Consider the following 107,315-nt stretch of genomic DNA (forward strand, 5'->3'; position numbering starts at 1 on the left):
GGGGGAATATAAGGAAGAACTATGAGTGGCATTGACTTGGAATTCACTGCTTATCAGGGTTTTGGAAACAGAGATAATTTAAGGAGCAAATTAGATGGGCACTTGAGAGAAATAAATTTGCCTGGCTACAGGATTAGAGCTGGGGAATGTGATTGGCTGGATTGCTACCCTTAAGGGAATCATGGGTTTCAGATGTTTTATTGAATGGTGGAGTCAACTTGAAGGGCCAAATTAGATTAGATTAGATTAGATTAGATTGAGTCTGCACCAATCCTCTGAAGAGCATCCCACTCATCCAATCCCTATAACCGTGCATTTCCCATGCCTAACCCATCTAATCTTTATATCTTTGGACTGCGTGAAGAAACCAGAGCACCTATCAAAAACAGGGAGAACATGCCACACCTATCCTCCGAAGAGCACCCCAGCCAGACCCAGCACCCTACCCTATTCCTGTAACCCTGCATTTCCCTCGGCCAGTCAATCTAACCTGCACATCTTTGGATTGTGGGAGGAAGCTGGATTACCCGGAGGAAACCCATGCAGACACTGTGGAGTCAACTTGAAGGGCCAAATGGGTCACTTATATTTATGTTATTATAGAAATTTGAGCTACAGAGATCAGCCATTATCTCCTGTAAACTCTATCTTCTCTTTTCCTAAACCCCTCTCTTAGTGCCTCGCTTAAAAATTACTAATATCCCATACTACTGAAGTGTAATAAATCTCCAGGTGGCTTAGTGGTTCATGCTGCTGCTTCATAGCACCAGGGACCTGGGTTTGATTCCATCCTTGGGTGACTGTGTGGCATTTGCATGTTCTCCCTGTTTCTGATAGGTGCTCTGGTTTCTTCACGCAGTCCAAAGATATAAAGATTAGATGGGTTAGGCATGGGAAATGCACGGTTACAGGGATTGGATGAGTGGGATGCTCTTCAGAGGATTGGTGCAGACTCAATGAACTGAATGGACTCTTTTTACACTGTAGTCATTCTATGAAATCCCAGCCATCAAATATTTTGGAAATCAAGAGAACTTATTTCAGTAATCCACTTCAACCCCACAAACCTCCAATCAACCCCCTCCCCCCTTTTATTTCTTGGCTCTTTGAATTCCCAACAACAATTGGTCCTACACTGGGAGCTAAGTATTCAGCTGCCAGTGGACTCCAAAACTCTGGAAGTCATTCCCTCTCCCTTTCCATGTTTTAATCTCCTCCTTATAGATCTTGAGATCCATGATCAAGCTTTTATTCATCTGCTCTAACGTGATTCAGAGTCATACATTGTTCTACAATCATCCTGAGAGACACTTTGGGAGGTTTCGTTGCGTTAAAGGCGCTAGAGTATGGTATAGACAATTTGTTGTTGATTGTGATGACGTTTAGGCTGTGGGAAGGTGGGGAATGGCCCGGAACTAGGTTTCTCTGCGTTTGTTTCCTAGTCGGAGCCGGGCGGGTGGTGCAACCGGAAGTGCTGTCGGCGGTTGGAGACCGGTGGCGGCAGCAGCATGGCAACGGTGAGGGGGAAAGACACAGACACCACCGGGGGAGGGGGAGACAGAGACAGGGAGCCCCCCGGGGGGTGGGGGGAGACAGAGAGCCCCCCCCCCCGGGGGGTGGGGGGAGACAGAGAGCCCCCCCCCCCGGGGGGTGGGGGGAGACAGAGAGCCCCCCCCCCCGGGGGGTGGGGGGAGACAGAGAGCCCCCCCCCCCGGGGGGTGGGGGGAGACAGAGAGCCCCCCCCCCGGGGGGTGGGGGGAGACAGAGAGCCCCCCCCGGGGGGTGGGGGAGAGAGGGGAGCGTCATTATCATTCAGCCGGGACCGGGCGAGGGAGGGAGCTGCGCGGCCGAAGAAGGTTCGAGATCCCGGTCCCCGTCCCATCCCGTTTCCCCGAAACTCTCCTCCCCCCCCCCCCCCCATCTCCCCCCCCCCCCCCATCTCCCACCCCCCCCCATCTCCCACCCCCCCCATCTGCCACCCCCACCCCCCCATCTGCCACCCCCACCCCCCCATCTGCCACCCCCCCCACCCCCCCCCACCCCCCCATCTGCCACCCCCCCCACCCCCCCATCTGCCACCCCCCCCCACCCCCCCCACTTCCTCTGGCAGCTCATTCCATACACATATCACCCTCTGTGAAAATGTTGCCCCTTAGGTCTCTTTTATATCTTTCCCCTCTCACCCTAAACCTATACCCTCTAGTTCTGGATTCTCCCACCTCAGGGAAAAGACTTTGTCTATGGCCTTGCCATGCCCCTCCTGAATTTATAAACCGATAAAGTCACCCCTCAGCCTCTTACGCTTCAGGGAAAACAGCCCCAGCCTGTTCAGCCTCTCCCTGTAGCTCAAATCCCCCAACCCTGGCAACATCCTTGTAAATCTTTTCTGTACCCTTTCAAATTTAACAACATCTTTCTGATAGGAGGGAGACCAGAAATGCACACACTATTCCAAAAGTGGCCTCACTAATGTCCTTTACAGCCGTAACATGATCTGTACTCTGACCAATAAAGAAAAGCATACCAAACGTCATCTTCACTATCCTATCTACCTGCGACTCTACTTTCCTCACCGTTTTGAATATTGACCCCCCCCCTCCTGCCATGTCTAACTTTAGGGGAGTTACCTGAAATGTCCGTGTAGACTGAGTGCTCAGGCCCTGGAGTGAGGACTGAGCCCATGATTTTCTGTCTAGGAGGCTGGGGGCCAACAACTGCATGAAGCAGTTGCTTCTGATTGTGGCTCGAGAGATCTGAATCAAAATATCAAGTTGTTCCGTTGCTGAAATGTGACCTTTTTGTCTGGCCTACGGCTCCCACTCTGAACTTCAGTCTTGTAAAAGCAGGATTTAAACAAGGAACCACATCAGGCATTAGACAGCTGCCCTTCAATCTGTTTACAGCTAACCAGTATACTTTTATTTAGTTTATTCATTTCAACCTAAAAGAGCTCCTATGTTCACTAAGGTTGCAGAGACAAGAGGGTGTCATTTGCACTTCTTTCAGAGTGGTCAAGATTCTGGCAAAGCAATACAAGTATTGTAGTTGCCATTCCAAGTATCAACCCACAGTCTGACATTAGTTGAGATAAGAGATTCAAACAGTTGATACTGAATTGTATAACATAGATAACATTGGTAAGAGAGTAGTATTAATGTATTACAAACCATCATTCGAGGAAAAGATGTTTATTGATTTCAGTTGTGTTGTGCCTTTAAGTTACTGTGTGACCCGCTTGTCGAATTTTATGCTATAATTAAAACTCGTCCCTTTTTCAATATGTGCATATTGACTTTCAGACCACAGCAACAAAGGTTCCTGAAGTTAGAGATGTCACCAGGATAGAGAGAATCGGTATGCTTGTTTTTAAAATTTGTCCACTGTTTAGTTTCTTTCCTCCACTGCTGGAGTGTAGATATCCTTCCAGTGGTCACCCACATAAGCCCTACTGAGCCTCCTACCCACTGCTTTTCAATTTTTTTTGAGTTAAGTAACTCCATTACATATTGGAAACTCCATTGGGAACCCAAACTTCTTTCTGTCCCAGCTTTATAAAGCGAGGAGGGCAACAAAGTAAAATACTATCAAATGAATGGAAATTCAAAATTATTTAAATTATTATTTTAATTAAATGCACTTCACTCTTCGGATGGTTTGGATTTTATTTGTTGAGCTGGTGCCATTAATGGGGTCTTGTATCAAGTAGCAGCTGCACCCTTTTGTATGCACAATGGAAGTTGCAAAGCAGTGGAGGATGAATGTTTTCAGACTGTGTAGGACGTGTCCCATTTACTGTTGATTCTTATCCTCCCTGACAAGTGTGGAAATCGAAATCCTGCACTTGAGTGATAGAAATGCTGAGAGAGGGACCAGAAAATTGCATAGGGTTCTTTTAGGGTGGGATCCCCAGTTGCAAGACACTGACCTAATTAAGTAGATGTTAGTGAGCTATGCGCCCGAGTGCTGGGTAGTCAGAGTCATGGAGACCAAAGGGCACACCTAATTTTTACTGTGACTTTTTGGAGCCAATTTTAAGACTTAGTTTGTACTCTAACAGGAATCATACAATCCTTATGGTGTGGAAGCAGGCCATTCAGCTCATTGAGGCCACACCTATCCTCCGAAGAGCACCCCAGCCAGACCCAGCACCCTACCCTATTCCTGTAACCCTGCATTTCCCTCGGCCAGTCAATCTAACCTGCACATCTTTGGATTGTGGGAGGAAGCTGGATTACCCGGAGGAAACCCATGCAGACACTGGGGAGAACATGCAAACTCCACACAGACAGTGACCCTAGAGTGAAATCAAACGTGTGTCCCTGGTTTCTGTGAGGCAGCAGTGCTGAACACTGAGCCATCATCAACCACTGAGAATCATCTGAAAATTCTAAACTGGGCCCATCTTATGTCCATCAGATAGTGCTTTTACCCACTGAGATACTGGGAGAGCATCACCTGGTCTAGTTCAAATTCAACTCAACTTTAGATGTGTCGTTTGCTGTGCATACACCTGTGTTTCATAGTCACAATCAACATCAAAACCTTATTTAAAAAATCAGATTGTTGAATGTAAAATTAACTTGAGTAAAATTCAATAATTTGTAATAATATAGCATCTTTCAACTTTCAACAGGTGCCCATTCGCATATCCGTGGCTTGGGACTTGATGATGCGCTGGAACCCCGACAGGTACCGTGCAAAGGCACTAAGGCAGTGGATTTGAAGTTGAAGGGAATTACATAGTTCCTTGCAGTAACTTGATTTGAAGCTGGGTCCTCATACTAGAACACAAACACAACTTCTCTGCAAGTTTCTTTCCTATTGGTGTAAGTTAGGTACATTTCCATCTGTGCTGACAGTGTTTCCTGTGCCTCTTCCAAATGGCTGTTCTTGAAGCAGCCTATTTGACTCCCATGATGTAGAGGTGCTGGGGTTGGACCTGGATGGACAAAGTTAAAAATGACAACACCAGGTTATAGTCCAACAGGTTTATTTGAAAGTACAAGCTTTCGGAGCACTGTTCCTTCATTATGTACCTACCTGTCGAAGGAGCACTGCTCCGAAAGCTTGAACTTTCAAATAAATCTATTGGATTATAATCTCGTGGTGTGTGATTTTTAACTTAATATTTGACTCTCTGCCACTCCATTATCAAGCCTAATACTTGTGTGAATTAATTTTCCAGTCGAGGTCACTGGTTAGCATTGAACCCAGAACTTGACTCCAAGACTGGCCATTTATTCTCTAAGCCATTTATCCTGTCAGTTTGTTGCGTTTAAGCAGGTGATATTGAAAGGAAGTGTTAAGTTTTCTGATCAAGTGACTTCCCCTTCCCCCACCTCATCCTAGTTTCAAACTTTCAGCTCAGCACTGTTTCCTTGACTTGTCCGGACTTGTCCAACCTGCCTATCTTCTTTTCCACCTATCCACTCCACCCTCTCCTCCTTGACCTATCACCTTCATCTCCTCCCCCACTCACCCATTGTACTCTATGCTACTCTCTCCCCACCCCCACCCTCCTCTAGCTTATCTCTCCACGCTTCAGGCTCACTGCCTTTATTCCTGATGAAGGGCTTTTGCCCGAAACGTCGATTTCGCTGCTCGTTGGATGCTGCCTGAACTGCTGTGCTCTTCCAGCACCACTAATCCAGTATTTTACCTTGTGAAATTAGTTTGTCCACCTTGACCAGTTTGTAGTGGATGTTGGCATTGGGTCTGGCACCTGGTCACACATAAGGAAAATGTCGCACTTAGGGCAGAGCGTGATAAATATTACAGTGCCGTGAGCCCTACTGATCATGACTGGGAAATAATACTGAAGAAAAGCCTGAGGTTCTTAATATTTATGTATTCCATTCCTCAGGATTATTCCCTCATCTGTGTGAGCATAGAAGAGATATTTGAAAAGAGCATGAAAGGAAATGAAGGATGTGAGTTGGTAATGTGTGTCCGTCAGCACTGCTTTAAAATAACCCCATCAAATTGGAGTTCCCTCACCAAACTGGATGTGAGAGAGGCTGAAGGCTCATCTGCCTTCTATTTAGTCTGTTCATTGGGTTATTACTGACATAGTAGCCTGTTATTTCAGTAGTTGCATCAATATTTCCTATAGTGGTAGTGCTACACTCCTATAAGTAGCAAATGCTGTAACAGGACATTCGGACTGGGAATTCTATGTTTAAAGGGATGCTGCGTTCAAAGGTTTGAGAGCACAACTGCAGGCCTGCATTGATTAATCAAAAATGAGAAGCACCAATGAGTTGGTAGATGCTGGGGAAGGATGTTTGAGACCCCGATCAGTGAAGACAGGTCTATGGAGTTGCAGGCTTGTTATCCTGAGTATACAGATATTTCCCAGAGGGACTGACAAAGTACCTGCATTGCTCTGCAGATATTTTCACTTTCCATCTCGCAGGCCCCTCCCCATCCCACACCACTGCCAAACATGCAGTTACTTGTAACCCAGGGCACCAGGCTTGCCTATTTTGTGTGCTGTGGATGTATCCTGACTGGAGCTGCTCGTGGTTCTCTTGCTTCAGGTCTCTCAGGGGATGGTGGGCCAGCTCAGTGCTCGACGTGCTGCTGGAGTCATTCTTGAGATGATTAAGGAGGGAAAAATCGCTGGGAGAGCAGTCCTCATTGCTGGCCAGCCCGGAACAGGAAAGACTGCCATTGCAATGGGTAAGATGATTTACTGGCATGGTGCTAAAATCAAGTACTTAATTTGCTTTTGAAGTTGTTCAGAAATACTTGACTTTGTAATGTACCTGATGATATCTCAGCAACATCTCCAAACAATTCCCACTTGATGCTTTCTGTTAAAATGTAATAGAAATAAATACAATTGGTCCAGTCAGCTCTTGTATAAACATGAAGTACTACCTGATCTGAATCAAATTGCCAGCTGTCTGTTGATTTGAGGATGAAGTTTACTTGGGTGTATGAGTTTCTGCCATCAGTTTTCATGGACTGAGTTAACAATCACACAACACCAGGTTATAGTCCAACAGGTGTATTTGGAAGCACGAGCTTTTGGAGCGTTGCCACTTCATTATGTAGCTGTGGACAGCAGTCTAGGTTTGTCTAGGTGCATGGTGACTCAGTGGTTAGCACTGCTGCCTCACAGCACCAGGGTCCCAGGTACGTTCCCAGCCTTGGGTGACTGTGTGGAGTTTAGCACATTCTTCCCATGTCTGCATGGGTTTCCTCCGGGTGCTTCGGTTTCCTCCCACATTTCAAAGATGTGCAGGTCAGGTGAATTGGCTATGCTACATTGCCCATAGTGTTAGGTGCATTAGTCAGAGGGAAATTGGTCTGGGTGGGTTACTCTTCGGAGGGTCAGTGTGAACTGGCTGGGCCGAAGGGCCTGTTTCCGCACTGTAAGGAATCTAATCTAATATATCATTTCAGTTGCATGACAGCTGTAATCTTTTGCTATAAATTCTGTTTCTTATGATCCCTTTCCACAGCTCCTGATGAAGGAGCAGTGATCCGAAATAAAGCTGTTGGACTATAACCTAGTGTTGTGTGATTTTTAACTTAGTCCACCCCAGTCCAACACTGGCTCCTACACATCTTGACTTTTGGACACAAGGTCACAGGGTATCTCGCAAGGTAGTGGGATTGCGAATGCAAGATCTGCTTGTTGTTCTCTGCTGTCACTTTGCTTCTATTAAAATATTTGAACTTGTGACTTGATGGACAAGTCCTAATCATTCTGAACAGTTCCAAACTCCTTCCAGTTACTAATGTCACTACTGCCATACTGCAGTGTTTTCAAAGTATTGTATTTATTCTCCTCTGGATGAGAATCGGGGAAAAGATTAAGACACGTTGGGGTGATACCTCTTGATTATTCAGACAGTGTCCAGTCCATTGGATTCAAGTTTGCAGGAGTCTTGCTTGAATGCTTGTGGAGATTTGTAATTACTTCTTGAGCGATGGCTGATCTTGCACCCACCTTACCTTGATCATTCTTTTATCAGTCTTCGTAAAGAAGTGTTTCCTCAACTTTTTACTCATTTTCTGACCATATCCCGCAGTTATTGTTTAGCTTGAAATCATGCTTAGGATTAATCTTTCCATTTGGTGTCTTGCATTTTTCTGTAACATCCGTCTGAAATGTTAACCTGACTAAAAAAGGCTGCACTGTACTTTCTGCCCTTGTTATAATTGCAAATATCTTATTGTATTCTTCAGGGATGGCTCAAGCTCTAGGACAGGACACTCCATTCACAGCTATTGCTGGCAGTGAAATTTTCTCTCTGGAGATGAGCAAGACAGAAGCCCTAACTCAGGCTTTTCGCAGGTCCATTGGGGTCCGGATCAAGTAGGTGTAGCCTGCCTTGTTTGTTTAAGAGAGTGTTATACTAGCCAGTTGTTGCTGTGTTTCTGCTATATCAATGTTACTAAGGTCATTGTTCCTCTGAACCAATCCTCTCTCGTTCCCTGAGCTGTAGATGTGTTGTCCTCCACTATTGTTCTGTTCCCCAACTGTATTGAAATCAAGACTACTTCCATACAGTAAAACTCAAACTGCTAATCCTTTTACTTTTGCTCATTGATGATCAGTACTATGTTTCTCTGGAAAAAGATCAATATTGTTCTACAATGTAACCACACATGTGTGACATGAATTGTTGGCAGATCCTTATGAATCAGAATATTTGTCGGGCAGTAAGGTGGGCAGTTACAAAAATGAGTTAAGAAATGGTCAGAATCAAAAGTGACATCTTTGCGTATCAAATTATGAAGGTGAGAGGCTTAATTACCAGTCAGGAGCCTGCAAGATTTGGCCTCAGTAATGTTCTCACACATCTGACTGTGAATGAAATTGATGTTTAACCATTATGCAAATACAATATTGCTGGAGAGAGAGAGAGAGAGGTTGGCTTTTCTCCCTTTGTCCATTCTTTAACAAACTACAAGGTGTATCTTTGCTTACTGGGAGAAGCATATGTTACAATATTGGACAGTGCTTATGTTCCTCTCTGTGCTCATGTTTATGTGCCTTCTGTTCAATCAGTCAGCCAGTCTCTCTCTCTCTCGCTCTCTCTCTCTCACCCTCTCGGCAACAACAGGGAAATCTTCCCTCGACTTCAAAATAAGCCCCACCTTGTGTTGTTTTTGAGTCCTCACCCATACTTTTGAATGCCCGTTAATGCTGGAGGAAGATACTGTGATATAAACAGATGGATGCCAGATTTTGATGTGGGACAGTTAGAATTTGCAAGTGCTGTAGCTATATGATGAAGTTTGTGAAGCAGTAGAAGGGTGCAGCTGCAATTGTGTACAGTTGGTCTCCATGAAAATCTTGTACTAATTTAATATGGATTTATTTTAATCAACTTTTTCTTTCGCCCAAAACAGAGAGGAGACTGAAATAATAGAAGGGGAAGTTGTGGAAATTCAAATTGACAGACCCGCCACTGGCACGGTAATTTCAGACTGATGAATGAAAGTTGGAGAAATTTTATAATTCAATAGGCTTTAAACTATATTTTTCCTTCATTCTTTCATGGGATACGAGTGTCATAGGCAAAGCCTGCGTGACTTGTCCCTTTCTAATCTTCCTTGACCTGATTAGCTCTCTAAAAGATTTCAGAGGGTGATTAGGAGTTATCCACATTGCTGTGGGCCTGGAGTTACATGTAAGCCAGATTAGGTATGGGTGTTAGAATTCTCTCCTGAAAGGCATGAATGTTTTGGATAGGTTTTCACAACAGTTAATGATGGCACGATAAATAATTGAGACTAACCTTTCAATTTCAGATTTATTAATTGAATTTGAATTCTACCGGCTGTAATAGTGTTCCCAGACCATTAGCCTGGGCCTGTGGGTTACTCATCCAGTAACATTGCCACTGCATCTCATTCCTTTCTTGTCCTATTTCCCAGTTCCGACATAATTCTTGGAGATTGGCCAGAAGCATAATCACGTGTATTTTCTTTCTCACAGGGTGCAAAGGTTGGAAAGCTAACCCTGAAGACTACAGAGATGGAGACAATTTATGACCTGGGGACGAAAATGATCGAATGTTTGACAAAAGAGAAAGTGCAAGCTGGGTGGGTGACGTCTCGCATTTAACTGATGAGAAATATTGTGATAGTTCCCTCGGATGGTCTGTATTGCCCGCCCGTCCCGGTTGTTCTATTCTCAACCTTCTCCAGTTCTTCTTTCTCTGCCAACCCCTTATCTGAGCTGCAGCAACATATAAAGATGATCAGTGTTGCCTTTGAAGTTACTGTAATAACTTGAAGTTCTGCGAGGGAGCTATGTATATCGTTATGTAAGTGGTGCTGCAACTTGACTACTTCCCTTAGTACTGTCCTCGAGGAGGTATCTCCTATTGGTGATCTTGCCATCTGCTCAGGTAGCTGTTTTCCAAAGCACATGCACCTCCAGATGTTAGACATCTGAACGAGAAGCAAGATTGAGCCTGGAGCCAGCTATGATGTTTAAGACGACGATAGCTGCTCTGATCGTAACCACAAATCCACATTCCTGTCTGTGTCCGCGACAAGGTTTCACCCCCTTGCTGAACAATATCTCTCTATCTGATGCTGCTATTGCAGTCATGTTTTAGTCACAACCCTTTGTAAATGCTGCTTGAACAGGAACATAACAAAAGCCTGGTGAAAAGGAGTCACAATTATACAGCACAGAAACAGACCCCTCGGTCCGACTTGACTTTGATTTTCTGTTTCCACGGGTGATGACATTATGGCTGAGAGTTTCATTTTGTCCAATGGGTCGAGCCACAGGGATGAGTAATGTCCTAATTTTGATTGCTTTTTTGTGTTGGTTAGTAGGCCATGGTTGGGGGAGCAACTTCAATTCTTTTAAAATTAAATTGTACTACTTCATATGGGATGGAGCCCAAGGTTTTTAACAGCTGTCTGATATAACTAATGGTGTAACTTTGATTTCCCTGCTTTTTGTAGAGATGTGATTACCATTGATAAAGCAACAGGAAAGATTAGCAAGCTGGGGCGGTCCTTCACGCGAGCTCGTGATTACGATGCAATGGGAGCCCAGGTACGTCTTCTGCAGTATATTCTTTTGGGCGGTTTACTTAAAACCCTAGCTGCTGGAGAACTGAGACACTGAATGTTTTCAAGAAAGACTTAGATATAGTTCTTGGAGCTAAAGGGATCAAAGGAGACAAAGAGGGGACAGGTTACTGAGTTGGGAGATCAGATTGAATGGCGGAGTAGACCTACTCCTGCTCCTATTTTCTATTTCTATCAGAAGCTCCTACTGAAAATATCAGTGTGCATGTTAACATTTAGTGGTAGTTTTCAGTGGCTAGGGTGGAGGGAAGGAAGCTTCACTCACACACACACACACACACACACACACACACACACACACACACACACACACACACACACACACACACACACACACACACACATAGACCCTATTGAGATTTTCATTGAGGTCCATTGCACCCTTCCCCTTGAAGAGCAAGAGAAGCAATCGGAGAAGAAGATGTTGTTAGTGACTGACTAGATGATATCTTTCTCTGTGTGTTTGTTGGATTACACTGGACTGTTAAATTATCTATAGTTGCATATGTTAAATTAGGTAGCAAATGTCTTTCAGAGATTTACAAGAGTTTTATTGTCAATCTATAGTCTAAAACAAACACCAGTTTCTACCTTCCCTTTCTAGCCCTTCTGTGTCCAAAAAGAAGCCATCTCTTTCTAAGAAAATCAAACTACCAAATCCCTAGTTAACAAATTACACAAACACTGCTCACTGGGAGCTGTAGGAACCCAGCACTTTACAGTTTAACTGATCACCAAATTACCCGATCACCCTGTAATCAAATTACACACCCTTCCAGGGCAATGTAACAATAACAAAAAGAGGCTGAAACAATGGATGGGACTGAATCAAAATGGAGTGGGGGGGGGGGGGGGGGGGGAAGGTGTCATAATAAACTGTCAATTTTAATTTTAAATTGCCAGTTTCACAAATTAAACAACTAACGAATTACAGGCACTGACCACTGAGACAGTGCAATAAACCCAAAGGGTAGGGAAAAAGGGAAAGGCAAGATCAAAATGGAATTGGAAAGAGTGGGAACCAGCTGTTTCTTTAAGGCAGTGTCTGTTGATACTGTATCCGCAGAGCAACTGTGTGTGCGCGTTCACTCAGAAACGTGTGTTTAGAGAATCATAAAATCATACAGCACGAATATAGATCCTTCGGTCCAACTTGTCCTCTCCGACCAGACATCCCAGTCTGTTCCAATTCCATTGTCAGCATTTGGCCCATATCCCTCTTAAATCCTTCCTATTCATTCATCCATTCAGATGCCTTTTAAATGTTGCAATTGTACCAGCCTCCATCACTTCCTCTGGCAGCTCATTCCATACAAGCACCACTATCTGCGTGAAAAAGTTACCCCTCGAGTTCTTTTTAAATTTTTCCCCTCTCACCTTAAACCTTTGAACTCCCCCACCCTAGAAAAAAGACCTTAGCTATTCACCTTCTACGTGCCCCTCATGATTTTATAAACTTCTGTAAGATCATCACTCAGCCTCCGACGCTCCCGGGAAAAACACTGAAACGTATTTATTCTGTCCCTGTGACTCAAACCCTCCATTCCCAGCAACATCCTTGTAAATCTTTTCTGCGCTCTCTCAAGTTTAACAACATCCTTCCCATAGAAGGGTGATGAGAATTGAATTCAGTATTCTAACAGTGACCTCACCATTGTCCTGTACAGCTGCAACATGATGCCTCAACTCCTATTCTCAAGTGTTCTGACCAATAAAGACAAGCATGCCAAACACCTCTTCACCACCTTGTCTACCTGCAATTCCACTTTCAGGGAACTGATCACCTGTACCTAAAGGTCTCTTTGTTCAGCAGAACTTCCCAGGGCTCTACCATTAACTGTACAAGTCCTGCCCTGGTTTGTCTTACCAAAATGGAACACCTCACATATACCTAAATTAAACTCCATCTGATCAAGGTCCCATTGGTACTCTGAGATAGTCTTATTTACTGTCCACTTTACCACCTATTTAGTGTCATTTGTGAGCGTACTAACCATGCCTCCTATATTCACATCCAAATAAAATCCAGGAAAGTTATTTGGGTGGAACTGAGAAATAAGAAAGGGGTGATCACCTTATTGGGATTGTATTGTAGACCTCCTACTAGTCAGCGGGAAATTGAGAAACAAACTTGTAAGGAGATCTCAACTATCTGTAAGAATAATAGGGTGGTTATGGTAGGGGATTTTAACTTTCCAAACATAGACTGGGACTGCCATAGTGTTAAGGGTTTAGATGGAGAGGAATTTGTTAAGTGTGTACAAGACAATTTTCTGATTCAGTATGTGGATGTATCTACTAGAGAAGGTGCAAAACTTGACCTACTCTTGGAAAATAAGGCAGGGCAGGTGACTGAGATGTCAGTGGGGAAGCACTTTGGGGCCAGTGACTGTAATTCTAATAGATTTAAAATAGTGATGGAAAAGGATAGACCAGATCTAAAAGTTGAAGCTCTAAATTGGAGAAAAGCTAATAGTGACAGTATTAGGCAAGAACTTTCAAAAGCTGATTGGAGGCAGATGGTCGCACTTAAAGAGACGACTGGAAAATGGGAAGCCTTCAGAAATGAGATAACGAGAATCCAGTGAAAGTATATTCCTGTCAGGGTGAAAGGGAAGGCTGGTAGGTATAGGGAATGCTGGATGACTAAAGAAATTGAGGGTTTGGTTAAGAAAAAGAAGGAAGCATTTGGAAGGAAAATGGGGGAGATACTAAATGAGTATTTTGCATCAGTATTTACTGTGGAAAAGGATATGGAAGATATAGACTGTAGGGAAATAGATGGTGACACCTTGCAAGATGTCCATATTACAGAGGAGGAAGTGCTGGATGCCTTCAAATGCATAAAGGTGGATAAATCCCCAGGACCTGATCAGGTGTACCCGAGAACTCTGTGGGAAGCTAGAGAAGTGATTGCTGGGCCTCTTGCTGAGATGTTTGTATCATCGATAGTCACAGGTGAGACGCTGGAAGACTGGAGGTTGGCTAATGTGGTGCCATTGTTTAAAAGAGTCGTAAGGACAGGCCAGGGAACTATAGACCAGTGAGCCTGATGTCGGTGGTGGGTAAGTCATTGGAGGGAATCCTGAGGGGCAGGATATACACTTATATGGAAAGGCAAGGACTGATTAGGGATAGTCAACATGGCTTTGTGAGTGGAAAATCATGTCTCACAAAGTTGATTGAGTTTTTTGAAGAAGTACCAAAGAAGATTGATGAGGGCAGAGCGATAGATGTGATCTATATGGACTTCAGTAAGGCATTCGACAAGGTTCCCCATGGGAGACTGATTAGCAAGGTTAAAGCTCATGGAATACAGGGAGAACTAGCCATTTGGATACAGAACTGGCTCAAAGGTAGAAGACAGAGGGTGGTGGTGGAGGGTTGTTTTTCAGACTGTGACCAGTGGAGTGCTACAAGGATCGGTGCTGGGCCCTCTACTTTTTGTCATTTATGTAAATGATTTGGATGCGAGCATAACGGGTACAGTTAGTAAGTTTGCAGATGACACCAAAATTGCAGGTATAGTGGACATCGAAGAGGGTTACCTCAGATCTTGATGAGATGGGCCAATCAGCTGAGAAGTGGCAGATGGAGTTTAATTCAGATAAATGCAAGGTGCTGCATTTTGGGAAAGCAAATCTTAGCAGGACTTCTACACTTAATGGTGAGGTCCTAGGGAGTGTTGCTGAACAAAGAGACCTTGGAGTGCAGGTTCATAGCTCCTTGAAAGTGGAGTTGCAGGAAGATAGGATAGTGAAGAAGGCGTTTAGTATGCTTTCTTTTATTGGTCAGAGTATTGAGTACAGGAGTTGGGAGGTCATGCTGCGGCTGTACAGGACAGTGGTTAGGCCACTGTTAGAATATTGCGTGCAGTTCTGGCTTCCTTCCTATCGGAAAGATATTATGAGGCTTGAAAGGGTTTAGAAAAGATTTACAAGGATGTTGCCAGGGTTGGAGGATTTGAGCTATAGGGAGAGACTGAACAAGCTGGGGCTGTTTTCCCTGGAGCGTCGGAGGCTGAAGGGGGTGACCTTATAGTTGTTTACAAAATCATGAGGGACATGGATAGAATAAATAGACAAAGTCTTTTACCTGGGGTCGGGGAGTCCAGAACTAGAGGGCATAGGTTTAGGGTGAGAGGGGAAAGATATAAAAGAGACCTAAGGGGCAACCTTTTCACATAGAGGGTGGTAGGTGTATGGAATGAGCTGCCAGAGGAAGTGGTGGAGGCTGGTACAATTACAGCATTTAAAAGGCATTTGGATGGGTACATGAATAGGAAGGGTTTGGAGGGGTATGGGCCGGGTGCTGGCAGGTGGGTCTAGATTGGGTTGGGATATCTGGTCGGCATGGATGGGTTGGACTGAAGGGTCTGTTTCCATGCTGTACATCTCTATGACTCTAAATCACTTACATAAATAACGAAAAGCAGTGAACCCAACACCAAATCTCGAGGCACACGATTTCCCATGCACACAGCCATGTTGACTGTCCCTAATCATTCCTTGCCTTTCAAATAAATATAATTCCTGTCTGTCAGAATTCCCTCCAACAACTTACCCACCACCGGCATAAGGCTCACTGGTCTATAGTTCCCTGGCTTTTCCTATAGCCTTTCTTAAATAATGGCACCACATTATTTTCCGGCATCTAACCCTTGGCTGTCATTGATACAAATATCTCTTTAAGGGGCCCAGCCCTGGCTTCCCACAACGTTCTGGGGAATGCTTGATCAGGTAAAACTCTCTGTCTTTGTGTTATGTACAAAGCCCACACAGTGCTTGTACACAGAACAAATGTGACATTGAAATAGGATTTGGCAGAAGAAAAGGTCTCTAGGATTGGTAGGCGAGGGGGTCTCTCCAAAATATGAATTTTTGGGTGGGGGGATTTACTGTAGGGGGTTGAGAATGAATGAGGTTGGAAGGATGGGGCAGGGCATGGATGACGCTGGAGGGGTGGATGAGTGAATGTATGGGGGTGGGGGGTACTGTGAAGAGAATATGGATGGGGGGGTAACGATGGAGTGTGATGCTCCCTCCTTCCTCGCCCGTGGTCTGGTCCTTGCCCAATCCCTTCCCCGTTCACAGATGCATATGTTAATGCGCATGTGCGTTTCTGTGGGGAATAGCATTCCTTCTCCTTGGTGTCAGTAAGTGAATCCTTGTTTTTCAAAACACCAATATCACTAATTAAATTAATACGTTAAAGCACTGCCCACTAAGTATAAGACACAATTAACAAAATGGAAATGTAGGAAAAGACGGAGGGATTAAAATAAAATGGAATTAGAAGTGGTGGGAACCCAAATATTCAGTGTTTATAAACTGATCTATCCAGATGTGTTATGACATACTTCTGAAGTTGAGACTTGAACCTGGACCTTCTGGCTGAAAGGTAGGGACACTACCACTGCACCGCAGAAGTCTAACCAGGAAGCTGTTGTTTTGTTTTTAAAAATTCACTTTTTCATTGGCAGTCCCTTGCAGATGAGGATGACTCTCTCCCATTCCTAGGGTCTGTCCGTAGATGGCTGTACAGACTGACGCAGCTGCCACAGGCTCTGTAACTCTTGGGACAGAAGGTGGTTCCGGGAATGGGGGTGTGTTATGCTTTTTCAACACCTTCCCGGATGCTCCTCCTCCATTTGGGAAATCTTGGACAAGTGATTCCCAGGTGTCTTCCACTGAATAACCCTTGTCACCAGTAAATTGTTGTTTATACAAGCAGTGCCCAGCAGGGATGATGAGAGGGAAGGATAGGGAATTAAAATGGATTTGAAGAGGAAGGAGCCCAACTCTTAGCAGCTGTTTTAATCACCCTGTTCCAACATGTTGTGACGCACATCCAGGGCAGGTGGGGAGTTGAACTCAGACCTCTTGGCCCAGAGGTAGGGACACTACCACTATTCCAAAAGTATCCTCACGGAACCCAGCTCTTTCTATTTTAATCAACCTATTTTCAGATGTATTGTGACATGCACCAGCTGCTCTCCATCATCTCTGGAGCTGCAAAAGAAGCCTGCATTTCTAACACTGACAGAATAACTTGCTTACAATGCTGACGTAGGCTCACTGAGTTGGTAAAAATGCACCACTACCTCAGGAAACCAGGTGGGTGTGAATGGGAAAACAAAACTGAAATTAAAAGATAACCTTGTCAAAACTTTCCTTTCTGCAGACAAAATTTGTGCAGTGCCCAGACGGAGAGCTTCAGAAACGGAAGGAGGTGGTTCATACAGTGACATTACATGAGATTGATGTGATCAACAGTAGGACACAGGGATTTTTGGCTCTGTTCTCCGGTAAGATTTGCTCCGGCCTTTCAGCTCCTCAAAGGGCAGCCGCTGCAGATTGTGAAAGATTAGGTGCTTCGAATGTGTCCCACAGTACCTCCAAAAGATAGCCATCGACTGAGTGCAGGGCTGTGTCTGCGCTGCAAGCTGATCTCAGGCTTCCCAGTGGCAGTGTCACTTCAGTTGATCTTGGAACCTGTAGGCTGAGATGAAAGGAGATTTGACCTGGACTCCCACCTAGTCTTTATTCGTTAACTTCAACTTCCTAACACCCCCTTCCTGCCAACTAAAACATTTTGTGAAATTAAGATGAAAGTGGAATCAGGCTCAGATTAAATGCTCTGCTGCCAGGTTGCATACCTTGCTATAACACATACTTAGAATGTTCATCTGGCTAGATTTGATTCGACACTGTCTCTGAAACACACAAACAGAGGTCCACCAGCTTGTTGCCTGCATCACGGGAAGAATAAGTACGCAGTGTTGTACGCAAAGTGAAGGTAACCAATCATCAAGCAAGCTTTCAATTGCAGCCTAAAGCTCAGCATGAGAGGCAGAAAGAAAAATACTATTAACCTGTGCTATGTTTTGTATAATGTGGTGCTGGAAAAACACAACAGGCCAGGCAGCATCCAAGGAGCAGGAGAGTCGACGTTTCGGGCATAAGCCCTTCTTCAGGAATCGGGCTTATGCCCGAAATGTCGATTCTCCTGCTCCTCGGATGCTGTCTGGCCTGCTGTGTTTTTCCAGCACCACATTTTTCAACCCTGGTACTCCAACATCTGCAGTCCTCACTTTCTCCTATGTTTTGTTATAACCCTTGGACACACATCCCTCACTGCCATGTAGGATTTCACAACCCAAATCATCATCATAGCTGTCAGATCTGTTGTGGCCTGGGTGCAAAATCCTAGCAAACTGCATGTCACTGCTATTTTACTGCCTCTTTATTTTAATTATTTTTGTCCCTGCTATCATAACAGTGGTGCTCATAGGTCAAAACATTTTCTACTGTATTTTGTGAGGCCCATGGGTCTCAAACACAGTATGACTAAACTACAGCCTGTGGTCCAGATATCATCGTCCCTTTCCTGATACATTGGCGAACTGTGCTCCAAACACAGACATAGAATTGTACAGTATGGAAACAAACCCTTTGGTCCAACTCATCCATGCTGACCAAATATCATAAATTAATCTAGTCTCATTTGCCAGCACTTGGCCCATATCCCTTGAAACCTTGCCTATTCATATACCCATCCAGATGCCTTTTAAATGCTGTAATTGTACCAACCTCCACCATTTCCTGTGGCAGCTCATCCCATACACGCACCACCTTCTGCGTGAAAATGTTACCCCTTACATCCCTTTTAAATCTGTCTCCATTCACCTTAAACCCATGCCCTCTAGTTTGTGACTCCCCCACCCCAGGGAAGAGACCTTGGTTATTCACCTGTCCATGCTCTTCATGATATAATAAACCTTTAAAAGGTCACCCCTCAGCCTCCAACCTTCCAGGAAAATAGCCCCAGTCTATTCAGCCTGTCTCTATAGAGGAAATCCTCGAACCCCAGCAACATCCTTGTAATTCTTTTCTGAACCCTTTCAAGTTTCACGGCATCTTTCCTATAGCAGGGAGACCAGAATTGCTGTCTCAGTTTTGTTCCTATTTCATATTTGTTGGCTTTGACCTGTTTGATTTTCACTGGTTTGACGGGTGGCTGATGTTGTGGCACAAATGTTCATTCTTTCCAAAGCCCTAGTTGGGCCATTGGCATTGTTTTGCCTCTTCTTTGGGTAGTTTCCACTGGCCAGTTTGTCCTCATTCTCTGGTATTTTTAAAGGCAATTTCTCCTTCAATCTTGTAGTTATTGCATCTCAAGTCAATGATACCGGTGACTGGGAGCATGGATTTCAGCATTGTGCATCCATGTCAGTCACAGAAGCACTAAGCTTCGATAAGCGTTATCAATATGCTGCATCTTCACAGGTGATACTGGAGAAATAAAGTCTGAAGTTCGTGAGCAGATCAACGCCAAGGTGGCTGAATGGCGGGAAGAGGGAAAAGCAGAGATAATCCCTGGGGTGAGTGTGCAGTGATCCGGTTCTTTCACTCCCATTACTTTGTTTGGTGTGATGAAGATATGGTCCTTCGTACTGCCCTCCCTCATGAAGTATTACTGAAAGTACAGCATATTGACTGGTCTTGTTCTGGACTTTTCCAGGTGCTGTTCATCGATGAAGTCCACATGCTGGACATAGAATGCTTCTCCTTCCTAAACCGTGGCTTGGAGAGTGACATGGCCCCTGTGTTGATCATGGCAACAAACCGTGGGATAACCAGGTACGACCACATTGTCAATGAAAGCTGTTCAAATATTTTCTTCGTGGGAGGCCCAGACGTGTGGCTGGGTCCACTAGTAAAACTGTAAAGCCATTTCCTATTAACCGTGAGTTGCTGAAGCACTTGCACCACACCAGAGCTGAGAAATCTTTGCCATTAGGATTTTGGAAATCTACCATTTGGATTCTTCTTTCCAACCTTCAAGGACTTTCTTTATATATTAAAAAACATCCATTTGTAAGTTGACTGATGGTAACTCTGATTAGCTGCTTCTTGGGCTGTAACATGGATTTCTGGACAATTGTGTTGAAAACAATTGGAACACTCAGTTTCACAGCCCCCTGTTTCCACTTGTTTCCAGCGTGACTGTCTGACAACCTACAAAGCCACTCATGGAGCAGCTTAATCCAAGCGACTGTCAGTCAACTGATAGCTCCAACAAACAATCAATTTTTAACAGCGAAGTGTCTAAACGAAAATGGGCACTTCAAGCTCTTAGCAGTGGAGTGCAGTGGGGAGCAACAGGAGGAGGGAAAGACCTCGCTGCTCCTTAACTCAGGGATTCCGTCTGTCTCAGGCTCGGCTGTTGCAGCCTCTGCAGTCACACCTCATAGCTGGAGAAGTGAATCAGAGGCAGAAACGAAGGTTGGTTAACTCAGGAGTTGCAGACTGGGATGTGGATGGGGTGCGTGTGAGCAGCAAAGTCCTTGAGAGGTCAGGTGTAGTGTAGGAGTTGGAGGTGAGGAGAAGCGTCAAGGAGGACAAAGAGCAGTGAGGGCAAGGCACATGATTTTAGCAGGAGTCGACCGTTCGGGCCCTCGATCCTGCTCCTTCGGTCTATAGGATTGTGAATGTTCCAACATTCCTCATGCCCACTTTCCTGCCCTTTCCCTACACCCCTTTTCCTACTCCCTTGTTCCATGAAAGTCAGGGAACATTGAGGAGATCAGTCCAGGAATGTTGCAGTAGGTCACAGAACAATGACCACAAAGAACGTTACAGAGGTCAGAATGCTGAGGTCGTTTTGGGGATTTTAACACAGTCTTGAGAGTAATAGAAGATAGACAAAAGGATTTCTACATATTTAAAGAGGCCTGTGCATTTATTAAAGATAATTAACAATGCTTATACTTACACAATTCCTTGGTAAAAGAAATTTTCAGGACATTTTTGTCTTCAGCCACTTTTTACATGGGATTCAGTGGTTCAAGAATGCTGCTCAATGTCACCACCACAAGGGCAATTAAGGGGGACACAACAAATGCTGGTGTAGCCGACAATTCTATATCCTGTGAAAAGAATTTTTAAAATCCATTTGAAGCAAAATTATTCACAATGCTAGGCTGTGAAACCTTGATACATTGAAATATAAGACAGTGAGAAAGGGGGTGTGCATTTTGCTTAATAGCTTTTGTTTTTCAGGATCCGTGGTACAAACTACAAAAGCCCTCATGGAATTCCAATTGACTTGCTGGATCGATTGGTAATCATCTCAACATCACCCTACAATGAGAAGGAAACAAAACAGATCCTCAAGATCAGGTGACACTTTCGGAGTGTTAGGAAAAGTGAATGAGAAGCTTTGAGTGTTTTTTTAAAACTACTGTGTAGCATAAATGTAGCGACCGGTTTTGAGATTGATGTCTTCCAGCACAGTGAGCATCCAATTGTGACCATCTTTGAAGAGGTCCCTAAATAAAGGGAGAGCAGTTCATTTACTGTATTAACCTGCGTCCCACACTCTTGTACCTTTCAATAGCTCTCACCAAAATTGTTAGAACTGACCTCAGCACTCCAGGTTAAGGAGAGACCATTTTTGCTTTGACTCACTCAAACACAGCATTCAGACTCTCATGTTTTTCCACTATCCACCAAGGTTGTGGCTGATCTATGACTTCAGTAACTTACTTTAATTCTATATTCCTTAATAACCTTGACCTAGCAAAAAAAAAAATTAATCTTGGACTTTAAATTTCTGGTAAAACTAGTACCGACTCTTGGTAGGGGTGAGTGAGGAAGTGTTTCTCAAATGCTCTCTTGAGTGGTCTGACTTTGATTTTAATGTAATGTCTGTGATGGACCAGGCCAGACCCCCTCAACACATTTCAAGAAAGTGGCCCAGACTCTAATTTTGCCAGTTGTTTTAAGCAGGTATAAAGTGGATATTCCAGAAGATAATCAGCTGATCAAACCACTTAGTTTTAAACAAAACAGAATTTATTTACAAGATTACCGAATGAAACATAAACAAAAGGGAAAAGAATACTGAGTAACTTAACCTCTACAAAAACCCAACAGATCATCCCAACTCAATGAAGCTGTTCCAAATACCTGCAACAGTCCCCATAAACACCCCTTTGGCACAAAAGGTACAATCAAACACAGGGTCTTACAGGAGGGATGTCAGAGAGAGAGAGGGGGAGGAAAGCCTGCACCTGCATCTTTGGGTCCAGCAACTTTTACAGCTGCCTGAATGCCTTCAGTGAACAGTCAGAGTGCCAGAGAAAAGCTGAGCTGGGAAAAGTGCTCACTCTCCTTTCATTGTACAAGTGTTTTTTTAAAACTTGAAAGCCTTTTGCCTGAGGCAGTATCTGTTTAGCTCTCATCAAATTGGCTCTAAAACCCTTCAACTTAGTCTTTGCAGAGTCTGTGTCTTTTACGACCTCTCTGAAAAAAAAGCCAAGGACAACTTATTAATAACCTTATTAAAGGAGCAGCATCATCTCATGTCCCTTTATGAATGTTTCAGTCAGGCATCTTGACTTGTTTTTCAGTGACGTGTATTTGCTTTACCTAAAGGAGACTTAAAACCCATTTATATAAATGACGAAAATCAGTGGACCCAGCACCGATCCTTGTGGCACACCACTGGTCACAGGCCACCAGTCTGAAAATGAACCCTCCATCACCACCCTTTGTCTCTCTAACTTCTAGCCAATTTTGTATCCAAATGGCTAGCTCTCCCTGTATTCCATGTGATCTGAAATTGTTAACCAGTCTACCATGTGGAACCTTGTCGAACGCCTTACTGAAGCTCGTACAGACAATGTGCATCCCCTGCCTTCATCAATCCTCTTCGACACTTTTCCAAAAAGCTCAAGTTAGTGAGGCACTATTTCCACACACGAAGTAATGTCGACCATCCCTAATAAGTCCTTGCCTTTCCAAATACAAGCAACAGTCAGATTCTCACACTTGTTCTACCATCTAGGAGGCTAGGAAGTGATTGCTGGGCCCTTTGCTGAAATATTTGTGTCATTGGTAGCCGTGAGTGAGGTATTGGAACAATGTAGGTTGGCTAACATGGGGCCATTTTTTTAAAGAAAGGTGGTAAGGAAAAGCCAGGGAACTGTAGACCAGTCAGCCTGACATCAGTGGTGGGCAGATTATTGGAGGGGATTTTGAGGGATGGGATTTTGAGGGATAGGATTTACATGTATTTGGAAAGGCAAGGACTTCTTCGGGATGTTCGCCATGACTTTGTGTGTGGAAATAGTGTCTCACTAACTTGAGTTTTTTGGAAAGGTGTCGAAGAGGATTGATGAAAGCAGGGGATGCACGTTTTCTGTACGAGCTTCAGTAAGGCGTTCGACAAGGTTCCACATGGTAGACTGGTTAACAAGTTCAGATCACATGGAATACAGGGAGAGCTAGCCATTTGGATAGAAGTTAGGAGACAAAGGGTGGTGATGGAGGGTTCATTTTCAGACTGGAGGCCTGTGACCAGTGGTGTACCACATGGACCGGCGCTGGGTCCACTGCTTTTTGTTGTATATATAAATGATTTGGATGTGAACGTAGGAGGTATGGGTAGTACATTTGCAGATGATGCCAAAATTAATGTAGTGTAGTGTACAACAAAGAAGATTACTTCAGATTACAAAGGGACCTGGATCAGATGGGCCAATGGGCCAAGGAGTGGCTGATGGACTTTAATTTAGATAAATGTGAGGTGCTACACTTTGGTAGGACAAATCAGGGCAGGACTTATACTCTTGAAGGTAAGGTCCTAGGGAGTGTTGCTGAACACAGGGACCTTGGAGTGAAGGTTCATAGCTCCTTGAAAGTGGAGTCACAGGTAGATAGGGTAGTGAAGAAAGCATTTGGTATGCTTTCCTTTATTGGTCAATGCATTGAGTACAGGAGTTGGAAGGTCATGTTGCAGCTGTACAGGACATTGGTTAGGCCACTTTTGGAACACTGCATTCAACTCTGGTTTCTCTGCTATAGAAAAGCTGTTGTGAAACTAGAAAGGGTACAGAAAAAATTTACAAGAACGTAGCCAGAGTTGGAGGGTTTGAGCTATAGGGAGAGGCTGAATCGGCTGGGGTCATTTTCCGTGGAGCCTCCAAGGTTGAGGGGTGACCTTAACGAGGTTTATAAAATCATGAGGGGCATGGATAGGATAAATAGCCAAGGTCTTTTTTTGCAGGGTGGGGGAATCTAAAACTAGAGGGCATAGGTTTAAGGAAAGAAGGGAAAGATATAAAAGGGACCTAAGGAGCAACTTTTTCACACAGTGGGTGGTAGCGTATGGAACGAGCTGCCAGAGGAAGTGGTTGAGGCTGGTATAATTAGAACATTCAAAAGACATCTGGATGCGTATATGAAGAGGAAGGGATATCAACCAAATGGGAGTAGATTAATTGAGAATATCTGGTTGGTATGGCCAAGTTGGACTGAAGGGTCTATTTCTGTGCTGGGCATCTCTGTAACTGTATAACAAGAAATAGGCACAACCTGTCACGGAATGAGTGTCTATCTGAATGGACATAGAGGATTGTAGTGTTTGTGAACTTATTGTACACTAAGCACATTTGTTACTGATCTTTTCCCCATAGTCGGACATAATCCAAACAAACTGGGGAGCAAATGATGCCCAGGGTGAGGATTTAACATTACCATGAGCTCCACCATGACAGTGATGAATTAATTACCCATTAAGTCAGAGATAAGAATTCTTCTCTTCCAAGGTTGAGAGTCTTGAATTCTCTTCTTGAAAAGGCAGTGGAAACATTCTTTGAATATCTTTAAGTTAGAGGTAGATAGATTCCTGATAAGCAAAGGGATGAAAGATTGTCAGGTGTGCACACAAATGCAAATTAATCAAATCACCTGTGATCTTATTGAATCAAGGGACTGTTTGGCCTCCTCCTTGCCCTAGTTTCTACGTTTATGGTTCAGTTCCCCCCTTCTCAATTGACAGAACAGATTGTTTGGGAGAATTAAATGATGATCTTAGTCCTTGACTTTCCTTCAGCTGTTGCACATCCTCCGTCCATGTAGTGTAGCCCAGGAACTCAACAACGTTCTGTAACTCACCACCTGCAGACACTGACGTATCTATGTGGCCACTTTTATATAACACAATCAAACTGTCAGGGAAGAAAATATGTTTATTGAGCACAGCCACATTTCTCTGTATTAATACAGCAAGTCATCTGTTAAATGTTGCCCCACCCCCTTTACGTACAGGTGTGAAGAGGAGGATGTGGAGATGAGTGAGGATGCGTACACTGTTCTAACACGGATTGGCTTGGAAACGTCACTTCGATATTCCATCCAACTGATCACTGCTGCTAACCTTGTCTGTAAAAAACGAAAGGTAAACCGTGAACAGACACACTTCCTACAAGTTCTTTTAAAATCTTTCTCTATATCTTCCTGCGTGCAGTGAGAGGTATAGGCCCTGGGAGATGTTGTACTTACCCCTTTTGGGGAGCAGGTGTCAGTATTGGGCACTTTTGGATCAGGTAGAAGCTAATAGCTACAAAGGAATCCAACTCAGATCTACAGACAGGCACAGACAAGAGCGCATGCACGGGGACACCTGCCAAATGCAGAAAATCCTTTTATTGTGATATTATTCCATTTCACTCAGTATTTCTCCTGTTGCCTCACTGACATTGTTAGGTGGTAAGGGATCTCAAAATTCATCTCTGCTGGGCTGTGTAGACAACAGAAAGGAGTCTTTTGCTTCATCCATGTAGATCGTTGCTTCTCAAATGTTTTTCACTGACTCCATTTAGAGGCTTGAAAGTTGTTGTGAACCCACTGTAAACACTGTGAAGGTGTGGAGATGCAAGAGGAGACCTAGCTTGGCCAGGGTTGGGGGGTGAAAATGTGTTGCTGGAAAAGCGCAGCAGGTCAAGCAGCATCCAAGGAGCAGGACCCCCCAACCCTGGCCAAGCTAGGTCTCCTCTTGCATCTCCACACCTTCACAGTGTTTATAGTGGGTTCACAACAACTTTCAAGCCTCTAAATGAGGAAGGGCTCATGCCCGAAACATAGATTCTCCTGCTCCTTGGATGCCACCTGACCTGCTGCGCTTTTCCAGCAACACATTTTCAGCTCTGATCTCCAGCATCTGCAGTCCTCACTTTCTCCTCCAGGGTTGGGGGGTGGGGAGGGGTGGCGGGTGGGGTTGGGGGGGGGGGGGGGAGGGGGAGGAGGAGCTTGGCCCTTGCTGTGTTGGGTCTTGCAATCCCACTTGGTGTCTGAACTCCCACTTTGGGTACTCCTGGAGCAGATAGGCTTGTTTCCAGGGATCAGAAAGCTCCTCAGTCTGACTTTCCTTTATCTTATCTAATACCTCTCACCGAGCGCACTCTCTCTGTCTATTTAGTTCCAGTAGCCATTTGTTTCCTCTTTTCTTTGCACCAGGGGACAGAGGTACAAGTGGATGACATCAAGCGGGTCTACTCTCTCTTCCTGGATGAGTCTCGCTCTACACAGTACATGAAAGAGTATCAAGATGCCTTCATGTTCAATGAAATGAGTGAGTTCACTTCAACAGCAATTTGTTAATAAGTGAAATCTTGGCTGTTACAATTTGACCAGAGGCTGTGGACTATAGTAGCAGTCACCCAGAACCTCTCCATTGAGGTACACAACAGAGTAGCAGAGTTTGGCAGCTGTAATACAATATGAAGAAAGGAAGTTATCCAGTTTTTGATGGAAACAAATAGAAAGGCAGATTATTTCTTAAATGGTGAGATTTTGGGAAGTGTTGATGCCCGTGTTCATGAGTCAGTAAAAGCAAGCATACAGATACAACAAGCAAATGTAATGCTGGTCTTCGTCCAAACTGGAGTAAAGCTGCAGTTTTACAGAGAATTGGTGAGACTACACCTGAAGTATTTTGTATGGTTTTGATCTCCTTATTTAACAAAGGATGTACTTGCCATAGAAGGAATGCAGTTGGGGTTTAGCAGACTGATCCCGAGGATGGCAGGATTGTTTCTACCAGGAGAGACTGAAGAAACCGGCCTGTGTTCTCCAGAGCTTTGAAGAATGAGAAGTGATTTTACTGGAATTTAGAAAATGCTTACAGGGCCTGATAGGTGGCTGTGGATATTTCCCCTGGCTGGTGACTTCAGAACCAGGGCACAATCTCCGAATAAAAGCCAAGCCACTTGGGACTGTTGAGAGGGAATTTCTTCACTAAAGGTGGTGAATCTTTAGGATTCTGGACCTTAGAGGGTTATGTAAGCCCTGCAATCAAGCATACTCAAGACAGAAATGACATCAAGATACAATCATATAAAACAACTGTTCATAAATAACACCTTCTTTCAACAAAAAAAGATCACTTCAAGACACCTGTACGGAATGAGCTGTTGGAGGAAATGGTAGAGGCTGGTACAATTCCAATATTGAAAAACATCTGGATGGATATATGAATCGGAAGGATTTAGCGGAATATGGGCCAAATACTGACAAATGGGACTAGATTCATTTAGGGTATGTGGTCAGCATGGACAAGTTGGGTTGAAGGGTCTGTTCCATTGCTATACAGCACTGGCTCTGTGACCACTTAGCGATATCGTTGCTCTGATCAATTACAGCATGACCAAGGGGATGTGCTGCGTACTTAAGTCTTGCCCAGTGCTGACTACCACACAGATTATTGGCTTGTTCACTCACAACTGAACTTCCATTTCAAGCCTAAGCATAAGAATCAATCAAGCGACAATCACCAAAGGGATTTCAGATCAGAAACCTGCACACACACCATGCAGAGATATAAATCTACGAAATCTCACAGACTAGGCTGGAATACCCTGATCACACTTGAAGAATGTAATGCTGGAAAAGCACATCCGGTCAGACAGCATCGGAGGAGCAGGTGAATCGACATTTCGAGCATAAGCCCTTCATCAGGAATGAGGCTTCCTGATGAAGGGCTTACAGTTGAAATGTCAATTCTCCTGCTCCTCGGATGCTGCCCGACCGGCTGTGTTTTTCCAGCGCCAGACACTTTTCGACTCTGATCTCCAGCATCTGTATTGTTCACCTTTCTCCCATCCTGATCACACTGCTGATTCCACTGTCGCAAAAGCCTGGGATTCATCAAAGCTGGATACTTCCACTGAGGCCACGGGACTGAGCATCAAGGGCTGGCTTCATGATAATGGCAGGGATACACCAAGATCTACTAGCAACAAGGAGGTCAGCATTGGCTCAGCCAGCCAGGAGAAAGAGACCACCTTCCGTAAGCATGCAACACCTTCGGCATAAACTGGGGGACATTCAAAATGACTGCTACGTCACTTGTGGAGAAAAGCCTCAAGTGTCTGCTGACAATGTAAGCTTCTGTGAAGCACTAAAGTCTGGTTAGTGGACCAAAGGATCAAACCAAAATCCCCATGAGAAGAGTCAATGGCAAGATCACCGGTTGGAATACCAATAGGCCTGCTCCCCCTGATGGGTATTCCCACATTGTTATACGTTTGGGAAGCTCAGGGGTTTGAACCAGTGATGATGAAAAATTTCTAGCCAAGGCAGGATAGTTTTCCCTGATGTTATTGCTCTGATTCCTAATGTTGGTAAAGTCATGGTGTTGAGAAGATACTGTTGGTGGAAGCTTGGTGCGTTGCAGTGGACTTTGAACAGTAGCAGAAGCAGCAAACAAGCCAGTTGCCCTGATCTAAGTAGTGTCGATCCTGTTGACAGATTATTGCATTCCCACCAGCTTAATCAGCTGTAAGTGTTTCATTGCGAGTTCACTGGAGATGGTGGTCCAAAGTGTGGCGCTGGAAAAGCACAGCAGGATGAAGGGCTTATGCCTGAAATGTCGATTCTCCTGCTCCTCGGATGCTGCCTGACCTGCTGTGCTTTTCCAGCACCACTCTCTCGACTCTGATCTCCAGCATCTGCAGTGCTCACTGTCTCCCTCACTGAAGATGGACTTGGCGATCTCAGGTTGTGAGCCACTTGTCATTGTATCCAGCAAATATCCTCCTAATATAAAAGTTAATGTGACTAGTCCAGTGAAGATCCTGATCATCTCCAGCATGGAGATCGTGCTGGTGAAATCCAAAAACATGTATTGATTTTACTTTTATTTGGAAACCATCATTGCCTGGCATTTAAGGTAAACTCTGTACCAAGGGCCTGGAGAAAGAGGGGTGGTTCCATTTTCGATATTGTGTTAGCAGAAAGCTGTTCTGATTAAATCAGACACAGCACTGAAATTCCTTGAATCCCCATTGTAATTTGAGAGGATCTTACCAGTGGTGGTGCTGCCATGTATTTCAGGGTGGTAGTGGTTGTGATAACAATGCACTCTTGGTGAGCTGTTGCTGTGCATCTTGATTAACCTGTCTGGCCTGTCTCACATGCAGAATGGCATCTGAGAGCAGCAGTGCATTGCACACTAGAAAGTTATTTTCATCTAGAAGAATGGGGGAAACGTAATAGGTAGATGTAAGAAACGAGGTGTAACAGTTTTTAATCAGGCAGACAGCCATCGTACATTTTCCTGTGCCTCCCTTTAACTGTTGCTTCATATTTTAAAAGCTAGATGACAAAGACCGTGTTGTGTTATGACTACTCTATAATCAATGATATGTTAGGAAAAGTCTGGACTGACCTCACGTTCGAATATTCTCTCACTACATCCAGCATGAAAGTGGATTGAAGTATTGCATTGAAAGGTTTCTCTACCTGTCGGTTTTGCAACAGTAAAGACATGCAAGGGCTACTTGAGTTTGCAACCCTCACGTGGAGGTGTTAATTGCACTCTCACATCCACTCGCACATTCTGTGTGTGTGTATGCATTTTCTCTCTCTCTCTCTCTCTCTCTCTTTCATTTTGCGGTGGTATCCAGATAGCAAGGAGAATTAGAAACTTTACCTCCATTGTCTAGGAAGCTGTTTTACACATTTCATGTTTTGTTCTTTTGCAGAAGGTGAATCAATGGACACCACTTGAGTCTCACTGTCGTAAAGACTTGTAATGATTGAAAGCAATGATGTTTGATACAATAGAAACCTGATCACTTTGTTGAATTGATGCATATTTGTCAAGTTTTATCTTTTCCTGTAGTTGTCTTTTGTATAATAAATCCTGAAAAATTAAATTTTGCATTTAACTTAGCCCGTGTTTTACTTCAGTAACCTGTATTCAGTTGGTCATCTTGATTCTGAAGTGATGGCTAGAACAATGAAGAACCATGCTGTAGTGCACCAAGGGGCTGAAATGTGCCAATTTAATCAATACCATATTCTCTTTGTCAGTAAGAGGGACTATCCAAGGCAGCCTTTTAATGGGATAGAGTTCCATGGGAACCAACAATCCTTCCACTGTCTCATCAAGGAGGCTACTGCACATGTATACAAATGTATAAATGAGTATTGCAACTACTTAACCATGTTCTGTTTTCGGAATGCCACCCTGATGCTGTTTGGCTTAGTCTGATGGGGCTACTTAGATGTGTCCAGAGCCCATTCCATGCATCCAATGATGTAGGGTTTTCAGTTCCTGCTTGCAAGGTGTTTAGTAGGTTATGTTAGACTATTTAAATAGTTCTGGGTGTAAGTTTGTTAGCTGAGCTGGAAGGTTCATTTTCAGACGTTTTGCCACCATAGCAGGTAACGTAGTCAGTGAGCCTCCGGTGATGACGTTACTTCATGGTGATGAAACATCTGAAACTGAACTTTCCAGCTCAGCGAGCAAACTTACATCCAGAACCTCAACCTGTTTAAGTAGTATTTAATATTCCAAGATATCATTGTTCTGTGTTACCTAACAATGAACTTGCACAAACAGCCAGTTAAAAGAGCTAAGTAACCTGTAATTTAAAATCTATTTTTACTTCGCGTTGTCAGGTTTGGTCACTTTGCTTTAATACAGATGAAGAAGTCATAGGGTCCTAAATCACTGAGACAGGCTCTTTGGCCCAAACTGGTCAGTGCTGACCAAAATGTCATAGAGTCATAGAGATGTACAGCATGGAAACAGAACCTTCGGTTCAACTTGTCCACGCCAACCATTTCATTCACACTAGCCCTAATTCCCTGCACTTAGCCCAAATCCTTCTACACTTTTCCTATCCATGTGTTTGTCAAAACGCCTTTTAAATGTTGTTAATGTACCCACCTCAACCACTTCCATTTCCATATGTGTACCACCCTCTGTGTAAAAAAAAAAGTTGCCCCTCACGTTCCCTATTCTTTTCCCTCCTACCTTAAACTCATGCCCTCTAGTCCTTGATTCCCCAACCATGGGAAAAAGACTGAGTGCATTCACCCTATTCATGCCTCTAATCATCTTATACACTTCCATAAGATGTTGTGGTTGTGTTCGCCGAGCTGGGAGTTTATGTTGCAGACGTTTCGTCCCCTGTCTAGGTGACGTCCTCAGTGTTTGGGAGCCTCCTGTGAAGCGCTTCTGTGATCTTTCCTCCGGCACTTATAGTGGTTTGAATCTGCCGCTTCCGGTTGTCCGTTCCAGCTGTCCACTGCGGCAAATTCAAACCACAACAAATGCCAGAGGAAAGATCACAGAAGCGCTTCACAGGAGGCTCCCAAGCACTGAGGATGTCACCTAGACAGGGGACGAAATGTCTGCAATTCAAATTCCCAGCCCGGCGAACAGAACCACAACAATGAGCACCCGAGCTACAAATCTTCTCACAAACTTTGAACTTCCATAAGATTCTCCTGCGCTCTAAAGAAAAAGATCTTGGCTTGTGCAACCTCTCCTTATAACTCAATCCATTGAGCACTGGCGACATCCTTGTAAATTGTTTTTGTGCTCTTTCTGGTTTAATAAGATCCTTCCTATAGCAAGATGACCAAAACTGAACACAATACTAATCAGTTCTGTGATTTATACAATTTTCTCACATGGCACATGGCATTCTGTATTTCCAGGTGAGGTGCAGCGATGAGGGCAGACTCCTTTTACACAACTCCATGTGGTTCTCCTGGACAAGGTGGATGAGTGTTTGTGTGAATTGAAACTCCCCCTCCGCTGCCGAATGTACCTTTGTCCAAAAGATCCTCTGATGCCTGCCATTGCTGCAACAAGGAAACTGCATTCACATAGCACCACACTCAGGAAACTGCACACATTTCATGTTGAACCTTGCAGCCCAGTGTCTTCCCTTCCTGCCAGTGTAGAATTGTCTCAGACCCAGCTTCTTTCACTGAGCAGACCATAATTTAGCCGAATACTCCAACTGAAGGAATAATTAACTGCACCCAACTCCATCTGGTTTGAGTTTAGGACCCTTTATTTTCAAACAGTCGGCATTTTGAAATTAAACATTGATTTATCGTGCTGCTGTTCTGCTGCATTAGGGACGAGGGTCAGTGGCCGGGGCGGGGTCAGGAGAGGGGAAATACCACCATCCCAGTTACAAAATATTCAAAATGACATTGGTTGAGCCAGGCAAAATTTGTCAGTTTAAAAACTAAACCAGAATGTCTGTCTAGTTTTGCAGCTGTAAGACCCTATCCTTTTCCTCACTTAACTTTGTGTGACTTTTCCCCTTCCTCTGACCATATCTCACTCTCTCTCTCTCCTTCATCGTCTTCCCCCTCCCACCATACCAAATCCTGGGTGCCTTAATGGGAGTTCAATCTATAAAACTATTCAAGTGAAATCTTTTTCGGATTTCACAGCATGTTAAATATGCAGCGCTTTACTGTTAACTACAGCTTAGTGCTCCCCTGAAGTGGGTGAGTGCAGGAAGAAACAGGAGCTTCTTTGGGATGTCACGAGAAGCCGGCTCTGACACCCAGAAGGAAACCCTGAATGAGTGAAAATGCAGCAGAAGACAGTACAACAGCGATGAGCAGAGAGGTGATGGGTGTTGAAGAGGCACAGCTCACAACGACAGTGTCCTGGCACTGCAGAAGTCGGGTTTGATGCTCTGCACCGTGCAGTCGGTGTAATCCATTTTACAGAGGTTGCATTCACAGCTGACTGCCACAGGGTAGGTGTAGGTGGAATCAACGCCCAGGGGGCAACCTGGCAGATTGATGGTCTCATATTGAATCTCCTTGTAAGTGCACACATGCTGGTAAACTGACAGGAGAGGGCTCTTATACACTGATTCCTGTCAACAAAAGAATACATTTAGTTAATCACAGGTGTTTCAAACATTCTCCCCACACAGCATTGGTTCGTATTTTATAGCCTTGATGAGAAAGTGTCTTAGTTTTAGTTTAAATCCCTTATTCCCAATTTTGGTGCGATCTTAGAATCTAGCTATACTTCCTATAATGTATCACAGTGGGAAAATATACAACTTCAACTATTATTTATGATCATAGGACAAAGGAGCAGAATCAGGCCTTTGAGAATGCTCTGCCATTTGTTGAAATCATGGCTGCTCTGATCACCCTCAGCTCCACTTTTCCCGATAACCCATGAGTTCTTTACTGAATAAAAATCCATTTTGGCTCGGACTACATTAATGACACAGCCTCTATGTGGTAAAGAATTCCACAGATTCATCTTAGATAAGATATTCCTCCTCAACTCTGTCTTAAATGTGTGACTCCTTTTTATTCTGAGAATATACCCTGTGGTCCTGGACTCTCCCATAAGGGCAAACAAACTTTCTGCCTCTATCTTGTCAAATCCCCCAAGAACCCTGTATATTTCAATAAGATTGCTTCTCATTCTCTAAATTCCAGTAAGTACAGGCTCAACCTCTCATCTAAAGGTATTTCCTTCCGTACCTTGTATCATTCCAATGAGCCTTCTCTGGTTTACCCCCAAAGGCAGTGTATCGTTCCTTAGCTAAGGAACCTGTGGTCGTAGGAGCCACTCAAAATAATGAACTCATCGTGGAGTTATGAAAGATGGATGATGACTAAAGCATGCTGGGAAATGGGAACCAACCTTGACCAAAGTGACTGTGCTAATCCACATGCTGAAGAATCCAGACAAGCTGCAGCTACCAACAGACAGTTTACATCTACCAGTTTTGTATGTTTTTAAAATTTCTTGACCTATCACCATCACCCCCACCTTCATCTATAATACATGCCCGAATTTGGGTTTGAATGGAGGCAATGGTCAGGATGATCAGAAAAATCGAGGTGTTTGACAGACATGCAGGCTTATTCAGAGGAGGCTACGTGTGTGCCTAAGGACCACCTTACCATCAACGTGGCAATGCCTGGCTGGGTCCAATCGATCAGGGTGATGGAGCCTGATCGATCCATTGGAAGAAACTCGAGACCCTCCGAAAAGGCTGCAAAGGCTTTGGTATATAAGAATCACTGCCACACTGTGCTCAGGGGTGTCATGGTGGCTCAGTGGTTCGCACTGCTGCCTCACAACGCCAGGGACCTGTGTTCGATTCCAGCCTCGGGCATTTGCACATTCTCCCTGTGTCTGCGTGGGTTTCCTCCCACAGTCCAAAGATGTGCATGTTAGGTGAATTGACCATGCTAAATTGCCCATCGTGTTCAGGGGTGTGTAGGTTAGGTGCATTAGTCCAGGGTAAATATAGGATAGTAGGGGAATGGGTCTGGATGGGTTACTCTTCAGAGGGTCAGTGTGGACTTGGGGTGAAGGGCCTGTTTCCACATTGTAGGGATTCTATAAACTTGAGCAGTAACTGCAAAAGAACTACTGAGAAGAGAAGGCACCCCTGAGATTATCGGGAGAAGACCAAGCATCTTCACCATGTGGAGTAAGGCCAAATTCTAGTGTGGTGGTATATGATCACCCAGAGTTAAGTTAAAATACAGATATATTAGTAAAGTAATTTGTTAGTTGATAGTGTACTTTGTTATAGTATTACTTGTGTTAAATAAATATTGTTTATTATTCTTGAGTTGACTGTCCTTTTGCTGGTGTAAGAGTTAAAGCGTACTATGTGCAGGTGCACCAAACCCATCGCTGTTCACGTTATTCCAGCTATAGCCTGACTAGTAGAACAATAGAATCCATACAGTGTGGAAGCTGGGCACTTGGCTCATCGAGTCCACACCGACCTTCCAAAGAGCACCCCACCCACTCCAACCCTGTTCCTGTATCCCTGCATTTCCCATGACCAATCCACCTAGCCTGCACATCTATGGATTGTGGGAGGAAACTGGAGCACCCAGAGGAAACCCACAGAGACACAGGGAGAATGTGCAAACTCCACACAGTCACCCAAGGCGGGAATCAAACCCAGGATCCCTGGCACTGTGAGGTAGTAGTGCTGACTATTACCTTGTATAGTTTCAACAAAACTTCCCTATTATACTGTAATCTCTTTGAAATAAAAGCCAGTGTTCTATCTGCCTTCCTTATTACCCCTTATTGTTCAGGTTTTTACACGTTGTGAAATTATAAGCCAAGCTTTGGTTAACAGTATTTCAATTCAAGTGTAACTAACCACTAATGTTTTGAGCCCTAAAATCAAGTTGAGTTTGCACCACAGCCATATCTGAAATGTGTCTTGTTTTAGACTTCATGGAATTACTTCCCACACCAGGAAACCCATCACATATGCATGTGGCAGCTCCATACAATCTAGTTACACATTTATGTCCTGACTCTTCCCCATAGTCCTGTAATTTCTCCCATTCAAGTTTTTATCCAATCCCATGTTGACTCTGCTGTGCAACCCTTTCATTGTGCAATGAATTGCATCTCTTCTCTCCAGGTTGGTCTGGAGCTTCTTGAACATTTTCGTAGTGTGACTCCATTTTGAGCCTTTGAAATGATCTGAAAGTAGAGCAGGTGTGAGGAAACCAGATGGCAGGCAGTGAAGGATAGAAGGCCTGAAAGAGATGAAGGGGAAGAGCTATGCAGTGGCTATTGCAGCCTGTGAGCTTATGACCCCAAGTTTCACTTTGTGAAATCCTGGATTAGAATTTCCACTGTTTGATTCAACTTAAAGACATTTACAGAGTTCTTTCCTAATTGTAGTAATTAACCCTACTTTCCAAACTTGCACTTCCTACTTTTATGCGAGGTTCTGTTTTTGATAATGACTCTTTCCTGGGAATGTCAACACATCACTTGACCCATGAACAGTGGTTCCTGGCCTGTTTCCATCTGATACACACCTCTCTCAGCAATTTCCAGCAAAATCATTTGGATATCGGTCAAGAGTCAATTAATCTTAGGCTCATCTTTAATAGTGCAACTACCTCAAGCAACATCAAGTCCATTTAATTCATCCAATTCACTCTGTTAAATTCACATCACACTGGGATGCTCCATAAATGGAATCATAGAGATGTACAGCAGGAAAAAAAGACCCTTCAGTCCAACTCGTCCAGATATCCTAACCTAATCTAGTCCCATTTTCCAGCATTCGGCCCATATCCCTCTAAACCCTTCCTATTCATATACCCATCCAGATGTCTTTTAAATGCTGTAATTGTACCAGCCTCCACCACTTCCTCTGGCAGCTCATTCCATACATGCACACCCTCTGTGTGATAAAGTTGTCCATCAGATCCCTCTTATATCTTTCCCCTCTCACCCTAAACCTATGCCCTCTAGTTCTGGAGTCCCCCACCCCAGAGGTTCACTTAGCTGATATATTATCAGTCTCCACCCTGCTTATTTTTTCACTAATTCACACAATGTGTGTGTCACTGCCCATCCCTAATTGTCCAGAGGGCAGTTAAGCATCAACCACATTGCTGTGATCTGAAGTCACATGTAGGTCAGACAAGGTAAGGACAGCAGTTCCTTTCGTGGGACAGAAGGGACTTCCCGAATAATTGACCACCCTCTGAGAAAAAGAACAGGAAATGACATCACCATAGGAAATGACATCACCAACCCAAGGAAACCCAAACACATAAATAGAAAGCGGGCTACACCATCAGTGCCACATCTGGAGGCTCACTTAAGATGTTACCTAATGGTGACGAAATGTCTGAAAACTAACCTTCCAGCTCAATGAGCAAACCTACATCCAGAATTGATGATCGTTTAATGATCACCATTGGCTCATAATGTAAGTTTTGTTTTCCGAAGAGCATTACCTGGTTCTCTGGATTGATAACCCAACGAAAATACTACTGGGCCACCACCTCCCAACCTCCTTGTTGACTCACTTCAGTTAGTCTCAAGGACCCCAGGGCGGCTCACAGGAACATTGTTCACTGTTTCATTTAACTGGTGATCTCATGTTGGCTTCTGGTGATTGAACTAGGACAGGAGCCCTTGTGATTCCTCCCACAGTCAAAAAGCCTTCTGGACTTTTTATTTTTTTTATTCACTTGTGGGACTTGGGCATCACTGGCTGGCCAGCATTAATAGCCTGTCTGTATTTGCCTTTGAGAAGTTGTGAGTGAGGTACCTTCTTGAATCGCTGCAGTCCACTTGCTGTGGGTTGACCCACAATGCTGGTAGGGAGGGAATTCCAGGATTTTGACCCAATGACTGTGAAGGAACGGCGGTATATTTCCAAGTCAGGGAGGTGAGTGGCTTGGAGGGGAACTTGCAGGCGGTGGTGTTTCCAAATACCTACTGCCCTTGTCCTTCCAGATAGAAGTGGTTGTGGGTTTGGATACTTCAATGATATGTATTAAGAATGGCCACTTGCATAACTCTACTGGGAAAAATCCTGATCAGAGGGTATCAGGTGAAACAGACAGAAAATGTGAAGAGGGTGGATGTAATGATGACGGCAGGTCACCCCACCCACACCCACCATCCCAGCTCGTACGTGCACAGTCACACACCCCTCTCCCCACCCTCCCCCCAACCCCCACCCCCCGTTCTCCCTAATATTACCTTGGTTGGACAGTAACCACTGCATATGGAGGTAGTTAGGGTCACACAGATGGGGCATTCATCCTTCTCGGCAGAGATTGTCACGTTGGTTGGGTGACAAAGGTGTCTGTTCTGGACATAGGGGAAGCACAGTGCAAGGAGGAAAATCTGAGACCACCACATACTGTAAAAGAGAGATGTTATTCCAACAATGAGAGTATGTTTTCAGCCTGTAACTTATATCTTCAGGTCAGGACGGGGTGGGGGACAAATGCTAGAGCAGCTGATGTGAAATATTCCTCATTCCCAGAGGGAAAAGCAGCGTCCATCTATAAATTCATAATGAGAACGGAAGGAGACCACTCAGCCCCTCGAGACTATGTTGCCATTCAACAATGGAGGAGGGGGAGTGGCGTTTTTGATGAGGGATAGCATTACAGCTATCCTGAGGGAGGGTATTCCTGGAAATACATCTAAGGATATTAGTTGGGTGGAACTGAGAAATAAGAAAGAGATGATCCCTTATTGGGATTGTATTATAGACCTCATAATAGTCGGAGGGAAATTGAGAAACAAACTTGTAAGGAGATCTCAACTATTTGTAAGAATAATAGGGTGGTCATGGTAGGGGATTTTAACTTTCCAAACATAGACTGGGACTGCCATAGTGTTAAGGGTTTAGATAGAGAGGAATTTGTTAAGTGTGTACAAGAAAATTTTCTGATTCAGTATGTGGATGTACCTACTAGAGAAGGTGCAAAACTTGACCTACTCTTGGGAAATAAGGCAGGGCAGGTAACTGAGGTGTCAGTGGGAGAACACTTTGGGGCAAGTGACCATAATTCTATTAGTTTTAAAATAGTGATGGAAAAGGATAGACCAGGTCTAAAAGTTAAAGTTCTAAATTGGAGAAAGGCCAATTTTGACGGTGTTAGGCAAGAACTTTCAAAAATTAATTGGGTGCAGATTTTCACAGTTAAAGGGATGGCTGGAAAATGGGAAGCCTTCAGAAATGAGATAATGAGAATCCAGAGAAAATATATTCCTGTCAGGGTGAAAGGGAAGGCTGGTAGGTATAGGGAATTCTGGATGACTAAAGAAATTGAGGGTTTGGTTAAGAAAAAGGAAGCATATGTCAGGTACAGACAGGATAGATTGAGTGAATCCTGAGAAGAGTATAAAGGAAGTAGGGGTATACTTAAGAGAGAAATCAGGAGGGGAAAAGGGGGATATGAGATAGCTTTGGAAAATAGAATTAAGGAGAATCCAAAGGGTTTTTACAAATACATTAAGGACAAAAGGGTAACTAGGGAGAGAATAAGACCCCTCAAAGATCAAAAAGGGAACCTATGTGGAACCACAGGAGAGGAGGGAGATACTAAACAAGTATTTTGCATCAGTATTTACTGTGGAAAAGGACATGGAAGATATAGACTGTAGGGAAATAGATGGTGATATCTTGAAAAATGTCCATATTACAGAGGAGGAAGTGCTGGATGTCTTGAAACGCATAAAAATGGATAAATTCCCAGGACCTGATCAGGTGTACCCTAGAACTCTGTGGGAAGCTAGAGAAGTGATTGCTGGGCCTCTTGCTGAGATATTTGTATCATCGATAGTCACAAATGAGGTGCTGGAAGACTGGAGGTTGGCTAACATGGTGCCACTGTTTAAGAAGGGTGGTAAGGACAAGCCAGGGAACTATAGACAAATGAGCCTGACGTCGGTGGTGGGCAAGTTATTGGAGGGAATCCTGAGGGATAGGATGTACATGTGTTTGGAAAGGCTAGGATTGATTAGGGATACTGAACATGGCTTTGTGCGTGGGAAATCATGTCTCACAAACTTGATTGAGTTTTTTGAAGAAGTAACAAAGAGGATTGAGGAGGGCAGAATGGTAGATGTGATCTCTATGGACTTCAGTAAGGCATTCGACAAGGTTCCCCATGGAAGACTGGTTAGCAGGTTAGATCTCACGGAATACAGGGAGAACTAGCCATTTGGATACAGAACTGGCTCAAAGATAGAAGACAGAGGATGGTGGTGGAGAGTTGTTTTTCAGACTGGAGGCCTGTGACCAGTGGAGTGCCACAAGGATCGGTGCTGGGTCCACTACCTTTTGTCATTTACGTAAATGATTTGGATGTGAGCATAAGAGGTATAGTTAGTAATTGCAGATGACACCAAAATTGGAGGTGTAGTGGACAGCGAAGGGAGTTACCTCAGATTACAACAGGATCTTGATCGGATGGGCCACTGGGCTGAGAAGTGGCAGATGGAGTTAAATTCAGATAAATGTGAGGTGCTGCATTTTGGGAAGGCAAATCTTAGCAGGACTTATACACTTAATGGTAAGGTCCTAGGGAGTGTTGCAGAACAAAGAGACCTTGGAGTGCAGGTTCATAGCTCCTTGAAAGTGGAGTCGTAGGTAAATAGGATAGTGAAGAAGGCGTTTGGTATGCTTTCCTTAATTGGTCAGAGTATTGAGTACAGGAATTAGGAGGTCATGTTGCGGCTGTACAGGATATTGGTTAGGCCACTTTTGGAATATTGCATGCAATTCTGGTCTCCTTCCTATCAGAAAGATGTTGTAAAACTTGAAAGGGTTCGGAAAAGATTTACAAGGATTTTGCCAAGGTTGGAGAATTTGAGCTATAGGGAGAGGCTAAACAGGCTGGGGCTGTTTTCCCTGGAGAGTCGGAGGCTGAGGGGTGACCTTATAGAGGTTTACAAAATTATAAGGGGTATGGATAGGATAAAAAGACAAAGTCTTTTCCCTGGGGTGGGGGTGTCCAGAACTAGAGGGCATATTATTTCGGTGAGAGGGGAAAGATATAAAAGAGACCTAAGGGGCAATTTTTTCACACAGAGGGTGGTACGTGTATGGAATGAGCTGCCAGAGGATGTGGTGAAGGCTGGTACAATTGCAACATTTAAAAGGCATTTGGAATGGTATATGAATAGGAAGGGTTTGGAGGGATATGGAATGGGTGCTCGCAGGTGGGACTAGATTGGGTTGGGATATCTGGTCAGCATGGACAGGTTGGACCGAAGGATCTGTTTCCGTGATGTACATCTCTATGACTCTCTGAGTCTGTAACTTACCCACCACCAAAGTCAGACTCACAGATCTATAGTTCCCCAGCTTCTCCTTCCATCCTTTCTTAGACAAAGGTATAACATTAGCCATTCTCTAGTCAGTCAGCACCTCACCCGTAACTGTAAATAATACAAATATTTCTACAAGGGACACTACAATTTCCTCCCTAACTTCCCACAGACTTCTGGGATACACTAGATCAGGTCCTGGAGATTTGTTCATCTTTATATTTTCTAAGACCTCCAGCACTTCCTCTTCTGTAACATGAACAGTTTTCAAAACATCAATATTTATTTCCCCAAGTTCTCTAGCCTCTATTTCTTGGTCCACAGTAAAAACTGATGCAAAATATTCATTTAATATCTCTCCTGAGCTTCAACACAAATATAACTTCATTGATCTTTAAGGGGCCCTACTCTCTCTCGAATTGCTATCTTGCTCTTAATGTACTTGTAGAATCTCTTTGAATTATCCTTGTTCTTATTTGCCAAGGCCATCTCAAATCCTCTCTTTTCATTCCTGATCTCCCTACTGAGGCTGCCCCTACACTCTTGGTGCTGCTCAAGAGATTCATGTGAACCCAATTGTTTATGTCTAATATATATTTCTTTTTTATTCTTGACCAGAACTTCAATATCTTTATTCCATTGCTCTCTAGTCCTACCAGCATTACCCTTCACTCAGGAATGTAATCATAAAATCCCTACAGTGTGGAAACAGGCCATTTGGCCCAACAAGTCCATACTGACCCTTCAAAAAGGGACCCACCCAGACCCATTCCCTTACCCTACATTTACCACTGACTAATGCACCTAATCTACTCATCCCTGAATGCTATGGACAATTTCCAATGACCAATTCACCTAACCTGCACATCTTTGGACTGTGGGAGGAAACTGGAGCACCTGGAGGAAACTCACAGACAACGGGGAGAATGTGCAAACTCCACACAGACAGTCATCCGAGGCTGGGATTGAACCTGCGTCCCTGGCGCTGTGAGGCAACAGTGCTAACCACTGAGCCACCATGCTGCTGTAATGGCTCTGAGCTTTTGCTATCACACTTTCGAAACCTCCTACTTATCTATGAACTGTCTACTCCAATCAATTTTTGAAAGTTCTTGTATCAGACCATTAAAATTTGCCTTACTCCAATTAAAAACTTTAATTTTTATGGAAGGCATATCCTCTTCCATATCTCTTTTAAAGCAAATAGAACGATGATTGCTAGACCCAAAGTATTCTCCTACTATCACTTCAGTCTTATTAACCAAGAGAAGGTCACGTTTTGCTCCTTCTCTAGCAGAAACATTTACAAATTGATAAAGAAACTTTTCTTGAACACATTTAATAAATTCTTCACCATCCAAACCATTAACACTATGGCAGTCCCAGTCAGAGTTTGGAAAATTAAAATCACTTATTATTAAACCTTAATATTTTTACATATCTGAGATCTCTTCACATATTTGTTCCTCAATTTCCCTCTGACTATTGGGAGGTCTACAGTACAATCACATCAAGGTGATTATTCCCTTTATATTTCTAATTTCAACCTATATATTTTCACTGGACGAATTTTCAGAAATATTTTCTCTCCAGCATCTGTGGACCTAGTCATTCCTCTACATGCAATCTCCAGGCTCTTTATAAATAAACCTTGTCTTCTGCTACTTTTCCTGTTTTCACTTGTCTTCGGGTAAATTTAAATCAGAATAAGTCTGCTTCCCCCCATTCCCCCCACCATGTCAACGTTCCACGCTGCAGGGATACAAACTGAGTCTTGATCATCAACATACTACAGTACAACAATGGATCATGACTCTTGCCTGGATTTTAAAAAGTATATATTATTAGAAATCTCTCAGTTGACTGCTCTGTAAGTTGCGGCAGTAATGTTTTCCTCAATCAAAAATCCCAGTCCCCCTCCTCTTTTGCCTATCTTTCTAATTTCCCTATAGCATCTGAAACCTGAAACATTGAGCTGCCAATCCTGTCCAACCTTCAGCCACGTTTCTGTAATAGCTATGATTTCCCAATTCCATGTTCCCAAACATGCCCTGAGTACATCAGCCTTACCTGTAAGATCTCTTGCATTGAAATAAATGCAGTTTAATTCCTCAGATTGACTTAGTGCTCTGACCTGCTCTTGCCTGTCTTTTCTCATAAACTTGTTCTTTTCAGACACCGAACCAACCTCATCTTCCTTTGTCTTTAATCTCCTACTTTGGATGCCTCCAATCCTTCTCTCTGGTAGCTTACAGTCTCCCTTAAGAGAATTAACAAACTTTCTCCCATTAGTTTCCCTACATAATGTGAGACACACTGGTTTGTAATTCCCTGGTTAATCTTTAACAGCCACACATTAGCTGTCTTCCAGTCCTCTAGCAACTCTCCTAAGACCTGAGAGGAATTAAAATTCGGGGTCAGAGACCATGAAAATCCCTCCCTTGTCTCCTGCAGCAGCTTGGGATGCAACTCGTCTGGATCTGGGGATTTGTCCACATTTAAGCCGCCAACACCTCTCCTCACTCCCCATTTTCACTCTCCCACCCTATTCAAAACTTTGGCAAATGATGTAAAAGTGAGTAATATATATAATTGCCAAAAGCAAAATACTGCGGATGCTGAAAACCTGGAATAAAAATAGAAAGTGCTAGAGAAACTTAGCAGGTCTGGTTGCATCTGTGGACCTCGTTCTTCCTCTGCATGCAATCTCTGCAAGGTTTATAATTAAACCTTGGCTGCTGTTTTCACTTGTCTTTGGGTAAATTTAAATGAGAATCAGTCTGCTTCCTCCCATTCCCCCCACCACTGCTGCAGGGAACCAAACTGAGTCTCGATCAACATACTGCAGTACAACAATGGATCATGACTCTTACCTGGATTTTTAAAAAATGGTATTATTACAAATCTCTCAGTTGACTGCTCTGGAAGAAGTTGCACACAGCTTTTGTTCTTGTTCTTTTATATGAATATTTTCCACTGATGACCATCTCCCGAGGATTAGCCCCTAGGGTTACCAGACAGTCTTGACTTGATATTTACAATGAATCAGACACATTGACCTTTACCTTCCTCTCTTGATCACGGTGTTCCTTTGCAGGCTTTGAAGGTGCATAACCAGTTTGAGGTCACTTGCATTTATACAGCGCCTGATCTCACAGGTGTGTATGGTTGGATCCCAGAGATCTCAGAAGTGTGTACAGCCTGAATTCAGAGATATCAGAAGTGTGTACAGCTGGAACTCAGAGATCTCAGAGGTGTGTATGGCTGGATCCCAGAGATCTCAGAGGTGTGTACAGCCTGAATTCAGAGATCTCAGAGGTGTGTACAGCCTGAATTCAGAGATCTCAGAGGTGTGTACAGTCTGAATTCAGAGATATCAGAGGTGTGTACAGTCTTAATTCAGAGATATCAGAGGTGTGTACAGCTGGAACTCAGAGATCTCAGAGGTGTGTATGTCTGGATCCCAGAGATCTCAGAGGTGTGTACAGCCTGAATTCAGAGATCTCAGAAGTGTGTACAGCCTGAATTCAGAGATCTCAGAGGTGTGTACAGTCTGAATTCAGAGATATCAGAGGTGTGTACAGCCTGAATTCAGAGATATCAGAGGTGTGTATGGCTGGATCCCAGAGATCTCAGAGGTGTGTACAGTCTGAATTCAGAGATCTCAGAGGTGTGTACAGTCTGAATTCAGAGATATCAGAGGTGTATACAGTCTGAATTCAGAGATATCAGAGGTGTGTACAGCTGGAACTCAGAGATCTCAGAGGTGTGTATGTCTGGATCCCAGAGATCTCAGAGGTGTATATGACTGGAACAAGCTACAGAGTTAGCAAGAGGCAAAGACGGATTTGAAAACATGCATTGGGCTTTGTTAAATGGAGTTGTGGCTGGATGGTCAATCAGTGGATAGTGTAGACAATTGTTTCTTCACATGATTAGGCCATTCTCACAGCATGGTCTGCTTTGGTCTCTGACCTTGAGTATTTCACATTAAAGACTTGATGTCACTGGAACTTTTAAAAAATATATTTTTATTGATATATAGGTTTTTTAATATTACAAACAGTACAAAACCACACAATTCAAAACAGTGCAGGAAAGAACAAAAAAACCAAACCTCACTCATGTACAAATATATATATCTATATAGAAAAAAAACAAATAAATACAACTAAATACTATAACTAATTAATAAATAATGATAATATGACTCAGCGAAACATAACGAAACACTAGCTCTCGCCGATCGAGAAAAATAATTTACACATATTCAAATATTCATAGTTCCTCCTCCCTGGATATCAGATTCATAAAACACAATCGTTATGGCGTTTTAAAAGCCCTTATTAGTGTGGCAGGCAAATTTGTGTCCAGGTAGTCCAAAAAGGGCCACCACATCTTATAGAAATTCTCAGTTTTATGGTGCACCATACTTGTGAAAAAATTTAAAGAGATATGCTCCATAATACCTTACGCCACCCCGACAACCGTGGGGGATTCTCAGACACCCAGCCTAGCAGAATATTCATTCTTGCGCAAAAAGTAAGAATATTAAAAAGATTTTTCTTACGCGCATCCAAAGAGGACACGGGGCAGGCCAAGAAGAAGAGAAGCCAGGTCAATCTCCGTCCTTGTCCCGAAAATCTTCTCTATTGCTCTTACCACAGTACTCCAGTATGTCTAGAGCCTGTGCTAGGACCAGAGGCAATGAGAGAGTTTCCGTACTCGCTTTGCACTCGGGACATGCTGAAGATACTCCTACTTTAAATTTTGATAAACCATCTGGAGCCAAGTAGACCCTGTGGAGAAAGCATGAGTCCTATCACAAATCGGGATCTTTCTCGTGTTTCCCCAAACATCCTTCCATGTCTCAGAGGAGAGAATGCCCAGCTCTCTCTCCTACAAAGCCGTTCAGTCTCCTCTGAGGGACCACCCCTCAACAGGCGATGAACAGTGCTGACAGAAAGTGCATTCTTAGCACTGAGCACCCTCTTCTCTATGTCAGATCAGTAGGGATTAGTTAAAAGGGTAGTCCTTTTTTGAATGAAATCCCTAATTTGGAAAAAAATGAAAGAGGTCGCTGCTAGGTAGCTCATATTTCCGAGCTAACTGGGTCAAAAGACATCATCGTGTCCCCCTCAAAAAGGTCACACAACCTTAGCCGCCCAGAGTTTAAACCCAGAGTCTACCATCCCTGGTTGAAAACTCATCATGCCAATATTGCCTTCACTCGGCCGCATTGCCCTCCACGCTTTAACAATATTAATAACTGTTGGGTTGTGACAATATTCTTTAACTGTCCGTCCTCATTTTGTCCAAGAACAGAAAGCTAGTCAGAGGGCACCCTGCCTGAACAGTTTCATTATCTAACCAGATTGAAAGAGGGTTCCTATTCTGGAACTTTAGAGGATTAAGTCCAGTTCAAACAGTTCAGTTTTAAGACATTCTTTTCCAAACAATGGTTTTAGCTAATAAACGAGATTGCAACAAATAATGATGGTATTATTGACAGAACAGTGTGATATGAGAAATGACAGTGATAGGGCAAATGTCTCAGCTCAGGGGAGCTTTACTCTGTATCTAACCCCGTGCTGTCCCTGTCCTGGGAGTGTTTGATGGGGCTCAGTGTGGAGGGAGCTTTACTCTGTATCTAACCCCATGCTGTCTCTGTCCTGAAATGGCAGGGACGGTGAAGAGTGAGCTTTATTCTGTATCTGGCCCTTTGCTGTCCCTGTCCTGGGAGTGTTTGATGGGAACAGTGTGGAGGGAGGTTTATTCTGCATTTAACCCCATGCTTTCCCTGCCCTGGGAGATTTTAATGGGGACCCAATGAAGTGCCGATGCTGTAAATAAGAAACAAAAACAGAAACTACTGGAAAGACTTAGCAGGTCTGGCAGCACCTATGAAGAGAAATCAGAGTTGCTGTTTCAGTGACCCTTGCTTGGAACCTCCTCCAGGTCTGAGGAATAGTTACCAGACCCAAATGTGTAGAGGGAGCTTTATTCTGTATCTCACCCTGTGCAATACCTGTCCTGAAATTGTTTGAAGGGTAAGTGTGGAGGAAACTTTATCCCGTATCTAAACCACATAAAAGCAGCAAACAGCATCTCAGGTGAGACTGGCTCAGGAAGTCTGAATAAAGGGCACCTTTAAACCAGATGTGATTTTATAAAATAAAACTAACATAGGGACAGATACAAATAATGGATGATCATTATTCTTGGCCTCATATTGGCACACTCCATAGAAAGTTTGTATAAGTACACCCTCGAGTCCCCCCTACACATCCCCTGTACGTGGTGATACTGCAGGTTTAATGCTACAAAACTCTCCACTGGTCACACAATCAGTTAAGGGTTAACTGGAGTCCACACTATTGCTGAAGTTAAACTCTAATAATAAAGAGATGCAGCTAAGTTGTTCAGTCTAAAAATTTAATCTGGCACCATTACTGCAATTAAACTGTCTAGTTTCACTAATCTCTATGAGATGCCCTATTTCCTGCAAGGTTAGACAATTAAACTGACTTCTTCAGAAATAGATTTACTGAAAAGCTTCCAGGATCAGGAGAATTTCCGCACCCATACATCTCTATGACTCTATGACTCAATGATTTCTTTTGTAGCATCCTTGAGACTGTCTATTAATAACTTTGATCTCTCTTGTGTAAGGAAAGGAATCTAAAGTGATAACTGTTCTTCAGGTTTAACATTGGGGCAAGAGGCTGGGAGAACACAGCAAGTCAGGCAGCATCAGGAGGGGGAGAAGTCGACGTTTCGTGTGTAACCCTTCTTCAGGACTGGGGTTGGGGGTAAGGGGAGCTGCAGATAAAGGGGGTGGGGGTAAGGGGAACTGCAGATAAAGGGGGTGGGGGCAGGTTTTGGGTGGGGAGAGGGATGGAGGGATGAGGTGGGGTTAGGTGAACACAGGGAGAAGGTACAATCTGGTTGGTTGATGGGAGGAATGAATCCGATTGGTAGCTGGAAAGAAGGGCCGGACAGAGGAATGTTTAATGTCCAAACTCAACTCACTCATGTTGAAAAATCTACTTTCCAGACCAGATATTCAAATATTAGCTGCATTAGTCCACAGCTCACTTCAAAATCTCAGAAAGAGTGAGATTGAGGTGTGTGGGGTATTGCAGAGAATGTTATATTACAGGCTAGATACAGAGTAAAGCTCCTCTACACTGTCCCCATTAAACACTCCCAGGACAAGAACAGCACAGGTTTAGATGCAGAGTAAAGCTCTTCTATACTGTCCCCATTAAATACTCCCAGGACAATGAGAGCACAGGGTTAGAGACAGAGTAAAGCTCCCCTACACTGTCCCCATTAAATACTTCCAGGACAGGGAACTGCACAGGTTTAGATTCAGAGTAAAGCTCCCTCTATGCTGTCCCCATTAAACACTCCTATGTCAGGGACAGCACAGGGTTAGATATAGAGTAAAGCTCCCTCTATGCTGTTCCCATCAAACACGCCCAGGACAGGTTCAACACAGTTAGATATAGAGTAAAGATTCCTCTATATCATCCCCATCTAACACACCCAGGAAAGGAATAGCACAGGGTTGGATACAGAGTAAAACTCCCTCTAACTGTTCCCATCAAACACAGAGTTAGTAAAAGGTACAATGATCTTTTCTGAGTCATAATTTGCAGCCATATTTTATAATAGTGTGGAATTTGCTGCTTATCGTCACTCTGTTGAAATAAGCCCCCGGAGAGCAAGGAAAACACAATTGATCTTTGTAACCAGAGTGAGATACAATAAACATTGGCAGCAACAAATTGGGGTTTTTGGGAAGTGCTTCCTTTTTAAAATTAATTATCTGGCTAGCTTAGTGGCAGGAGGAAAAGGATGAAGGTCACTGGTTGATTTTGTCATTGGAGGCTTTTGCCTAGTGACACATCACAGGATTTGGTGCTGGGTCCCTTGATGTTTGTTGTGTACATTAGTGACCTAGAGATGAATGTTGGAGGTTTAATCAGTAAATGGGCAGTGGGGTAATAGCAAGGAGGAAAGCTTTAGACTACAGGACGATATAGCAGAGCTGTCAGATTGGCAGATCTGTGGCAAATGGTGCTTTATCCCAAAACTTATAAGATGATGCATTTTGGGAGGACTGACTAGGTGAGGGAATACATTTTCCACTTTTTAGTAAGGACTGTAATGTTTAACTTTTAAACTTTATTTTCCTTATTTTCCTTCTTTGTACCTAAGATTCTGTACCTAGGTATCTTTATACCTAAGATGGTGCCATAAGTGTCAACTTGTAACTTTTCACTGTCCTCATGTGATTACATGGGACCATAAACCTAATTCAATTGAATTGGTAAGAGCCTAGATTATACAGAGGATCAGAGGGTCCTTGATGTGCAGGTCAATAGATCCGTGAAGGCAGTGAATAGAGAAATAAGTTGGTTAATCATAGAATCTCTATAGTATGGAGATTCAGCCCATCGAGTGCACACTGACTCTCTGAAGAGCATCCCACCCAACCCCACCTCCTGTCTTATCCCTGTAGCCCTGCATTTCCTCTGGCTTGCATATCCCTGAGACAGTATGGAGCAATTTAGCATGGCCAATCCACCTGACCTGCACACATTTGAACTGTGGGATGAAACCAGAGGAAACCCATGCAGATACAAAGGCATTGAAATATTTACGTTTACTAGTCAAAGTACTGACTACTAGAACAAGGAGGATTTGATGGAGCTGTATATAACATTGGTTAGGCTACTGCTGGAGTACTGTGCAGTTCTGGCTGTCACATTGTAGGAGGGCTGTGACTGCATTTGACAGGGTCCAGAGGAGATTCACCAGGATGGGCTTGAGTGATTCAACAATGAACAGAAAGGTTGGGATTGCTTTCCTTTAGAGCAGGGAAGGCTGAAGGGAGGGCCTGATTGAAAATTGTGTACAAAGTTATGAGGGACACAGATAGGAAGAACATTTATGTCTGAGTAGAAGGGTTCAATAACCAAGGGACATAGATTTAAGGTGAAGGGCAGGAAGTTTAGGAGGGATTTAAAGAAGAATCATTTCACCGAGGGGGTGGTGGTTCTCTGAAACATCCTGCTGGAAAGAATGGTAGGCCAGGAACCATCACAATGTTTAACAAGTATTTAGATGATCATACAGCACGTAAACAGACCCTTTGGTCCAACCAGTCCGTGCCAAACCTAAACCCAAACTAAACTAGTCCCACCTGCCTCCTCCTGGCCCATATCCCTCCAAATCTTTCCTCAACCTGTACTTATCCAAATGTGCTTTAAACATTCTAATTGTACCCACATCTACCACTTCCTCAGGAGGTTCATTCCACACGTGAACCTCATGTAAAAAATGTGCCCCTCATGTCTTTTTAAAATCATTGTCCTCTCACCTTAAAAAGGTGCCCCCGGTCTTGAAATACTCCACCCTAGGGAAAAGACAACTATAATTAACCCTATTTATACCTCTCATGATTTAATAAACTTCCATATGTGAAAGACCATTGTATACAAGCTTATCAGTGACATAGTGGTAGTGTCCCTACCTCTGAGTCAGGAGGCACAGGTTCAAGTCCCATCTTCTTCAGAGGTGTATCATAGCAAAGTCACATGCTGGTAAGTGGGACTAGGATAGAGAAGTGTTTGAAGACTGGTTTGAACACGATGGTGTAAAACGGTATTAGAGATGGCTGGGACAAACTCCATTAATGGCTGTCCCATTTCCCTAACTTGAGGTGAAATGAGTCCAGGGAAAACATAAGAATGGATGTAGGTTTGCTCGCTGAGCTGGAAGGTTAATTTCCAGACATTCCGTCACCCTACTAGGTAACATCTTCAGTGGGCCTCCAGGTGAAGCACTGTTGATAATTCCTGCTTTCTATTTACATTTGGGTTTCTTTGGGTTGGCGATGTCATTTCCTGTTCTTTTTCTCATGGGGTGGTAGATGGGGTTCTAACTCGATGTGTTTGTTGATAAAGCTCTGGTTGGAATGCGATGCTTCTAGGAATTCTCGTGTGTGTCTCTGTTTGGCCAAACAAGTGGTCATGTTTTAGAAGTGACCTGTATAATGAAATGGGAGCGGTCAGTTCTGTAGCTGATCAGTTCAGTCCAGAACTAGTTGGGAGTTCAGCTGTGTGGAAACCAGCTGTGACACACTCTCTCTCTCCTTCTGCCCTTTTAACTTCAACCTGTAAGCATCTGTTCCATTTTATTTACTGTGTTTTAAGGGGGTTTGCTTGTTAGAATTGTTGTGTATATTCGGAACAGCATAATTAAGTCTAGTTTGGATAGACTGAGTTCTGTTGGGGTTCTTTATTCTGTTATTTGTGTTTCATTGTGTAATTTTGTGAATAAATTTTTGTCTGGCTTAAAACCTGGTAGTCAACCTCATTAACTTACTCCGGGTAATTTTCACTGGACACTTACCGAAACAGATTGCACAGTTATGGTGTGGGGCTGCCTGCTTAAGAGTGTTTTGAGTGGCCTGGCCTAGTCCATAACACCAGTTATCACCATTCTGCTCACAGGAACTAACTGCGCACAGATTGGCTTTGGTACTTTCCTCCACTATAGCAATGCCAACATCTGCCTGCACATTGGGATCACACAAAGAGCAGCAGCAGCAGGATTGATAGCCATATGCAGACTGGCTACCCCATTCCAAAGGTAGAATAAAGAAATCACACTGTAAACATCTCAGCTTCTCAAAGTTTAATAAGTAATTTCTATTTCCCTCTTCCCAATTGCAATGCAGTAGATTGATAGCTTGTGGACTCACTGCTTATGAAGGTTCAGTCATTGAGCATAAGAGTTGAGATCAATAGATATTGACAGATGTAGGAACAGTCAATGAATATGGCTTTGAGACAAGCGATCAACCACGGTCTAGTCAAATGGTGGATGAGAGTCAATGGGCCGAATGGCCTACTCCTGCGCTATTCCCGACGTTGCCATGTTCCTACTGAAAGTTTGATCACTTAAAATAAAAACCCACAGAAATATATTTTAAACAAAGTAATCTGTTTATAACTGTTCCAGTTATTTCTCAATCTCCCTGCGTTGGTAAATGGCAGTATAATTAAAAAGGCTGGAACACACTGATTGATATGAGGTGAGGGCTTTTAAGGAAACTGACAAGAGCCTATTGCATGAGAGGGATACCAAAGGGAATTGGCAATTCCAATTCAGGAAGGGGTTTGGGAGGGAGGGGCAACTGAATAAAATTCTCCAACATTATGAAGGGTCTGACCAATGAGAAGAAACTGTTTTCATCGGCAAGAGGCTCAGTAATCAGAAAACACTGGTTTAATGGAGAAAAATGTTTAGTTGGTTGGTGTGGGGCGGAGTGAGAAATTATCCATGCAGCGAATTCTTGTGATCTGTAACATACTGCCTGCCTGAGAGGGCAGTGAGGCAGAATCAATACTGACTTTTAAAACGGAATTGAATAAATAATTTTAAAGGATTTACTTTTCTAAAAAAAGTGGGAAAAGAGCAGGAGCATCGAACTAACTGGATAGCTGTTTCAGAGAGCCAGTACAGGGGTGAGAAGCTGAATGGCTTCTTTCTGCGACATACGATTCTATGTTTCAGATGCAGGTTTCCAAAATAATCTCCATTGCAGAATCTGAACTAGGCACCCAGGGCGAGATTTTCTTCTTTTGTTTTGGAAGAGGAGGCACTACATTTCCCTTTTACATGATCACGGGCCGCTCATTCCCATATGACATATATTCTGTCTTGTACATGTGGGGAACAGACAGAATCTCTGGGGTTGAGCCTGCCCGGGTCATCACCCATGGGGCCTGAAATTGGTAGTAGAGGTCCTGTTTGCGCTTGACATCATTGGGTTGTTGGTACACATCCTGATACTGTGTCTTGAGTCCCCGATTTGGGACAGGTGGCAGGTGCTTGGGGAGAGGAGGAATTCTTGTGGCCGCTTGGAACACACTGGGGTCAGTCATCGGGCCAGGACCACGGACGATCCTCTGGGCGTCTTTGGGCAGAGGATTCTCCTTCAGCCCATGGCCCCAGGTCTTCGGGTAGTCTTCCATTTCCCAGTAGGTTGGTATGTCTTTCTTTGGAAAGCCTTCCAACTCCTCCCTGCAAAGGAAGGGGGGTGGGTGGAAGAAAACAAAAACATTATTCAGGTCCCAAAGGTCAGGGAACTCGGAGAGCAGATAGGAGACAACCTGCAAAAGCTTCAAATCTGGAATAAGCAATTAAGGACAGACTTGACGCAATTAGCTGGGAAACATTAATAAAGAAACTCAGGGATCAGAGTAAAAAGGAGTTGTAATAGTAAATTTGTACGGTGACTTTAACAATAGTGAAATGCCTCCCAAGACTGTTAAAAAGAAAGTTTGGTACCAACCCACAGATAGAGATATCAGAGCAGGTAGCCAAATTCTTGGTCTAGGATTTATGCTTTTAGGGTATCTTCAAGGAGAGATTTAGGGAATTCTTCAGATCATGGTCAATCTGATAATCCTTATCTGCACATTCCTGCCTTTTCCCAATAACCTTACTGATTAGAAATTTGTCTCAACCTTACATACTCTTAACAACCCAACCTTGACAGCCCTGTGTGGTAAAGAAGTCCACAGGTTCACAAACCTTATGGGCTGAGGAGTGGCAGATGAAGTTTAATTTAAATAAATGTGAGGTGCTGCATTTTGGAAAGGCAAATCAGGGTAGGACTTATAGACTTAATGGTATGGTCCGAGGGAGCGTTTCTGAACAAAGAGACCTTGGAGTGCAGGTTCATAGTTCTTTGAAAGTAGAGTCGCAGGTAAATTGGATTGTGAAGAAGGTGTTTAGTACACTTGCCTTTATTGCTCAGAGTATTGAGTACTCCCAACAGGAGTTGGGAGGTCATGTTGCAGCTGTACAAGACATTGGTTAGGCCACTGTTGGAACACTATGTGCAATTCTGGTCTCCATCCTATAGGAGAATTCTTTGAAACTTAGAAGGGTTCAGAAAAGATTTACAAGGATGTTGCCAGGGTTGGAGGCTTTGAGCTACACGGAGAGGTTGAATAGGTTGGGGGTATTTTCCCTGGAGCATCAGAGGCTGAGGGGTGACCTTATGGAGGTTTATAAGATAATGAGGGACATGGATAGGATAAATAGACAAGGTCTTTTCCCCAGTGTGGTGGAGTCCAAAATTAGAAGTCATAGGTTTAAGGTAACAGGGGAAAGATTTAAAAGGGACCTAAGGGGCAACTTTTTCACACTGAGGGTGATACTTGTATGGAATGAGCTGCCAGAGGAAGTGGTGGAGGCTGGTACAATTACAACATTTAAAAGGCATGTGGATTGGGTATCTGAATAGGAAGGGTTAAGATGGGTTGTGAGCCAAATGTGTGGACGAGTTGGACCAAAGGGTCTGTTTCCGTGCTGTACAGCTCTAAGACTCTATGACTGAGAGAGAAGTATTCCTCTTCACCTCTGTCTTAAGTGGGTGACCCTTTACTCTGAGATGATGCCTTCTGATTTTACACTTGGTTTCAGCATCCAGCCTGTTGAGCCATGCAAGAATCCTACATATTTCACTGAACTTGCCTCTCATTCTTCTGAACTCCAATGAGTACAGGCCCAATCTATTCAACCTCATGTCATGAGAAAATCCCACTGTACCCAGTATCAGCGTAGTGGACCCTCTCTGAACTGCCTCCAATGCCAGTATAACTTTCCTCCTATAATGGGACCCAAATTATTCATAGCATTCCAGCTGTAGTTTGCCTCATCCCTTGGATAATTTTAGTAAGGCATCCAACTCTATTTTATATCCTGTTCCTTTTGAAATAAAAGGGTAATTGATTCATTTGTCTTCCCTATTACCTGAATTTATGATTCATGGACTAGGATTCCCAAATCCCTTTGTGCTGCAGCTTTCTGCAGTCTTTCTCCATTTAAATAATATTCGGTTCCTCTATTCTTCCTGCCAAAGTGCACAACCTTACATTAAGTTATGGAAATCTCTCTATAAACCTCTCTAAGAGTGTCTCCTCCCTTATAATGTTCCTTAAAAGCTATTTCTTGCCTCAGAATCAGGTTTAGTTCCTAACCCTCCTGTGTAGTGCCTTGGAATGTCAGATGCATGACTTAAATATAAGCATTTGTTGTTGAAACATCATGGGGGCAAGATCAGATCTCCACATGGAAATATAAAATTTGAGAAGTTGAAAATGTCACAAGGAATAAACATACTTCTTAAAGGCCCTGAAATCCTTGTTGGTTGTGGTTAAATAAATGTCGTTAAGTCGCAGAACATCTTTGTCTCGTACGTAATACTCCTTGCCAGCCAGGGCTGGATTCTCCGTGCTGGCAATGATATTCTGTGAAACGAAAAAGTATTAGAGGTCATTGTGAATCTCAGCTACTGACACTCAGAGCTCCTCAATATTGTGTCAGTATGCGTGTGATAGATCTTATAACATGAGGCATGCCAAGTCTAACATAACCCAAACCTAATCCCAAAGTCAGGACAGAGAGTTTAAGTAGCACTGCACATGAAGGGGCTCAGAGGGGTGAGCTGGGAAGGTGGTGAGTGGTCCAGCATGTTTGGAGAAATTCCTTTACAACATAGTAGCTTGAGGGAGACAAGGATATTTTGTGTCTGGGTGACAACTGGGTCCATGTCTGTGTGTGAATCTATCTTTGCAAATTTCTGCATGCGCATTTCTGAGGTTGCTTATGTATGTATGTGCTAATTTTCCTGAGGGTGTGTATGTGTGTGCTGTGTGTATTCCCTGCATGTGTGTCTCCATTTGCAGGGATGTCCATCTGTATACCTATGGCATGTCTGTGTGTCTTCATGTATCTGTGCATCTACAGTTGTCTTTGTTTACTTTTTCATGGGGATGTGGGCATTACTGACAAGGTTAGCATTTGTTGATCATCTCTAATTGCCCTTGAACTGCCAGAGGAAGTGGTGGAGGCTAGTACAACTGCAACATTTAAAAGGCATCTGGATGGGTATATGAATAGGAAGGGTTTGGAGGGCCTGGTGCTGGCAAATGGGACTGGATTGGGTTAGGATATCTGGTCGGCATGGACAAGTTGGACCTAAGGGTCTGTTTCCATGCTGTACAGCTCTATGACTATAACTGAATGGCTTGCTAGGCCACTTCAGAGGGGTAGTTCAGAGACCTGGAGTCATGAGTATAGTTGTCATGGTCATCATTACTGAGGCTAGCTTCCAGATTTATTAGTTGAATTTAAATGAGGAGTTTTGAATCCCCGTTCCCAAAGCATCTGCTTGACCCTGGTGGATTACTAGTCCAGGGACTTTACCATGTGGTAAAGGGAGGAATTGATCTAATGGTATTATTGCTAAATTGTTAATCCAGAGATCCAGATGACGTACTGGGGACCTGGGCTTGAATCCCACCATTTTTTAAAAAAGAATCTGTATTAAGAACCTAATGATGACCATGAATCCACAGTCGATTGCCAGGAAAATTCCCATCTGGTTGAACAATGTCCTTTAGAGAAGGGAATTGCCACTCTTACCTGGTCTGGCCTCCAGGTGACTCCAAACCCACAGCAATGTGGTTGACTTAACTGCCCTTTCGGCAATTAGGGATGGGCAAAAAATGTTGGTCTAGTCAGTCATGCCAATGTCCCGTGAATAAATAAAAAAGAATGGTGTGTGTTAGTGTTTTGCTCATGTTACTGCTTGCTTGCTGTCTCTTTTGTATCACAGGCCATGGTAACGTATGAGAATGTATTGATGCTGTCAGCCACTTGTTATTGCCCAAGGTCTAATGTGTTTAGTGGTTCTTACTTTAGATGGTCCATTGGTGTGATGGTTAGCCAGATTGAATGGCTGAGGTCCAGCCTTAAATGCAGTGTCCAGGGTTTGTGGGAGTCTCCCGGTATATTTGTCCTTCATTTCACTCGTTTGGTTCACCATATTCAGCGGAGTCCTCCAGTCTCGCCTGCTCAGCTGCAAGATAAAGAAGGTGCAAATATCTCTTTTTCCATTGGAGTAAATACTGATTCAATTACTAGGATGGAAGTCTCCCCTTTCTAACTGCTTATGAGAGCTAACATGAAATGAATCTGCTTGAGTCAATTCCAGTAAATCCATGGGACAGGAACTGCAGATGGAGATACATGTCAACATAAGTTGAGTTTGAGACATAACATCGAGAGCTTCACTCAGTATCTAACCCAGTACTGTCCCTGAATGGGAGTGTGAGATGGGGGCACTGCGAAGGGAGGTTTATTCTGTATTTAACCCCGTGCTGTCCCTATCCTCAGAGTGTTTGATGAGGACAGTGTAGAGGGAGCTTTATTCTAAGTCTAAGTTTGTGCTAACCCTGTCCTCTTGAGTGTTTGGTGGAACAGTATAGAGGAAGCTTTACTCTGTATCTTACCCCACACTGTCCCTATCCAGAGGGTGGATTGGTGGGGACGGTGCAGAGACAGCTTTATTTTCAGTTTAAAAGAGTACAGAAAGCTTTACTTTCAGTTCAACCGAGTGGAGGCACCTTTACTTTCAGTTTAAAAGAGTTGAGGTTGCTTTACTCAATACCTAGTCCCTTGCTATCCCTGCCTGGGAGTGTATGATGGGGTTGGTGTTGAGACACCTTTACTTTCAGTTTAAAAGAGTTGAGGTTGCTTTACTCAATACCTAGTCCCTTGCTATCCCTGCCTGGGAGTGTATGATGGGGTTGGTGTTGAGGGAACTTTACTTTCAGTTTAAAAGAGTAGAGGAACCCTTCATTCCATATTTAACCCAATTGTCCTGTGAGCACGGATGGGGTCAATGTAGAAAGAGCTTTACTCAGTATCTAACCCTGTATTGTCCCTGTCCTGGGAGAGTTTGATGGGGACAGTGTAAAGTAAGCTTTACTGTGTAGCTAACACCATGCTGCCTCTGACCTGGGAGTTTTGGATGAAGACACGGTAGTTGAAGATTTACTCTGCATCTAACCCTATGTTGTACTTGTCTTGGGGGTATTTGATAGGGACAGTTTACTTTATACTGACATGTTATACAGATTTACTTTGTACATAACAGCATATTGTAGCTGCCCATGGAGAGTTTGATGGAATAATGTAGAGGAAACTGTACTTTGTGTCTAACCTGCCCTTGCAGTGTTTAGTGGAACAGTGTAATGACAATTTTATCCCATTTTTCAGCCTACATTGTATTTAGGTATACTGTATACAATAAGCCAGCAAATGCTCTATTGTGAAGTGCTATAATTAATCATTACCCTGATAATCACATGGAAATGTCAGTAAACACCAAGTAAAACATTGAGTCTTACAAGAAGCAACGGGAAATCTTCCTTGTTGACCTCACCTTTTCTGACAAATCCTTCATGTAATGAACATTCCAGTGATTGGGAACTTTTACGTGGCGTGGATGGCCAAGCAGACCTCCGATGGTCTTGAGATTATGAGTTGAGCCAGTAGTGGTTTCAAAGTTATTAAAAACCTCATCATACGGATGAAGAGTGTCCTTTTCTCTCAGTTTCAGAGGGAGAGGATCTTTCAAAAATGACTGGAAAAGAAAGCAAAGCATTTATAAAGTACAGAGATTGTCTCTATCTTTCCCAGGATGGACTGGATCTCCGATAAGATCCCTGTTGGAATATGACAGTTATCCTTAATATCTTTGTCAGAGGTCTCAAACTAGGTTATAGTCCAATAGATTAATTTAAAATCACAAGCTTCGGAGTGCTGCTTTTTCATCAGGGGAAGTGGAGAGAAATGCATAGGCACAGAACTGATGAATTCATGTTATTCCAGCTATTGGTTTGTCTCTAGCCCCATGTCATTTTTGATTATCTGTAATTATCTCTCTGCTTTAATTAATCTGTTCATAGTCAACCCTTCATTTATTATTCAGCTGTTGACCTTTACTCACACTGTTTGACACGTTTGATCACCTAAGCAAAAGTGAGGTCTGCAGATGCTGGAGATTAGAGTCATGAGTGTGGCGCTGGAAAAGCACAGCAGGTCAGGCAGCATCCGAGGAGCAGGAGAATCGACGTTTCGGGCAAAAGCCCTTCATCAGCCATTCCTGATGAAGGGCTTTTGCCAGAAAAGTCAATTCTCCTGCTCCTCGGATGCTGCCTGACCTGCTGTGCTTTTCCAGCACCACACTCTCGACTTTTGATCACCTGCAAAGACATGTTATTCAGCCTGTCGACACTCCACTTACACTATTCGTATTTATCTGTTGACACTCTTAACTACGTAGAATTATCTTGCCATTATCTCTCTGCCTATAAATTCTGTGCCTGTGTTCTTCTCTCCATTTCACCTGACGAAGGAGCAGAGGTCTGAAAGTTTCTGATTTTAAATAAACCTTTTGGACTATAACCTGTGTTGAGTGACGTCTGACTTTGTCCACCTTGGATATCTCCCCATCATCAATATTTTTGAGTTAGAAATGTGGAATATCAGTTCAGCTGTCCACTAATGACTCTCTAGGTATCTGGCACTAGGAAGGTTGGACTCTGTTCTGATGTCCTGCATGCTGAATTTTTGATAAATGGCTAGGATTCAGATGAAACCTACAGAAGCATAGAAAATCTATAGCACGGAAGAAGGTCACTTGGCCCATTATGTCTGTGTCAACTAAGTAAACTAGCCAACCATTCTAATCCCACTTTCCAGTGCCTAGTTAAAAGTCTTACAGGTTTAAACACTTGAAGTGTAGTTCCAAGCTCCTTTAAACTCTCAGAATTTCATTGTAAGTTATCAACCACAGAAGGTCATTTGTGCTTCTTCTAGCTCTTTGAAAAATCTAATCAATTAGTCCCTGCTCCCATATCACTGTTTGTCCATAGCCCTACAACTGTTTTCCACTTCAAGCAAATATCCAACTCACCTTTGACAGTTACTATTTTAATTTGTGTCCACCTCCCTTTCTGGCAACACATTCCAGATCGTAACCTCTGAAGTTTGAGAAAAATTCTCCTCCTCCCTCTGGTTCTTTTGCTGAATGATTGTTTGTGGTTCAAATTGGTGGCTCAACATCACTATCTCAGGGTCAATTGGGAATGAACAATAAAAGACTGGGGGTTAGTTGTGTTCTCTGATGACTTGTTCAGATCTATATCTGCAGTATAACTTTTGTCTAACGGATAGAAGTCTTTAATTTTGAACATTGATGGGCAAACTATCGTTGCTCATTTGAACACAGTCTGTGGGTGTCACTGGCTGGGCCTGTAAGTTAGGTAAAAACAAGGGCTGCAGATGCTGGAAACCAGATTCTAGATTAGAGTGGTGCTGGAAAAGGACAGCAGTTCAGGGAGCATCCGAGGAGCAGGAAAATCGACATTTCGGGCAAAAGCCCTCCATCAGGAATAGAGGCAGAGTGCCTGCAGGGTGGAGAGATAAATGCGAGGAGGGTGGGGGTGGGGAGAAAGTAGCATAGAGTATAATAGGTGAATGGGGGTGGGGGTGGAAGTGATAGGTCAGGGAGGAGGGTGGGGGAAGGTAGCAAAGAGTTTCAGGACATGGTTGAAGAGCTTCAGGGCAGAGGAAATGACCTGTATGTTGCCCATGAACTGAGAGGCTTGCCGCGACATTTCAGAGGACAGTTGTCACCATAGGGAGACCAGATCTCAAGTCGACAGATTTCCTTCTCTCAGTGGCATTGGTGAATTAGATGTGTTTTGTGATTTATATTCACCATTCCATTCCAGATGCATTAATTAATTGAATTTAAGCTCTCCATCAGTGGAATTTGAACTCATATATCTAAAGCATTAAGCTGGCGCTGTTGGGTGACTGTTACTACAACACTCTCTCCCCAGTATTTTGTGCAGAGTTCACCCTTATGTTTCAACTCTGAATGTAACATACTTTCTACAGCATGATACGTTGCAGTAAAATCCAATCCAACAAGGCATAGCCATTAAACAGCAGCAGTTATTGTATAGTGAATGCGAATTGTGGTTTATTTTCCTGATCTGAGAGAGACAGAAGTCACAAGCTAACTTGCCATCTCCAAAAGCTAGATGATTCAGACAAGGAGCTAAGATTAGGGGGCTGGAATTGAGTTAAGGGTTGGGAGTCAGATTTGGGGCTACTTGAGATTAGATACCCAATTAATCCACTTTAGCAGTCAAAGATAAGTGGTTTTCTGAGCCAGCAGATCAGCCTCTGGTTTCAGTTAATGTTTGTAGTTTAGCCCAGCATTGGAAGTACTATTTAAGAAATCATAGCTGGAATAACCATTCATACTCAATGTTCATGTGACAGCAAAAATATGATCTGGAGGAGCCTGTGTTGGACTGGGGTGTACAAAGTTAATAATCACACAACACCAGGGTTATAGTTCAACAGATTTATTTGGAAGCTCTGGCTTCCAAATAAACCTGTTGAACTATAATCTGGTGTTATGTGATTTTTAGCAAAAATATGGTCAGAAACAAGCCGGGGAAGCTGAGCAGAATCTTTAGTATGTGAATTACTTTTTTCTGAGAAAACGGATAAAGGGCTTGGGAATCTATGTAGCTCCTTACATTATGTCCAGTCTTTGAGTAATCAACATACAAGGAGAAAGTGAGGACTGCAGATGCTGGAGATCAGAGCTGAAATATGTGTTGCTGGAAAAGCGCAGCAGGTCAGGCAGCATCCAAGGAGGGGGAGAATCGACGTTTCGGGCGTAAGCCCTTCTTCAGGAATGAGGAGAGTGTGCCAAGCAGGCTAAGATAAAAATTAGGGAGGAGGGATTTAGGGGAGGGGCGTTGGGAATACGATAGGTGGAAGGAGGTTAAGGTGAGGGTGATAGGCCGGAGAGTGGGTGGGGGCGTAGAGGTCGGGAAGAAGATTGCAGGTCAAAAAGGCGGTGCTGAGTCCGAGGGTTGGGACTGAGATAAAGTGGGGGGAGGGGAAATGAGGAAGCTGGAGAAATCTACATTCATCCCTTGTGGTTGGAGGGTTCCTAGACGGAAGATGAGGTGCTCTTCCTCCAGGCGTCGTGTTGCCATGGTCTGGTGAAGGAAGAGGCCAAGGACCTGCATGTCCTTGGTGGAGTGGGAGGGGGAGTTAAAGTGTTCAGCCACGGGGCGGTTGGGTTGGTTGGTGCGGGTGTTCCAGAGGTGTTCTCTGAAACGTTCAGCCAGTAGGTGGCCTGTCTCCCCAAGGTAGAGGAGGCCACATCGGGTGCAGCGGATGCAGTAAATGATGTGTGTGGAGGTGCAGGTGAATTTGTGATGGATATGGAAGGATCCCTTGGGGCCTCGGAGGGAAGTGAGGGGGGAGGTGTGGGTGCAAGCTTTGCATTTCTTGTGGTTGCAGGGGAAGGTGCCGGAAGTGGAGGTTGGATTGGTGGGGGGTATGGACCTGACAAGGGAGTCACGGAGGGCGTGGTCTTTCCGGAACGCTGATAAGGGAGGGGAGGGAAATATATCTTTGGTGGTGGGATCTGTTTGGAGGTGGCGGAAATGACAAAGGATGATACGATGTATCTGGAAGTTGTCAAGTGGTAGGTGAGGACCAGTGGGGTTCTGTCCTGGTGGCGATTGGAGGGGCAGGGTTCAAGGGCGGAGGAGCGGGAAGTGGAGGAGATGCGGTGGAGAGCATCGTCAACCACATCTGAGGGGAAATTGCGGTCTTTGAAGAAGGAGGCCATCTGGGTTGTTCGGTAGTGGAATTGGAATTGGAATTGGAATTAGATGCGAAGGAATTGAGAATATGGGATGGCGTTTTTACAGGGGGCAGGGTGGGAGGAGGTGTAATCTAGGTAGCTGTGGGAGTCGGTCGGTTTATAGTAAATGTCTGTGTTCAGTCGGTTGCCCGCAGATAGAAATGGAGGTGTCTAGGAAGGGGAGGGAGGAGTCTGAGATGGTCCAGGTAAATTTGAGGTCGGGGTGGAAGGTGTTAGTAAAGTGGATGAACTGTTCAACCTCCTCGTGGGAGCACAAGATAGCGCCGATACAGTCATCGATGTAGCGGAGGAAAAGATGGGGGGTGGTGCAGTGTAGCTGCGGAAGGTGGACTGTTCCACATATCCGACAAAGAGGCAGGCATAGCTGGGGCCCATGCGGGTGCCCATGGCTACTCCTTTGGTTTGAAGGAAGTGGGAGGATTGGAAAGAGAAGCTGTTCAGAGTGAGGACCCGTTCAGTCAGTCGAAGGAGGGTGTCAGTGGAAGGGTACTGGTTGGGTCGGTGGGAAAGGAAGAAGCGGAGGGTTTTGAGGCCTTCGTGATGAGGGATGCAAGTGTATAGGGACTGGATGTCCATGGTGAAGATAAGGCGTTGGGGGCCGGGGAAGTGAAAATCATGGAGGAGGTGGAGGGCATGGGTGGTGTCCCAAACGTAGGTGGGGAGTTCTTGGACTAAAGGGGACAGGACTGTGTCGAGGTATACGGAGATGAATTCGGTGGGGCAGGAGCAGGCTGAGAGACAATGGGTCAGCTAGAGCAGTCAGGTTTGTGGATTTTGGGCAGGAGGTAGAAACGGGCGGTGCGGGGTTGTGGGACGATGAGGTTGGAGGATTATGTCTTTTCCTCTTTTAAATTAATTACTTACAGTGTGGAAACAGGCCTTTCGGCCCAACAAGTCCACACCGACCCTCCGAAGAGCAACCCACCCAGACCCATTCCCCTACAGTTACCCCTTCACCTAACACTATGGGCAATTTAGCGTGGCCAATTCGCCTAACTTGCACATCATTGGTCTGTGGGAGGAAACCCACGCAGACATGGAGAGAATGTGCAAACTCCACACAGAAAGTTGCCTGAGGCGGGAATTGAACCCGGGGGTCTCTGGCGCTGTGAGGCAGTGTTGACCATTGTGCCACCGTGCCGCCCATGGCATATTGCAGGGCGTCTTTGAGGATCGTAGTCGGCAGTTTGTCCCACTTACTTTGAAGTTAGAGGGTGGGAAGTATCTGGCAGGGGTGTAATGTAGCGCGACGCCTGAAGTTGTTAAATGCAGGTCGTGTCGTCTCTCCGTTGTGGCCATTGCTCTCCCAAGACATTCCCAAAGCAGAAACCTTTCCCCGTCCTCGCCCGCTCAAGCCGCGTCTTGGCGACTTTGGTGTTTGTCGCGTTTCCCTGGAAACGACGCAGTTCCAACGTTGGATACAATTTCCAACGCCCCACGGCTGCGGCCAGAAGCCAGCACTGAGCAGCGGAGCGCTCAGCCCGGGGACAAGCCGGAAACCTTGGCGGCAGCTCGACCACCCAAATTCCCTCAAGTGATAGCCCCTTGCAGGTTCAAAGATTCAGCGCTTTTAAAGCAGCACCCACGCGTTGGGGTCTGCGGGTTGAGAACGCCGTTCTGGCTCATAACAAACACTGGATTAGTGGCGCTGGAAGAGCACAGCAGTTCAGGCAGCATCCAACCAGCAGCGAAATCGACGTTTCGGGCAAAAGCCCTTCATCAGGAATAAAGGAGGTTAACACCCCCACGGCTGCCTTCGGGGAGTGCGACCTCAGAATAACCCTGCCACAGCAACGCCAAGTTGACTGAAGGCGTGCGGGAAAAAAAAATCGGGTTTAAAATCCTGGATGAGCAGGAAGTCTGCAACAGGAGCTAAATGGAATGGCGCTCTGCATAAAACTTGAATGGTATTTGCTTGTAGATTACCGCCAGAACTACACTTACATATAAAATACACGACTCTGACTATTCCAAAAAAAAACTGGAAGGAAGTTTTAGTCCTTTGAACGCCTCTAGTCCAATTCACAATCTAAGCTAAAAATCACACAAAAGCAGGTTATAGTCCAACATGTTGTGTAGCCTAGCGTTGCGAGATTTTTAACTTCGTCCACCCCACATTGCCTCCTCCAAATCACTTTCTAAGCATCACTCTCTGCCCCTTCCAATTCATAGGTATTCTTTTTGCGAAGTTCTTATGCGTCAGTCTAAAAGCTTTGACCATTTTTTTTCAGCAATACTCAAGTTCTTTATTAGCAAACAGTTGTATGCAAAGATGGCTGCTGTAGATATTAAAACATATACAAGTCGCTGAAAATATCTAACCTGTAGTGAGGATACAGCAAGGATTGAAACAACAGAGATGCTTTGCTGGAACTTTCATTGGATAAGACGGAGACCACCTTGGTGCACATTGCACCTCTAATGCAGAAATGCTTCACAAGATTTAACATTAAGTCAGGGGCTATCAGGACAGAACCAAAACATAAAGTTTAATGACTTAAATAGGATTAGGGAACAGTAGGATGTCAGATCTAAAACACACATATACACGAGGCCAGAATTGGACAGATCATCTAGGTATTCTGAAGATCATGGTAAGGAAAGCGATAAACATGAGTGGATGGTTGACTGAAACAGGCAGGATACGTTGAGACACAGGAATTAACAGTTTTGAATGACCATTGATGATGGGGGCCTGATTGAGAGCACATTGGAATTGGCAAGGTCCAGAATAACGCTTTCCAAAATGGGGTTGTAAGGTCCAAGGCAGTAATAGCACCCTTGATTAGATCTTCAACCAAGTTACAATGGCTGTGCTCCACCTCAGAGTTGTCACTAAAACTTAAGCCTCAAAACATGGTCACAGTGGGAAAACGCTTGAGAAACACTGGTCTACAGATAAAGGTATGGAAGAGTGTTCAGCAGAATCATTTGATGTTAGGAAAATGGAGGGGAGTGGTCTTGGTGACGTGAGTAGATTCAGGGTGCAAAGCACCACACTTTTCAACTGACTGTCCGGCATCTGCAGTCCTCTCTAAGTTACCAACAGAACCCTTCCACTGACACTCTCATTCGCTTGGCCGAACTGGTCCTCACCCTTAACAATTTCTCCATTGAATGCTCCCACTTCCTCCAGACCAAAGGGGTAGCTATGGGCACACGTATGGGCCCCAGCTATGCTTGTCTCTTTGTTGGCTATGTAGAACAGTTGATCTTCCATAATTACACTGGCACCACTCCCCACCTCTTCCTCCGCTACATTGATGACTGCATTGGCGCCACCTCGTGCTCCCGCGAGGAGGTTGAGCAATTCATCAACTTCACCAACACATTCCACCCTGACCTTAAATTTACCAGGACCATCTCTGACACCTCGCTCCCCTTCCTAGACCTCTCCATCTCCATTAGTGACGACCGACTTGACACTGACATTTTTTACAAACCCACCGACTCCCACAGCTACCTGGATTACACCTCTTCCCACCCTATCTCTTGCAAAAATGCCATCCCGTATTCCCAATTTCTCCGCCTCCGTCGTATCTGCTCCCAGGAGGACCAGTTCCACCATAGAACACACCAGATGGCCTCGAGACCGCAATTTCCCTTCCCACGTGGTTAAAGATGCCCTCCAACGCATCTCGTCCACATCCCGCACCTCCGCCCTCAGACCCCACCCCACCAACCGTAACAAGGACAGAACGCCCCTGGTGCTCAACTTCCACCCTACAATCCTTCGCATAAACCAAATCATCTGCCGACATTTCCACCACCTCCAAAAAGACCCCACAACCAGGGATATATTTCCCTCCCCACCCCTTTCCACCTTCCGTAAAGACCGTTCCCTCCGTGACTACCTGGTCAGGTCCACACACCCCTACGACCCACCCTCCCATTCTGGCACTTTCCCCTGCCACCGCAGGAACTGTAAAACCTGTGCCCACACCTCTATCCAAGGCCCTAAAGGAGCCTTCCACATCCATCAAAGTTTTACCTGCACATCCACTAATATCATTTATTGTATCCGTTGCTCCCGATGTGGCCTTCTCTACATTGGGGAGACTGGGCGCCTCCTAGCAGAGCGCTTTAGGGAACATCTCAGAGACACCCGTACCAATCAACCAAACCGCCCTGTGGCCCAACATTTCAACTCCCCCTCCCACTCTGCCGAGGACATGGAGGTTCTGGGCCTCCTTCACCGCCACTCCCTCACCACCAGACGCCTGGAGGAAGAACGCTTCATCTTCTGCCTCGGAACACTTCAACCCCAGGCCATCAATGTGGACTTCAATAGCTTCCTCATTTCCCCTTCCCCCAGGTCATCCTAGTTTCAAACTTCCAGCTCAGCAGTCTCCTTGACTTGTCCGACCTACCTATCTCCTTTTCCACCTATCCACTCCACCCTCTCCTCCTTGACCTATCACCTTCATCTCCTCCCCCACTCACCCATTGTACTCTATGCTACTCTCTCCCCACCCCCACCCTCCTCTAGCTTATCTCTCCACGCTTCAGGCTATCTTTATTCCTGATGAAGGGCTTTTGCCCGAAACGTCGATTTCACTGCTCGTTGGATGCTGCCTGAACTGCTGTGCTCTTCCAGCACCACTAATCCAGTATTTGCTTTCCAGCATCTGCAGTCATTGTTTTTACCTCTCTAAGTTACCGCAAAGTTCAAGTCAGGCAAACACTCATTAACTATCAGAACTGTCTGAAGTTGTTGCCTAGGAATTGTGACTTTTCTCTATTCAATACTTAGTTGATGGTATTCAATACTGAACATCATATCAAAGGATAAGGGTTCAATGTGGCAAGGCAGACTTGAGGTTGAACATCAACCATGAACTTGTTGAATGGTGGAGTAGACTTCAAAGGGCCAATCTCTATTTATTCTCCTTAGTACTTATTTGGGAATAGTACAGAAACACACATATGGAAACTCATGTATACATCAAGTTTTCAAATGTCACTTAGGGGCAGAATAGAAGATATATATTAGGGAGGCTTGGAGTGAATTAGAAGTACAAAGGGAACCAATTCCAAGTGGTGTTGTTGATCAAATCGTGGTTAGGTTTGAAGGGAAATATAGGTAGGAAAACTATTGTAACAAGATCTTGTTTAAAAGGCCAGTCATCACAATAACTGGAACTATCAGGAGCTCTAGAGTTAAAAAGACCAAAGTATAGACTTTGGAAGATCTGACAGAGGTTTTCAAAATAATAGACAAAGTACTTGAAGGCGACAGGATAAACGGAGGCTCACGAATAAATACAACAGACGTGTACAACAGGGTAAGTGTTTATTTTCTATTTGCAGAGGATTAGCAACCTCTGGAACATGTTACCAGATTGTGCAGGGGCCAGGTTTGCTGCACATATACAGAAATGATCTGGATATGCTCCTGGCTGGGTCAGGCATCACTGTATGAAGAGCGCATGCATTATTGGCGTGCTGTGCATCAGGATCAATATGGCAGCCTAAATTAATTTTTACCAGGAGTGGAAGAAATAAATAAGCAGTCACCCAATTTCATTCCATAAACCTGTGAGATACCTCTCCTAGACTTCATGGTAGGCATTTGGATTGATGATAACGTTTCAGATTAACAATGTATTAATTATAGCATGACAATGACATGCTCAATGTGCCAGTTAGCTTTCTCTGCTTGTAAAATACAAAACCAGTCTGGATAGCTACACGTGCAGAGTTCTGGCTTGTCAAGGTCATTCACAGCAATAGCACCATGGTCAATGCTCCTAGTTTTAGGGTTTCATAAATTGTTTGAAATATTAGTAAGTGCACAAGGTGTTCACCAGAATTCAAAGTAATTATTCGGAGAGGAATCTGACTGAAGAAACAGACTTTGAATCCAGGATACTGCAGAAAATGGCCTGATTTTGGTGACCAATTCCCACTTGAGACATTTCACTTAGGATGATTCCCAACATAATCCAAAAGAATCAGTTACGATTCAAAGGTATATTAACATGCTCTGTTCAAAAGTTGCTCAACCTACTTTAATTAGACCAGGAAGAGCCACGAAACAGCAAAAAGATCCATTGGCACTACAGGTTCTTCAGCTAGACAAACATTGAAATGGCATTAATTTTAAAATACAACAGATTACAGACAAAAAAACAGAAAAAGAAACATCAAGCACCAGTGACACGTAAAGTTTTATTGTTTTAAATTCGAATCAGACTGTAAAGGCTGATGTAGACATCTTTCCAACAAAATTGCCAATTTTGCCCTCTGACCCATTACCTTCAAAGACTGCAGTGTAGAATTATTACATCACACAGCAACGAGAGCCCTTCACTTCATTAGGGGTCTTATACTCACTAGAAGCAACTGAGTACCTGATGTAATCACAGGTGCACAATGCGGCAAATGTTCACCCAAGCCAACACTTCACTGATGGAACACCTGTACATAAGAGTACACAGTTGAATCGGATGGCTTTAAAACAAGGTTTATTGTGTATTAGACCATAAAAACAGATTAATAACATTTACCAACCAAGTTTCACAAGGCTCAAGATGATTCCAAACCACCTGCAATGATACAGTCACTAAAACTTACCCTCAAGAAAAAGCAACGAGTACTTCGTGCTGAAAACCTCCTTCACTACAGCTTAAAACCAACAAACAAAATAAGGTTGCGATTTCTGTCAAGAAAACAGGAAAATGAAAGTATTGGTCCAATTGGAAAAGTTCACTTTGAATGCAGGTCTTTTTAGTAACCCTCCGTGGGTGGTTCCATTTGATAACCATTTTCAGCCAACATGAATCCATCACCAGACTGCATCGACTCCTGATCCATATACATGTCCTGACTGGTTTCTTCAAGTTGCTCAGGGATCCCATTATCCTGTAGTTTGTCAGATTCCTTATTTCTATCCCTATCTCTATCCCTGTCTCTGTCACGTTTGTGATCTCTATCACGGTCCCGTTCCCTATCTCTCCTCCTGTCCCGGTCTCTATCCTTGTCCCGGTCTCGATGGCTTCGTCTACGGTCCCGATCCCGGTCTCTATCTCTGTCTTTGTCTCGCTCTCTTTCTCTATCCCTATCCCCCCGTTCTCTATTCTTCTCCTCTGCTTCAGGTTTAGACTCGATGGATTCAATGGCTATATCAACTGCCTGTGCATCATTGTGAGGCCCATCACCTGCCTCAGGTTGGTCTACATCTGTACGTTCTTCTTTCTTATCCTTATCCCTGTCACGGTCACGCTCTCTTTTACGATCGCGACTGCGGCTGCGCCGCTTGCGATCTCGATCCTTGTCCTTATCTTTCTCCCTACTTCGCTCACGGCTGCCACGCGCCTTCCTCTCTTCCTTGTCGCGGCTACGTGATCGAGGCCGACGTCGCTCCCTGGAACGGCTTCTACGTCGCTCACGTTCCTTGTCTCTTTCTCGACTACGCTCACTGCATTCACGGCGATCTCTGTCTCGCTCACGATCCCGGTCCCTGGGGAGATAATTAAATTTAAGGATTGGGAGTAAAATCAGCCAGAAAATGAGAACTTATCTGACTCACTTGTCACCTTAAACCCACTCTCCACTTGAATCTTTTACAAGATCAGATTTTTTGTCACTGAACATTTGTTGTAATAGGACACCTTTGTGAAATGCAATTTTTTTGCATTAAAAGAGCAACACCACGTAAGATCTAAATTTGCCCATTTAGTAGCAGATACATGGGAACACCAACACCTGTAAATTCCCCTCCAAGCCACATACTATCCAGACTTGGAAACATATCGATGATCTTTCAGTGTGGGTAGGTCAAAATTCTGGAACTCCCTCTATGATGGCATTGTGGGTCTACATACAACAAATGGATTGCAGCAGTTCAAAAATGGCAGCTGATCACCACCTTCTCAAAGGCAACCAGGGATGGGTGACAAATAGCAAGATAGTGACACCAGATTGCACGAATGAATAAATAAAATCAAACATCCTGTGCCCAAGTAAAACACCTGAGTTATGAGGGACTAGAACAAAAAGTCAGCTGTATTGAGTAAAAAAAAAGCCGTATATACACAGTGCCTAATAAAACAAAACTAGAAACCAAAATTTCCTAACACTTAAATCCCATGCAAGAGACTGTTCACATTTACGACTGGATGTCAAATTCATTGAATGCAAGTGAGAACCAATGGATGTCACAAATGTAATCCAGTACAATGCCTCCAAGTTGGCACATTAATTTAAGGCATTCTGTTCAATTTGTATGTCACTTACTGCATCACTATGCTTCTCACCTTTCATCATATCGTGGTGCATCATCACGACCTGAATGCTTGATATTAACATCTGCACCACCTCTACGAGTGCCCCCAAGTCCACCACCTGCAAAAGGAAACAATAGATCTCCGCACGTTAGCGGCACAGGACTCAATGAATTCAGATCTTGGATGTTATTGGTACTTGGGAGGGAGGCACGAAACAAAGAGTGTGGCAAACGTGGAGGCTCCATTCTGCACAACTTTGTCTTAAAAATACTGCAGTGTAGGGAGCTGGGAGAAATTACTCCAGAATGGGCCAAAAGCAAACACTAAATCATTGTCGTCATCGGTTTCTTTGCCACAGAAAGTTCAGCAGAGACCAGGTAAGATAAGCCATCCAGTATCAGGACTTTACTCACATAGGTGGGGGATCTCAAGACTAGGGGTCACTTCTTTTTACCACCCCACATCGTGTGGAATGAATTTCCAGAGGAACTGGTGATGCAGGTACAGTTACAACATTTAGAAGACATTTGGATAGGCACATGAAAAAGCAATGTTTGAAGGGATATGGGCCAAGCACTAGCAAGTGGAACTAGTTCAATGAATTTGGCATTACGTTAGTCGTGGACTGGTTGGATCAAAGGGCCCGTTTCCGTACTGTATGACTATGATTTGCATTAGTCATTAATCAGGAGTGTCTCCAGTCAAAATACGCTACATTACTGATAAACTAATTTACACTACACAGTGAGAATGTGGGGCAAAGGGCTGAAAGGCCTGCTTATTTAAAACGTGTCAGCAAATTACTTACAACTTTAGTCCTCTGTTCAGAGATCGGTTAAAAAGTTCCAATTAGGTAGGAGGAACACGTTAGCACAGCACTTACACCTGAAATGTCTCAGCATTAAAATATAATTTTGTTTTAAAAGGGCAGTGACAAATTACTGTGGTCTGCATAAATCAACCATGTCCCTCCCTGTACACAGAGAAAAGATAATTGACCAAACACCAGAAGCACCAAATGGTCCCAAGTCGGCTTCCAAACCTAAGCTGGGATTCAAACCACCCTCACTACACAGTTGTTGTATAATGTACCTCCCTCTGTGTGAGCCGCCATCATGTCTGTCATTAGTTAGGCAACTGCTGTCACACACCAAATTAGCAGTCTTTCAACAAAATTATAGATCCCTAACAATCTATCTATTCAGGCGCAGACAGATCTGAACATCTTTAATTTGTCACATTGCCTAGCATTAGTACAACAATGACCATCTCCAAGAGAGTCTAACTGCAGCATTTTACTATTTTACATTATCACTTCATCAATATCACCATTTACCATGACTGACTAGAAGCTGAATTGAATTTGCCACATAAATCGTGACTACAAGAACAAGTCAGAGGTTAGATATACAACAAAATGTAACCTGTCTCCTAACTACCTAATGTTTTTTCATTATCCACTGGCACTACAACCTTAAAACACTCCCTCCACCACTGAATCACTATGGATATAGAGTGCACCACCTTTGAGATGAATAGCAGGAATTCAATTGTTATTCTCATCCATTTACAAACTCAGTGCCTATACAGAATAGCAATAGGGCCATAGATGCATAGAAACATTTTTGGAAATTTCCCAGCAAAACCATTCTGAATTTGAAACACCCACAACATTCTACTCAACAGTACTGTGGGAGAACTTACACCACACAGAGGACAGTGACTCAAGGCAGTAGTACACTGCCACCTTTACAGAGGAGATTCAGGATAGCAATTTTTACTAGCTCTTCCAGCAAAGCCACATCCTCTGAATAAAACAAAACAATCTTACCAAGCCTCCTTGGGCGCCATCCTTTCACAGTGCGGCCTCTTTCCACATCTACCAGAACTCTCCTCCCGTCAATCTTCTTACCATCCGCGTGTTTGTATGCAGCTGCAATAGAGTGTGTCCAGAACAGCAAATAAAAGTCAGTGGGATTGAATGCTGCAAATCCCACCCAGCCCCTCCCTTTTTTTCCAAACAGGAAAAATATACAATTAAATTTTCATGCAGAAACAAAACCTTGAGGAAAAAAAAAGTTCTGTTTACCCTCCCCACCACTCCCCCATCCTCCTTCAACATTTGGAAGCAGGCTGTTAAATGAAATGCAAGAACCAGGGCTAGCTCCTCATTTTCCCAATACAACACTGCATTCTAGAAAACTGCTTTCTGGCTCTTCTTAGAACAATCTGTTTCTACTCTTCAAAATTAAGAGAGTCAAAGTTGTGCTGTTTTGAAAGAATTAGTTTCATTGGAAAAGGGAAGAGCCAACCCCAGTTAGTATACAACACTGAACCATTGAGTTCTAATCCTGGAAAGGGAAAAAAATTCTATTAGAACAGTTGTTAATTGAATTCATTTCTCAGACATTCATCTCACACACTCATTAACCAACTTCTGCTGGATCGGGGGAATTTAGGCCCCAAAAAACAGAATAAAAACTGATACTGTTTGTCCTGCAACAGAAAATGGTAACCAAGCCAATTCTAATAGCAACCAAAATCAGGGTGCCCATGGAATGGCCAAAAACCCCTGTCAAATCACAGAAGTATCAAAGCACTCAACTGAAGAAATCATTGAGAAAGATAATGCCTTTAATTCAGGACTAACTGACTGAAGGGTGTGGCATAAACCAGAATACACCTACCCATAACTGAAAGTGCAAGCTAAAGACCAGACCAAGAATTAAATAGGGACAGTTTTAGTTCCCAGAATAAATTCAGCAACTCTGACAATTTAAGCTAGACAATTATCCAATGGAGGGTAGCAAGTACAGCTCAGGTGCACTTTTGCTTTCAAACAGGAACTGACCATTGTGGCAAGCTAAGTGATGGAATAGCAAAGGAGCAAGTTGATCTGATAACCATTTTTCCACTTTCCAAAGTAATAACACTTTTTTTTAAAAAGGAATGAGGGAGGAACACTGGGACACAATGTTCAATCACCCTGCTGAAATAGAAGGCTGCTAAATGCTATGCACTGCACTTCCCTAACTCAAATAGATCTTGCCTAGAGAGAGTGATTAACGTTGACTCAATCTCAAAACACTTGACACATTCAACATCTTCAACCAGCCTGTCCAACTTTTAAGCTTGAGCTTGCTATGTTTCACTTTCAAAACTAACCAGCCTTCTATCCCCCAGGGCTATGTATCTGCATCCTGTTTCAAGGCTAAGACCTGTCTGAAAAAGATTATATAATCTCTGCCCTCTGCATAATTAGCACAAATTCAGGATAAAGGTAAAAACATCCGTTTTGTATTTTTGTGGCTTGGGTCAGCATTTTCATTCATTGCATCACTCATAGCTTAACGTTTCTTTAGATAGGTTTCAGTCACACTAAAACAGGGCCATCTTGACCAGGGTTTCAAGATCCTGTGTTAAATTTTTAAAAAATTTTGTTTTCCATCCGCTATACACCACCAGGGAGAAAGAAAAAAAAAAGGATTAAAAACAGGAACTAGAGGAGGGACGAAGAAGAAAAATAAAATTGATATAAGCACTACACAGCACCACTAACAAAAGAAAAGAGATTTTACCTGTAAGTTTACTTACAAAAACTGCACTTTAGCCCCCTGCACTCATGAAAAGCGGGACGCGCTATCTTGCCAACAGATGGTACAATGTTCAGTGTTTCGACTTCCACTGTTTGTAACTTTCTGCTGCTGAGGATTTACCCTTTACTTACTGCACCTTACCTGCTTTCAGCAGCGATTTGGTTTTTAAGAATTTTCTACATCGGGCGTTTGATTACTTTAACAAGCATATTCAAAAGATAATATATTTAATTAGGTTTAAAAACGGTATCAGAGAAAAATGTCTGACTTGTGGCTTTTTCTGGTTTCAAAGTTACTCTGAAATCACTGCAATTCAAATGTCCAAAGAACACTAATTTCTACAGAGTCAAATCCATGCACAGGGAAAATTAAAAATGAAGTTTTGGTTTACTCTTAACACAGAATCTTTTTAGCCAGTCTTTTAACCATTTTTTAAACACACCCTAGTTTTACTTTTCTGTTCTTATGACTTTACTCTCTCAAAAGACAAAACCTTCGTGTTTGAATAAAAATATGGCTCAAAGTAACAGCTGCACCAACCAGGCCAAGTGCAATCCAGAACATGCACATCTTTTTGTGGTAGCGACAGTTTTAACTAAAGGAAGACTCTCAAATAAAAGGAACACACCAGCCAGGAGATTACAAATATAGAAACAGAAGCAGCCAAACTTTAGGATCTGCTGGATTTTCAAAATTTTAGATCACCATATTCACAGAGATGGTCAGTAGGAAGAACTTTTTTAGCTTGCAGAAATATTACATTTGCATAACACACAAGGCTCCACTCAAGGAAACTGTTTAAACTTTAAACGCTCGATAATAGTAGAGCTGACACACAACAGAAACAATATAACCAAGTTCAAGATGAGTAGTGAGTGACTGTAGAAAACATCTGGCTAATTACTTAATTCTAGGATTCTTAACCTTGTAACTTTTCATCAAGTCACAATATCATTTCATTCATTACAGGGAACTAACTCTCCAAGATTCTCAAAATCACTGGAAGTACAAAGTGAAAGAGACTAAATACGTTTTTGCATTATATCAGTTGGGGCCTGGGAAACTGCTCATATGGAGACTATCCTACGAAGGATTTTCCAGGCACCCAGTTGGGACCATCATCTCTTCCAATCAAAGCCAGTGAATATTTCCAATATAAACCTGCACAAGGCCAGAAGTCTTCAGAGACAGACATTCTGCGTGGAGCTATTTGGTGCAATTAAATACCTTGTATAAATATATTTCTTTTTCCAGGTATGTTCTTTCATTTTTTTAAAAATCACATATTGCGTTGTTTTCTTATTTGAAGAATGGAGTCTACACACTTGCTCAAAAGCAGAGAGGACTGGTTGACGAGTCATCTAATTAAACTAAGACCCACAAAAATCCAGCCTGAATTTGTCAGGGCTCAAGATTGTCGTGTTAATGACACACCTATCTTCAACAGTACTGTTAAGCCAGAAGTGCTCAGGTGGAAACTGAAGCAGGCTAAATGTACAAAGTGGACAAATACACAATTCCTAGTGATCTAATCCGATTAGAGGGGGAAATGCACATTGCATCTTAAGCTGCAACCATTAGCAGAAAACATGCTGCCAAAAGATATCACAGCTCAGATAATAAATATTTCTTTAAAGAGAGGATCTCACTATCAAGACACCTTCTAGAGTCAAAAGGTAACATAAACATCCTTCTGGCATTCTCCCAATGGTTTCTTATCTGAATGAAAAGGCAATTTTCCAAAGGAAGACACAGTTTCAATGACACGATAATTAACTCATTTGGAGCAAGACTCGGATGATTTAAGAGTCAGATGGCAACCTCCAACAGGTAATCCATAATTTGTGCAGCATCTCCACCTTACAGGCTAATTCACCTTTACTGCAGTCAGATACTCCTACTTATCTCAGTGATTGCAGAATAAAACAAGTTTTCCCAAATGTTGAGCTTCCTCCCAAATCAAGGAGTGAGATGGTGAGAATCCCTCTTTAAAACCAGGTATTCTTTGAACATTCGAGTTATTAAGTGAAAAATTCAACACAAGCCAGACAATCCCTTGTGTATTTTTTTTAATAAATAAAAAAATACTTTTACCATGTTTTACCAATGACGTTAAAATACCCTGTTTTACCAATCCAGCATTGCTTCTCTGTTCTCGCAAGCTTCCATTTGCTTGGAGTATCAAAGGCTCCACGATGTAGACTGGGAATCCCTTCACAACAGCTTACCTGGCTCAAATTTACTTGATGAGCAATTTTTTTTTGTTTTGAGTAGCTGTTATTTTAAGAAGGTTCTGTGCATGTTAACTTTTTATTAGGAAATGTTTTAAGTAGTTATGAATGGGCATTGAGCTGCAGAATCCTTTTTTTTGAAAGCCTACAACATATGAGGAAGCACTGAGCTTATTAAAATGTGAATGCATGACATTAGGGTGAAAGAATTAAAAAGGAATTCTGGATTTGGTAGTGCTTTCTTTAACAAAGAAAGGTTCTATTGAATCCCCAAAAGCTACTCATACAGTCTACAATGTGAATGAAAGCACATTTTATTGATTAGTTTCCCAGAAGTGTGATCCATTGCGCATTCCTCAAACATGACCTCTGGCATCAAAGTGAATGCCCGGAAGTCGAAGGGAAGAGAGGGAGAAGACAGAGCACAAAAAAAAGCATTTTTAACCTAGATAAAAATCAAGGTAGCATCCAGAGTGCAGGGTTTCATCAGTTAACACCTTTGGAACATCTCTTGGAAGGTGGTTTAAAAGTCTGGTAATTTAAAAAAAATATAGGCCAGGCAAAGGTGACATTGCAGCTTCAATGAGATACAAAACTGCGTGTTATATTTTACGGACGTAATGTCACGTTGCGGACCACTTGTAACTAAGTCATCAATGTTTAAATTGCAGACATGTATTTTCTCAGCACTAACGGCAGGCTATGCGCAAAGTGGGTTAAGCTGTTGAGGTCCATATATTTGATAAAGATGTTTACCCAAATCAACAGTCCTGATAATCATGAATTCAAAGATGTTCATGTACATGATTTGAGTGACCAAATTGTGTTTATGTACAATTTATAAAATTTGAGAAAATGTAAAGATGTTTTAGTGACTTTAGCCAATAAGTAGGTTTTTAAATAAGAAGTTGTAATTTTAGCCTTAAGGGAATAAATCTGCTAGTGACTGAGTTAAATTAGCTTCTACATTCGAGCTGTAAATTAATACATTCATTTTTCTAAATGCCTAATAATTTCAACCCCCAATTGTGCACATTCCCCTCTTTTGACTATTAATTGTAAATTTAGCCCCAACTATCTTTCTTCCAGCAAGCTGATGAAAGCCCCTTTAAGTTCCTAAGGAAAGTGTAGAGTTCACTCAAGCTGAATTTGTCAGCAATTTGTCTAATTTATTAAAATTGATGCGGGCAGGTTTTTTTTCTTGGACAGGTGGCATTTCAATTAAATTGAAATCTAGCTTTAATCTTTATCATACCACTGATCTGTCAAGAAATGCTCAGTATCACGAGGCTAACATGTTTGTTAATCTTCTGACAACAATTGCTAAACCAAAGCCACACTTTTGACTTGCATCATACACCCCAAGGTAAAACTACACTGCACTGCACATCTTTCGTTCAAATAAAGTAGGGAAAAGCGTAACTTTATGGCACAGATACCAGCCATCAGACCTAATGGATCTACATTAGCTTTGCTCTAAACACCAACTAGTTTAATCTACTTTGAATCTTGGAAGGATGCAGCCATTTTTATCATACATGTACCAACACTTGGACAGATTGCTTTTGAAAACAGAGTTGCAGCGAGACAAAAATCAGAAAAGAGAGTGTGGAAAAGTGGGTATTCCCTTCAGAACTGTTTAAGCATATCCGAACTGAATTATTGAGAAAAAAACAACACAGGCCAACAATCCAACATCAGATAGGACAAAGAAAGAGTGCAATCACACTTGTCACAGCCCTCAGTACTGATGTATAAAATCTCTTTGCTAGATTATGCCATTTTCACAATATTTTGATCTGCCCTGAAATTACAATCTTTTCCTTTTCAGCTTTAATTTTTCACAATGTGTCCATGGAGGAATGAAATTAAGAATTAAAGGCCAAATGTCTTATATTGGTGATGTTATGTTGCTGGTTACAAATGCTACAGAAAACCAACTTGGTACTATTTTTGATAAACTGACTTAATAAATGTTTTGCTTGTGGCCAGAATTGGGTGCAGCATAGACCTACAGATTTTATTGCAATCAGCTCAATTTAGAGGAGTGAGGGCTTACAATGATATCTAAAGTTTGTATTGAAGATAAGCTGGTCGGAAATCCAAGGGAGACAAATGTGATAACCAATTCAGAGACTAGTAAAAAAAAACTAGTTTTAGTTAGACAGGCCACTGCAGAACTGCAAGCAAACTGTAATTATTGCTCGGGTTATTTTTCAAACTTTTAAGTTCCACCCGCATTGCAAGTCTCTAGACTTTCAGCTCAGGAAATTAGAGGGGCTCATTAAATCTTACAATCCTTTGCAATTTAAAATGTGGTGGTGAACTACACAATTCCTTTTTGTATATTTGATTTTCCAATGACTTATCACTAGTTCTCTACTCCCACCTCTCAGGTACTCAAGACCTGCTCCAACGCCTCTCTCTCACCTTAGGAACAAAACCAGTAGGGAAAGGAGAACATTGAGAAAGTTAAACTCGCATACAGATTTAAGTATGCAGTTAAGTTTTTGTGCTTAGTGATTAAAATGGGCTTTCTAAATGCAAGCTATGAATGCAAATTAAAAACAAACCCAGTTTCATTAACCCTATTTCTTAGTCTAACCCAATATCAAACAACTATCACCCAATTGCATAGTAGAAGTGCCTTCCAAAGAAAAGCAGAGAAGTCTACATCAAGTAGGTAACATTTTTGAAACAAATGTTATGCTACTTCAGTAGCTCTAGGGGTGCAGAAGTACAGTGACCTGATCATGTCTGCCTCTAGGGTCTGCATATTTTGCTTTGCTCACTCACAAGCAACCATAATTATCCATGAGCTTCTCATAAAAGTCTTTCACAACTACTAACAGCAAATGAAACCAAGCCCAAACCTGACTTCAAATACCCCATGACCTATGTCTGAGAATGTAAATATTTCTTTTTAATTCACATTTAGTAACCATAATGTCCTTTTTAGATTTCCATGTCCAACTCTAGTAATTTCCAAGGATTCCAACAGTGCACACAGGAAATCAAATCCAATGCCACAGCAACCACCTTGCAACTTTCTTTATTAGGCCAAAGACTAAAATGTAAATGCAACTGTTCAATAAACACCATTACTCAACAATTACAGAATATTTGAGCAATAAACTCTAACAAGACCTAATAGATTCCTTTTTAGTGCCCAATAGCATGCATGTTCATGCATCAATTAAATGGGATGTTAAATCATAGAGAAAAAACCATTTGCATGGAGAACACTTTTACTGAAAAAGAATGGAGACTCCACACAAGCTGTATCCAATACTAAGCTAACTTCTGAGTTGCAGGAGCATTCCCATGCCATCTTTTAGCCAGAAATATGGTTATTGCCATATATTGCCAAACAGCATCTCCCCAGGTTACAGCCATATATTGCCCAGCAGCATTGCCTCAAAGGTCAAATCTTCTAATTTCATCTCTCTTCCCACTAGATGTAACCCAATCCCTTTAGAAGCATCAAATCAAGAAATCTGTAGCTACAGATTAACTCTAAAGCAATTCAAAGCTCACTGCAGTGAAAACAACTACAAACATTAATGACTGCTTGGCTCTCCAACAAGTTCTCTGAAACATTCTCTAAGATTGTTTCTTTTTCAGTCATCAGGCTATACTTCAAATCAAAGCAACAGAAAACTTGAACTAAATTCTAAAATTTGAATTGTCATACTGCTGTGCTTTTTAAAAAAAACTCAACGCAAAGCATCAACTTTTAATAGTGACAATCTTTGTTGGTGCAGATCCCAAAGACAGGAATGAGAGACGTGGACACTGAGCTTCTTTACCCCAGGCTTTAAATCCTAACAAAGAGCTTTCCTTCCTCCAAACACTCAAGTTTATTCTATATCACCTGTGTGTTTTGTGTAGCCTCACCTTTCTCTTAACTGCACTGAGCAAATCCATTGGATCTACATACTGTATTTTAATCACGCTCCTCTCACTGTGGTGATGTATTGTGAGTTCTTACCCATCATACAAACCCATATACCAACCATACAATGAGATGTAAGGGGAGCATTAGCATCAGCTGCAAGCCAGCAGTGGCATTTGCCATCAGAATGGTGGCTGCAGTGACAATAGAAATAACATAGAATTAATATACCCCAGCTTGCAAACGTAGTGTACAATTCACAAACAATCTATTTTCTTTTTTAAAAAACCACACAAACACTGAGGCCCTTTTCACAAGATGGTTTCACCCTTATAAGAACCAAACAGATCAGAATTTATTTTTATGAACTTCAGGATGACAAACTCTCCAGTGCAGTAAAACCTGTGCTATGCAGTCAACCCTAAAGGAACCAAAGCTCTACACAATTTTTTATCTTAGCGTAGGCAGACTTGGCATAATTGCAAGGAAGTGAAAACATCACATGGTCAGAACTCAAGTTTGAAATGCTGGCTGAAGATAGTTAAAATCAATCTGAAGTAGAATGGTCTGATATTGCAACTTGAAAGAGCAGGTTGCTGCTTAACCCAAGTTTTTCCTGAATGGAATTCAAAAGAAGCTTTTGGTTTGTTTTAAAAACCTAACATTTAATCAAGAAAGACAGGCCAATAGTTTTCAATACAAGAGTCACCCATTGCAAAATTGCAGTCTGAAAGCAAAATGCTAGATGGGCGAGGTTTCGCAAAACTTTTTCAGCCGTGAAAAGGGCCCAATGATGCAAAAAGTCTTTTTTTTGTAATAAAGAAAAAGACTCATGCCCCGCGGTGTTAAAAACTTGTCATAAGTGTTAACTAATAGCACAGATCTGTCCTCATCAGTCTTTGCTCTCCACTTGGATCATTTCTAACAGTACAATTAACGTGGAGAAGACTTAACTCCTGGATAAATTCAGGAGGAAAAGTACACCCACAATCAAATAACAAGAAATTATTTCCAAAGCATTATTTTTCATATGAGAAGGGTAACAGGCTTAAGCCCATTCCACCTGTGAAGAAAAGCAGCAACAGTGCACTGTGAGCACAAAAATCGAAGGAAATATCCTCACAAAACTTTCCCAATAAATGTCAATTCCATGCAATTTTACATTGCATGTTGGGGCAGCCAGTTACAAGATTCCCAAATCACTTCAAAAATGGGAAACCACAGGGTTAGAATAGCTAGCCCAGTGCTGTAGTGACCCATGCCTTCAAAATTTATATTCAGCAGCCTGCACTGCCATCGAGCAGTGTCTGCAACAATCCTGAATGCAATGGGGAAAAAATGCATTAATAGAAGTGAGGACCTGATTCCAGGTACTCTGCGAACAAAATTAACCTTCAGCCATTACGCAGAAACTGTGAAGCAAGTCCTCACTATGATAGTGATAGTCAAATATAAATGATTAACACTTTAATACTCTCCTTAGCACTTCCAACACAAAGGAAGTTGCAGCATACTTACCACTCCTTGCATCCATCATTATACACTAATAACACAAACAGTCCCCCACATACCATCTGTAACACTAGTTCTAAATGTTGCTTTTACAAAGGAGCTTGGAGTAAATTGAGACTTGATAAACAGGTCCAAGCATGGCTAAAATAATTGTTATCCCTAATACAAGTGCTAAATTAATCACAAATCCAGATTTCAGTCACAAGCACGTACTAGTGCTAAGACATGCACCTGTGTCTACTCAAGTCACATGTTATCAAGAAATGGCTTATCCATCCACTATAGAATTCTCATTCTAACCTTCTAAAGAAGACTTTGCAATGCTTCAGCAGCAGAAATTGTTTTACATCATGGACATTCCACCAGGTGATGGGAGTGATTGTGAACTGCTGTCACAAAATGAAGTGCTCACTCCTATCTTTTGTTCTGGGGATAAATGTCAAGTATTCAGGGAGAAGGAAATCATGGATATGCCAACCAGATTTCACCCCCATGACAGAATTTCCAAATCATTTACTGATGAGTCCCATAATAATAATTAATTAGGATATGGAAATCAAATGGTTTGGGTTTAAATATTCTAGTATCCCAAAAATCTCTTTTGTTATAATCCCAACAAAACATTTTGCTCAACATTCCCTGATTCACCTGAAGTTTTAATGGTGAATTCTGTAGTCTGCACTAACTAAAATTTATGATACATTTCAGGCTTAGTATAGGTTCTGATGGTCCCATTAAATACAAAAACAGTTTCCATTACTAATGGTACAAAATATTTTGACGGGGCTGATTTGACAGCAGATGCTGCAGTTTACTCATTAGTTAGCGATTGCTTACTGCAGAACAGCTCACATACAGGTGGGTTTGGAGACGGAAAGCTCTTATGAAATTAACGTTTCAAACAATGGGAAATTAATGTTGATTTCAACATTCATGACAGTTCTTTTTACATTTAGTACATTCAAACTGCACATGAAAACTGAGAACACTAGGAATTCCTGCCGCTTACACTCCTTTGTTATGGATTCAACATCCCCCCCCCCCCTCAGACAGCCTAGCAGGTTCACCTCAACTTTAGAACTCATTTCCTATCACTCCCAAAAAAGGTATCATTCAGTTGAATGCAATCCTATTTGAGACTTGTGCATCACACTAATCTTTTACAAAAGTTTAAAAGAAAGGATCAGGCACAGTATTACAAAACAGAAGCTACACTAAGAAACCAAAAGTGTTTTAAATCAAGATAGCTACTCATCTGGACTTACTGAATTGGGTTAAAATTGCAAGCTGTCCATATTTTCTCCTAAATGATTCCAGAAAATTTCTAAATACTGTCCTGAAGGCATATCTAGTACATACAGGTTGACACATTAAAAATGAAAAGTTGCTCTGCATCTAATTGGGACCATGTTAAAGAAAGAAATAAGGAATGCTGAATCATTGCAGAACAAAAGCCCAATCTGTAATGGATCCAAGTATTTACAAATTTTGATCTAGAGAAAACATCTGTTGCGTGAATGAAATTGGAGGTCTAAGTCTTCACCCAGCAAGTTGCACAATAGCATGTATTACATACTGGATGTCCTGAACTCCCGTAGTTAGCCAATCAAAACCCATCCCAACCCACGAATGCACAAATCACTTACAATGCATGTCTCGCTCATGCTCATATTCGATAAAAGCGTAACCACGGGGCTTTCCAGTCCTTTTATTATATACCATGTAGATCTTGAGAAAATAAGAGAAAAGACACAAAACAACAAGTGAAGGACTGAACAGGAGTCTTATAATACAAAACATTGCTTATATCAACAAAAGTCATCCAGATTATAATCAATATCACAGCTCATCCCTCAGTTCCCTGCCAAATTAATCATTTCAATTCCCATTTCAGATATTTTGATTATATATTAATGCAATGCTGTCCATAAATCAACTGAAAATGCTCAAGGTGCACCGTGTGGAAGCTGATTTAAGTACGTAATTCACTATGTTCAGGAGTTCAGCTCAAATAAAAAATACAACTGAAATAGATGGCGTTACTGTCACTGTTTAACTATTGGCTAACCTCACAAGAGACTTTCCTTAAAACAGTTCCAGACCAAAACTGAAGAAACAATGAAACTTTCAGAAACGATAATCTTAGCCATCTATATCAAAGTGCTGATAAAGGTCCGGTAGTTGTACTGTCACCCAGATCATTTGTTAAAAATTTATAACTGAAATAATTACCATTTCTAATACATGTACACACACAAAGCCCAAAAACTTCAGCTGGAAATTAAAAAGCAGCATATGAAAATGCACAATAAGTCAATTAGCAATTGTAAAGATCAGCACTGATTCTGATTTTTGCAATACAGATGTTAAGCCATCTTTTCTCTCCCACACCACACTTAAGCATGCACTTGAATTCCCGTACTTCTGTTTTCACCTCTTCCACTCCCACCCAGTACCATAAGGTTTCCCATTTCCTAACACACACTATCTAGTGGATGATTGATTACCCATCACTTTCACAACTTCTAGCATAATGCTAAATATAGCACATTCTCCTGTCTGCTGAAGTGACTATTCTCTCTCCACAAAATTAAAGCCCACTCTTCATGCACACCCAACAACTCCCCATGCACTGAAAGCAAGGGAAATGGAAAACCTATCCTTTTAGCTCCCTTCTCTCCACCACCCACAGCTCTAAACACTTAGAATCATAGAGAAGTATAGCATTGAAATAGACCCTTCGGTCCAACTTGTCCATGACGACCAGATATCCCAACTCAATCTAGTCCCACCTGCCAGCACCCAGCCCATAACCCTCCAAACCTTTCCTATTCATATACCCATCCAGATGCCTTTTAAATGTTGCAATTGTACGAGCCTCCATCACTTCTTTCTTGAGCTGCCTGGGGAAGTCATAGAGATGTATAGCACTGAAATAGACACTTCTGCCCAACTCGTCCATGCCAACCAGATATCGCAACCCAATCTAGTCCCACCTGCCAGCACCTGGCCCATATCCCTCCAAACCCTTCCAATTCATATACCCATTCAGATGCTTTCTAAATGCTGCAATTGTACCAGCCTCCACCATGTTCTCTGGCAGCTCATTCCATATACGTACCACCCTCAGCGCAAAAGTTGCCCCTTAGATCTCTTTTACATAGTTCCCACCTCACCCTAAACCTATGCCCTCTAGTTCTGGACTCCCTGACCCCAGGGAAAAGACTTTGTCTATTTATCCTATCCATGCCCCTCATGATTTTATAAACCTCTATAAGGTCACCCCTCAGCCTTCGAATGTACCAGAGAAAACAGCCCTAGTCTATTCAACTTCTCCCTATAGCTCAATCCCTGGCAACAACCTTGTAAATCTTTTCTGAACCCTTTCAAGTTTCACGACATCTTTCTGATAGGGAGGAGACCAGAAAAGCATGCAATATTCCAACAATGGCCTAACCAATGTCCTGTACAGCCACAACATGACCTCCCAACTTCTGTACTCAATACTCTGACCAATAAAGGAAAGCATACCAAAATGCCTTCTCTTCACTATCCTATCTACTGCAACTCCGCTTTCAAGGACCTATGAACCTGCACTCCAAGGTCTCTTTGTTCAGCAACACTCCCCAGAACCTTACCATTAATTGTATAAGGCCTGCTAAGATTTGATTTCCCAAAAAGCAGCACCTCACATTTATCTAAATTAAACTCCATCTACCACTTCGCAGCCCATTGGCCCATCTGATCAAGATCCCATTGTAATCCGAGATAACCTTCTTCGCTGTCCACTACACCTCCAATTTTGGTGTCACCTGCAAACTTACTAACTGTACCTCTTATGCTCACATCCAAATCATCTATATAAATGTTGAAAAGTAGTGGACCCAGCACTGATCCTTGTGGCACTTCACTGGTCACAGGCTTCCAGTCTGAAAAACAACCCTCCACCACCACCCTCTGCCTTCTACCTTCGAGTCAGTTCTGTATCCAAATGGCTAGATCTCCATGTATTCCATAAGATCTACCCTTGCTACCCAGTCTCCCACTGGGAACTTGAATATTAAAAAAAAAAGAATTACTTGTACTTCATTCAATAAAATTTATCGTATTCATTGTTTAAAATGCAGTCTCTTCTACATCAGGAAGTTTAAATACAGAAAACAAATGTAACTCAGTCATTTTGTTTCTGGTTTTATCCTCCTTCCCAATGTTCCTTAAAGCCTGTCACATCCAACTTGCCCTAGTTCCAAAAAGTAGTCATCAATATGAAAAGTGAGTCCAGTTTCTTCCTCCACAGATGCTTTTTGGTTTGGTGACTATTTCCAGAACATACTGGTGCTTCAACTTTTCTCTTTACAGATGCTGACTGAGCTGTGCATTTCCATTCTTACTACAGAGTCCTTAATTTTTCAGCTCACTAACATTAAGTGATGAACTTTTTTGAAAGCCTATCCTAAAGCAGGATTAAGTTTTGTCACCAGCAAGAAGAATTTATTTACTTATTTGCTGTGCTGCTATCCTGTTCTGGGGTCTCGTCCAATGCATGGCTGTCAGAATATGTGCAACATGCAGATTTAAAAAGATCACAGGATTAGTGTTTATTGTATTCAGCACTGCTATCATAATTTGAAACCAACTCTTATTATGTGATACTTACCCTTTTAATGGGGCCATAGACCTCAAATTCACGCCTCAGTTTGGACTCTGTTGTATCATAGTTCTGTAGTGCAGAGGAAGCAGGAGCCAAATCATTAATAAATGTAAAAATAAACAATACTGATCAGAAATGGTTAGGAAAAGCATTAAAAAAAACTGACAGAGGATGTTTAACACCAAAGTTAAACAAAATCTGAGACAGTATTTACTGGTACTGTTACACATAACATAATGAATTAGCAGAATAGAAAGTTCAGTTCCAATTCTGCAGTTTATTTCCTAATAGTTAGTTGGGCGGCCCTCTAACATATAGAACACAATATTCCTCAGTTATTTCACAACACATGCAAGTGGATTCACCCTCCTTGCTCCCATGAAATATTTCTGTTCTTCCTTTCATGACAACTTTACACAACATTCAAGGAATAGTAACGATCACAAGCTGCACAAGATTGGATTCCCTACAGTATGGAAGTAGGCCATTTGGGCCAACAAGTCCACACTGACCCTCCGAAGAGTAACCCAACCAGCCCCTTCCTCTAGCCTATATTTACTCCTGACTAATGCACCTAACACTATGGGCAATTTAGCATGGCCAATTCACCTGACCTGCACATCTTTGGATTGTGGGAAGAAACCAGAGCACCCGGAGGAAACCACACAGACATGGGGAGAATGTGCAAACTCCACACAGTCACCCAAGGCAGAAATTGAACCTGGGTCCCTGGCTGTGAGGCAGCAGTGCTAATCACTGAGCCACCATGCCAATCACAACACGGGTCATTTCAGTTATGTATCATCATACTGGGTAAAAAGTGTTAGCATTAGCAGCCCATTTTCCAATTTTTTTTTAACTTATTAGAAAGTTAAAAATCTCAAACTTACCACCCTGGCAACAAACAGTGTCTTGAATGCATCACCCTGCGCATTTGGATCATTATGAGGATCCCCTGTGGACCGGAAACAAAGAGTAACTTCTCAAATGCTGTAGTGTTACAATTCACAACTATTGCTTACTATTCTCAAACGCTGGAATTCCCTCCACAACCATTATACCTCTATCCTCCTGTCAAATGCACCCTATTAACCAAGCTATTGGTCACCTGTCTAAGTACCGTGATTAATTTGTTTTTGGTCACGCTCCTGCGATCTGTCTTAACGCCCTACATAATGTATGAAAACACAAATGTTTATTATGTCATAGCCACTAGTAATTAGCCAAAGTAACTGTGACAAATCAGCTATTGTAACATTTAATTTGCTTTTGTAGGGGTGGGTGGATCAGGTTTAAAAATTATTCATTTCCAGGGAGCAAAGACAGCCGTTTTTAATGTCTAATTAAGAGACCCACTTCAAAAGAAGCTTGAAGGTAGATGACAGGATCAAACTTTTCTGAGTTTAATACCTATTGTCAAATCACAACTCAGTCAGTTACTTTCAACACACCCTCCAGTACACTTACACATTTTAAGCTCATTTTCAACTTCCTGCTGTCTTCTCTCAATCTTCTCACGTCTCTGTAAAAGGAAAATCACAATGTCTGCTACCACACAGGAGAAAATAAGCAGCATCACTAGGTAATCTATATGCATTCCAGAAGCAGAATATAATTTGATCTGCAACCAGGCTTAGTAAAGTTTGTAAGGTCAGTCAATAGCTCCTCAAATATAGCCAGTGAAGAAACAACTAAATGTACCATTAATATGCACAGATGGGTGAATTTTCTGTACTGTATTTTGAGTTAACACTGGTGTAGAACAATTGTGAAGACTGACTTAACTGATTCCAGAGATTTTGGGGGCTAGGCTCATCTTAATAGGAAAGACAAAAAAAAATTGGCCCTGTATCTTCTGACGTTTCAGAAAATTGAGCGATTACCCTGTTGAAACACAGATTCCGAAGACTGTGACAAAATGGATTCTAAAAGGTTGAATACCTGTGACAGAGGGATTAAAGGGTAATTCAAAGGTAGGAGGTCTCCCACTTCAGATAAATCTGAATTTTTTTTCTCCTGGAAGGTCACAAGACCAAGGAACACTTCCTCAGAATAGTAGAGAGGGAATCATTGAGTATTTTTTAAAAAAAATTCTTGCCTATAAAGGGAGTCAAAGGATATTTAGGCAGGCAAAAAGGTGGCATTGGGGGGAAATAATGGGAGGAGGAGACATGAGGAACTGAATGGCTTACTTTCTGTCTAATGATTTAGGTGGCTTCATTAGTTGCAACAAGAGAGGGAGGCAGAAATCTATCCAGAACCTACTATTGATAAGTGAACATGTAAAAAAACTCTTCGGGAAAATGATCAGGCTTGGTGAAGACCCTGCAACAAAGTCAAAGAGATTAAACATTCTTACAGGTCATACACAGGTAATAGCCAGTTCAACAAAAGGTTTGTGGACCCACATTCCTATAGAATATAATAATGGAAACCTTCAAATAATTCCAGCAAGTATTTTCTAATGTCTACCCTCTCCTAACACACTTAACACTGGAATGCATGTCTGGCCTAAATTTCTTACCTTTCTTTCCATGCGCTCCTCTCGTGTCTCAGCTCTTGTTGGTGGCGGGGCATCTCTGGGATCCTATATAAGCAAATAAAAACTTTAAATTTCAGAAGCTATGCTTGCTATATTCTATTTGAATAATTCCAAGTGGCTCCTTGCTCACTACTTTTCCTGGATAGAGGCCAGTTATGTTTGAAACTGTGGTGTGAATGCACTGAAAAGTGACTATTAGAATGTAAGCATGAGCTTCTTTCAGCTGCAACCTTCATGTGGCATTGAATTATGGTATTAAAGTGTTCTAATAATATTAAACATATCAACAGTGTGAAAGATTCCTTCCATAAGAGATGCTGACAGATCTCTTATGTGATTCCAAGCACTTGCAGGATTTTGCTTTTTACTCAATATGTCAATATCCAGTTTCGAGGTAACAAGGGATTTCAATTTCAGAATATAATGAGCGAACACATGCAACTGTAATAATGAGGCAGGAACAGGACTGTCCTAAACCTTAAATCTCAAAGTGGAAGAACATGGCAGTGTGGAGAAGCTAGAAACCGAGAATTCAGAAAACCAAATTCTTGAGACTCGTTCAGTGAAGAGGAAGAAATGGAGTATATATAATATATATATATTAAGGGGCTAAATCATGGTGTGCGCGTGTGTGTGTTCGTGTTCAATTTTCTCTGGAAAAAAAAAATCACAAACAAACCCCACAAATACATTGCTATGCCCCCCTGCAACAAGACTGCCACAACGCTGTACCATGGCCCACTTCATCCTCCACCCCACACACCAGGTCTTAACTCCTATCCAAAAACCATGTCACCTTCAAAACCAACTCTCAATCCTCTTCCCAAGTGGACTCAAACCAAACCCCTTACTCTCCTACATCTGCCCCTTGCCCCAAAAGGCTCCAATATCTCAAATCCACCCCATGTGTCCTTCAAAACTCTATCCACTTGCTTAAACTGACCCTCAAAATCTTGCCACCCCACACCGCCACAAGACCCATCTCTTAAATACCTGGCTGCCTTCCCGACAACTGTTCCCTCCTACCTAACACCTTCCATATCTACATGGCTCTCACTCACTACTCCTACACTCTCATTTCTCTCCCCTACAGTGCTTATTCTCCATCATGAATCATCTGTTCCCCAATTCCATTCCACCTTCCTCAGTCCGCACCACTTCCCTGTCATGCATCCCACATTCCCCACCCCCTTCAACAAGTCTCACCAATCTTCACTCCCGCCATCTTCATCACTTCTTCCTTTCCTCCACAACCAATTGGAGGAATGGTGGGGAGGGGTTTGCCGAGGAGAGGACGAGATGGTTACCTTATTCCCCCCTCCCTCCCTCCAAACTGTCTCATTTCCCCTCTCCCCACTTATCTTCCTTCTGTTTACCTCTCATGACCACTCTTTTACCAATTCAGCCCAAATACCCCATTCCCCTTCCTTTCCCCCTTGCTTCCCAATGCACTTCCCATAATCCCTGATACAAACTTTATTTTTCTGTTTATTACCCTCTCCACCCCATTTCCCCACCTCCATCACCAAATCAACCAATATGTTTAACTCCATTCCCTTCTATTTACCCTTCTTCCCCTCTTTTGCCCACCAGCCCTTGCCTCAATACCCCAGTCAGGACCCTCCCCCTTCACCCCTCCCCAGTCAGGACCCTTCCCCTCTCCCCTCCCCAGTCAGGACCCTTCCCCTCCCCTCCCCTCCCCTCCCCCCTCCCCAGTCAGGACCCTTCCCCTCCCCTCTCCAGTCAGGACCCTTCCCCTCCCCTCCCCTCCCCCCTCAGGACCCTTCCCCTCTCCCCGCCACCCTCCCCAGTCAGGACCCTTCCCCTCCCCAGTCAGGACCCTTCCCCTCCCCTCCCCCCCCCCCCCAGTCAGGACCCTTCCCCTCTCCCCTCCCCTCCCCCCTCCCCAGTCAGGACCCTTCCCCTCTCCCCTCCCCAGTCAGGACCCTTCCCCTCTCCCCTCCCCTCCCCTCCCCAGTCAGGACCCTTCCCCTCTCCCCTCCCCTCCCCTCCCCAGTCAGGACCCTTCCCCTCTCCCCTCCCCTCCCCAGTCAGGACCCTTCCCGTCTCCCGTCCCCTCCCCTCCCCAGTCAGGACCCTTCCCCTCTCCCCTCCCCTCTCCCCTCCCCAGTCAGGACCCTTCCCCTCTCCCCTCCCCTCTCCCCTCCCCTCTCCCCTCCCCTCTCCCCTCCCCTCTCCCCTCCCCAGTCAGGACCCCTCCCCTCTCCCCTCCCCTCTCCCCTCCCCTCTCCCCTCCCCTCCCCTCCCCTCTCCCCTCCCCCCTCCCCTCTCCCCTCTCCTCTCCCCTCCCCCATCTGGACCCTCCCACCCTCTCCCCTCCCCTCTCCCCTCCCCCATCTGGACCCTCCCACCCCCTCCCACCCCCTCCCCTCCCCTCTCCCCTCCCCCATCTGGACCCTCCCACCCCCTCCCCTCCCCTCTCCCCTCCCCCATCTGGACCCTCCCACCCCCTCCCCTCCCCTCTCCCCTCCCCCATCTGGACCCTCCCACCCCCTCCCCTCCCCTCCCCTCCCCCCCCTCCCCTCCCCCCTCTGGACCCTCCCCCCTCTGGACCCTCCCCCCCCCTCCCCCCTCTGGACCCTCCCCCCCCCTCCCCCCTCTGGACCCTCCCCCCCCCTCCCCCCTCTGGACCCTCCCCCTCCCCCCTCTGGACCCTCCCCCTCCCCCTCCCCCGTCTGGACCCTCCCCCTCCCCCTCCCCCTCCCCCGTCTGGACCCTCCCCCGTCTGGACCCTCCCCCCTCCCCCGTCTGGACCCTCCCCCCTCCCCCGTCTGGACCCTCCCCCTCCCCCCTCCCCCGTCTGGACCCTCCCCCTCCCCCCTCCCCCGTCTGGACCCTCCCCCTCCCCCCTCCCCCGTCTGGACCCTCCCCCTCCCCCTCCCCCCCCCTGGACCCTCCCCCTCCCCCCCCCTGGACCCTCCCCCTCCCCCTCCCCCCCCCCTCCCCCCTCCCCCGTCTGGACCCTCCCCCTCCCCCCTCTGGACCCTCCCCCTCCCCCCTCTGGACCCGCCCCCTCCCCCCTCTGGACCCTCCCCCTCCCCCGTCTGGACCCTCCCCCTCCCCCGTCTGGACCCTCCCCCTCCCCCCTCCCCCGTCTGGACTCTCCCCCTCCCCCGTCTGGACCCTTCCCCTCCCCCCTCCCCAGTCAGGACCCTCCCCCCTCCCCAGTCAGGACCCTCCCCCCTCCCCTCCCCCCTCCTCCCCCCTCCCCAGTCAGGACCCTCCCCCCTCCCCACTCCCCAGTCAGGACCCTTCCCTTCCCCTCCCCTTCCCCTCCCTTCCCCTCCCCCTCCCTTCCCCTCCCCTTCCCCTCCCCTTCCCCCTCCCCCTCCCCACTCCGGACACCCAGCTCCGAATCGGACCCCCCCCCCACCTCGTTTCTCCCTCTCTCCCTCATTTCGTCTCCCCCTCTTCCTCCACCCCTCCCCCATCACCTTCTGCCTTTCCGTCCACCCTCCCACACACCACCCCTCCTGCCCCCACCCCCGGCGGCGCTGGCGCTGACCCTGACCTCGAACTCGCGGACGAAGCCGGCGATCCCGGAGTACGGCTGGTTGTGGTGTTTCTCATGCGGCAGCTTCTCGAGCGGCGGCAGGTACGGCACCGGGTCCCGCGGCGCGAACAGCGCCAGCAGGTTCGGCGGCAGGAACTGGGTCATGGTGGGAGCCGGGATCAAAACCCCGCTGTCCCCTCCGGGTTACTCGGCCTGTGAGAGTGAGTGGAGGGGGTTAACTCGTTAACTTATCACTCTAACTAGTTTAACCAACGCCACCAGGCCTCGCGCGCGCCGTGAGAGCGAGGAAAAAACAAAATGGCTGCTGTGCCTCTTCACATTCCCCCTGTATCTTTGGGCGCCCCCGCCTTGGAAAATACGTTGAAAATTACAACTCCAACCATTCATACTATTTGCGCCTGGTGTGATTTTATATGTTCACCCCTTTCTTTCTCTATGGGACCTTCCCTTCCTATGTTTTTCTCCATTTTCCTTTAGGAACTATTTACATTGCGGTAGGACACTACCCACCCTTTATTTCAAAATAACGATCACACCCGGGTGATGGGCGGGGCTCCCACCCCGACGGGGGCCCACCTCTAACCTCTCTAGATTGGTTGCTGGAATGCTCAGTTACACCCACCTCCGCACAAGGATTGGTTGAAACCTGGATGGACAGGTTTCCGTGCCTTATTCAGCGATTCTATTGGTCAATGAGCCTGTCACTCTAACCAACCCCCTGTTGATTGGCTGGCTGCATTAAGTGACAGACTATTTCCTCACCCTTTGCCTGGGGTCCTGCAATTAAAGGGACAGTGTCCCCTCAGTGTCAGTGCTGGTGAAGGGCCATCAAGGTTCCAGATTGTTCACTGTTGTTACTCTCTCCTACATAACCTGTTCAATGTCTGCAACATTTCAGTTTTTATATTAGGACAGTTGTGCTGTGTGGTTTTAAACTCACAAACATGTGGTTTGCCTCAAGACAGACTGAGAAGGCAAATTGTCTTCAGGCTTGGGCTTACTCATAAAAACTTTATTGCACGTAGAGGTTAAGTATTCTAATAAAGGAGAGAAAAAAAGCTTGAATCTTATTGTCAAAGCGCTCGACAGCACAGACCGTTTGGCCCATTGCATCTGCACCAATCAAAAGCAACCATATAACTATTCTCAACCCATTTTCCAGTACTTGGTCCTATAGCCTTGTACCAGGAGGAAGTAAGGACTGGTAAATTGAATAAAGATTCGTGCACTTTGTGTCTTTCACTGTGTCTCACACCTGCACACACACACACACACCATGGGTGCTGGGCGGAAAAATAAGCACTACTGCAGTTAGGCGGTAGTGTGGGGGTTTAAAAAAAACTAAAAAGAAGAACAAAAAAAAGGACTGGAGATTGGAGTAAAAAAATGTGGTGCTGAAAAAGCACAGCCGGTCAGGTAGCATCGGAGAGGTAGGAGAGTCGAAGTTTCGAGCATAAGTTTTTCATCAGGAATGTAGAATATTCCTGAAGAGCTGATGCTCGGAACGTCGACTCTCCTGCTCCTCGGATGCTGCCTGACCGGCTGTGCTTTTCCAGCGCCACACTCTCTGACTATAGCCTTGTACGCCTTGGTGTTGCAAGTGCACATCTTCCTTAAAGTTTACGATGGCTTCTGCCCATACCTCCCTTATAGGCAAGTGAATTCCAGATTTCCATCATCCTCTGAGTGAAAAAGTATTTCCTCACACCCCCTCTAAACCTCCAGCCCTTTATCTTAAACGCAAGCCTGCTGGTCATTGAGGGGAGAAAGTTCTTCCTGTCTCCCCTTTCTATGCCCTTCACGTTATGCCCAGTGAGAAAAAAATTCCTTGAATTCTACTGTTCGAATGCTAGCTGGCCGACTCCACACACTTCTCTGTATGTTGCTAACATTCACACAGCGAGACCAGGACTCTGCAAAGCTCTTCAGTACTTGTGTTTTCCCTGTCTCTGTTTAATTAGCGAGGAGCAGCCAGAATCCCTTGCACAACATACGCATGTGTTGGTGCTGAGCTAAATGATCGTGTTTACTGATAACTGTCTGCTAACCGTGTGGCTGCCTCTGCATTGGGAAGTGGGTACTGCAGATTAGACTCAAGATAGGAGTGGTGCTGGAAAAGCACAGCAGGCCAGGCAGCATCCAAGGAGCAGGAAAATCGACGTTTCGGGCAAAAGCTCATTTCTGATGAAGGGCTTTAGCCCAAAACTTCGATTTTTCTGCTCCTCGGATACTGCCTGATCTGCTGTGCTTTTCCAGCACTACTCCTATCTCGACTCTGCATTGGGCAGGGGATTCTGGATTAGTGGTGCTGGAAGAGCACAGCAGTTCAGGCAGCATCCAAGTAGCTTCTGCATTGGGAAGGTCAACGTCAGACTGGGTCACTTTGTTGAGCGTAGCCGTTCATTCCTTGATTATGACCCTGAGCACCTGGTCACATGGAATATTTTAATCCTCTACTCCCATTCCTGGTCTGAAGCCAAGATACCGCAAAATTCTGAAGTTAAAAACAGAAAATGCTGGAGTGTTACAGTTCACTCCGAGTTGCGGTGACAACTTTCAGTTGCTAATCGCGTGTTGAAGCCTGGACTATGCTTTGTGATGGCAGAGGCTTTAAAGTTCTCTCTATCACGCGGGTGACCAGGAATCTCTTCTGCTTGCTTTGGAAGGATTTACAGCTTGTTTGGCTTGGTTCTGAACACAAGTTCCATGGGTGAGAGTTACTCGCTCAGAGGCATAGACACTGTCCTCTGCTGCACAAAATCTCCAGCCGCTTCGATACCATAGATAAACGATTTGGAGATGCCGGTGTTGGATGGGGTGTACAAAGTTAAAAATCACACAACACCAGGGTTATAGTCCAACAGGTTTAATTGGAAACACACTAGCTTTCGGAGTATGCTTCCAATTAAACCTGTTGGACTATAACCTGGTGTTGTGTGATTTTTAAAATAGATAAACGAGTGTTCTTAAAACAGCAGACACGCACTCCTAATTTAATGTCTCACATTACATTGAACTACAAGGCCATTCGATCCAACTGATCCGTGTCAGACACGTCTCCTTCAATCCTTCTTCATTTTATTCTATTAATGACCTTCTTAATCTGCATTTTTTTCAATATTAACTGTAATCCCCAATCCCTTTGTTCTCCTACCCCATTTAGACATTTAATTTTCAACCCTATCGCACACATTTCAAGCTTCCTTTTCCAATTAGCAGAGGAGCAGAAAAGGCTATTCAGTATATTAAAAAGCAAATTACTGGAATCTGAAACCGAGAGAAAATGCTGGAAAATCTCAGCAGGTCTGGCAGCATCTGTAAGGAGAGAAAAGAGCTGACGTTTCGAGTCTAACTGACCCTTTGTCGAAGCCTTACAGATGCTCCAACGCAATTCAGTCAATTGAATAAGATCACGTGATGTGATAAAACCAATTCCCCTTTCCCGTCTTTTTTCCATGAATCTTTATTCCCTTACCGCTTAAAAATGTGTCCACCTCAGCTTTGAAGATACTGAACAACCTATCCTCTATAGCCTTCTGTGATAAAGAATTCCACAGACTCAACTAGTCCTGGTCTCTCCCACAAGGGGAATCACACCTTCCTGCATCTGTCCGATCAAGTCTTCTAAGAACCTTGTATTTCAATTAGGTAATTTCTCATTTTTCTAAACTTCAATAAGTACAGGCCTAACCTACTCAATCTGTCCTCATAAGACATACCTTACATACTCAGGAATGTCGATTTTCCTGCTCCTCGGATGCTGCATGACCTGCTGTGCTTTTCCAGCACCACACTCTGCTTTCATACTCAGGATCAACCTAGTATATATGCATTAGCAATAAATTTCTTTTAAAAAAATAATCTATCTAATACTTTTGAGGACTTTGTATTAATAAAGTTAGACTTTATGCTGTCCCAAATACTGATCCTGTTCCAGTTAAGAAACCCCCAGCTTGATTTTTAAAAAAAAACTAACTGAAACAACTGCACATTTCTTCAGGCTTTGTAACACGTGCCAGTTGGAATTCACATGTACTAACACCTGTTTCCAATGTCACTATAACCTTTATCATGGCTGTTCTGCAAAGTTTCTATTGAATTCATTAATTATAGTGCATGGAAGATGTGGAGATAAGGATTATGAATAATCAATTGCAATCTTACATGCCCATTTTGCTCATTACATGTCACTTTGTGTCATGATTATTACGATTAGATTAGATTAGATTCCTTACAGTGTGGAAACAGGCCCTTCGGCCCAACAAGTCCACACCGCCCCGCCGAAGCGTAACCCACCCATACCCCTACATCTACATCTACCCCTTACCTAACACTACGGGCAATTTTAGGATGGCCAATTCACCTGACCTGCACATCTTTGGACTGTGGGAGGAAACCGGAGCACCCGGAGGAAACCCACGCAGACACGGGGAGAATGTGCAAACTCCACACAGTCAGTCGCCTGATTATTTTCATTAATAATCTCCACGTCCTCATTTGTAATGGAAACATCCTATGTAAACAAGTCACACTAAGTTCCTGAAAACAAAAATGCTGGAAATCAGTGGATCAGCCAGCAGCCACTGTGGGAGAGCAAACCAACACTAACGTGGAGTCTAGATGACTGTTCATCAGAGCTCTTCCCACACTGTAACTTCCTTCTTCCTCTGGTGATGGTGCTATACAGCTTCACCTTTACATCTCTGTTCAGATTTGTTGATTGAGAAGTTACTGTGCTCCAATTAACTCTACTTCTCAAATTTTGGTGCCCTTTGCTATTTAACTATAATTATAAAACCAAAATACTACATTACACACTAAAATATAGACAGCATTTGTAACTTAAAAATGCAATCTCAGGGACACCTGTCTAATTATCCCCTAGCCTGTAACTATAGATATTTTAATGAACCCCATAGGGGCAGGTTATGTTACACTTCTGGGATAGATGGGACTTGAACCTGGAGCTTTTTAGCTAAAAAGGACACTACCACTGCACCCAAGACCTCTAACTTCAAAAAAAGACTTTCAATTCCCCCTCTAGCCTGACAATGCTCCAAAGTCTCTGAACTCCTGCAATGATAAACCCCTTTATCACATCCAAAATTTTAATCCATTATTAGCATTATACCTTCATCTACTTATCTCTAGAATTCCCTTCCTAAAGTTCTCCACCACACTACTTCTGTCCTCCTTCACTGCTTAAAACCTCCCCTCCTGTCTTTATTGCTATTATTGTGATAATGCTGCTCCTTTAACGAGGTTAGGTTGTCCTTGAGTGTAGTGCTGGAAAAGCACAGCTGGTCAGGTAGTATCTGAGGAGCTGCAGAATCGACGATTCAGGCATTAGCCTTTCCTGATGAAGGGCTTATGTCTGAAAAGTTGATTCTCCTGCTCTTCAGATGCTGCTTGAACAGCTGTGCTTTCGCAGCACCACACTCTTCAACTCCGATCTCTAGCATCTGCAGTCCTCACTTTCTCCAAGACTGTCCTTGGTTTTTTTTCCTCAGAGGGGTCGTAAATGAATAGATTCTGGCGTGTCTGGTTTTGTATGGGTTTTAGGGCCAATTTTATTATAGCTAACAGATACTGCCTCAGACAAAAAGCTTTCAAGTTTAAAAAAAAACTTGCACAATGAAAGGGGAGTGGCCAGTTCTCCCAGCTCAGCTTTTCTCTGGTTTGGTTTTAGCAAGCAATTTTTTTTCTTGAGGCGGTTGTTCGAAGAAGCAGGTCCATGCTGATCTTCCCACTCTCTGACATCTCTCCTATAAAAACCTGTGTTTGATTTTCCTTTTTTGCCAAGGGGCGTTTACGGGGATGTTGCAAGTATTTGTAACAGCGATAGAGTCATTTGGGTTTTTAAATATTCCAAATTAGTTATTTTTCCCCATGTGTAAATAAATACTGCATCACTCCTGGAATATCCACCTTATACCCACTTAAAACAACTAGAAAAGCTGAGTTTGGGCTACCTTATTGAAATGTTTTGAGGTCTGACCTGGTCCATAACACTATAAAAAAAGGTCAAGATGAAGCTCATCCACCCCCACCCATTTCTATTCTCTCTTATTTTTTCTCTTTTGTGTCTATTTTCTTTCTTTCTTCTTGGCAATGTCCAGAAGCCCTGGCCTCAGCATGGACTTGGACTCCTGCCCTCAGTATGGATTCAGCCGTGGCGATTTTTTGGCTTGGTATAACCTCCGCACAGACTTCGAACCTTGAGATGATTCCAAAATGGTCTCACCCATGGTGATACCCAGAATGGACTAGTTGTAAGGATTATTATCCTAACCTTTTTGTTTCTCTAAAGAAAAAAAAACAATTTGTACTTAGAATCTGTACGTAGCATACCTTTGTACTGAAGATAGTACCGTTAAATGGTGACTTGTAAACTTTTCACTGTGCTCATATGAGTACGTGACAGTAAAGCTAATTCTACTTGAGCTGGTCCAGTGCCAATTTTGCTTAATCATGTTCCTACACAATGCCTCAAGCCAGGTCACTATATTAAAAAGGTGCTATGTCCCGGCGTTTCACCTGAAAGTCTATGTTTGGTCTATACAGACGCTAGGCACTGGCCTAGAACAGTTGGTTTGCTAAACTATACTTAGAAAAGTTGGTTTGCAAAAACTGGAGGAAGGAAGTAAAACCAAAAACTGCACCTTCAATGATCCATGGAGCTTCTATTCACTTAGTGAGGCTCTAGAAGTAAATAAAAATAGCTTTTTTTGAAAAATTGTTTGCTATAAACAAGTTCAGAGAAATTAGAGAAATGCCAACAATAAAAAAGTAGTTATAATGGGGACAGAGGGGGAACTTAAATCTAAACATTGCCCCTCAACACTCAATGGCAATGCTATCGCTGAATACACTACTATCACTATCTTGTGAACTTCTATTGATCAGGAACTGAACTGGACAAGCCATATAATTCTTTCGTTACAAAAGCAGGTCAGAGATTGAGAATCCTGCAATGAATAATTCAGTCCGACTCCCAGACTGTGTTTACAAAGCTAACATCAATATAGACTGTTAGTGTGAGGGATAGTGACAGACAAGTGTACCTAGATTGTGTTCATGGTTTTCTTACATAGTTATCTGTACAGTCCAACAAGACCTGGTCTATGGAAAGGAGGTGGACCAAGTGGATTACATATTAGTGAGGGAATATTTAGGAGATGGTAGGATTCTGGATGTGTGGAGAATGACTTGCAACAATCCAGCATCAGAAAAATTAATTGAAGAGCTAACATCAAGGGAGCAAGAAGAAAGCTAAACAGTTTATGGGGAGGGAGGAGAAATCAGACGATGGGCTACCTTTGATAGTTTCAGTAGTGCAAGAATCCAGTATCAGACACCAGCTATTTAATGAGTTAGATGAAGGAACTAAATATAATATCTCCAAGTTTTTAAATGACACATCGCAAGATGGGAAGGTGAGACTAATTAGGAGGATGCAGAGGGGCTTCAGTGTTATTTGAACAAGTTCATAAAATGGGAAAATGAATGGCAGATGAAATATAACGTGAATAAACATGAAATTATCCACTGTGGTAGCAAAAACAGGAAGGCAGATTATTTGAATGGTAACGTATTGGGTAAAAGAGTGATGGAAAGAGATCTAGGTGTTTTGTAGACCAGTCCTAAAGCATGTACTGGTGGTGGAGGCTGCAAAGTGTGTGTTGGCTTTCATAGTGAAAGGATGCAAGTACAAGATTAGGGATGTCTTGCTGCAGTCGTACAGGGCACTGTTAATACCACACGTGGAATATTTTGAAAAACTATTTTGAAAAACAAGTTCAAAGAAAATTAGAGAAGTAATAATGGAAGGGTGGGGGAATTTCAAATGATATAAATATAGACTGGGACACTGGTAGTATAAAAAAGGACGGGAAAGTGTGGATTAGATTGTGTTCAGGAGAGTTTCTTTCAATATTATCTGTACAGACCAACAAGATGCATTGTTGGACCCGGTCAATGGGAATGAGGTGCGCCAAGTGGACCAAATGTCAGTGAGCACATGTTTAGGTGACCAGAAGGTTCAGGATGTGATAGAGAATGACTTGCAACAGTCCAGCACAGTTTTAGTCTCCTTACCAGAGGATGGATGTTCTGGCTATGGAAGGAACACAATATAGATTTTCCATACAGATTCCTGGAATGGCAGAACTTGTGTATTAAGACACTAGATCAGTTAGGACTGTAGTCACTGAAGTCCAGAAGAGTGGAGGAGGAATCTAATTAAAACTGAGAAAATTCTAACTGGGGGATCACGTAGCAACTTCTGAAACCAGGGATCACATTTTAATGGTTATAGATTAAGAGAACGGTCTTCACCTAGAAGATGGCAAGTCTGTGGAATTCTCTATCACAGAAGATGGCTGAGGCCAAAACATTGAATGTTTTCAAGGAATTAGAAACAGTTCTCGGGGCTAAGAGGGACCAAAGGGTATGGGGAGAAAGTGAGAACATGGACGGAATTAGATGATCCACCAGAATCATATTGAATAGTGGATCAGGCTGTTAAGGCAAAATGGCCTTACCCTGCTCCTATCTTTTGTGTTTAAATAGTCAGAGACAATATGGGAAAATAAACATTTACACAGCAAGTTTCAGCCTGAAAAAGGCATTCGAACCAAATACAATAATAACCATCAAAAGTGAATTGGAAAATGTTTTGGAAGAGGGGAGATCTGTAATGTAATGGGTAATACATGAAATCAATATGATAGCTGTGTCAAGAGGGCCAGCCCAAAAGCACAATGGGCAGAATGGCTTCCCTTTTGTGCTTCATTACTCCATGATACAAATCGCAGCTCGCTAGAGAGAAAACATTTTCCATATACAAGACAATCCTTTGAACCAAAACAATTCAGTTTGTTAAGCTTTCAAAATGATGACAGCCAGCTACTGCAAAAGTCAAAGCATCTTAGCATTTTCAATACTTTATTTGCACATTTATGATAATCTTAATCTTACCTAAAGGGCAACAAGAAATATCAGGGACAAGTAATTTTTGTGATCTATCCTTAGAACTCCAACACTTGAATGCAATTGCCATTTCTCCATAAGAAAGCCTTCTGATGATGAAAACGCCAGTTTCTGAGCAACAGGTCACTTTAACACTTTAACCAGGCAACTGACTGATCATCTTTTCTGCTCAAGTAGCTCATTCCAGTTACTGGACTGAACACTAATAGCAATGAATCTTTTGGAGGAAGGGGAAAACGTAGATCGGAAGGGCAAGGGATTTATGTATGACGATTGGGCAGGCCCTCTATCCTGCCCAGATTTTTTAAGGATAAGCTTATGGAAGTCAAGCACCTCAAATAAAGCAGAAAATATCATTTTCATAGTGCATTCCATAACTCCAGCACATCAGAAACTCATTTACAGCTAATTCAGTATTTCTGAATGCTGTAAAGTAGGAGATGCAGCATTCAATTTAGACATAAACAGCTCCTACAAACAGTAAGGTAGTTAGCAGACAACTGTGTTTACCATATTGGACAAGTTCTATCAACTAGAAAACCAGTTAGAGGTCCAGTGGTAATTTTTGAATTGGTGCCTGTGTAATTCTTACACCCACCCCAGAAGGCAGATGGGACTTTAGGTTGTTCACTCAAATTCCTGGATGTTTTAATACATTAAAACAGCATTAAATAAATGCAGGATGCTACTGTTAATTAAAAATAAAGCCAGGACCATGGGCAAACTAGCAGTGTGAAAAATAGAAATTATTTCCATGTCATCTGAAACATTTAGAGTGTATGCAACAAAATCACTTCATTTCAAACAGGGCTTTTAATAGAAGAGGCAATGCAACATTATCCAATTTTAAAATGCAATTTACACTTTAATAAACATTGTCTGTTGCCTTTTAATTACATATATATAAGTTATACAAGGAGGCATCAACAGTATGTTTTCTGTGCTTAAAGCAATGCAGCCTAGCTGCTGTAACAAATAAAGTACATTTTTTGTGCAAAGTCCCATGTGTATTGCACACTGCAACAATGCAGATTTCAGTTTTTTTTTTTTAAAATCCATATACATATATTCAGGTCACCACTCATGGCACAGTTTTCAAACAGCATACAACAACCATGGCCATTGAGAGTCTGGCCAGAAGATAGGTCCAAACTGGGCTCAAAGAGGGAACAGCAAATCATTTTAGTGACAAACCGAGCCATTGATACATAATTAAGACTCTTGCTGACACGCATGCCGCCACTCACTATACACTTCACATTTTATATTGAAAAATAAAAGAATTCTAACACGAGTACTTCAAAATTAGCCTAGTTGCGGCATAACGCCAAGGCACTCCTTCAAATCTGATGAAACCGTGATTGTTTTTGTGGCATCAGGTGATCATCATCTCATTCCCCACTCCTCCGAGTACAAGTCTTGGTCCTCAGCTGAATTTGGCAGTGGAATCACTGAGTGCAGAACCAAGTCGGAATTGTTCCACACCATCACCTTGAAACAAATAAACATTCTCCACCAAGAAATAGCCATTCAGGTGCAGAGCAGAAAAGCCAAACCAATAACCTGGAATGATTACAGCTCAGCGACAGTCCCAGAGAGGGTCCGGGCATCGATCGGGAACACTCTGGCTCCACATAATGGCACGTTTACAATCAAGTGCGCCAACTTCCTACAGTCTCAGTGAAAATAAAAATGCTGCAGGAAATGTAACAAATCTGAGTCCTACAAAGGACTTTCTTTGCCATCTTAAATAATTGACACACCAGTCCTATATACCGTCAAATTCCCTTGGAAGCTTACAGTTCCTCGGAGGCTTACTGCAAACATTCAATGGGATTAACGTTTAAGAAAGTTCTACAATTTGACACGATATTTAAAAATATAGATATCTATAAGTGTTCACAACACATTCCATTCAAGAGTTTCAGGCAAAAATTCTGGTTGCCCAAAACAGTCAATAAATCATTGAACAGGTTTTGTCTTTGCCATGCAAAGATTAGTAGCTGCGTTCTGAAATATTCCAAGTTGGGGGAGGTTGGTTGGGGGGCGGGGGAGCTGCCAACAAGCAGATCGAATAATCTTGCTCAATTCTAACAAGCTACTTACAATATGTGGGTATCAATTTAGTCCGCAGGCAGAGGACAAAAACCTCCATGATATATTAAAGCCTTTGACACTGCGTGTAATTAGAAATTAAGTAGTTTGAAACGGTTGTGGCTGGTCAGTTGGAAAAAGCTGCTCTAAATGAACAGTCGTTATGCTTTACAATACATTTACGATTGCGCGATCACAACAACTGAAGTGTTCAAGGTTGAGTCCAGAAGCAGCAGAACAGGTTCCAAGTCTTGGCTGCACACCACTCATTAGAAAGGAGTTTTGAGCACAAACGTCCAGAGCACTGTTCCTGGCCTCTTTTGTCATAATTAAAAATGTTGCAATTGCAGGTGGGAAATATCTACTTTTTTCCCCCCAAAACATTAAGAAAGAGGCCAAGTGTATTAACGTCACAGAACACACAAGGTATTTCAAAAGTGCCCACGAATGTTATAAAGCTCCGACGAAAATCTTTTAAAAAGTACACTTACATATTGCCTTTCAACTTCAGGATGCCCAAAAATGCTTAACAGCTCAACTACCTATCTTTCAACATGCAGCTTCTTTAAAATCATAGGAATATCAGTAACAATTTGCACCCAACAAAACTGCAAGGAGATAATGACCAGTCCTTTTTTTTTCTGGTTGAAGGATAAATATTGGACAGGGGAGAACTGTACAGTCCACCTAAGAAGCTAGGCAGGGATCTCAGTTTAACTATTAATACAAAAGGTGGCACCTTCAACAGTGCAACACTCCCTCAATGCTGCACTGAAGTGTCAGCTTATATATATTTGTTGCAAAGTTGTCAGGAGTTGACTTAAACTCACTATTTGTTGATTCAGAGTCAGCAGTTCCAGAGGGAGCCAAAAGAGAAAATGCTGGAAAATCTCAGTAGGTCTGGCAGCATCTGTATGGAGAGAAAAGAGCTGACGAGTCTAACTGACCCTTTGTCAAAGATTTTATTTAGTTCCAGAGGGAGCCTGGACATTGAATACTCCTTGGGAAGACTGGGTCATGGATGGCACGTTTATAGCCACCAATTTAACCATGCTGACAGTTGATGACTGAGTCATCAAGAATACAGCATTCCTCAGACAACGCAAGGAAACAGATGCCAAATGAAACTGGTCAAACAATGCAAAAGGGAAGAACTTAATTAAAATCAAAAAAATTGCTATTTCAATTACTTCACTGTCTACAGCTTTGTGGATTCATGAATATGTAGTAAGATTGTGTATATATGCCATAAAAACTAAAATAAAAGACAAGAAATTCTAGAAATACCCAGGCTTGCCAGTGCCCAAAAGAGAAAAAGGTATTGCAAAAGCTCTGTTAAATGGGACAAGGTGCGGGGAAAAGAGAGAAACAGATGGTTGGCTAGTGGCAAACATTTAACTTCCAGACCAACAGCAAACTTGAATCCAGTGTGTGGAGAATGGGCAACAAGACTGGCTGTGGCTGCACAAAACCTTCTCTGCGTGGTTGTCAAGGTTCATGCGTGAATAGTGGTCAGACGGAAGGTAACAATTAGGTCTTGCAATTGTATAAGCAAGTGCCAATACAGGAGTGGCAAAAAAAAACTGAAAAAGAGATGATTTGATAGTGGTGTTATCAAGGTTCATATTGAATCCCATTTAGATCAACAGGCAAGTGAATATAAATCAATCAATCTGGTAGCACACCTTTCAAATGGGGCATTGACTGGTAATCGGTTTCCTAAGAGAAAACTAGATAACAGCAGTTTTGTAAACATGACTTTAACCACTATAGATCAATTTTTATCGACAATTTCCTCACTAGGTAGCACAGTGGGTTAGATACCAGCTTTTCACTGACAGATCTACGATGAAAGTATTCTTTGCTGAATGCAAGGCCACGTCCTGAAAAAAAAAGTTAATTTGGCATTTTCAATCTAGTTCTTAAATGGTGTAGACTTGCAGCACACCAACCCAGTTAACATGCAAAATAAATGGCACAATAGTACGCTTGGGGATAACCGTCAGAAATTGGAACAGGACAGATTAGACAGGGGTTTGCTCTGCACTGTACGTAAGTTGCAATCTTGATGCAGGGTGCCTATGGTGTATTCATTTTTCAGTGACAGTATCCAACACTGCACTGATCAATCAAAATTAATTCCTAAAGGATATTCTGGAAGGTGTGTGTTATTAAAGGGAGAGTGTAAAATGTTTACATTGCAGGCGAATCATCAGCAGTCACACATCAGAAAATAAGACAACATGCACACTGATGATCTTGGAGTGTACCCACCACAGTGATTGATCACGTCTGTTATATATTCTACTTGTAACATACCATTAGCATAAGAAAGTTTCATCTGCATATGTTTCAATGACCATTAAACATGGCAGGAACAGTTTGTGTTAAGTTGGCAAACTATAATTATGATTTTAAAAAGGTAGTTGAATATTCATTATAAAATGTAAACATATAAATTTGCCTGAGCAATAACATTCCTGGAAGGCAAAATGTGTAAGAGTACATCTGGCTGGATATTAAGGCACACAAACTGATATGTCCCATTGCCTGGTTTATACTCAGCAAGTTCATTATAAATGAACAGTATCAATTGGGAAGACAGGGGAACATCAAGGCAGGGGATAGTGATCCCAGTTGCTGTCAATAAGTGAAGTTAAAGTGTGAAAATTCAATGGATTGCACCCTTTTAGAAAACCTAGATTTATGAAAATATTTTACCCTTGCTAAACACAGATTTATTTGGGCTAAGTACAGGGGAACCTTGATTATCCAAAGGAGATCTCAAGGTCCCGATAGAAACATTACAGACTTGTTTCCAACACTGATCACGTCTTTTGTTTACAGTGCTCAAATAGGCACCATTTCCAAATTACTGATCTCTTGCCCTCTCTCTCTCTCTCTCTTCACACTTTCCCTGGAGTTCTACAGAGGGGCGTACCCTAACAATTCCACCCCCAGCTTCCCAGGAATAATCTCTCCAACATTGTCCCATGCAGAACTAATGTGTAACCGGTCAAAAAGTGCACTAAAATGTTGTGTGTGGGGCTGCGTCTGTGAGATATTTGGAGACTTACCCCATAAAGGCAGCTGCAGCAGTAAGCAGTCTTGGTGCTGGTCTCCAGTCCAGAAGCCCTGGAGAGGGGCCGAAGGGTGGACGGGTAGGGAGACAGGGGGCTGGGTTGGGTTTCGGGTGCTGGTGTGTTTTGTGCTGAGGGTGGGGGCAGTGTTGGACTGGGTTTGGGGAGGGGGTGCTGGTGACAGGGTTGGAGGGTGCGGGAGGCGGAGTTGGACCAGGTTGGGGGCTAGGAGCAGGGCCTGGATGGGCTTCTGGGGGCGGACAGGGGCTCGCGTGCTTTGTGCTGGGGGTGGGGGCGGTGTTGGGGGGGGGAGGAAATGGGGCCTCGCACACTGTGCTGCTGCTAGTCTCCTGAACAGAGAGCAGACTTTAAAACTGAGCCCCAGAGGAAAGGCATTTAAAATCGATTTTCCAAATAATCAATTATCCGAATGAAATAGTGCCCCGCCCATCTCGTTCGGATAATAGAGTTTCCACTGTATTTAAGCAGGCTTGCTGAAGTAGTGGGCCTCATGAGG

The 107,315-nt window shown here is 43.3% G+C and overlaps 4 protein-coding genes across 5 annotated transcripts; 1 reads left to right on the forward strand and 3 right to left on the reverse strand.

The window, feature by feature from the left end:
* Positions 1–1,454: 1,454 nt before the first annotated feature.
* On the forward strand, positions 1,455–30,095 carry ruvbl2 (RuvB-like AAA ATPase 2). Of its 2 annotated transcripts, none has more exons than XM_072588799.1 (15): positions 1,455–1,517; positions 3,300–3,354; positions 4,634–4,689; positions 6,540–6,681; positions 8,200–8,329; positions 9,370–9,436; positions 9,959–10,065; positions 10,945–11,038; positions 17,257–17,380; positions 19,362–19,456; positions 19,597–19,715; positions 21,138–21,257; positions 25,191–25,320; positions 26,379–26,493; positions 29,906–30,095. In XM_072588799.1, exons 1-15 carry the CDS (start codon positions 1,509–1,511, stop codon positions 29,929–29,931), a joined length of 1,389 nt encoding a protein of 462 aa, XP_072444900.1. In that variant the 5' UTR covers positions 1,455–1,508; the 3' UTR covers positions 29,932–30,095. The 2 variants fall into 2 exon arrangements, with proteins under 2 accessions (XP_072444900.1, XP_072444901.1); XM_072588800.1 differs by lacking the exon at positions 1,455–1,517 and adding an exon at positions 3,119–3,137.
* A 2,738-nt stretch (positions 30,096–32,833) lies between these two features.
* LOC140489072 (lutropin subunit beta-like) lies at positions 32,834–45,326 on the reverse strand. Its single transcript, XM_072588310.1, has 3 exons — positions 45,267–45,326; positions 37,711–37,821; positions 32,834–33,064 (listed from the first exon to the last, which is right to left on the reverse strand). The coding sequence occupies exons 1-3, from the start codon at positions 45,324–45,326 to the stop codon at positions 32,834–32,836; spliced, it is 402 nt and encodes a 133-aa protein (XP_072444411.1).
* A 6,175-nt stretch (positions 45,327–51,501) lies between these two features.
* saxo3 (stabilizer of axonemal microtubules 3) lies at positions 51,502–63,862 on the reverse strand. Its single transcript, XM_072588202.1, has 5 exons — positions 63,644–63,862; positions 58,118–58,318; positions 56,588–56,749; positions 55,009–55,136; positions 51,502–52,899 (listed from the first exon to the last, which is right to left on the reverse strand). The coding sequence occupies exons 1-5, from the start codon at positions 63,740–63,742 to the stop codon at positions 52,491–52,493; spliced, it is 999 nt and encodes a 332-aa protein (XP_072444303.1). The 5' UTR covers positions 63,743–63,862; the 3' UTR covers positions 51,502–52,490.
* Positions 63,863–68,594: 4,732 nt separating this feature from the next.
* On the reverse strand, positions 68,595–92,936 carry snrnp70 (small nuclear ribonucleoprotein 70 (U1)). The gene is made up of 9 exons (XM_072588801.1): positions 92,631–92,936; positions 89,081–89,143; positions 88,024–88,078; positions 87,447–87,511; positions 86,563–86,625; positions 83,552–83,633; positions 72,503–72,604; positions 70,702–70,789; positions 68,595–69,905 (listed from the first exon to the last, which is right to left on the reverse strand). The coding sequence occupies exons 1-9, from the start codon at positions 92,775–92,777 to the stop codon at positions 69,173–69,175; spliced, it is 1,398 nt and encodes a 465-aa protein (XP_072444902.1). The 5' UTR covers positions 92,778–92,936; the 3' UTR covers positions 68,595–69,172.
* Between the last annotated feature and the right edge of the window lie 14,379 nt (positions 92,937–107,315).

This window comes from Chiloscyllium punctatum, chromosome 18 (genome assembly GCF_047496795.1).
Source record: "Chiloscyllium punctatum isolate Juve2018m chromosome 18, sChiPun1.3, whole genome shotgun sequence".
NCBI classification, from domain to species: Eukaryota; Metazoa; Chordata; class Chondrichthyes; order Orectolobiformes; family Hemiscylliidae; genus Chiloscyllium; species Chiloscyllium punctatum.

Coding starts and splice junctions, on each gene's coding strand:
- ruvbl2 (XM_072588799.1), top strand. Junction 17,381..19,361: donor ATTTTTGGCTCTGTTCTCCG/GTAAGATTTGCT, acceptor GCATCTTCACAG/GTGATACTGGAGAAATAAAG. Junction 25,321..26,378: donor TTGTCTGTAAAAAACGAAAG/GTAAACCGTGAA, acceptor TCTTTGCACCAG/GGGACAGAGGTACAAGTGGA.
- LOC140489072 (XM_072588310.1), bottom strand. CDS start 45,326: ATGAATATTCTGCTAGGCTGGGTGTCTGAGAATCCCCCACGGTTGTCG. Junction 37,822..45,266: donor GGTTGTCGGGGTGGCGTAAG/GTATTATGGAGC, acceptor CCCTATGTCCAG/AACAGACACCTTTGTCACCC. Junction 33,065..37,710: donor GTGGTTACTGTCCAACCAAG/GTAATATTAGGG, acceptor TTTTGTTGACAG/GAATCAGTGTATAAGAGCCC.
- saxo3 (XM_072588202.1), bottom strand. CDS start 63,742: ATGGCCACAACGGAGAGACGACACGACCTGCATTTAACAACTTCAGGC. Junction 56,750..58,117: donor TGAAGGATTTGTCAGAAAAG/GTGAGGTCAACA, acceptor TTTATCTTGCAG/CTGAGCAGGCGAGACTGGAG. Junction 55,137..56,587: donor ACACCAATGGACCATCTAAA/GTAAGAACCACT, acceptor TTCGTTTCACAG/AATATCATTGCCAGCACGGA.
- snrnp70 (XM_072588801.1), bottom strand. CDS start 92,777: ATGACCCAGTTCCTGCCGCCGAACCTGCTGGCGCTGTTCGCGCCGCGG. Junction 88,079..89,080: donor AGGAGCGCATGGAAAGAAAG/GTAAGAAATTTA, acceptor TTCCTTTTACAG/AGACGTGAGAAGATTGAGAG. Junction 69,906..70,701: donor GCACCACGATATGATGAAAG/GTGAGAAGCATA, acceptor TTATCTCCCCAG/GGACCGGGATCGTGAGCGAG.